The 116,112-nt window shown below is 41.6% G+C and overlaps 11 protein-coding genes, 3 non-coding genes and 1 pseudogene across 23 annotated transcripts; 5 read left to right on the top strand and 10 right to left on the bottom strand.

Annotated features, from left to right (window-relative positions):
- Positions 1-1,287: 1,287 nt before the first annotated feature.
- On the bottom strand, positions 1,288-2,500 carry LOC115740740 (transcription repressor OFP8-like). Its single transcript, XM_030674322.2, has one exon. The coding sequence runs from the start codon at positions 2,414-2,416 to the stop codon at positions 1,445-1,447; it is 972 nt and encodes a 323-aa protein (XP_030530182.2). The 5' UTR covers positions 2,417-2,500; the 3' UTR covers positions 1,288-1,444.
- Positions 2,501-26,624: 24,124 nt separating this feature from the next.
- On the bottom strand, positions 26,625-28,673 carry LOC115740692 (polyol transporter 5-like). Its single transcript, XM_048277638.1, has 2 exons — positions 28,199-28,673; positions 26,625-28,047 (listed from the first exon to the last, which is right to left on the bottom strand). The coding sequence occupies exons 1-2, from the start codon at positions 28,434-28,436 to the stop codon at positions 26,723-26,725; spliced, it is 1,563 nt and encodes a 520-aa protein (XP_048133595.1). The 5' UTR covers positions 28,437-28,673; the 3' UTR covers positions 26,625-26,722.
- A 9,965-nt stretch (positions 28,674-38,638) lies between these two features.
- Positions 38,639-39,411, top strand: LOC115740583 (annotated as a pseudogene).
- Positions 39,412-40,886: 1,475 nt separating this feature from the next.
- Positions 40,887-44,263, bottom strand: LOC115740693. The gene is made up of 5 exons (XM_030674253.2): positions 43,800-44,263; positions 43,648-43,685; positions 43,002-43,272; positions 42,204-42,490; positions 40,887-41,487 (listed from the first exon to the last, which is right to left on the bottom strand). Exons 1-5 carry the CDS (start codon positions 44,145-44,147, stop codon positions 41,046-41,048), a joined length of 1,386 nt encoding a protein of 461 aa, XP_030530113.1. The 5' UTR covers positions 44,148-44,263; the 3' UTR covers positions 40,887-41,045.
- A 192-nt stretch (positions 44,264-44,455) lies between these two features.
- Positions 44,456-48,749, bottom strand: LOC115740637 (protein CbxX, chromosomal). Of its 2 annotated transcripts, none has more exons than XM_030674162.2 (7): positions 48,349-48,749; positions 46,744-46,854; positions 46,492-46,590; positions 46,263-46,373; positions 45,832-46,135; positions 45,375-45,514; positions 44,456-45,260 (listed from the first exon to the last, which is right to left on the bottom strand). In XM_030674162.2, the coding sequence occupies exons 1-7, from the start codon at positions 48,718-48,720 to the stop codon at positions 44,724-44,726; spliced, it is 1,674 nt and encodes a 557-aa protein (XP_030530022.2). In that variant the 5' UTR covers positions 48,721-48,749; the 3' UTR covers positions 44,456-44,723. The 2 variants fall into 2 exon arrangements, with proteins under 2 accessions (XP_030530022.2, XP_048133329.1); XM_048277372.1 differs by lacking the exon at positions 48,349-48,749 and adding an exon at positions 47,062-48,325.
- A 7,590-nt stretch (positions 48,750-56,339) lies between these two features.
- On the top strand, positions 56,340-61,042 carry LOC115740638 (probable chlorophyll(ide) b reductase NYC1, chloroplastic). The gene is made up of 10 exons (XM_030674165.2): positions 56,340-56,880; positions 57,416-57,494; positions 57,635-57,770; positions 58,022-58,096; positions 58,207-58,402; positions 58,874-58,942; positions 59,224-59,363; positions 59,507-59,629; positions 59,864-60,056; positions 60,484-61,042. Exons 1-10 carry the CDS (start codon positions 56,524-56,526, stop codon positions 60,667-60,669), a joined length of 1,554 nt encoding a protein of 517 aa, XP_030530025.1. The 5' UTR covers positions 56,340-56,523; the 3' UTR covers positions 60,670-61,042.
- A 3,564-nt stretch (positions 61,043-64,606) lies between these two features.
- Positions 64,607-69,180, top strand: LOC115740545 (proline-rich receptor-like protein kinase PERK1). Its single transcript, XM_048278342.1, has 8 exons — positions 64,607-65,633; positions 66,229-66,744; positions 67,044-67,130; positions 67,231-67,301; positions 67,415-67,491; positions 67,795-67,939; positions 68,060-68,221; positions 68,408-69,180. The coding sequence occupies exons 1-8, from the start codon at positions 64,952-64,954 to the stop codon at positions 68,687-68,689; spliced, it is 2,022 nt and encodes a 673-aa protein (XP_048134299.1). The 5' UTR covers positions 64,607-64,951; the 3' UTR covers positions 68,690-69,180.
- A 774-nt stretch (positions 69,181-69,954) lies between these two features.
- LOC115740548 (probable small nuclear ribonucleoprotein G) lies at positions 69,955-71,465 on the bottom strand. The gene is made up of 4 exons (XM_030674043.2): positions 71,307-71,465; positions 71,176-71,198; positions 70,303-70,424; positions 69,955-70,217 (listed from the first exon to the last, which is right to left on the bottom strand). The coding sequence occupies exons 1-4, from the start codon at positions 71,339-71,341 to the stop codon at positions 70,158-70,160; spliced, it is 240 nt and encodes a 79-aa protein (XP_030529903.1). The 5' UTR covers positions 71,342-71,465; the 3' UTR covers positions 69,955-70,157.
- Positions 71,466-76,363: 4,898 nt separating this feature from the next.
- LOC115740543 lies at positions 76,364-81,413 on the top strand. Of its 6 annotated transcripts, none has more exons than XM_030674037.2 (12): positions 76,369-76,711; positions 77,031-77,225; positions 77,344-77,428; positions 77,581-77,656; positions 77,853-78,029; positions 78,116-78,218; positions 78,394-78,503; positions 78,594-78,683; positions 78,797-78,877; positions 79,105-79,920; positions 80,602-80,906; positions 81,046-81,413. In XM_030674037.2, exons 1-11 carry the CDS (start codon positions 76,465-76,467, stop codon positions 80,692-80,694), a joined length of 2,073 nt encoding a protein of 690 aa, XP_030529897.1. In that variant the 5' UTR covers positions 76,369-76,464; the 3' UTR covers positions 80,695-80,906; positions 81,046-81,413. The 6 variants fall into 6 exon arrangements, with proteins under 6 accessions (XP_030529899.1, XP_030529897.1, XP_030529896.1 ...); XM_030674036.2 differs by having other exon boundaries at positions 80,602-81,010; XM_048278339.1 differs by having other exon boundaries at positions 80,602-81,014.
- Positions 76,477-98,716, bottom strand: LOC115740542. 3 transcript variants are annotated; one of them, XR_007198267.1, is made up of 5 exons: positions 98,417-98,715; positions 96,049-97,806; positions 95,705-95,849; positions 94,516-95,289; positions 76,477-76,486 (listed from the first exon to the last, which is right to left on the bottom strand). XR_007198267.1 is itself a non-coding variant. In XM_030674033.2 (5 exons), exons 2-5 carry the CDS (start codon positions 97,801-97,803, stop codon positions 94,643-94,645), a joined length of 2,514 nt encoding a protein of 837 aa, XP_030529893.1. In that variant the 5' UTR covers positions 97,804-97,806; positions 98,417-98,716; the 3' UTR covers positions 94,172-94,642. The 3 variants fall into 3 exon arrangements, 2 of the variants coding, with proteins under 2 accessions (XP_030529893.1, XP_030529890.1); XM_030674033.2 differs by lacking the exon at positions 76,477-76,486 and having other exon boundaries at positions 94,172-95,289; positions 95,705-95,798; positions 95,832-95,849; positions 98,417-98,716; XM_030674030.2 differs by lacking the exon at positions 76,477-76,486 and having other exon boundaries at positions 94,172-95,289.
- LOC115740752 lies at positions 81,985-82,076 on the bottom strand. Its single transcript, XR_004015397.1, has one exon. It is a non-coding gene; the product is annotated as a small nucleolar RNA snR60/Z15/Z230/Z193/J17 (small nucleolar RNA).
- Positions 82,191-82,278, bottom strand: LOC115740754. Its single transcript, XR_004015399.1, has one exon. It is a non-coding gene; the product is annotated as a small nucleolar RNA U83 (small nucleolar RNA).
- On the bottom strand, positions 82,629-82,732 carry LOC115740753. The gene has a single exon (XR_004015398.1). It is a non-coding gene; the product is annotated as a small nucleolar RNA Z43 (small nucleolar RNA).
- LOC115740546 (protein LIKE COV 1-like) lies at positions 84,414-90,254 on the bottom strand. The gene is made up of 7 exons (XM_030674041.2): positions 89,662-90,254; positions 88,461-88,513; positions 87,444-87,553; positions 86,633-86,800; positions 86,445-86,542; positions 85,381-85,507; positions 84,414-84,908 (listed from the first exon to the last, which is right to left on the bottom strand). The coding sequence occupies exons 1-7, from the start codon at positions 89,812-89,814 to the stop codon at positions 84,805-84,807; spliced, it is 813 nt and encodes a 270-aa protein (XP_030529901.1). The 5' UTR covers positions 89,815-90,254; the 3' UTR covers positions 84,414-84,804.
- LOC115740547 (dynein light chain LC6, flagellar outer arm-like) lies at positions 87,686-98,350 on the top strand. 2 transcript variants are annotated; one of them, XM_030674042.2, is made up of 3 exons: positions 87,686-87,698; positions 92,652-92,815; positions 92,970-93,345. In XM_030674042.2, the coding sequence occupies exons 2-3, from the start codon at positions 92,678-92,680 to the stop codon at positions 93,111-93,113; spliced, it is 282 nt and encodes a 93-aa protein (XP_030529902.1). In that variant the 5' UTR covers positions 87,686-87,698; positions 92,652-92,677; the 3' UTR covers positions 93,114-93,345. The 2 variants fall into 2 exon arrangements, with proteins under 2 accessions (XP_030529902.1, XP_048134300.1); XM_048278343.1 differs by lacking the exon at positions 87,686-87,698 and adding an exon at positions 98,086-98,350 and having other exon boundaries at positions 92,581-92,815; positions 92,970-93,126.
- Positions 98,717-116,112: the final 17,396 nt, after the last annotated feature.

The raw sequence follows: 116,112 nt of genomic DNA, 5'->3' as shown, positions 1-116,112 counted from the left end.
CGAAGTACTTGTCTCTTGTCTGAAGCCAATCTTTTGAAAAATAAAAATTTAAAAAAAAAATTTCCGGGTCCCCCTTGTCCTCTTAGATCATACCAATCGGGTTGTTGAATCATTTGAATGGCGCGTAGATTCCAAGTTTCTCGAGGAAAATCAGGTTTCGAAGGAATGGCAAAGCGACGTGGCAATCTTGTTGAGCAGGTTTATCCGTGCACCTTTGGGTTGGATAAGGTCATTTCGAGCCTATTGATTGTTGCCCGCGTTTCGTTCTTATGCTTATGAGCGAGCATTGTCTTAGAAATGACCGTACATTGGATCGGCAGATGCCGAACAAGTCGATTTCCAATTTCTTGATGCAATGATTGTTCCCGTGTGATATGGAAATCAAGGGTTGAAAAATCGCATTATACCGAATCAATTTGAGCTCAACTAGGTCGAATGCTTAGTGGTTGGAAACAAGACAATAGTTTCACTCCGACACGCACAAATCTAGTTTGGTCAAATGTTCTTCTTCTCATCCCGAGATTCAAATTGAAACTTTTGTCCCCTCTTTTTTTCTACTTGGTTTGACAAATCCAATAGCAGAAACTTTCAAAAAGGGTGACGTCCTTTTTGTCTTACCATATGACACTGAGCTCCCCCACCTTTTGGAAATGTCACGCCTTTTTCCCATTATTTTTGTGCCATTTGTGTGAAAAAGAAACTCCACCCAAAAAAAAAAAAATGCCCTTGTCCCTCCAACTTTAGTTCTAAATTCCAAAATCAAAACAGACATATTTGTAAGAAGAATAATGCAAGAGATATTAACCCTAATGTCTTTAGTCTTGCTTTTCTAGAAAGAAGTTGATGGAAACATAACTTATTCAGCAAAATAAAGAAAAAATTTAAGTTAATAGATGGAAAGAGATCATATATAAATAAGCGACACGAGATGCTTTAATATGAAATTATGGCGATGTCCTTTGCATTTATTTTCCTTTGTTTCGCCAATCTTTTTCAAAAATTTCTCGGATTCTCTCGATCCTAAATTGTCAGGGATTTCTCGTCAAGAAAATACAAAAGGAGAAATGCAAGAAAAAAAAATTTAGGTAGTCTTTTATCCATTCACGGACCATCAAATCAATGTCATCACCACCTTTTTTTTTTTTTGGCCTCTCTCGAACAGCTCCTCATAACTGTATGATCACATGCATCACCCACCAAACAGAGCAAAAGATACAGGGTAATGCGCTTCACTCCATCCACACACACGACCCTCCGAAACAGAGAACCTGAAGCAAGCGATAATGGGAAACGTGAACAGAGATCATTCGATTCATTAGTTCAGTCAATTTCAGTTAGGAACGTCTAATAACAACACTAAACTAGCAGAGAACTGCAGGGGAAGGAAGGGAAAAAAGAAAAAACCAGAGGAGAAGCAGAGTAAGTAAGAGGCACTCTGTTTTTCTCAACACCAGTTTGAAAACAGAGCCTCGTAGATCTCGGTGAACACTTGGACGATGATCTTGTGATGGTGGTGGGAGTTGAGGGAGAGGAAGCAGTTCAGGAGCCTCTCTAGGTCCTTGGCCGAGAACATCTGCCTCTCCACGATCATCTCCACCATCGACGTCCTGAAGTCGCCGTACGGGTCGCTCGACCTCTTCACGACGGCGAAGCTCCCCTTCATGTTGCCGTCGTCGTTCTTGCCCAAAGGCATGACGTCCGCACCCGTCGCTCTCCTCCTCCTCCGCCTTCGGCGAGAGCTCGGCCTCCGGATGAGGCGGCTGTGGCGCTGAGACTCGGAAGAATCGGAGGAGAGGCTCCGGGAAGAGAACAGGGTCTCCGTCCCGTCGTCTTCTCGCTCGTCGTCGCTGCTGAACAGGTCGCCGTCGTAGTAAGTGCTCAGCGAGGACGAGCTCAAGCTCAGAGGACACGTAGCAGCAGTAGCATTGCCACTACCCTTCTTGCTGTTGCTCTTGGTCTTCTTGATCACGTTCTTCTTGCGACATTCTTCAAACCCGCCGCGACGGCCACGATGGGGATGAAGATGCCAGTGGTAATACTCGTCCCTGAAGCCGCCGGGGAACGGGCGGACCAGGGGCGAGACGGGGGAGGTCGGGGGGCAGAAGCGACCGTTGCGGAGGTCGCGGCCCGACAACTTCTGCCGGGGGCGATCGCGGGCGGCCTTGGCGGGCACGATGCAGGCGTCGTCGACGGCGGGCTGGTTCTCTTGGGGTCTGCAGATGGAGGGAGGAGGGCGGCGAGGCTTGTGGGGCAAGAGGGGCTCGGTGGGATCGGAGCGGAAGCTCCGGCGGGACTGCTGGTCGACGAGGCGGGAGCTTTCGACGACGTCGGACAGTGCGGCGGCTGGTCGGGGCTTGCAAGAGCCGAACGAGGAGTGGAACATGCGGGAGATGCGAAGCTTCAGGCGATTCTCCATTTTTAGAGAGAGAGAGAGAGAGAGAGATGGTTTCTGGTTGGGGGGTGATTTGAAAGAGAGGGAGGGAGAGAGAATGAGGAGAGGAGGGAGCGTGATGAGGCAATGATTTTCTCAATTTAAGGAGAGATGGGTTCGGTTGGGGATCGATTCGTCGTTGTCTGACTTGTCTTGGTACGGAAACTCTTTTTTTTTTTTTTTTTTGGGAGACGAGTCTCGGCTGACCTGCGAGGCTTGCTTGGGACGGGACGCGTTTCTCGTGATAAGACCGGTGCCACCACGGTCCACGGCCATCTTATAGTTATTAGCCTATACGGACTTCCCTAGCGAAAAAACTTGTCACCTAAGATAACAGGGACTCGGCCCCAAAATTTAAAGAATTGACTATATAACCGTGTTTGAGTGATTGTAAGACTAACTGCCTATTTTGAATTGCAAAAAAAAAAACACATACTGTGGACTTCACTTTTTAAAAAATTTAAGGCTTATAACATATTGTTATTCCAACGGTAGCCCAAAAACTGTTATGCCAGCGAAGTCTTGCAACGAATCGGTTGGAAAATAGTTTCTTCCACTTTTCGTGATTGGTGATCGCTTGGAAATGCCGAGAAAACGAGTTGAATATCTTTTTTCTTTTTCTAATAGTCAACGAAAAATTTATGGTTAATTGACTTTCTTTTTTCTTTGACAACCAGAAATTATTTTTTAGAATACAACCTCCAGCAGCGCAAGGTCAGATCGAACCTCAACGCCTAAACAGGGTCTCTCAAGCCTTGGAATTAGGCTGTCGGCCCCAACCTCGGTCGGGTCCCCACCATTTGGATTCAAGGTCCTTGTTGCCTAAACTCTATTGGGTCCTTGCTTCCTAGACTCTGTTAAGATATGGTTCATACTTTCGATCAACAGGAACGTAAGTGGGTCAAGCTCCATGTTGAGTGGGTGGGGGGTCCGAAGGGGCAGCCCCTTAGATACTAGAGAGCTTTTATAATTTGAGCGCACAATTTTTCTTTAGAAATTTGGGCTTGGACCCGTAAATAATTACTGCTATATATGCTCTTTTTCGTTTGTAACTAAGTGATATAATGAGATGTGCAAGGTGCTAATTATTGTGCAATCCTCTCCTGGACGCAACCCTAGTTTAAGGGTGAATCGGGATAAAATATTGTATCTCGATTTCTTTTTCTCGCTTTTTTTGCGATTTACTTTATTGTGATTGTGCGTCGAATCCTAACGGACTCCAAGTCCTCGCGGCTTGGACCCTAGGTCCTTGGTGCTCGGACCGGGGTCTATCAACTTCTTCTTGCTCTCGGACTTGGGTTTCGACTGCCCGGACCTTAGATCGAGGGCTGTATTCTAAGTCTTTTTCCTTAAAACTATGTTACAGACTTTTTCTATGACAATATCATAACGGCGACAACCAAATTTGCAAAAATCAAACCATTCTTCGAAAATAACTTCCTTTGAAAAATGTTTTACAGCATGTCTTTTGATTTGCTATGGATCTAGTCAACGACCGACCTTCGACTACTCTCTCTCTCTCTCTCTCTCTCTCTCTCTTTATTATGTACATACATACGTAGTAGCGCAAGGAAAATACTTAGCTTACCCGTTTGAGCAAGCCGACGTCATCCATCGGCATAGTGAGATGTCGGGGGACCAAGAAGATGGAATTATTGTATGTGCAAAACGGTTACTTTCACTACAAAAAAACGACATTTTAGCGACGAATTTTGCCACAAAAAATTCAGCATAATCCATCGCTAATTGATTTTTGCGACGAATTTTGCCACGAAAAAAAATTCGTCGCTAATCCGGCGTCGCAAAATTTAGAGACAAAAATTTGAATTTTCGTCGCTAAATTTACCGACGAAAATACATTTTGTAGCTAAGTTTGTCGCTAAATTTAGCGACGAAATAAAATTTTTGTCGCTAAATTTAGCGACGAAATGTGTTTTCGTCACTAAAATTTAGCGACGAATTAGAATTTTCGTAGCTAAATTTACCGACGAAAAGCTAAATTTTGCGATGCCGTGGTAGCCACGAATTTTTTTTGTGACAAAATTCGTCGCAAAAATCAATTAGTGACGAATTTTGCCAAACTTTTCGTGGCTAAATTCGTCGCAAAAAAGTCATTTTTTCGTATTAGTAAAGTTTTTTCGTTTTTCGTAGCTACACAGCGCCCGCCGCGGTGACGGAGCACTTCACCCGGAGGGCCTTCAAGGATCCGGCCCTTGGGATCCCGGAGGCTGAAAGCCGTGAACTTTGGAGCGGCCTCGAGGAAATGAAGGGTCTCTCCAAGAGGGTATGCGTGGCGGTGGCATGGGAAGCTAGGGCCGAGGCTGTTCTTGGGTTCTAGAAAGAGGGAGTAAAACTAGTGATGGGTTGAGAGAGAGAGAGAGAGAGAGGGTGTGTGTGTGTTGACACTCAAAATAAACCAAGAGAGACTCGTGACAAGCACGTGAGGAAGCGATAATCGGCTACGGGAAGAAACACCGAAGCAAGGAACGTTTCAATCAGAAAGGTGCCACGTGTCGGGATAAATTCCGGCGCCACTTCCTTCTAGAACAAGAAAAGCGCGCGGAGGGAGGCCACGATCAAAGCGGTTGGCGGTAATCCCCACGAGGTAAAAGAAAAGGCGCGAAGACTAGGAAACCGTCATTCCACGTGGCTTATGGAAAAAAGCAAAGCGTGGGGCCAAAGGAAGAAACCGCTCGGCGGTTACTAAAGAGCTTGCCTATAAATACATCGCAATAGCAAAGATACAGGAACACAACAAATCCAAAACACCTGCATTATCAAACTAGCTCTTAGCTCTTAACCTTTAGCCTTTAGCCTAGCCTAGTCGTAGCTTTGAGATTCCCGTCGTCGATTCAATTCCGGCGAGTATCATATCCAGAGTTAGGTGTCGTCGATTAGATTCCAGCTACGCTCGTTAGGGTTCAAGATGCCGTCGATTAAATTCCGGTGTTGCACCCTTCACCCATCCCGTCCAATACCGTCGATTCAATTCCAGTGTTGTGTCCTATAATTCCCCGTCCAAGGTCTTGTCGATTGAATTCCAAAGCATTGTGTCCTACGATCCTGTCGATTCAATTCCAGTGGTCACGTCGAAGTCCGTCAACATACTGTCACTATTGCGCATTGGGCCGTCGAAGTTGTCGAAAGCCCATTTGTAACGCGCCCTTCTGTGTAAATCTATTGCATTTGACACTCTCTGTCCAAAACCGACCTAGAACTCCTTTTTGGAAAACGAACGGATTAAGTTCGATAAAAGATTCTCGCGCAAGCAACCTTCTTTGGGCCATAGTCGATCTGGGCCTAGAACCCATAACCAAGAAAACCTTGTCGAAGGATTTTAACGCGCAACAATCTTTTTTGGCACGCCTAGTGGGACCTTTGGTGTCGGTTCGAGAGAAGTGCTATGCCACGCACGCGAGGACGTAACAACATAGACGGTGGTGGAGACGAGCCCCAGGAAGAAATACAACGAATGGAGTCATCCACGGCCCATCAAGAGGACGTCGAGGTCTCTCGACGTAACGTTGAGGAGCCAAGGAGAAATCCTGAAATGACGCATGTCATGCTAACATCGATAAGGCGGACCATCGAAGAAGTCCAGAACGAGTTTGCCGATCACATGGTACAACGGATGACCGAGGTTGTCGGGCCATTAATCATCAACACGTATCACGAATGTGCTGCGAGACAACATGGGATTACAATTAACCCACCTCATGCTCGGGAAGGGAATGGTTTCGTACCAGCAGCAAGTGGCGGTTTACCAAGAACAACACCGCCAAATATAGGCCTTGCGGGGGCGTAATACTTAGCCTTTAGCACCTCCGCGGATTCTCGCAACGAGGAGAGGCGTTACGGGCCAACGAACCCGGACCCCGGTAAATGCGAGACACGGTATGTTCCCTAGACATCCTATTCGACAAGATATACTGCGGATACTGTTATGCTTCCGGGACACCCCGTTCGACAAGACGAGAATATTGCTCGTCGGGAAGTAGCTGCCCAACATAACCCTGTCCCTATCAATGAACAACCGGTACCCATGATTGTCGAAAATCAGGGGGCAATACCCTTTAGGGGGCAATGGCGAGCTAGGGGGCAAGATCAATTACCCCAAGCCAGGGGGCAAGGACAACATGGATACCAGGCCATACGACCCGGATATCGCGAGATGAATCGTGCCTTTCAACCACCAGGTCCTGAGCCGATGTTTCACCCGTTGTGCAACCCATATATCATCCTCCACAACCTGGATATCAAATGCCATATCAACCGCGCTACCATCAGCCAGTGTTTGACCAGGCACCCGTATACATTGACCCAATGGTAGGATACCGGGCTAATGTTTACCGAAAACCATACCCGGATTGGATGGATACGATCCCATATCCAAGAGGGTTTAAAATACCCGAGTTCACACTTTTTACTGGGGAGGATGATCAGTCCACGTATGAACATATCAACCGTTTTCTAGCACTATGTGGGGATGCTACACATGCGGATCACTGGAAATTAAGGCTCTTTCCATTATCCTTGTCGAAAATAGCATTTACATGGTATACTGCATTACCACCCAATTCGGTGTTGACATGGGAACGGATGGAGCGTTTGTTTCATGGCCGCTTTCAAAGAGCGGTGTCAAACTTGTCAGTAGCAGATTTGTCGACGATGAAGCAAATGACAAACGAGACGGTCGACCAGTTTGTTGCAAGGTTTAAACGGGCTAGGAACAAATGTTTAGTTCCTTTACCGAAAAAACATTCGCCGAGTTCGCTTTCAACGGGTTGAAATTCGAAATACGAGATAGGATGGTGGGTCATCCATGTGCGGATCTATTCGAATTATCCACGATGGCAACAAAGCACGAAAGTCTGCTCAAGGAAAAAGACAAAAGGCACACCCGAAGAGGAGATGTAAGTTTTGTCGAGCCACCCGATTTCGACGAAGAATCAACGGAGCCCGTCGAAGTGGCCGTCGCCCAATTAACCATCGACAAGCCATACACTTGCCAAGCACCGAAGCCAGCAAGGATGAAAGAGAAGTCAACTATAATGGCTAAAGCAAAAGAAGCAGTGTATTATTCATTCGATGCGAATCGGGCGGAAGAAATTTTCGACATATTGCTGGCCGACGGACAAATCAGGCTGACTGAAGGGCGTAAGATACCGTCCAAAGAAGAATTAGCGGGGAAGAAGTATTGCAAATGGCATCACTCATGGAGCCATAACACATCGGATTGTCTAGTCCTTAAAAAGAACATTCGGGAAGCGATTCGACAAGGAAAGATCAGATTTGCTGAAGACAAAGGGAAACCCCCGATGGATGTAGACGCGGATCCTTTTCCAGTGATGACTGGAATGGTATCTTTAAAGCAATCGAGTAAAAGCCATACGTCAACAAATTTATGCGCTTATTGCAGGCGAAAATTGGAAAACAATAGTACACCCGAGGAAGGGTACCAAAAGAGCGGTCAAACTAGTCATAGCAATAGGACGCCTTTTCACACCGAAAGTGCCGGACCTCGAAGAAGTTCCAATCATCGGAGAGTTTATAAGTCGTTTAAGCAGAGATACGATGAAGGGGACCCTACAATTGGTACTTTAGGTGAGCCAAGTGGCAAGTTTGATTATTACGTAAGCTATGGTCCATCGACCCCACATCCCCAGGAAAGAGTCCACTATGGATGGGGAAAGGAGTTCGACAGAGATTTTCGACAAGGCCTTCATGAGCCACATCGTCGACGCACTCTTAAGATACCAAGCAACCCCGTAGAAGGGTCATGGTATGAGGTGACGGAAGACCAAGAAAAGGAGAAAATTTTGACCCGAACTCGGAAGAGAAGGGTGCAAAGAAAGAACAGGGTCCGCATACTACGGCAAAAGGAGATTCCAACCGGTCATGACTCGATGGCAGCAGCTCCTAACCACACCAAACTGCGGAGGCCGAGAAATCTGGTTTGGCGACGACGACCCGAAGAGACACACCCAACTCAAGAAAAAGAGGACAAGGGTACAAAGACACGTAAAACATCCGCATCCAAATCTCGATTTAAAACCCCTGCTAACAGGTCGGGTTTCCCCCTAAGCTCATGTATGGTACGAGTTAAGTTACCACACGAGTTTCAACTCGAGTCGACCTCAGCTGACGGCGGCTATAAAGAAACGACGCAAGAAAAGGAAGGGGCTCGGTTTTGCTTCAGCGATGAAGAGACCATGGAATTCAGGAAACCCATGGAGGATCTCTCGAATCACTTGAGGTCGCTCAATATAAATGCCAAGATCAACGGGCGGCCGGTAATGAAAGTTCCCGTGGATGGCGGTTCAACGTTAAATCTCATTCCATACCGCTTCTTCAAGAAAATCGGGAGGAATGATGATGAAATAATCCCATCGAATATACAGTTATCCGATTTCACCGGCGAAATTACTCAAGTAAAGGGAGTATATGTCGCTGACCCGACCGTCGGATCTAAAACATCGAGGACGTCTTTCTGCGTTGTCGACGCCGACGGATCTTATAACTTGCTGTTGGGACGAGATTGGATACATGGAAACCAATGTGTCCCATCGACACTTCACCGAATGCTAGCATTTTGGAATGGGGACAAAGTGGAATATGTAAAAGCAAATCCCCAGACTTGTGTTACCTGGACCCGTATATCCGGCGGGACAAAGTGATGCTGGATGATTGCCTTCGCATATCTAAGCCGCCCGAAGTGGACCCAAGAGATATTGCATTCTGCCGTTTCGACAAAGGGAGTACCGAATGGATCCCAAGAAAGGAACCGGTGGAACCGATCGACCGCCTTTCCGATGGAAAGTCGGTCATTTGCGCAAAACCTCGCCGAGAGGTATGCGGCCTACTGGGCCGAGCAAAGCGATCAAGCCCGACAGCTTGCAGACGGCATTTTAGATTTTGAAGATTCACCAATTAAGGAGGACGACAAGGTAATTCAAGCTCAAGACCCATTGGAAGAGGTCAATCTCGGAGATGAGGCCTGTCCTCAACCTACTTATGTGAGCCAACTACTCGATCGTAGATACAAGATTCAAATGGTAAACCTATTGAAAAAATATAAGGATTGCTTTGCTCGGAATTACCATGAGATGCCTGGACTCTCGAGGAGCATAGTTGAGCATCGATTACCAATTAAAAGAGGATTTCGACCACACCAACAGCCGCTAGAAGATTCGCTCCCGAAGTGATCCTTAAAGTTAAGGAGGAAATCGAGCGTCTCCTTTCAGCCGGATTCATAAGACCAGCAAGGTATGTCGAATGGTTGTCAAATATCGTGCCTGTCAAGAAGAAGAACGGCAAACTCCGAGTGTGCATTGATTTCCGAGACATTAATGCGGCCACCCCTAAAGACGAGTACCAGATGCCCATCGCCGATATGTTGATCGATTCGGCATCCAATAACGAAATAATGTCTCTCATGGACGGGCATTCCGGGTACAATCGAGTATTCATAGCAACGGAGGATGTTCACAAGACAGCATTTAGATGCCCCGGGGCTATTGGTACGTTCGAATGGGTCGTCATGCCTTTCGGTTTGAAGAATGCTGGTGCTACGTATCAAAGGGCAATGAATTATATCTTCCACGATATGATTGGGGAGTTTATGGAGGTCTACATCGATGACGTCATCGTCAAGACAGACCCGGTAAGTCATCCGGACCACTTAGAGCAAGTTTTTGAGAGAATGCGCAAATTTAAGTTAAAAATGAACCCTTTGAAATGCGCTTTCGGGATAAAAGCTGGCAACTTTCTTGGCTTTTTGGTTCATCAGAGAGGTATAGAAGTAGATATGAACAAAGCTAAGGCTATTTCAGAATTGCCATCTCCCGATAATAAAAAACAGCTGCAAATGTTAATCGGGAAATTAAATTTCTTGCGGCGTTTTATAGCTAACCTCTCGGGAAAAATCGAAGTTTTCTCCCCGTTGCTCAAATTGAAGAATGAGCGAGAGTTTATGTGGGAAGAAAAACATCACGTGGCTTTCGACAGGTTAAAAGAGTATCTCATCAAGCCACCAGTGTTGACGCCACCAAAGGCGGGACGGCCTTTAAAGTTGTATTTATCGGCCGCCGATACAACGATCGGGAGTATGCTGGCTCAAGAAAACGACGAAGGGAAAGAGCAGGCCGTATACTACCTAAGTAGGATGCTCAACGATGCCGAGACAAGATACACGTCCATCGAAAAACTATGTTTATCACCGTACTACGCCTGTACAAAATTACGACATTATATGTTGCCGACTACGGTACATGTAATTTGTAAAATAGACGTGATTAAGTACATGTTGTCCAGGCCAATCATTAGGGGCCGAATTGCAAAATGGGCGTTTACTCTAATAGAAATCGATCCGATTTATGTGCCGCTCAAAGCGATAAAAGGGCAGGCAATATCCGATTTCATTACCGAATACCCTTCAAGTTTAAAAGTCGAGGATGATGAAAATTATCTGGGTATTGCGCCTTGGATATTATATTTCGATGGGTCGGTGGCATCCGGTTCAGCGGGCGCAGGAATCATGGTCATATCACCTTTTCGACAGAAAACAAAACTCATATTCAGGCTTGACTTTGAATGCTCAAATAATCAAGCCGAATATGAAGCCCCGATCGTGGGTCTGAATGTTTTAATTGACATGGGGGTCGGGTCAATTAAAGTGAAGGGCTATTCTCAGTTGGTGATCAAACAACTAAATGGTGAGTATCAATATTTGAATGAAAACATTATTAGGCATCACCACCTGGCAAAAGAATTGTTGTCGAAGTTCGTCGAATACGAGCTAATCCATGTCAAGAGGAGTGAAAATTCAGAGGCTAATGAATTGGCTCGGATGGCGTCGGGATATCGTATATCGAAGGAATTAGCGGACCACATCATTACTCAAGTAAGAACCTTACCATCAATAGATGCCCGGGTAATGATGATTAAGCGATCCGAAAGCTCGGGAGAAACCAGCGGCCAACAAGATTGGAGAACCCCTTTGGTAAACTACTTGAAGAACCCGTGTTCTGGCAGTAGGGACTTCAAAAGGAAAGCCTTAAAATATTTGTTGATCGACAACGAATTGTATCGAAAGACAACCGACGGACCGCTTCTCAAGTGCTTAGGGCGGGAGGAAGCAATGCTAGTCATGACGGAAGTCCATGAAGGGATCCGTGGTGCACATCAGCCTGGATTGAAAACAAAGTGGTTGTTAAGACGACATGGGTATTTTTGGCCAACAATCACCCAAGACCGCATGGATTACGCGAAGGGGTGTCAATCGTGCCAAAGGCATGGACCAATCCAAAGAAGTACCGCCGCACCGATGAACCCAATTATTAAGCCATGACCATTTCGAGGTTGGGCAATGGACATAATAGGGAAAATTTATCCTCCCTCGTCGAAGAAGCACAGTTTCATTTTAGTAGCCACAGATTACTTCACAAAATGGGTTGAAGCGGCGTCATATAAAAGCGTGACACAAAAAACGGTTAGGGAGTTCATCGAAGAGCGAATTATTCATCGATTTGGAATTCCGGAGACTATCACCGCCGACCAAGGGACGGTCTTCACAAGCCAAGAAATACGAGACTTTGCTAAGTCGAGGGGTATCAAGATGATTCATTCGACGCCCTATTACGCTCAAGCTAATGGCCAAGTAGAAGCCTCCAACAAAATAATCATCGGATTGATTAAAAAGCATTTGGAGGACAACCCAAGGGAATGGGACTCATTGTTGTCAACGGTGTTATGGGCTTATCGAACTTCCAAAAGATCAAGCACTGGGGTCACTCCCTACATGCTAACATATGGACAAGAGGCTGTGTTACCCCTGGAGATTACTGTGCAATCATTGAGAGTAAAACTCCAGGATGGTATGGCTAAAGAGCAATACGATGAAATGATGTACACCAATATTGATGAATTGGGAGAAAACCGAGCCACAAGACTGGAAAAATTGATGGCTCAGAAGCGAAGAGTTGTCAAGGCTTACAACAAACACGTGAAAGCCAAGCGTTTCGACGTGGGAGACTTGGTGTGGAAGACTACTTTGCCTATGAACCTGGACAGCGAAAAATTCGGCAAATGGTCGTCGAAGTGGGAAGTACCATACTTGATAGTAGACGCCCTCCCAGAAAATGCATATCGAGTAATGGAAATTGATGGAAGAGAACTACAACGCTCAATCAACGGGAAGTATTTAAAAAAGTTCCATCCATCGATGTGGGAAATGCAGGAAGCGTTAGAGGACAAGGAGTGAGAAAATCCAATTCATTCATAAAATTTCAATACATCTCTCACTCTCTCTCTTTTCCCCCCTTTTCTCTTTCTCTCTCTTTCTCTCTTCCTTCCTCTCTCTCTTCCGCTCGCCCCAGCAAACCTTCACTGGAAGTGCTCCCCGAAACGAACCACGAAGCCACGTAGCCGGCACTCCAACTTGGCGTTCTCTTCCCGCACGCGGTGATGGGCTTCAGCCAACTCTTCCAGTGCCGCTTCCAGCCTGTCCTTCTCGCCCTCCAACCGCTGAAGGTGCTCTTTCTGACCCTGCCGAAGACCATTGGTAGAGTCCAACATGGCCTTCAAACCCTCCAAAGAGGGCCCTATGGAAGCCAAGGAACGGGTCTCACAGGCTTCAGCCGGTTCATGTTCCCGTTGCTCAATTTCCTTCAGAGGCCTTCGCGAGTGTCACTGGCCGGTAGTCGGGCGGTTGGAAACAATGTTCCGAAGTTGAAGGACGCTAGCATGAGAGGCATGGAGAGCTTCTTGGACGTTGCAGAGTTCCTTGTGCACCACTTCTCCGTTCTCAATCTCTTCGATCTTACACCAAACTTCATGTTCGGTGAGATCATGCTGAGACATGATTGCCGGATTCCGTAGAAACTTATCCAGCCCGTAGTCGAAGAGCATGACAAACTCTTCGTAGTCCGACCGGAACGGATGGTCGGAGGGAAGATTTTGAGGTGCAGAACGGTTGAGCGAGGTTGTGAAGTTTATCGAGGGCTCGCGGTTTCACCACCAGCATGGTGTAGGTGTAACTCAGAAGGGAGATAATCTCCCTCCGGATAGCCGAGAACTCACGGCTGAAGTATGTAGGGGGAGACGAAGCCGAAGAAGAAGAAGCACGCTCCATTAAGGCTTTGAGGAAGTTTTCTCTAAGAATCAAAGGACAGAAGGGTTTGGATGAAGACGCACTCCGGGCAAGTAACCCTATTTATAGATGAAGGCCAAGGAACGGTTCGCCCCACGATGCTGAGTATCCGCCCACGACCTTCCGACGATCGAGGCAAGAAAGGATAGTGGACGGTTATCGAGGCGAGAAGATATATCGCGATTGGTGAAACACATAAGCAACCATAATGGCGCAAGTAGCGGGTTTTCCGCTGGCTATTAACCTTGACGAACCGTCATGACGATTTGAATTCAAAAGAAGAAATCGGAAACGACGCCTTTCATTAAATGCCGCATGGAAAAAGGGTGATCCCGAGAAGATCGCGTCATGATGAACTTTGGAGAATTGACACTAAGACCGGCGGTTCAATGATAGAACAAGATGATAAGGACAGGTGGCATTAATATGGAACTAGCAACAATGGACTACAATACGTCTTTGTTCAACACTCAAGACGAAACTATGAAGTAGCATTTCACTGTTGCGGTTGGCGTCAACAATTGCCTCCTTTCGATGACCGGCTTGCATCATATCAAGGTGCAATGATTCGCAAATTGCCTCTTGCTGTTTGATTGCCTTCAATTGTGCAGATAGTACTTGCGGGGTGGTACAACCGTCACTTTCCAGGGTATCAAGAACACTACGTCGATAAGCCGGCTCATTGTCGGCAAGAAGGGAATCTGTTTCCAACTTGTCGATAATCGCTAGTTCACGCCGCCTTATCCTGAAGGACCGTAAAGTCGAGCTAAATGTGAGGAAAAGTTCATTAATGGCAAATCCAAGGGCACGACATTGGACCGGATAGGGCAAATGGGCCAAAAAAGCAAGGAGAGCTTTGATCTCATCCTCGATCGACGCTTGGTTACATATGTAGGCATATCCTCCTCCTAGTAAGTCATGCAAGCGTGACCACTTGCCGCGAAGGTATGAATAGTCGCAGCGAAGAGTATTCGATGGGCCGGTAGAGGCACTCGCCATGTTCATGTGAACAACCCACGATTTGTTGGGTAAGTCATCCGTGCGGCCATCAGAAGCCGGTGAATCATCCGGGAAGAAAATCGGATCAATAATTACATCAAGCAAGAATGCAGGGAGTACTCACTTTCATTATCAGATTGCTTAAAACAACAGAGGGTTTACCTTCATCAATTGGTTGTTTAAGTATAATGCTCGGAATAATGAAAGAAGCGGGTCTTCTTAGAGGATGCAATAAGCCCAATGAGTGTCGACGGACTTTCGAGAGAACGTCCATTGCACCGGTTGAGAACAAAGAGGAGCGATAGGAGAGCCACCACTTGTCGAAAAATGAGGTGCTACAAGGATGGTCAGAGAAGCGGACAAATACAAAGCGCCCGAGAGCGGCATGAACAACTTCGATATGGCCCATCATGTCGGTTACCTCTTTCTTGCGGCCGGAGAAAGGGAAATTCATGGAATACACCACCGGCATTGGGATCCCCCGAGTAAGCCCGAATCGGCGAGCACAATAATGAGGATTATAAATCTCAAGTCCTGATGAGAATTTGCCCCCACCGGACAAATTCATAGCTAAGTCAGCCGGGGCTAACACGCTCATCCGGAAAAGACAAGAATCGGGATCTGCACTGGAAGAACTATAGATATCATTATCGACGTGCGGCCTGGAGAAATCAAACCGGTGAGAGACAACGGTTCGGTAAGGAAGTCATCGAAAGCGGTAAGATTGTCGGGGCACAAATAAGGGCCCGATTGAACGCCAAGGGTACATCACCCCTTTTCGAGGATTCAGTCGTCGAAGTGAGCGCTTGATCAAAAAACATATGAGGAAAGTACACTCGGACCCAATGGTGTAGAATCCATAAAGGACCCGAAAAGGAGGCAAGATGATTATCCATCAGCGAAGATTGAGCATCCGACAATCCCCGATATAATGCAACCAGGAACATTCGGCCTAGGCCAACATCAACACCACATGCCGGTTCATAGGCCATATCAAGAAATTCCGAGGAAATTCGACATGTGGGGAGACAAAAGACATATTTGCAAAGCCAACATAAAATGAAGGCTGTATGTTCCTCGAGAAGAATGGGTCCCGAAGGTTTAGCATGGCGATCCATGAATTCGCCATATGGCGGGTCAAGGCAACGGGACATATCAAGGGAAAATTGGTCGTCCGGAGGTTGAGGGTCACCATCGATAAATGGAGAAAGACCAGTTAGAAACCAAATATCAAGAAGGGTAGGGGTCACTGGACCAATAGGCAAAAAGAAACAGTTCGATGACGGTGACCAAAAGCAACACAAACTACCGACGAGGCCATACTCCGAAGGATCAATGAATGTACCGCAAAAGGACAGTAGGACATCTATCCCGGCCTGTGCCCACGTGGTAGCCGCTTCTCCTTCTAATCGTTTGTACCGGTTGTAAAACCGATGGTCGAAGCTTGGGTATGAAGAAAATCTATAGTTACTCGACGACCAAGCGAGGCACGAGATAATAGATTGCTCGAAGGGTAAGACTTCTTCGAGAGAAGCGGGGAAAGCAATTAATCGATGAAAGAGGGAGGTGGCAAACTTGTGAAATGCGGACCCAAAATTATGTGACCATTCTTGGGTTGGTGATCCATGAAGGATAAGGAAAGTTCCCTTTTGGCCTCATTGTGAGAGAAGGCGTCGAAGCGCGACAAGCGTGGAAGCTGCAAGTACTCATGTGAACTTGATAGCGAGTTCATTTGGAGGCAATCATTATTTATAAGGGATTTTGAAGTAACCGACTCGGGGTTGTGATGGCGCTTACTCGGACGTGGGCAATTACATGGATCGTGGCGTAATGCAATACGGGAAATAAGGAGAAAGAAGGGGAAATTTTATTGACGAAAATCGGGATACAAAGCCGCCTTGATTCCCTCAAGCGGTTCACGAGTAAACGTTCAAACTTCTTATTTTTATCTATGTACATATTCCTAGTATGACGTCGGTCTACTTCCGCTCGCATAACCCGAGCGCAATCGGCTCGTTTCCTCTCTTCTAACGAAGCCGCGAGCGTTTTCAGTTGATCTTCTATAGAGGATCGACGAGAGAGTCTTGTCGATCGCCGACTTCGAGTCTCCTCTAGTTCTCTCTCTATCACCAGCCTTTGTTGCTCCAGGGGTAGCCTCCTTCTTATCTAAAGCGAGCAAGCTCGTCGACGGCCGGATTGAAGGGACCTGTTCTCCTTGAGTTACAAGTTGCCTCGCCTCTTGGGTCTCGGAACCCGGGAGAAAAGAGCCGATCGGGAAAGTTCGACGAGCAAGCACCTTGTCCCGACAACTGTCGAAAATGCATGAAGGGAGTAGGAAAGTGCTCCAAGAATGCTTTCGGCCGGCGGACTAAGCCTTGAGGAAGCTTCGCGCTGATTTCCTCTTTGACCGACCACTCCATCACGGATTGGATGTTTCGAATATTCGATGGGTTGTCAACAAAAGAGGCTACCCCTGAATGAACAAGGTCGAGGGAGCAAGATAACATGATTCCCGGTTGCTGAAAATCTCCGAGTCGGGTGAGCCGCTTGATTCGAGCATACTCGGGTGATCTAAAGAACGAGAAGAGCCAGTTGGATGAGCTTGAACGTCTTCGATGGGCGACAGAAGAAGAGAAGCAGCAGGAAGATCCCGGATAATATTCGCAGGTGAAGGATCTTCAGGTGTTGAGGAACTTTCAGCTATCAAAGGAGCTTCGACTATCGGGGTCGGAACAATAGCAAGGGTCATCGAAATAGGTTCCCCTTGAGGCTCAGTAGGCGAAGGAGCCGCGGGTGCAAACAGATCCTCAGCAATGACAATATTGCTAGACACCCCAGTGGGTGGATCAAGATCTACCAAAGGATCTTCAGGACAAACAGTTGAAGACGCTTCGACAGGCCGAGGGACTATCGGAGATTCCACCGGAGATTTGCTCTTCTTCGCTATCATCTTTCGCCGTTTAAGAGAAGTGAGCGTCTCTTCATTAGCTCCGTCGTTAGAATCATCACCTAACGGCGAAAATAAAGTAAAATCACCTCGGGCCAGCAATACTGCGAAGACCAGGGAGAAAAAACCCACCTGAAACGGTCGTCGGACGTTTGCGACCACCAATCGAAAGGGCTCGGTGGCACCCTTTTTCCCGATTTTTCTTCAAAGCGGGACCGAAGGGTTGTATCCGGCTTTCTGGAGGATGGATGAGATGGCATCTTCGAAAGGGCTTTCGAAGGCAAAGGACGTCCACCAGGTTGTAAACTCGGAAGTCACGCCAGGGCTGGAGCGAAGTATTGTTGGGATATCCCACGAAAACCGCCGATGCATCATGGTGGTAATTTCGGCACAGCAGGTGAACGGCCCATCAATCTTGATGTTATAGATCTTCTTGTCCATCGATGGGAAATCCATGAGATAAGGGATGGGCATGGGTACTGCTTGTCGAAGGCCAAACCGCCTAGCGCAGTATTGGGGGAATATGGTTCAAAACCGGGATAGAACCTTCCCTTGAGACATAGCCTGATTGGAAGGTCCCGAGGAAAGAGGACAAATGTCCAAAAATCACGGTGGTTGAACCGTTTTGAGGTTCGAGAGTTAAAACAAAAATCGAATTCACCTGAACGGTAAGGAAAGAAATCTATTCGATCAGCCTCGAGAGATAGAAGTTGTCGAAGAAAGAACCGAAAAGGTCGAACATCACCGGGGACCTTCAAGGGAATAGCTTGGAGTAGTCGTATGCCAAGCTTCAAGGGAACCATGTTGGGATTGAAGGAAGGGACGCTCTCAAACATGAAAGGGAAGTAAAATGCAATCCAAGATTGAAGAATCCAGAGCGGCCCCGACAATACACCATCCTCTTCGGAATTCGACATTAGCCGAGCGGCATAAGAAACGCTCCTATACAGAGATGCAAGAGCAAGAGGGCCAAGGGCAACAAGATTCCCTTTTGCTAGAAGAAGGGCGAGATCGTAATAGTCCTTGGACACTTTGAGTGTTGGGCTAAAGAATAGATATTTCGACAGACAGAAAAGAAGGAAGGCTGTTCGTTCCTCGAGGGAAACATCCCCGGACGTTTTACTATGGGCATCGATGAACTTCCCATAAGCAAGAGAATCGTCGAAATGGGGCAATCCTTAGTTTTTCCTAGATTCTTGATCGAGGCCCCATAAGGAGAGAGACCCGGCTATGGCGAAAGTATCTAGAAGGGTTACGGACATAGGACCCCACGGGAAGAAGAAGCAATTAGTGGAGTAGGACCAAAAGCTTGTAACGGACCCTAGCAGACCTCTATTCAAATCATGAGACAACATGCTGACCTCAAGTGCTGTCCCGATTTGCGCTGTTTCCCAGAGGCCAACCGTTGGAGTATCCTCTTGAAGCCTTTGGAACCAAGTATAAGCCCCGTCATCAAATGACGGAAAACTCCTAAATCGCTGAGCCGGCATGGACCAAATGTCCTTTAGCGAAGAAGCTTGAATGGGAAGCTGCTCATCAGCTCGCATTGGAAAGCAAGACCAAAGAGATGATGGAATATGGTGGTGATCATGGAGACTAGGCCCGAGAATGAGACCGGCGTGCTCTCGTCGAGAGTTCAACAACTTGAGAAAGCAATGATCAGCGTCATCACTATTAATGATCCCATCGAAGCGGGCGATGAGTTGGTGAGGAAGGAACTCGGGAGTTTCGGTCGCCATGAAAGCTTGGAATGCTCAGAGAAAAGGGTTTAGGGTTTAAGGGAAAACTGCTGATGAAGAAAGACGACAATTGGGAGCTTTTTTAAGATCCTTAAAAGGCAAGGTGAAAAAGGGCCGGTGGACGGTACGAAGTCGAAAATGTTGCGTTTCGGGAAAAGAGATCAAAAGGAGAGCTTAATCATCATTTGTACAGTTGGAGATCACCAAACCAGAGGAAGATATTTTAAAAGAGGTAAATCTTCGATTTACATCTTTTAAGGGGCATATGTTGACACTCAAAATAAACCAAGAGAGACTCGTGACAAGCACGTGAGGAAGCGATAATCGGCTACGGGAAGAAACACCGAAGCAAGGAACGTTTCAATCGAAAGGTGCCACGTGTCGGGATAAATTCCGGCGCCACTTCCTTCTAGAACAAGAAAAGCGCGCGGAGGGAGGCCACGATCAAAGCGGTTGGCGGTAATCCCACGAGGTAAAAGAAAAAGCGCGAAGACTAGGAAACCGTCATTCCACGTGGCTTATGGAAAAAAGCAAAGCGTGGGGCCAAAGGAAGAAACCGCTCGGCGGTTACTAAAGAGCTTGCCTATAAATACATCGCAATAGCAAAGATACGAGAACACAACAAATCCAAAACACCCGCATTATCAAACTAGCTCTTAGCTCTTAACCTTTAGCCTTTAGCCTAGCCTAGCTGTAGCTTTGAGATTCCCGTCGTCGATTCAATTCCAAAGAGTATCATATCCAGAGTTAGGTGTCATCGATTAGATTCCGGCGTCTGCTCGTTAGGTTCAGCACCGTCGATTAAATTCCGGTGTTGCACCCTTCACCCATCCCGTCCAATACCGTCGATTCAATTCCGAAGATTGTGTCCTATAATTCCCTGTCCAAGTCTTTGTCGATTGAATTCCAGCATTGTGTCCTACGATCTTGTCGATTCAATTCCAGGGTCACGTCGAAGTCTGTCAACATACTGTCACTATTGCGCATTGGGCCATCGAAGTTGTCGAAAGCCCGTTTGTAACGCGCCCTTCCGTGTAAATCTATTGCATTTGACACTTTCTGTCCAAAACTAACCCAGAACTCCTTTTTGGAAAACGAACGGATTAAGTTCGATAAAAGATTCTCGCGCAAGCAACCTTCTTTGGGCCATAGTCGATCCGGGCCTAGAACCCATAACCAGCAAAACCTTGTCGAAGGATTTTAACGCGCAACAGTGTGTTTATAGAGGAGGGAAAGAGCGAGAAAGTCCGCTGAAGGGGGTGATAAAAGCAAAGTTTCGTGCAAGAAAGATGGCTTCTTTCGGGGGTGGTTGGGAGAGACGTTGAGAGAGACTCCAAAGTTCGGAGAGCAACGGGCGTTTTTCTTTGCCAATAGGGAGAGAAGAGAGAGGGAGTGGTGAGTGGAATGATAGAAGGGGGGCGGGGCAGCTTTATAGACACGAGCGGGGAAGGGAAAATTTAACAGGAGCGCCATGTTTTAAGAGGAGCGGGAAGGGAAAATTAGCAACGAAAATTGGTGTTCGTCGCTAATTTAGCTACGAAAATTTGTTTTCGTTGCTAAACCAACATCTGTAATTTAGCGACGAATCACTTTTTCATCGCAAATTTTGCGACGATTTTTTTTTTTGTCGCTAATTTAGCTACGAAATTCCATTTTCGTGGCAAAAGTTGCGACGAACATGGTTTTCATAGCTAATTTAGCGACGAATTTTTTTTTGTCGCTAATTTAGCAAAGAAATTCCATTTTTGTGGCAAAATTTGTGACGAACATGGTTTTCATCGCTAAACTAACATTTGTAATTTAGTGACGATTTTTGTTGTTGTTGTTGCTAATTTAGCAACGAAATTCTATTTTCGTGGCAAAATTTGCGACGAACGTGGTTTTCGTTGCAAAACCAACATCCGTAATTTAGCGATGAATTTTTTTTTTTGTTGCTAATTTAGCGACGAAATTCCATTTTCGTGACAAAATTTGCGACGAACGTGGTTTTCGTCGCTAAACCAACATCTGTAATTTAGCGATGAATTTTTTTTTTGTCGCTAAATTAGCGACAAAATTCCATTTTCGTGGCAAAATGTGCGACGAACATGGTTTTCGTCGCTAATTTAGCGACGAATTTTTTTGTGTGTGGCTAATTTAGCCACGAAATTCCATTTTCGTGGCAAAATTTGAGACGAACATGATTTTTATCGTTAAACCAACATCTGTAATTGAGCGATGAATTTTTTTTTTGTTGCTAATTTAGCGACAAAATTCCATTTTCATGGCAAAATTTGCGATGAACGTGGTTTTCGTCGCTAAACCAACATATGTAATATACTTTTCGTCGCTAATTTCGTCGCAAATTAGCGACGAATTTTTTTTCATCACTATTTTCATCGCTAATTAGCGACAAATTTTTTAGCCGCTATTTTCATCACAAATAACGATGAATGTTTTTTTCGTTGCTAATTTTCCGTGGCTAAATCCTTATTTTTTTGTAGTGTTTAACTTGCGACCTTTAAGAAGTAACATTTATATTTGTGCGCTAGTACGCATTAATAGCGAACTGCAAGAAAAGATGCTCTCCGTAAATGATTTTCCGATGCTATTCATCTGGGAATAATTAATTAAGCCCGTCAAATAATATCCCTATGTCGATGCACAACTTGGGAATTGCCAAATCGGACAAAGCTCCACTCCGGCGATCAATTCGCGCGACAAATGCAGGTTAAGGTTGGTTCTTGTATCTGGGTGAGCAAGGCTGTCGCCGCCTCCGCCCAATGCCAGCGAGGGCGTCTTGGCCCAAGGGTCTTGGGAAAAAAAAAGAGCAGAAAAAGAAAAGGAAATTTTTTTATAAAAGTTCATAATATAATTAAAAAAGTCCACGTCAGTTGGTAGTTTCACATCGGGGCCGGCCAATCAAAATTAGCCGAATAGGCTAATTTGGCACAAATGTAAAATGCTTATGATTGAATTGGCAACAAACAAAAGAATTAAGATTGAATTAGAATAATTGTAATAGATTTAAATTTTTTTTTATAATTCTCCCCCACTCGATGCTCAAGTTAGTTCTTGTGAGGGGGGAATTATTGCTATCGAAGAGTGAGATTGGCTAGAAGAAGCAAGGTGAGTGTTTCATCTTATATGGTTATCCCTCAATGGTCTGTCGGGTCGAGGCCGACAGACAGTGGTATCCTGTTGTCAATTGGCTACATGCGACAGATGGCCATTACCAAAGACTCTCGGCACACCGAGAAGATATGTAGGACTCTCTACACTCTACAGAGGTCTTACATTGTACAGTGGCGAGACGTCTTTGAAGACTTAACACATGCACGACCTTTGCCAATTAGATGAGATTTGATAGAAAGTCTAACTCAAAAAAAGCATATGAATCCAAAGTCAAGCGATGTATTCCAACATTCCCTATCACGTGCAAGACGGATCACAAATGACACGAGGAGCTAGACGAACGGGGTAGATTCACACACAAAATAAACCAGAGCAAAACCTGGTTGTGATACCGCATGAGAAGATATAATCCAAAAGCTTAAGCTTATAGTTAGAAAGAGACCGGTTATACACAAAAAGCATATAAATACAATAGTCCGACATATTTCAAAAAGATTTAACTGACATCTTATCTAGATATAACAACGTCACGCACGCTCAGTTTATCGATTGCTGGATCTGACGGGCTGACTTTCCCATTCTCTTCTCCATCTCCTCCCGGGCCATGTTTCTGTCGATCCACCACCCCCGATGATCACGCCACCTTCTCCTAGCCACCATCGCTGCCCCCTCTTGCCACGGTCTCCATCAATTGCTGTCCCCTCTCTCTGTCTCTGTCTCGATCTCTCGAGCTAGATAGCTCATCGACATGGGGGTTAGAAAGGTCGACGCGCTTCCTGAGAACACGAAATCTGTGTGTGACAGAGAGAAGAGAGAGGATTCGGTGGAATTAGAGTTTGGTGTTATTTGGCAGGTCAGGTGTATGATTAAAGGACATGTACTGTGTAGATGCTAGATAGGTGTATGATCTTCCGGAATAAGATAAAGGAAGTACTTACGTACTGTAGAAGTTCCGCGTCCCAACTTTTATCAAAACACGCCTAATATGTACGTATACTGTGATTAAGCTTAAGTTAATGAGGAAAATCCATGTTTTTAGGCGCAAATGGGATTAAATAGAAGAAATATGCTTATGTGGCATTTTTTTTTTATCTATTGTGAAATTGACAGTATGTTGTGAGCCACAAAAAACATATAATAAGTATTTAAAAATTATTGTGGGATACACTCTTTCAAGAATTTATAGCTCACAAGATATTGTTTTTCTCGCAATCGCCAAAAAACTGTTATGGCATCAAAGTCCTTGAATTTTCGAAACTCGTATGATGGTTTGCACAGTTGAGTCTCTTATTCATTGTTAAAGGAAAGTTGATCAAGACATTCATGCATAGGCCGATAAGTAAAAAATTGGATCCTACTCAAATATTTGAGAAAATCGCTTAAAATTTCATAAACCTATTGTATGATGATCATTTCAATCATAAACTTTTTAATTGTACTAATTAGTTCTAAACATTATTACGGTTTGTCAATGTAGTCATTCCAGTCAATTTTGACTGGAAATTGCTAAGGTGAAAGCCGGCTGGCCAATATGGCACGACCGCCATTGATGTAAACAGTTTTGCAATTCTTTCTTAAATATTCTGAATTTCTTCTTCTTCTTTTCCCTATCTTTGTTTTCTTTTCCCTCCGCTTGTCACGGGGCCGGTCATCGGCAAGGCCCGGTGAACAGCAAAAGGAAATAAGGAAAAAGGAAAAAGAAAAGAAAGAATCAAAGAAATCAAAACTTTTTTAAAAAATTGTAAGAATTGTGTACGCCAACGATTTTTGATCAAAATTAGCCGGAATGATTACATTGACACTTTTTAAAGAGTTTAAGACTAAATTGACACAATTGAAAAGTTCCGAACTGAATTTGTTGTGATACAGCATGTTTAGGACTTTTTGGCAATTATTTCAGAATATTTCATTACCGTGACAAAACGGGTTTCTTTGAGATAGTTAACTATTTGAACGTTGAAAGTGCATAAGCAAGCCTCGACGCCTGCCTCTCTCCCTCTCCCTCTCCCTCTTGCGTACGTGCGTGGAGGAGAGAATCTCAAAGTGGAAGAAAGCTTCCAACAACAAAAGAATGGACGAAATGAGGGGAAAACCACATCTCCTTCTCTGGAGCTTTCAGAAATGTCAGTCAGATGCTCCCAACCACATCAGACAAGACTTCCTCAGCTTTCCAAGTTGAATTTCCGGCTTCACGACAAGGGGATCCATGTCAAATGTTCAACCCCCATCTCCTCCGCCTCCTCCTCCTTCTTCGCATAGGTTTCTTGACCCCGTCTCTTTTTTCGATCCGAGCACACGCAATGGAGCCGTAGACACAGTCTAGAAACCCTTTTCATCTTTTAGCTTTTGCACACTTCCTCTCGACGGCTCATCGGGTTAGTGATTCCGACTTTCCATGGCTCTGAAAATCTCGGGGCCTCTACTGTTCTTTTCCCAACCAGCTAAAGTCATGGTTTTTGCCCACAATATATAAATGTTTAGTGTGGAAATGCTTGAATGTTTTCCGCGCGTTGACTTGCGTTCAGACAGGAGCGGCGTTAGATCATTGGAATTCGGCTCTGCTCGTCTTCAAGCGTCTGGAAGAATGCACGAGGACAAAAAGAATGGAGTCGGGATTTTGCAGCAAGTTTTGCGGTAATCGATCGAACGAGCTCCGCTCGAGGGAAACGAGCTGTATATTCCAGCTTTTGAATTTTCAAAAGCCCGGTTGAGAACATACAAGAAGAGCTCGTGAGAAAGGGACGAGGAGGGCCAAGGCCCACTTTGTCAGTCCAAAGATACATATTGAAAAGCCTTTGGAAAAACGGCCTAATACCCAAAAAAAAAAAAAACCAACTTTAGCCTTTATCCCAAACTTTTTTTCCTCGTAAAAAACTCACAACTTTTACTTTTCTCCTAATTTTACCGATCTAATACAAAAAAAAAAAAAAAATAACTTTGGCACTTGTCCCAGTTATATCTAAAAAAAATTATCTTATAAAAATCTCCACCTTTTACTTTTATCTCAATTCTACCACCGTTAGCCTTCCACTCATAATTACCGTTAGTTAATCTTATATAGCATTTTCGCATCATTAATGAATTACACCTTACAAAAGCTGACATGAAAAACCCTTCAACTTCTTTTCTATTGTCTACTTCCCCTGCACATTGCCAAGAGATACAAGGCCACTCAAGACGATGCCTTTTGGATTCCCCTCAGCACTTAACAAACCCAAAGAACGGCTACGGTGGAGATCTAATTATTTGGACGGCCGATCTCAAATCTCGTCGTCCCCGCAACGTGTTGTTTTCGAATTTTGAAGATTCATTGGTACATTCGGCGAGAATATTCGAGCCACGTAGGATTAACTAACAATGATTATGAACGGAAGGCCGACAATGGTAGAATTGAACCAAAGTGAAAATTGATGATTTTTTTACGAGACTACATTTTTTTGGATATAATTGGGACATATGCTAAATTTTATTTATTTTTATTTTTTTGGATTAGGCCTGTAGAATTGAGACAAAAGTCAAAGTTGTGGGCTTTTTATGAGACAAAAATTTTTTTAGATATAATTGAGACAGATGCTAAAGTTAGGATTTTGGGGGGTATTAAGCCAAGGAAAAAATGTTGGAAATACATAAGATAATACGAAAATAAGAATAGTTACCAATCTATTAGAAAAGACAGAAAATAAGATCAATTATTTGAGATGTACAAGTACTGTTTTAAGGAAAATTCTGCCCCCTCGAAGTACGAAACTCGGTGCAATAGACTTTAGTGGCTATCCTTTCAAGATAAAATAGATTTTCTTCTTTATTTCGCACAGAATAATAGATAGAACGGGAACAACGTTATGTGTATGACTGGAAAAAAAGAAAAGAAAAGAAAAGAAAGATGTGTGAAGGAAACGAAAATTCTCTTTTTAATTTGTCGTATCATTTAGGACTGGTTTGAAGTTTAGTTTTATAAGCAAATAAAAGATAAAGCCATTACAAGTCCGTTACAACTCAATTGGTATTTATTAAATTGATGATCGTTATAAAGTTGTTATAATAGAATGAAGGGTTCAGGAAGAAATAATCAAATGTTACTAAAACCATTACGAATTGATGACGGTAAAAAATTGTTTTAAGAATAATAGCTTTTCATAACTTTTATCAAACTCGTTATTTTTAAATATTTCAAAACCGTAGAAATATAGCACCATTAATGGAAAGCATGAGCTTGATCTTATTACCACTACATTAGAAAATGAGTTTCTGCGTACAAGACAATTCAATCACTGGCACAAAATCATACAAATTGATGACATATCTACACTATTCATTGGCTTGCTCTTTCGTCTGTCTATTCATCAATCTCTATCCTCAAACAAAGCCCCAATCTCTTCTAAGCTCTTGCCTTTCGTCTCGGGCAAGAAGAAATAGAAGAACACGGTCGCAAACCCCATTACCCCGGCGAGCACAAGAAACATCCCCCCAAACGTTATCTCTCTGGAGATGCTCAGGAACGACATCGCCACCGCCCCGCTCACCAGCCGGTTCACCGCGATGGCCAGGCTTGTGCCCTGGGCCCGCAACCTCGTCGGGAACACCTCGGACGAGTAGACCCACGTGATGGGCCCAAGCCCGATCGAAAAGAACGAGACGTCGGCGCAGAGGGCCACCACGCACAGCGCGATGGCCCATGGGGGCTTGCTTCCCGAGCTCCTGAGGAATGCAGAGCCCATGCCCAGCCCGGCCAAGGACATCGCCATCCCGGCGGAGCCCAGCAGCAGGAGGGGCCTCCGCCCGAACCGGTCCAGGAAAAGGGCTGATACAAACACGAAGAACGTCTTCGCAAATCCCATGATCACCGTGACCCCCATGAGCTGCTGCCGGTTGCTGATTCCAGCGTCTCGGAACACCTCCGGGCTATAATACACGACAGCATCGTTCCCGGATGCCTGCATGAAGAAGTTGACCCCGATTGCAGCGACGAGTATTCTCCTGATGGGCCGGGACGGGCGCCACAGGAGCTCCCTCCATACGCCCTGCCCGTTCCAATGTGCGGGGCCAGGATTGAGGGAAGCGGCATTGACCATCTCGCCGAGCCTCAATTCTGCCTCTTCCTCAGTCTCTGATGTCCTGATCAGGACTTGCCTCGCCTCTTCCAGCCTCCCTTCCAGGACTAGCCACCTGGGTGACTCCGGCATCGCCATCACGCCCAACCCGATCGCGACAGCCGGCAGAGCGGCCAGGCCCAGCATGAGCCTCCAATTTACATCAGGCGGGAGGCCTGACAAGGCGTAGTTGGATATGTAACCGAGGAGGATGCCCATGTTGATGAAGACCTCGGGGAGCGAAGACAGGAAGCCTCGGGTCATCGCCGGCGAGAGCTCAGCCACATAGACTGGAGCGATCATGAGGGAGAACCCAACGCCGACCCCAGCGACCACCCTCCCAGCCATGAGGAACGAGAACGACGGGGCGAGGCCCATCAGAAGCGCGCCGATGAAGAACGTGCTGGCCGTGAGGACAATGGTCCACCGGCGGCCGATCCAATCAGAGGTCCGGCCTGAGGCCAGAGACCCGAACAGCGACACCACGTTGAGGGAGCCAACCAAGATCTCAACTTGTGTTGATGTGATCTTGAGGTCCTCTTTGATGAACATCGCTGCGCCACTCATCACCCCAATATCTGCAGAAACCAAATCAGCAAAACACATTCAATGGATTCGCATCGAAACAAAACAAATTCAATGACCAACCCAACTTCACAAATCCAGTAAAAAGGGCACCGGGCAGATGCAAATCAAGAAAAGTCCAACGTGGGACCTTTCAGGACTCACCGTATCCCAATAGGACGGAGTTGGTGGAGGCCAAGATGGCCCCGGCAAGAGCGTATCCGTTGAACCGGCCACTTCTGTGAGCGGCAGAATCGCTCCCGGGCTCATTTTCCTGGAACCTGACTTTGGCTGGTCGTTCCTTGAGCAACGTCTCTTGTTTTCCCTCATCTTTCCGGTCATGCCAGCAAGACTCCGATTTCGGGATCAAAGGGTCATGGAGTCTCTTGTCTGGTTCTTGCATGAGGGGGTGGAAAAATGAGATCTTTCCGGGCTTAAAGAACCAGCGAGGTCTCAGGAATAAGAAGATCGTTTCAAAACCAGAAGGTAATCCGAGGAATATTCCAAATCAAAACTAATATGACCTGGAAAGTTATCCTTACGCAATAATTATTTTGTCCCGTTGCTCCTTAAGTCATTTTTATTAAAGGTAATGGTATCTGCGAATTGAAAACAGCTCAAGTGGGCAGTAGTACATGCAGATATCGGCAGGCATCAGAAACGTTTTTCCAACCCGAACCCTAATCTTCAATCGGGGTCTTCTTAACGAGCGTCCTCCCGGAGCATTTACACGTGAAAATGAAGCGAAACGACGAGACGAAACATTTTTTCTTTGATCTCGAATCATCTTTCTCTCGTGAAGAGACAAGATTCCGATGCACGTGAATCGTTGGCGAATACAGATCCAGAGTCGGAAAAAGAAGCAGCACGTGATGTTAGAGAACCTTAGCAGAGAACTTTTGCTGTAAACTCGGAAGATTCACTCGAGCAAAGAGACGATAACGGCGGTCTCTTGCCGGCCCGGAAATCGTTTGCTTAGGGCGCGCATGGTAACACTTCTGCTTCTGAAACACCATCAGAAGCAGAAGTTGATTTTTCAACTTTTCCATCAAAAGGAGAAGTTGATTTTTCAACTTCTCCATCAAAAGTTGATTTATCATAAAAAAAGACGTTTGATAAAATTTCTACTTCTAAAATTTTTACTTTTAATAAAATACCGGCGGGCGGCGATCGGCGGTGGCGGGCGGCGACCGGCGGCGGCGGGCGGCGACCGGCGGCGGCGGGCGGCGGCGGCGGGCGGCGACCGGCGGCGGCGGGCGGCGGCGGGCGGCGACCGGCGGCGGCGGGCGGCGGCGGGCGGCGACCGGCGGCGGCGGGCGGCGACCGGCGGCGGCGGGCGGCGACCGGCGGCGGCGGGCGGCGACCGGCGGCGGCGGGCGGCGGCCGGCGGCGACCGGCGGCGGCGGCGGGGCGGCGGCCGGCGGCGGGCGGCGGCGGCGGGCGGCGCGGCGGGGACCAACGGGCGGGCATTGGTCGGCGGAGTCGAAGAAGTGATTTCTGAAGGCGAGAAGCTAAAATTTTTAGCTTCTCAAAGTTGGCCAAAAATCCAACCAGAAGTAGAAATCTCTTTCAGAAGTAGAAATTCCTACCATAAGTCAATATTTTTACCAAACGGATTTCGGTTTCAGAAGCACTTTTGAAGTGTCTTTACCAAACGGATTTCAGCTTCATAAGCACTTCTGAAGCAGAAATTCAGCTTCTGAAGTGTTATCATGCGCGCCCTTAGCGACCATCAAACGATTAATAAATTTTCCATGTACTTTTACTGAATCAAAATGATGAAAACGTCAAAAAGAAGAACAAGATTTGAAAGCGCCATGTGCCTATATCATACTATGGAGCGTGATGTTTGCCTGTCCGGCTGTCCCTATGCTTTTTGTAAAAAGCAGGTTCCAGTTCAGGAAAGAGAGAGGATTACGGTCTGCACACGCCTCTCTCTAAGCTAGACTAATTTACAAGAAAACCTAGAAAAATGCAGGATATTTTTATACGATTACGACATAACTAGTTTTATAGACTTGTTATTAAGTGCTGACAATGAAAAGTTAAAATTGTGTTCGTCAGGGGTCTAAGTCTACTCACGCCAAAAGTTGGATGAACTCGAACGACGCAGCTTCAAACTAAAACCAACTTAAACATTTCATCGAGTATATACTCATCAATGTATCTGATAATAGAGCCCACGTCCACTGGCAATCCTCACCGGCTATAGAGTGAGCGCTGGCCAACCCTTGTGCTTCGGTGGTGCCGCCACTGAGTAAGGGCTTTCAAGCCATCGTCTAGACGACTGTGGCCAGTGAGAGCCAACGGGTTGATGGCCCTGTTTGGAGAAGGTGTCGTTACCATTTTCAATCAATCCGAGAGGGGTCACTGTTCTAAAGATATTTCACTACAAAAAAATAAGGATTTAACCACGGATTTTGCCACAAAAAATTGACCAAAATTCGTCGCTAAACTAATTTGTGATGAAACTTAGCGAGGGAAAAATATTTGTCGCTAATCCGGCGTCGCAAAATTTAGCGACGAAAAACTAAAGTTCGTCGCTAATTAGCAACGAATTTTGCGACGAATACTTATCCGTGGCTAATTAGCGACAAATTAGTTTCGACGCTAATTAGCCACGAATTTTGCGGGGAATTACCCTCCATGGCAAATTAGCGACGAAACTTACTCGTCGCTAATTAGCCACAAACTTTACCATGAAAATAAATTTCGTCGTTGAATTTAGCGACGAATTTAGTGACGAATTTTCTGTTCGTCGGTAAATTTAGTGATGAAAACGCAATGTTTCGTCGCTAAATTTTGCGACGCCAGATTAGCCAAGAATTTTTTTCGCGGCAAAATTCGTCGCAAAACCCAATTAACGATGAATTTTGCCGAATTTTTCATGGCAAAATTAGCGACAAAATCAAAATTTCATCGCTAAATTTGATTTACTTTTGGACGAACTTTCCGACGAATTTTTTCCATTGCTAATTAGAGACGAATCAAATTTGGCCACGAAAATATTATTTGTCGCTAATTTGCCACGAACATATTCGTGGCAAAATTCGTCGCTTTAGGGACGAAAATAAATTCGACGCTAATTTGCCAGAATTCGCGGCAAAAGTCATTGCCAATTACGAATTTGAAAGTTTAGCATTGACATTTGCAACGAAAATAGCCACGAAAAGTATTTAGTGATGAAATTTAAAATAATTTAGCGACAAAATTAGCGACGAATTTTTATTAATTCTTTAGTGATGAACTCTCTGATGAATATTGTTTAGGGACGAATTTAGCGACGAATTTTTTTTTTATATGATAAAATCATTTCTTTTACTTTTCAATCTTAAATTTAATTAAAAAATTAATTCTACAATTTATATTTAATATTGATTAAGCACTTAATAATATCAAAATTTTATAATAATATGAAAATGAGATACATTCATCTACATTTTTCACAAGAATGACATAAATATTTTTCTTTATGAAATCTACACATAATTAGTTCCTCGTATTACGGTAGCTCCTCCATAGAGGTGACATTCACTTGTTGACATACAATGCTATACTGAATCAGACCATCCTTGACAAATCTCCCCCTCCGCATATCAACACATAGCTCAATGTACTTAAACATAATCCTATCGAGGTATTTTGCCATGCTCGGGATCTCTTTGAGGTAATAAGATCGTGAAGTTCTTGCAGAGCACCTTGCTTTTGCCGAACATTTATTGGCTCTGCATCCACGGATGAACATTGTCAGCAAAACTCCATATCGCATATACGACTTTCTCGGAAGCCAAACGAGAAAATGCCAGGATGCAACTCCGTCGAACACTAAAATCGGCAAAATTACCTTGGCGACCAAGTACTCGAGGACGACGGCGAGGTATATCAGAGCTCCGGTGCGGTTGCGCTGGGCATAGCGGCCCTTCTTGAGTAAACAGGCGATGCGGCCGATGGGGAACTAGAGGCCGGCTTTGATGGACTTGGAAACCGCCTTCTTCCTCTCTCTCCTCCTTCCTCCAGCGCCCTTGGCCTCCATTCCTGGTTCCGAAGATGGAGCAATCTGAAAACGACCACAATGAAGCTTTCTGGGTTTCTCGTTGAGTGGAGATGTGCGAAAGCGACGGTGACAGGAGCATTTATAAGAGTGGCAGATCAGATGGTGGTGTTTCAATGGTGGTGACACGCTGGCAATCCGTGCAGGGCTTTGTTTTTGGTGTCGGAGTTGTTGATGAACGACGGGCTAAATTAAATTAGTGACAAAAAAATACTTTTCGTTACTAAATTAGAGACGAAAAAAATAATTCGTCTCTAATTTAGTGACCAAAAAACTAGTTTGTTGCTAAATCAGCGACGCAAAAATAAATTCGTCACTAATATTAATATTTTCTTTGTTATTTTTATTTATATCATATTAGTGACGAAAAACGTGGTTTCTCACTAAATTAGTGACGAAAAAATTAGTTCGTCGCTAAATTGAAATATTTTCTTTTTTTATTTTTATTCATAGTGCTAATTTTGCGACATACAAAATTGTTCGTCACTAAATTAGCTATGAAAAATCTAATTCATCGCTAATTTTAATATTTTATTTTTTACTTTTATTTTTATTTATAGCATATTAGCGATAAAAAACAAATTTTGTCGCTAAATTAGCGACGACAAAGATAATTCATCGCTAAATTGAATATTTTATTTTTTCTTTATATTTCTATAAAATTAGCGACAAAAAATGTGATTCGTCGCTAATTTTAATATTTTCTTTCTTATTTTTATTCATAGTGATAATTTTGTAACGAAATCAACGTTCGTCGCTACTTAGCGACGAACGTTGATTTTCGTCGCTAAGTTTTAAGAAGAGAATTTGCGATGAAAACGTGATTCGTCGCTAATTGGTGACGAAATAGGTTTTCGTCGCGAAATGATAGCAACAAATTTGCAAGGAAATATGGTTTTCATCGCTAATGAGCGACGAACAACATTGCTCGTGGCTAATTATTTTTTATTTTTATTTTTATTTTTATCGTATTAGCGACACAAAAAAAATTTCGCCGCTACCGTAGCGACGAAAATGGTAATTCGTCGCTAAATTGAATATTTTCTTTTTATTTTTATTTTTGTCATATCAATGACGAATAATACATTTCCTCGCTACATTAGCGACGAAAATAATTATTCGTCGCTAATTTTAATATTTTCTTTGTTATTTTTATTCATAGTTCTAATTTTGCGATGAAAATAAAAGTTCGTTGCTAATTAGTGACGAACATTGACATTGATTTTCGTCACTAACTTCTAAGAAAAGGATTTGCGACGAAAAAAGACATTCGTCGCTAATTAGCCACGAAACGTGGCCTTTTCGTTGCTAATTGGCAACAAAGCCTACTGTTGTCGCAAAGGATATAGCGACGAATAATCTTTTCATGGCCGTTTTCGTTGCTAATTTGTGACGAATTTTTGTTATGGCCATTTTCGATGGAAATTAGCGACGAAATCTTTTTCGTGGGCATTTTCGTTGCAAATTAGCAACGAATTTTTTTTCGTCACTAATTAGGGACGAATGTTTCGTCGCAAATAGCAACGAATCTTCATTTTGTCGCTATTTTCGTCGGAAATTAGCGATGAATTTTTTCCGTCGCAAATTTTTCGTAGCTAAATCCGTGTGTTTTTGTAGTGTTTAAAAATGATACGTCACCATATTCAATCACTAAAATGGGACTGCTTTTTGATCAAGTTTTGAGACTTGATTGCAAGACTAATAATTTTCAGCATTTGAACATATTTTTATAAATAATTTTACGAATTTAATCGCACATATCCCAATCACAAAAGATGTGTCTGTAGTATATGTCATGTTAACAGAAAAAGAGAAGAAGCATTAAAAGTAGGGAGAATTACCAAAAAAGTTTCAAATCTATTAAAATTGTGTCAATTCGGTCCTAATTTTTTTTTTCAGTTGAGTACTATATCTTTTGTCATTGTGCCAATTCAGTTCACTTTGTTGGCTGGTGCTAATGTGGCCAACTGTTAATAATATTATAATATTTTTTCCTTATTTTTTTTCTCTTTCTTCTCTCTTCCTTACCTCTTGTCTTGTGGAGGGCTTTGCAGCCCCCGACCGGCCTCGCCTAGGGTCGGGGGCTGCGAAGCCCTCGCCAACCATAATGTAGTAGGTAGGGTAGAGATTTAAAAAGAGAAAAAAAAAAGGAAAAAATATAGAAAAAATATCAGCGTCGACCGAAAAAGTGAATTGTATTGGCACAATTGTAAAAGATTTAGAATTCAATTGGCAAAAAAAAAAAAAGTTTATGATTGAATTGGCACAATTGCTATAGGTTTAGCAATTTTTTAGTAATTTTCCGATCAAAAGTATTTTGCATTAGGCATTAGCGAGTCCCCCTTATGCTCAAATTGAAAAAATTCTACAAGCTCATTAATGTTGTTAGATATGAAATTCGATTACGTTACCTGAGCCTTGAGCATCCAATTTTTTGTTTGACTTAGAAAAATAAAGGTAATCACCTTTAACTTTTCATTCCCGAAACTTTTCTAATGCCATCTCTGTACACCCTTTCTTTTATTTGGGAAGAATCTTCGGCATGTTCGAAACTCGCTTTTGCCAGCCTTTTATTGTATTTTATACTGTGCATGTTCAGAATCTCCAGTGATCAAAGCTTTTGGACCATTTGAAAAGCAAAAAAATGAAACAGAAACTCTTGGGCCATCACAGCCCAAATTAGTCTGGACCATTTGGCATTTTCAAATCTTGCGAATCACGCGTTTTATTTCTTATTTAATGTCAAACTCACAGAATATCCAAACTATACAATGATTGTCTAGTAGATTTATGTATAATTTCATCATAATTATTTAACACCTAAGATTACTTTCTTTTTTCTTTTCAAGCTTTGAAAAAAATTTGCTTGAAAATAGCGAATCCAAACAAAGGGCCACAGATTTTCTCCTCCGCTGTTCATGGTCTAATACCCTAAAAAATCTACCACTTTAACTCTTGTTCCAATTCTGTCTTTTATCCCATAAAAAATCTCTAACTTTAGGTATTGTCTCAATTCTATCCTAATTTTTTTTTTTTTTGTGGGTCTCATAAAAAAAAATCTCAATTTTAGGTCCAGTTTTAATTTAATCATAATTTTTTTTTTGTCTCGTAAGAAATCCTCAACTTTAGGTTAGGTACCAATTCTATCCTTCTTTTTTTTGTTTTTTTGTCTCGTAGAAAAAACCTAGCTTTAGGCCCAGTTTAAATTTTATTTTAATTTTTTCTCATAAAAGATTACTCACTTTTACTTGAGTCCAAAATCTGCCTCCATTAACCCTTCGTCAAAATTACCTTAGTAATTTTGCGCTCAGACGACCTCTCGTGCATTGAAATGTTTCATCTCTTGTACCTGGAGAGCTTGTGCTTTGGAGCTTTCCATTTATCGGTTGTCCCAAAGAAATTTTGCATGAATGGTTAATGAGGATATATTTGTGACTCAAGTAGAAGTTTGTGACTTTTTATGAGATTGAAAAAAAAAATTAGGGTAAAATTAGGACTGGACGATAAAATTGAAAGTTCTTCATAAGAGAATAAAAATTTAGGATAAAATTGGGATATGACCCAAGGTTGAGATATTTTTGTGGGACAAAAAAAAGTTTAGGGTAAAATTTGAACTTGACCTAAAATTAAAAAAAATATTATGAGATGAAAGTAAAATTGAGGCAAGAGCTAAAGTTGGATGTTTCTTAGGGTACTATGTCATGCTTTAAACAATTGACTATTTCTTTTTTCTAGAAAACATTTAAAAACATTAGTAGAGAGCACTCGCTAATTAATTGTAAGACCAAGAACAAAAAAGGAAGGGTAAAAAAAAAAAGAAAAAAAGGCTTAAGTACACTAAAAGTGGCAACACTTGTGTACAATGCTAATTTTAATGCCAAAACTTTGAAAACGATTATTTAAGTATCAAATTTTTTTAAAAACGTTCACTTCAATGCCAACTCTGGCGAGCCACATCGCCTAAAATAGTAATAAAAAATAAGCCATACCGGATTTCCGGCAAGCCACGTCCCCTCAAATAAAAGTTGGTATTGAAGTGAGCGTTTTTAAAAAAAAAATTGATACTTAAGTGATTATTTTGATACTAAAGTGAATGTTGTACATAAATTTTAACACTTATAGTGTATTTTGATCAAGAAAAAAAACATGGAAAAGGAATCATGAAAAGCCGACCCATTGACCTTACCAAAAAAAAAGAAAAAGCCGACCCATTGAAATCATGAACGTGAATACAGCTCAAACAGTGGGCCCCATTCTTGTTTTTTTTCTTTTTGTTTTTTTATATGCAAATTGCAATAATCCTTTGCCCACTTTTTAATTTTTTATGGTCCTTGTTTTTAGGTAATTGGTACAAAATTGGTGCAAAATGCAATTTTAGATAAGCACCCTCCCAAACGACCGTTTTCATTATCAATAATAATTTATATCTTTATATTTTTTAAATAATAAAAACAATTTTTTGTTCGGATATTTTATTTTTGTAAGCGATATAAATAATATTTTTTAAGAAAATATTTTTAACTCATTTAATTTTTCGAGAAGTAAACACACCAAACTCCTGGACTCAAAAAACATGGCCTAATATCCAAAAAAACGTCCAACTTTATCTTTTATCCCAATTATACTTTTTGTCTCATTAAAAATCTATAACTTTAGGTTTAATCCCAATTTTATTCTAACATTTTTATAGTCACATAAAAAATTACAAATTGTTACTTGAGCCACAAATCTTTCTTAATTAACTCTCCGTCCAAAATTTCTCCTGGACAACCAAGAAATGAAAAACTCCCAAACACAAGCTATTCGAGTGTCCCGAGCATGACCTTCGGACCTCAAGAAATGGAACATTCCCAAACATGAGAGATCGAAAATCGAGCGCAAAATCACTAATTTTGATGGAGCATTAATTGAGGCAGATTTAGGATTTAAGTAAAAGTTGATTATCTTTTATGAGACAAAAAATATAGAGTAAAATTCAAACTAGACCTAAAGTTTAGATTTTTTATGAGATAAAAATATATTAGGGTAGTTACTACACCAAAAGTTGACAATTTTTTATGAGATAAGAAAAGTTTAGGGTAGAATTGAGACTACACTTAAAGTCTAGGGTTTTTTATGAGACAAAGAAAAAGTTTAGGGTAAAATTGAGACTGCATTTAAATTTGGAGGCTTTTTATGAGATAAAGGTAGAATAGTGACAAAAATTAAAATTAAAGATTTTTTTTAGGGTATTAGACCAAAACACATGCATAAGCCGATGTACGATTAGTTCATTAAATCAAAGCTCATTATATTTATCCCTAAGCCCACACTGAAAGGAGTTACATGAAGCAGCGTGTTTCGTCATTGACTCGTTCTCAAAATAGCTTATTATAGCTTCTGCCCGGATTTGATTTTGATATATGCTCTAATTGTGTTCGTGAAAAATAAATGATTTAAAAAATATTTTTTGAAAAATCATCATATATTTTGCTTGAAATAATTAGTCAATAAAAAATAATTTTATTGCTGGCTACAATTTGTATCTAAACATTTGTATAGACGATGAAAATATTTTAGTACGAAGTCCTAAAATAACATGAGTTCGATATCAATTTGCAATGCGATTTTGACATGTGAAGTCACGAACTTTACTTGTTAGCCCGACGTGCATTGTTATCACAACATATTGCGTCGTATTGTGGCATCCCGTCTCAATATGTCTACAACGAATGGCTTATGGAGTAATTCTGCTAGGGGTTAAATGATTCGCGTGACTCTATTTGTTTCGCAAAAAATGATTTATTTAGAGGTCATTTTCTTAAAAACCATTGCTCGGAATAATTATTCAATATGAAATATTTTCATTATTGAAAACAATTTACGTCTAAATATTTTCGTATGATGAAAATAATTTTCGTTTATTCATATTTGTAAGTGATACAAGTGATTATTTTTAGGAAAATATTTTCAAAACCATTCATTTTCAAAAATTATTTTTTTGGGAAGTCTTTTTTCTGAAAAATAACAATATTTTTCGATATTTGGTTGAGACCCGAAGATGAACTGAAAAAAAAAATTCCGTCGTTTGGTGAGGATTTTCCTCGTCATTGTTGGCCGGAAATTGTTAATGTGAACGCCGAGCGCCCTACGTAATATGGCCAACGTTAAAGTGAATAATTTTTTTGAAAATTAAGAAAAACTCAAATTTTTATTTTACTTTTTTTTCTTTTTCCTTCTTCCTCCACCACGACCGGTCGGCTCTGGCCACAGGTAAGCTCCATCTTGCCAGCACGATGGCTAGCTACCGGCAAAGGAAGAAAAAAAAAGAAAAAAAATAATGAAAAAGAAAAGATCACGAAGGAGTGCACAGAGGAAAAGATAAGAGAATGTGTTCGAAGGTTTTTCTTTTTAGTGGTGGACAATATTTTTCTTGATTAATTTATTTTTTGTGAATCAAATACTGAAAAATTTGATGGTTTTTTTTAAAATTATTTTTCGTGAAACAAAGCAGCTTTAATTCCAATTTCACGTGGCATGATCATTTCGATGTCAAGATGCAATTACAAAGTATGATGTTGGAGAGAGAAAGTCAAAGCGGCGAGGCTTGGCGATCTCTGGAAGCACCCCAGATCAATCGAGCGATCCACCACCGTCGTAAATCACACAACACATACAATCCAACATTCACTTCATCGACTTCACCCATCACTTTCGCTTTGTGGGGCTTTTGCACGGCGCTGCGTCGCTGTAGCACCTCATCAACCGCCCAGAAAATGGTAAAAACCACCTTCTTCTCGATTCACATTTTGGTTCATTCATGTCGGATTAGCTCCCAACACGTGCACGGTTTTCATTTCTTTTGTTCTCACAGTCGAAGGGGATGGCAAGCTTCGGGAAGAGGAGAAACAAGACGCACACCCCGGTCCGTGCAGTGCGGCCGCCGGAGCTTCCACCTCCAGAAGAGCCGCTGTGCCTCCTGCGGCTTCCCTTCCCGGCGCATGCGCCAATGTGAGACTTCGTACAAACTGTTTTTTATACTTCCAAATTCTTTTGTCTCTTTACACTGACTAGACGAGACGCGCTGTGCTGATATGGCATGTGTCGGTAGATAACTGGAGCGAGAAGGCGAAGCGGAGGAGGACGACGTGGACGGGGCGGATGAGGTATATGAGATATGTTGCCATCCGGTTCAAGAGCAACTTTAGAGGAGGTACTTCGTATGGGCTTTTTGTCTTCTGCAACTTCTGCCGTGTCATTCGCTTTGATTATTACTACTGGGGGGGACGTCGTCGTTTCAGGTGTCCAGGCAGCTCCAAGGACAAAGGGAGCCACGGCCTCATCTTGAAACTCCAGTCGCTGATTTCACGGATGGGAGTGGGACTTTCAAAACTGCAACGAAGTTTGAATCGAACCGACACGTGGAAAGGGAAAAACCGGAATTTTTATCCGGTTGAACCGGTGGGAGCCAGCCATGTCTGGTCTGGACATGATTTTCGGACCGGGTTTTTGCTCCTTTTTCCTAGATATAGTCATGGAAGTCTGTACCCTGTAAAATGTCTTGTTCCAGTTCAAGACGTTGCTCTCCTTTTTCGATACATCATGCGTTGATGCTTCCTCTCTGATGTTGGATAACTAATCGCGGGTTACACGCACGAGCATGGCAGAGAGTATCAACCTACTTTGCACCAATAAGTCGTCGGCACTTGATTAAAGTAACGGATATTACCGTAACATGTGACTCATTGTCAACGGCAATATCGATATCGATTCCGGTAAAAACCAATAGTTTATAACCAATCTATTGTCGATATCCAATGAAGAATGGTCAATCGGTAAAGATATTGAGTGGTAAGGATTAATCGATAAGAGTATCAATTGGAAAGAATCGACGAGATGTTGAAGTATTGAAAGAAAGGTGAACACATCAAGATGCGATTACAAATTTAAAGCCACTAAAGAATGGTATGACGGTGATCCTAAGACAACTAACATGCACCTTCAAAGGAACAATCCCTTGAGAACAACGTCATGACATCATGAGAACATGGGCACAAGATTTTCAAAACAAAAGAACATGGACTAAATTGCTGGGAATTCCTCGATTGTAGTTATGGTACAACCATTATAAGAATCATGGCCTATCCACTAAAAGCCTCCCGCCCAAATCAAAAAAATTTACCATCTCTTAATATCTTTACTTCCCCACTTTGTACTTTTATCTCTAACTCACATTGTCAATTAAATGCTGATATGTTTCTAGCTGTAGTTTCTATATCCTCATCGTTGATTAAATGTCGATCAGTATCTTTTATCCTGAGTGTTGCATAATCAACTAAATTCCTGTATAATAGCTTAGCATTTTCAGGCTGAGTGTTGCATAATCAACTAAATTCCTGTATAATAGCTTAGCATTTTCAGGCTTTCGATAAGTATCTTTGTCCTGAGTGTTGCATAGTCAACTAAATTCCGGCATAATAACTTAGCATTTTCAGGCTTTGGCTGTGAAGTTTTTATTGTTGAAACTGTCTTTTATTAAATTCTGGCTCAATTTGTGTACGCCGAAATTTAAGTTGTTGATTCCTTATTTGCCTGAATATTTCCAGTCCGAAGTCGCCACACAACCCATTTCCTCAATTAAAAATCGAAGAACGACCTTCGATGAAAAATATTTCGTCACGGGAGAAACTTCCCCCAAACATAAACTATCCAAGATTGCAGCACTTATTCCTGACAAAATTAAAGCCATTGCTACTGAAGCCAAAACAACCGGAGCCGCAACGATGACAAATTCACTCGAAGAAATTCGGAGGTGAGCCGAAATGGCTGGAAACCCATCAAATTTTATCTGTGTTTGCCCTTTGCAAAAACAATAGTGTTCGATCACAGAAGCGCAATGTATTTACATGGGCAAATGGCATTCGCCAAATCCTGCCATTCTGATCAATTCAGCTTGATCAAATTGATTCCCAGTACTCGTATCTACATTACCTGTAAACTGTCAATGTACTGAGAAAGCTCTGTGGCAGCATCTGAAATCCAGCTAACTGTGGTGCCAAAGAACAGCTCCCAGAACCACAGATCTACGGCAAGAACCGAGGAAAATATCAGTAGAGCCAGGGTTTGATACCGGTTCAAAGGCCATCCCGAGACTTCAGCCATGGTCTTCAAGAATGGAATCTGGCTGTTCTCTATTTCTCGGTTCATTATGGACCAGGCAGTTATCCATTGCACTTGAGTTGGAATTAGGTCAAATTCTTCTCTCAGCCGCCTCCCCAAGTCTGGCATGTGACCACCCCCGTAGAGTATTGCGATTCTTCCGTGCCCGTCTTCGATCGCCCTTCTTAGCGCCTCGATCGCCGCTTTGTTTCTCTCGCCGATGATGACAGACTTTTCCTCCACGTCTACCGTCACTTGCGTGAACCTTAAAATGAACAGACCTTTTTATCAATTTCCTCGCTTGCATGGACTTCGGTTCAGGAATGAAGTGAACCAACTTTGTCATGCAAAAGAACTCCTAATGGATTTGTATCCTAAGATAGCCGAAACACACATGAAAAGACGGAATTGAAATTGACCACGCAAGGATTGATTACAAGGTCGAAATAAACCAACATTGTCATGCAAAAGAACTCCTAATGGATTTCTATCCTAAGATAGCCAAAACACACGTGAAAAGATGGAATTGAAATTGACCACGAAAGGATTGATTACAAGGTCGAAGCAGAACGGGAACGAGATCGTGATGCATATATCCAATGGTACCGCTAATTTTGCAAGCCAGTCGAACCTAACTGATGTAATCCTATAAGTGCACCGAAGGTTCTCTCTCACATAGAAGCAGTAACAAATATAATACGTCTCTCCTACTAAGTGAGTCCGTCGCATGGTTCTTCTTATCCACTCACGTCCTGTTTAGGTTTATTATCACATCATTCCTAAAATCCATGAATTTAGGGAAATAATGCCAGAAGGAGAGCTAAAACTTTGAGTAATCCAACAGCAGCCCTCTTATTATCCGCCTCTTAATAATGAGAGAGGGATCTAATCTACCCACTTTTCGTTCAATCTTAGTAGAGCAGATACTAAGACATCGTCATCGGACTTATTATATAAGGAGAAACTGACAAAAGTACTCACTCAGATGTCAGCCGCCTTGCCAAGAAAACCTTCATTGCAGCACCCAAGTCAAGTCTCGACAAAGCTTCTAGTTCTGGATATTCTGATGCCTGACTTCCGACGTCTGCACAGACACTTCCGATGATGAGAAGACCAACAAGTGGCATCGGTAGCACCCTCGAAGCCCAAAGGAGCTTCGATCTCCAGGGACCAAGATCTTCGGGAAATGAAGCGGGTTGGATCATAGCTTTTGTCGATCTAAGGGTCATATCTCTCGCGAAGGTGAAAAAGCTTTCGCCTTTTTCAAGCTGAAAAGTGAATGTATCTGATTAATTCTCGAGCCATGTATTTAACAAAGCAAAAGTTTCCAAACTAAGTTCATGCAACTTGCACAACTAACTTTAATTGGAGGTGCAGGTTAGTACGTAAGTACATATAGCTTGAGAATATCCATCTTCACAACTTCCTGTTCGTTTATAGGAGAGGTAACTATCCTACCAGCAATTTTAAGAAATTTAGATAATTTTTTCTTCGTCGGTCAATTAGCGTGTCTAAATGCAAACTCAAGATCAGATTACTGGTTCAACATGCAAGGGTACTGAAGCTTTTGACAGAAAACCCAAGAGCATGCTCATGCTGGTGCAAGTTATTTCACATACACATGTGAAAATTAGCATGCTCTATCCAATAACTTCTACATATTCCAATTAATGAACTAAACCAGAATCTGCATGATCTAAGCCCCACTAAAGCGCCGTGCATTCAAGTCAATCACCATGCCAAATGCATAAAATTCAGAAGAGTCGTGTAATAAGACACCTGAAGTAACTTGAAGGTCTCAAAGTCAAGATCCGCGTGGTACCAATTCTCAGCTTGATAATCAAGACAATCCAACTGGAAATCAAGCATTAGAATCCGCGCCATCTGTCGTTGGATGCATCCCAAAATGTTAAATCCTCGTACACGTGAACTCTTAAGTCTCTTTGTGGCTACAGGGCTTCTTCTGTTCTCCAAACTCTCTCTGCTAGCCACCATCTCATAAAGCACACAATCATAGGGCTCAAGTTCTCTCTGGAGGGTGGAAAAGTACCTTCAAAAGGGTTTCATAATCTTAGTCCAAATATGTTGAAGAGATACCGAACCCAGGCACTTGTCATTCTTGCTCAGAATCAGACGTCAATGGATTGTGTCAATGTGGTGCATCAACCAGTAAATCATAGAGATACAAATTACAGCGACAGATAGTTTGGTTCTAACGAATGACACATTATATGTAATGTTGGGAAGAAGCATAGATAGTAGTTGAATTTTAATGTCGGATTTGATTAGTTAGTGTTCTAAGCAATCTCTTAACACCAAAATAAGTTTAAGGACACAGCAGAGCCCATGCAACACCAAATTGATAAAACTGGGTATAAAAGAGAATACATACTCTTTACCAAAAAAAAAAAAAGAGAATACATACTCTTTATCAGCGATATGAATTGTTGATACCAAATCAACCTGCAACAATTTGAGGGGAAAGAACAGAAAAGAAAACCCATTTCAGAAAATTAACAAGCTAAAACAATAACTCCTTGCTTGACGAATCAATATTCAAAAGTATGCACAAATCACCTGAAGAAAAGGCCAGAGAAGAGACCAAGGGAACGTCTTTCGGTAGCTGACAACGGCAGTCTGCAGCTCTCCATTGCCCTTACGACTCCCTCTCTTGAACCTCATGAAGTCGGCTATCGAATTGTTCTCCAAGAACTTGTCAGCCGAACCATCCTCGATCGACTGCTTCGAAGCTGAAGCGCACAGTTTCAGAGCCAACCTGGGTGTTCGCCGAAATCGAAAAAGATGGTGCTTTGAGTGATTGAACGGTCTGATTCTGATGCAAGCGTATGTGGGCGAGGAGTTACTGCTCGAGCTCGAAGGAAATGAAGGAGATGAAGAGGTTATAGATGGGGAAGTGGACACCATAATTCTCTCCACACTCCACAGCAGAGAGAGAGACAGAGAGAGAGAGAGAGAGGCCACTCCAACTCTGCTGGCTCTGGTTCTGGTTATCTTTGTTAGCCACAGCGTTTGGTATTTCCTCCTCTCTTTTTCTGATGTTATTCCGCTATAATTCTTTATATCGTTTTTTTTTCTTGGGCTGTTTTTCTCCCCTGTTTTTTGGGGGTCCCCGATGGAAAGATTCTGAATTTTGCTCGCACGCAAAGGGCGCAAAGGCAGGTTGCTCATCTTGTCATATACCAGAATAACAGTATAGATTTTGGGACCAAATGGAACGGGGTGGTTTATGTCTGATGCATACCTTTTCTTGTTATGTTTTTTACCTTAAACTGATTACATGAGAAACTCATAGTCCTGGAAAAAACACCAATGAATCATTATCAAGCCCGAAACCTATGATACAACCAATCAAATGAATCATTTCCTACTAACAAGATAAATAATCCTCTACGCGAACTCAATCAATCTCGTGACACATCATCATAATCGCACAAAGCCGAAAGAATATTACAAGCTGTTCTAACCCGACGAGATCCGTATTTATTCGGATACCAGCCGAAGGCCTACTTCTAGATCCTCCAAGGTGATTGTTCTTAGTTCATCCGTGTCTACACAGTCGAAATCGAGCCGAAGATCCAAGTTCTCCCTGGCGTTTATCAGCATGGTTACAGCTAAACCTCCGTTCATTTCCCGGCGCTGCTTCTCCGTCGTCTCTGTCTGGATCAACGCTGCTATGGCATCTTCGCTGCATGATGCGTGTAACTTAAATCCATACAACAAGCTATCTTCTCCTTGTTCATTCATCTTGATGAAAAGAATCTTGGCGAGGTCTTCCGAGGTGAAGTCGTCGAAATGGAAAAACTTTGTCACTCTTCTGCAGAAGCCCTCGTTAGAAGTGATCACACGCTTCATCGGTTCACTATATCCGGCGAATATGACAACAATGCTCCCGCTGTCCATGACTGACATTATCTCCTCCAATGCTTCTAATCCGTAGTCCTTATCATCTGCCTTTTGCATCGGTATCAACCGATAAGCTTCATCCACAAAGAGAATGCCTCCCTCAGCTTCTTTAATCTGCATATTCAGAGTACCATAAGCAAAGGGTTGATGAAATGCCTCTCATCTTCCATAATATTATGTTACTGACTCTTTGAACTATCAAAAGTGAACTTGAAGAGAAGGCATCACCTTTCTCCGGGTCTTCGGTCCAGTATGTCCCACGAATTCCCCTACCAAATCCGTCCGCTGTACTTCTGTTACCTTATCAGTGGCTAAAATTCCCACCATATGAAGCAATTTTCCAAGGATTCTTGCTACCATTGTCTTACCTGTGACATCGTTCCAAGTGTCAAATCAACTTACAAGATGCAAATAGGCAATAATGGACGAGTCCACCGTCCGGTGGATTTAACAATTAAACGGTTCATCCTCCTCTGACTTATTAGTGATAAGATTAGATCATTAAGGAGATTTTGGCGAATTATAACTGCGAAAAGGAAAACTTTTCTTTGATCTCTTACTCACATAAATTTTCTTCTAGGGATAATTCAGTTCCTTTGTCACCTCATCCAAGGGATAATAGGTATGAATCATAGAGAAAACAAGTAACACTCTAGAAGTAATAATGCAACCAGCCATCTGTTACCTGTTCCAGGATTTCCAAGAAAGGCCATGTGAGGAGGTCTTCTGGCTCCAACTTTTAGGCCAAGAGCCCGGCGCCTCTCATCCAAAAGCATGCCCTTCGCCCATTTTCGCAATTGCACCTTGAGCTCATGCAGACCTACGATATTAGATAATTCTTTCTCTAGCTCTTCCATTTTTGCTTTTGTTTCGCTGCATGCTAGAAGGGCTTTCTTCCGTCGCTGCTCTTCAAGATGCCTATTTAATAACTCCTTCAACTTCTCACTTGCTGGACCCCGTGAGAGGTGATTTAGAGGAGTCATCTTCTCCTGTCATTGGATTGTGACTAAGTATTACACTCGACATGTCAGAAACCATTCAGCGAAAAAGAAATTGTGCCCAAACCAAATAAGCTTGAATAGGTCCAGGAAAAAGAAAAAGAATACTATGCCATACATCATCCTCTGCAGTGCAGTCTGCATTATGCTCGAGCAAAATCTCAACAGTTGAGCAGTCCTCAGCATGCAGTGAGAACCAAACAGCTAGATGTAATGGTGTCATTCCATTCTGCATGCAATAACATTAAAACAAGAAAGTCTGATCAGGTGGTAGTCTTTGCTCGTCCCCGGTCTTTTATGCAGATTCTACGAAATGAACCAGAAATAAAGGTCATTAGAATATGGACATTTGCTTTGGCTTCAATAAAAGCACCATGAGCAAGAAGTAACCGCGCAGCATCAGTGCATCCATTCTTGGCTGCCATGTGCAGAGGAGTTTCTCCATACTGCAGAGTGTGACATCAACAGTCATTAATAATGAGGTAAAACTATACAATATCGGTAAATCAAGAAGATATAAACACGTTTAGAGAAGTGTTTCACAGGAAGGGAGAGTATTCCTGAATTTAGGAGGAAGATAGGCACATGATACAACTTACCATGTTCTTGGCTTCCATCTCAACCTTTTCAGGTCCTTGCCAGTTGAGTAAAAATTTAACTATATCAGACTTGTTGTATCCTGCGGAAACATGGAGTGGTGTCTGAGCCATCTGCATAAAACAGGAAGTCCTTATTTTTCTTTAGTATGATTCACCAATCAAAAAGGATACAACAAGCAGAAACACGGTCGAACACAGGGAGCTTGACCTTATATCACCAGCATGTTACTATATATCGGATGTTCTTCTATGTGATCGCCGATCCTAATTGAACGAAGCAGAAAAGGGAAAGAATTGGCCTAGTCGTGGCCCAATTACACAAAGATAAAAAAGCTATTGGGTTTTGAGTCCTACTTTTCCCCTCCTACTTACCTATCAAAAGACTATGAAATTGAAAATTTAACAGTAAGATTATTCTACAAATCCACTGACGAAACAAGAAAACAGGTGACGCTATTCTGAGTAAATTTGCCAGTATTGAAGGATGTCTTTGAGGACAAGGCAAGTGATGGATCCTTCATTTAGCAGGTAAATTCCCTTCTAAAACAAGTGAACATCACTTGTATCTTCTCTAGCTTACCGATGTTTTCTGCATATAAACAACTCAACAAGCCCGCCTGTATGAACAGTCAAGGCTAAACTAATTTTAAACCAAAATCACTCCTCGCCAACCATTCTACATCTGGTTCTATAGAAGCCACATTCCATATTTCAGAATTTTCAGAAACATTCAAGCTTATATACCAGTGTCCTTGTCAGAGACTGTGGAACTAGTTAATGCATAAGTTTAAACCTACAGTCTACATTGCAAATTACAGTTCTTCTATAATCCTCAACACTTTCCGTCATGTACAGCACGATGATAGAATGATAGAGGGAAACTACATGCTCAACGAGATTACGAAATAGAAGTGTGAGGAACTGAGAACAGGATCCAAGCCTGCCCTTCACTTTGTCGGAAAGCACAAGCATGCATTTTAACAAAAACTTAAATATTTAGACGGGGTCCAACTTATTTCTTCGCATATTTGAAAGGTTCCACAATGCACCTTGATCCACTTGTACTTCGCCTCTGTCTAGTTTCATTGAGACAATCAAAACTCATAATCACAGCTTAAACAGCTAAGAACCATTTTATTTCAAACAAAATCAGCCACATCTTCTGCGCAACCTATCTTCTCTAAACATAAACAAGCTTACTAAAAGCGTCTATCAAGATAACAACAGAGTCACCGCACAAAATGACTTGCAAAACTTAAAACTAATAGCCCGCTTAAACATTCACCGGATCCAAATCCAACCTTCTTTTTCAAATTCGCAGCGCCCATAAACTTCTGAATGGTAACGTTGTTCCCACACCCAAGAATCTAACATCCCAACTACACGTCTCTTTGGAAAACCCAACAATGCAGAAACTCTTCAATAAAGTTGGACGATTGAAACGACCCAATTGCAGAAAACGCATAATCACAATCCATCCATTCGCAAGCAGCTCAAAAGTTCGCACTTTTTTTTTTCCGTGTGCGAAATCCTAAAATAGTCTACCCATCCAGGCAAGAGACGCGTCGTTTCAGGAGCAGGATTCAACAGAGAGGGAGATCTTACGACGGGGTTTCTTTCATTGACGAGAGACTTGTCGTCTCTGAGCAGCTTCTGGAGGCCGTTGATGTCTCCCGACTGAGCGCAGCCGTGGATGGTGGTGGCCGATTTCACAGATCTTGAACGCTGTTCTTGCGGTCTCTGCATTTCTCCCCTGTTTCTTCTTCTTTTTCCCTTTTTAATCAAACTCGCCTCCTCAACGCAGAAGCACTGCCAAGAAAAGAAAAGGAAAGCAAAGGGAATGAGAGAGAGTCTCTGGGAGGTCAAGAATGAATCAAGATTCGCAACGGAAGCTGCTCCGCTCCCGACTCTCGCGTTGTCAATGAGCAAATTCAGCAGTACATCGGTTGTTATATATGTCCTAAGATTCATCATCATTCTACATTCATGGCCCTCTCTCTCTCTCTCTCTCTCTCTCTCTCTCTCATTTATTCGTTAATCTGTTCTTTACTCGTTTTTAATTAATTTATATATATATATATATATGTTTTGTTTTTTTTTTTTTTGCTGTTTTGGGATGGAGTGAACGAGTGGAAGAGAAGGTCTATAGCTGTTGCCAACTGCACTTTGGGAAAGTTCCAAGCGCCTGTCGGCACCGTCAGGCTGCCACTTTGGTCTCTTGCGCATGATCATTTCAGTATTTTGTTAGAAGATTCTGTGTACATTGGTATTGGAAGATCATGATTTACTTTCTCCATAATCGTACGATTGAGAACTCGAGGTCACTTTTTTAAATCTTGCCAATCGTGTGCATACTGTTCCGGTAAAGTACAGCCACATAGGTTGGTCCGTGAGGTTCGTAGGTTGTCTCGTGACTTTCGTGTAACCAGGTCTTCTTATTTCGAACCAAAAAAAAAAAAAAATCAAATCTTCTCATGCGGGGTTTGAATTCTCCAAATGAAATTGATAATGGCAAAAGCTAGAAATAATTATGGGCTCGGTGTTCCACTAGGGTCAAGACTTTTTTAAGGAGTGGATAACAAGCTATTTTTTTTTTGGTTAAATTGGATTAATTCTCCTTTTGAAAACTTTAATTTTTTTATGGGGATGTACTTTATGAAATTTGGAAATTCATACTTCATACAAGAAATACCACAAACCATATAAGTGGGACACTTTTGTTACTTTGGCCATTAAAAACAATGTCCACACGCTTAGCTAACATGACCAATCGGGGTTGACATGACCGCTTGTAAGGCTGGTGTAATGACACATATATAAACAAAAGGGGGCATGTTCCAAAATAATTCAACCTATTACCAATTTTTTCAGAAGTTATGGAAAAAATTTATGTGAATTTATTTGCATATATCGTGAAAATTTTAGGTACTTTGGGAAATAAAATAAAAAAAAGTGAAGATTTAAGTGCTTCCACCGTAAGATGCAAATTACTTAAAAAGCGAAAAGAAAAAGCTCATCAAGCTATTAGGGCCCTTGGTCGGGACCCGGCGACCTCCATCGGCCACTTCCCACCATAGTTCCCGTGGGCGGTGCGGTAATGGTGAGGGCTCACCGTTGGTTTTGGTTCTGATTTTTATTTTTTCATTTTACTTTATTGTTGACACCTCATTTTATTGGTCCCCATTAAATTTAATTTATTTTTCCTATAGGAAAAGGTCACAATTGGAGTTTGCCTTCTTTTCTTTTCTTGTTTTGTTGCAAAGTTTGGAAAATAGAAATTAAATTTAAGTTTTTTCTTAAAAACATGTGGAAATCGGAATCGGATCGGGTCGGGTCTGCCCAGTTCCGCGCGGGCGACGCGGCCGACGAATTCTTCTTTTCCCACGTGGCGGGCCTTCTTTTTCCTTCGACCGGGCCGAGTCTAGGCCTATCCACCTTCCCTCCTTCTTGTGCCCGCGCCCGCCTGGCCCAGCTCTCTCTTCCCTCTTTCAGTTCCCCGCGACGCAGACGATCCCTCGCCGGCGAGTTCCGGTTGTAATCGATCCCCGTCCGTTCGTTTTTCGCTTGGCTAGGAAGCGTCCAAGCGAGATATTTAGGCTGGAGGTGAGAGAGAGGAGAGCTTCGTCGCCAAGACAAGCGAGAGAAAAGGAGAGAGTCGAGGGTCTGTCAGAGGGAAATTGGCCGGGAAAGGGAGAAAATCGTCGCGCGATCGAGGGAGGAGAGCTTCTTCCGGTGTCCTGTCGTCGTCCCGTAGTTTCTCGCCGTCGATCAAGCCTCGCCAGGTTGGTCCTCGTTCACTCCCTCTCCGGTGCTCGGTTTTTGCACCCGTGGGCTCGCCAGACTGAGATCCTTGGTTTTCTTGGTCCGGCGAGCTTTCTAGCGAGTCTTGGTTGCTGGCTGCTAGCTGTAGATCATCTTCGTAGTTCGGTTTTGCTCCGTTTGCGTCGGAAAAGTCCTCGATCCCCCTCCCCTGTTTTTGCACACCTGAGTCTCTCGCCTGAGCCGTTGCCGTTTGGTTCAAATCGGGACCTAATACATGCCTGTTGTAGTTGGATTTTGCTCCTGCTTTGCTCCTTTTGCGTTTTTTGTGTGCTGTTGTGGGCCAATTTGGCCACTTTTTGTCTTGGCCATGAGGAACCAGAAGAGGGAAGGCCATCGGAAGGTCAGCCGAGCCCCTGGTTGGTCGCGCTAGTTGACGGTGCCCCAAGGTTCACGAGAGGCAGGCCAAGCTATTCAAGGTCTTGGCCGGGACAGTTAAGGTCCAGCGAAGCCAAATGGGCTCCGGCGGAGCTCGCGCGCGAAGCGGCGAAGGACGGAATTTGAACTCCAGGCCGGTCCGACCGGGTTCATGGGAGGCCAAGCCAGGTTTGCGAAGGTTGGTCCGGTCTACGGAGATTGGACCGGGAGCGACATTGTTTTGGGAGTAGTCTGGTGTAAGCAGACCCTCAAACGGCGTCGTTTAGGTGTTGGGGCAGGGTCAGTTGTTGGAGTCGGTTCGGAGATAGATCCGAAGCCCCGGTGCTGAACGACAACGTATCAAGCTGGAGTGTGGAGTCGCCAAACGATGTTGTTTGGGCTAGTCAACTACTTTGTCGTTCTAGGAGTCTACAGTCGAGCCGGGTTGGTCGGGCGAGTCGAGTTGGGTCTCGAACAAGGTTCGCAGGCGTCCGGGACTGCATTGGGTCAGAATAGAATGACACCGTTTTGGTCTCGCACGAGTGAGATGGAACGGTGCTGTTTCTTATTCGAGCAGAACGGTGTCGTTTTGGAGCTCTCTGGCATGGTGTCGTTTTGGGTTCAACACAGACTTGAAACAGCATCATTTTTTATTTTCTTTTCCCAAAAATCAAAATTTGTTTTAAAAATCAGAAAAATTCTATAAAAAAAAATGAAAGTTTGGAAAAATGAAAAATAATTTTTATTGCATTTTTAGCCTAATTTGCAGTTTTAGGCTCCTTTTTTACGATGGCGGTCGATCAATGTCCAAGATGGTCTGGTTAACGTACACTTGATCGCGCCTCGGATTTGATAGTTGGGGATTGTAACTGATATTGTTTGGCTTGCATGTCTACATTCCAGTCAGTATTTAGTTGCTTTTCCTACCTTGAGTATTTATTTACAATACTGCATTTCGATAAATTGCCTATTAATCGCTTTCCTAGTGTTAGGTTAATGATTCAGTTGGTAATTGGCCAAAAATGACAGAAAATCATTGGTTAGATACTCGTGGCTTTGAATGATAAGTAGAATGTGTACTCACCTTAGGAAATATTAATTGGTTAAGTATCGAAGGGCACCGATTATTTAATTAGGATAAACAAGTTCCCGAACTTAGATGCTCAGGTTGCGTAGGAATCGAGACGACACTCTCACGTCTCGATTGGTTTCTAGCCTACCTCAAGAGGCTAGTTGTGACTTCTAGTACCCGTTTAGGTTGCTAATCACAAAAATTCAATCCAACTTTATGTGAGATAGGACTTGCGAGAGTTTACGTCATTGAATGATGATAATACCTCTAAATCTGCTTGACCTTTGAGAAAGAGAAAAGCAAGTCGCAACAAAAATATGCAATGTTGACGAAAGATGCAAGTGTTTCGGCAAATCAACTACGAAAGGATGCGAGGTTTCTTGGAACGAAGATGGCACAAAAGGCATGGGACATTATACGAAGAATTTCTAGCCAAGTTATTTATACTTTTAGTTTTCTTAATATACTTGTCATCAACATGTCGAGATAAAATCAAAGTAACCAATTTGATTTCTTTATAATTTATACTTTAAGATTTTTCTTTTAGCAGCATTGGATGCATTTTACAGAAGATGCATAAAAAAAATTCGTATATATAACATGAATGGATCGGCAACAACGGAGGAACACTTAAATCTGTATTTGAATGCTTTGTATCTACATATATAAATTATGTCAGCACTTGAGTTTTATTAAGTTCTATTTTTTGTTTATTAGAGGTGGGTGTGTTGGAAGTCGACGAGAAGTGCGGAGCTATATGTTATTAATTTTTTGGATTGAATCTTTAAATATTATATTTTGATTAATTATATCGTTCTTTTAGAATAATGCAGGTGAGAAGGGAAGGAGAAAAAGAATTGCAAAAAAAAATAAAACTCGACGCGGCCCATCAAATTACTTGAAACCATTTACTCATTACTTAGTCCGACCCGAACCGAAAAACCATACAAAATTTGGGTCACTTTGGGTCAGCTCCGGTATTTTTGACACATCTATTAACTAGTATGTTGGATTTTCTGTGGCCATCTTAGAATGTCATGATCAGTTAAGTCCTTACAAAAGTCTACTTTTATCCTGGCATGAATTGTTCAAATTCTTCTGGTATTTTTATAATTAAATGAAAAAAATGAGAATATAAATTTTTAAGGTCGTATCAAATACATTTATATTCCGTTTCTATTCAAGGAATAGGAATTTTGTGTGGTTACTAAGCGCATTTTTCTACTCAAAAATTCGTCCAAGGAATGGAAATAGAAAAAACTATTTCTGAAGAGAAGTTATTTTCTTGAACGGAAATATTACCAAACGCACAGTATAAAGACCGGCTCCGAGACTTGAAAGAAAGAGCGAAAAATGCAGCAGACGGGGGAGAGATCCTCGTCGCCACCACAAAGTAAACACCGACGAACCTCCTCCTCCGTCTCCAAATGCAAGCTTCACCTTCCTCCGCTTCGTCTCGCACGACTATTTACGATGTAGATTGAACCGAATTTACATCAAATTATGTAAAAATACCAACTTTTGCTTCCCTAAACACCCACGTGATCGACGGTTCATACGAATCAATAATTTAATTCTATCCAATTATTGGCATGTTCAAAGGACCAAACCAAAGAGTGGCGTGAGATGACCTCGGCACCATCTGTTTTATTCCTAGATGAATTTGATTAAACCTTCTGGCGCCAACTAATGCGCACTTGCAACGTCCATTATTAGTACGATAACGTTTGTTCATCTTCGGGCAGAGTCCGATGATTGTTGTTTACTAACTAGAAATTGCATTCTCATATCTTTTTGGCCGATAAATATGCACTTTTGCATCTATTTTTCCATCTTGATTAAGTAGTTTGTTCAGGGTAATTTTCAACTGAAGCTTTTAGTACGAGTACGACCGGTGGGAAAGCACTCGCAATTCCGGCCCGGTTTATTTCTAAACGAATGTAGTAAGTTCAAAATTTTGTAAAGATGCATAAATAGGCTTTGTATAGAATCTGTTTCTTCACTCGATGTCTCTCTTACTAACTAGTATCAGAGAATTGGTAGATCCGTTCTGTCCAAAATGATGCATAAAAGTATTTGGCCCGAGGAGTAAATCGAGATACCCATTCTATGACAACTCTTAACAACTTACCCTATCTCTTTATGCCTTTAGTGGGCCCAGTATTTCCGGCAATTGCAATGGCTTCTTTATCTCTTCGTGTTCAAAAAAATAAGATTTTTTAGATTCGACAAGTGCAAATCTTATCTATTTTTCTTCAAGACTTAGCGTGGATCAATGAAATGTTGCTTGGTCTTCACTGCTAGCTTGACTAAGGAGTAGATTTTTTTATAAGAAACAGGAAAAATATAAATGGTGTTTGGATTTTATATATATATTGCGTTTCAAAATATGGTTAACCAACTAAGACTGTTATTTTGCACTGCTCCAAAGTGATAAAAGAAAGAGGAACTCACGGAAGAATAACGATTTGGTAAATATTTTCCTAAAAATGATCGCCGGAAACAATTAGTCAATAAAAAACATTCTTATTAACAATAACAAATTATGTTTAAGAATTTTCATAGATGATGAAAATATTTTTCATTCATTTATTCTTGTAAGTGATACAAATGATAATTTTTTTAAAAAGTATTCTTCAGATAATTTATTTTCCTAAATGAAAAGAAGCCTCCATGTTTTTGCATTTTCGTTATCTCGGTATCGTTAGGATTATGCGCATAAACACAACGAAAATAGAAAGTAAAAGCGATAAAGAAAAATCGAGAAACAAGGTCTATTCTAATTCACCCTTAAACTAGGGCTATATCTAGTAAATGATTTCACTATAATCAGCACCTCCCACATATCTGTTATAATTCTCAATTACAAGAGAAAGATATTATATATATACGGCACAAGCTTAGTAACTGTTCATGGATCTAAATTCAAGCTACCAATAAATTACGGGTTTAAACTATAAAAGTCATTTGGCTTCTCGGGGGCGCTACCCCCTAAGACCCTAGTCGGGTCGGTCCCTTGGACCGCCACTCACTCACAGAGGAGCGGTACCTGTCTTCCTATCAATATGGAGTATAAATCGCACCATAACGTATTATGATTAAGCAATCTTGGCAAAGCATAGATAACATCATAGTTTCGGAGCGTTATGATACATTTATTTTTTACTTTTGCTTAAATTATAAAGTCATTTGGCTTCTTGAGAGCGCTACCCCCTAAGACCCTTGTCGGGTCTATCTCTCGAACCCCCACTCGCTCACCGAGGAGCGGTACCCGCGTGTCTTCCTGTCAATGAAGAATATAAACCACATCATAACATGTTATGATTAAACAATCTTGGCAAAGCATAGGCAACATCATAATTTCGGAGCGTTGTGATACATTTATTTTTTACTTTTGCACAAGTGGTTGGTTGTTTCAAGGGGCTCTAAGGATTACAATACTCCACTAGAAGTCTATAGGAAGCACCCTATGTCTTCGTAGGCACTTCCAGAGCAAGACCTCGTTTAAAGATGTATGATTTGAGGACGGACTAGGACCTGAACAATCCAACAAGAGGGCCGAGAATCATTGTTGGGGCGAAAGGACTCGAACAAGATGAATTTGAGCGGGCTTCTATAATGTCCAAAGAGGTGGAAAGGAAAGGAATTACAAACCGAGTTTAGTTTTTTTGGATCATTTATTAACATTAGTACGTGATTACGTTTCATTTTTTTGTATGCATCGGGCCATTTATAAATCATTCGTCGGTCTTTTTTGTGTAACTCTTTGACATTATATACGTTCAGTATCTCGATTTTGATTGACTTGTTATGTCGAAAGTTTGGTGACACAACAGGATGAAATTGTAGCATAAATTAATTACAGCTATGCTATCAAACTCTAGCGGTCAAATCATAGAGGGAAAAGAGGCAAGTAAACAAAATCTCCAATATTGACGACCAGTTCTCAAGTCACATTCATTCCACCTAATTTCCACCGGTTCTGCCTAATTTTTTGTCTGCTGGAAATCAATTTCTTCTTCTTCTTCTTGGAATTGCAGCATGATTCACTTTACCATAAGCAAATCGCTCGTCCAGCATTGATTGCGGAGCCTAAATGGTAGTTATTTCTGTTTTATTCAAAGTGGTAACTGTATACACCAGGTAGTTACCTTAACAATCACTCTAACACCAGATTGATTTGCCTTCAAATTGCTTGAAAGATACGGCCACCATCCGCTTTCTCTCTTCATCATACGTAAAAGGGACTCCAAGAAACCAGACCCACGTCGCCACGTGCGTCGCACGTACGTGCAGGATTGGGTTGCTTTAACGTGTGGTCGTCACATTCCTCCCTCCGTCCCTGGATCCACCTCGTATCTTCTCCTCTTCTCGTAGATTTTTTTGACGGCTTTGCCCAATCATTAATTTCCCAAAATCTCACGTTAGTTGTTGGCAATACGGGAAAGGAAGAAATATCAGTCCGCCGATATAGTTGGAAGGACACTTTGCATGAGCTCAAGGTTCTAGTTCTTGCTCTCATTCGCTCATTGATGGCCACAGTGACCAAGCTTCATTTGTGCCCGGGAAGGTTTGATCATCAATTCGTCAGTTTTAGAGAGAACCCACGAGTGTTCTTGCCGGGTTTTAGCTGTTCGGGTTCGAAATTGTTCGGGAAGCGGAGTGGGTTCTGCGTGCGACATCAGTGCAGGTCGTTCAGGAGCGAAGAAGATGGGAACAGACAGAGGAATGGTGAGAAATCGAAGGAAGATGAGGTGGAGGTGGAGAGTGAGAGAAGTGGGATCTTGGAGTCGATGAGGGCTGTTTTTGTGGGTTGTTCTCAAGTGGGTTCGAAATGGAAGGACGATTACAGCAAATCAGCGGCCAGGCTTGAGGAGATCTTTTCCTCTGTGAGTGTGCATGAACTGTCTATTTGTATGCTGGTGTTGTTTAAATTGCTTCTTGCGAATTGCTCATCGTGGATGAAGTAGGATTTTGGAGGTAAATTGTGTGTTCGTCGATTGAATTTGAGTGCTCTTTTTATGCTTCTGGATGAGGTAATTTTGTGGAAATAGTTATTTTTTACTATGAAAAAGTGGACATTGCTTGTCTTCCCGCGATATTATACTTAATTTGTGATTTGGAGTTCCGGAAGATGTACTGAGGACCCAAACTGTGGAGTGTTTTCACTAGTTTTCTTCTGTTAAGATGATTAATAGGCAGGAAATCCATGGCAAGTAGCTCAACATAAGCACAATTTGTAGTTCAGCTACCTCAGAACAATTTAATTTTTTTTTTGTTGACTGTTTTCACTAATTTTCTTCTTGCTATGATTGTTCATGTTAATTTACTTATACGGATTATACCTCAGTTATGTGCATGATTTCAAATTCATCAAGTTCCTTTTCTAATTGAAAATCCTCTCTCTCTCTCTCTCTCTCTCAGGCTGCTCTTCAAATTGGAAGATACATTATAACCATGATGAGCACTGGAGTGATTCTTGTGGTTGGTTTTCAGATGTCAGGTTAGCCAAATGCAATTTTCACCATATTGTTGAATGCATCGACTATCACATATGATGCATGTCTCATGTAGGGTTATCATTCAAGTTGATGCTTCATGTATAGCAATGCAATTATCTAATTGTGTCCATAACTTTTAAAGGTGGAGATAGTCAACTGGATACATTGATCTGGTATAGCTGGCTAGGAGGGGTTATAATTGGAACAATGATTGGTGCTAACATGGTGTTAGATGACCATTGTCGAGCTGGTCCGCGTAATGTGGTCATCACTGGAAGGTAGTTCTCTCTCTGCAATGCAGGCATATTCACTCTTTGTTTATTCTCAATCCCTGTGGCAAAGTCATTGAGCGTTCTTTAATAAGAGCTCTATGACTCAGCGACCTCCAGTTCATTGGTCTTTAGGTCAGTTCCTACTGTTTTCAGAAGAAAGATCTGTATGTAGCTGGAGGTGACATCTGTGAGACGAATGATACGATTAATTGTTGTTTGTGAACATCCTTCTAAAATATCGTCGCTGGCTGATGCAGTACGAGAGGGCTGGGAAAGGCACTTGCTCGCGAATTTCTTCTTTCTGGTGACCGTGTCATCATTGCTTCTAGAAGGTGATCCTTTTGAAACAGTAATATGTATCACCCGCTATCAATTCTATGGCATATGCTTGGTTTCAAATGTCAATCGGGTCCTCATCACAGTTTGGTTCTTGTGAAGGCAGCCCCGAGTCTGTGGACATGACCGTCAAAGAGCTTGAACAGAACTTAATGGAAGCGAAACAGGCCGTGAGTGGCTCATCTAAGACAAGTTTGGCACATGCAAAAGTGGTGGGAATACCATGTGATGTTTGTAACCCTGAAAATGTGCAGAATTTGGCGGATTTTGCTGTTAGTAAGCTTGGTTCTATAGACATTTGGGTGAGTGCTCTTAGTTTGTGATGCTCATTTCCTATCCAAGTGGTAACTTTCTGCAGGCTTCTCTTCTTAATGCACCACTGGAAATTTACATTCTCGTTGCAGCCTTTAAAAATCTTGATGACTAAGCTCATTCAGGAATGACACAATAGGAAAGTGGAACAGATGAGGTTTTTCTTTTTCTTTTTTTTAATCTCTTTGACCCTTTTAAGCTAATCTTCTTGGAAATCTCTTGGCTTATTGTTACTCCCCTCCTTCAGCTTGGTTACGTCTTGATAATCAAGAAGTCTGTATTTTTCCTGGTGGTACTTTTCTATCCTCTGTTGTTGTCTGCTGAACATGTTAAGGACTTCAAATCTGCCACATAAAAATCAATTATGTTGGTGCAATAACCACTGTCCTTTCTAAGTCTGTATCCAATAAATTCCATGTGGTGCACTAGTTGTTTCAACATTGTGCTTTTCAAATTTTCAGATAAACAATGCTGGCATAAACAAAGGATTTAGACCGTTGCTGCAGTTCTCTGATGAAGATATTCAACAGGTAACTCTGTTCAACTTTCATTTTTTGAGTGGTGGCTCTTAAGAATCTATGTACGACTCGAACATTTTATCGTTTTTCGACATTTGTTAAGTCTCATATTTCTAAAATGGTTTTGCTTTAGCCCTCATAAGTGGCCTTACCCAATGTGATAATGGTCAGAAAATCTCGTGCATTTTAAATAAAGTCAAGAAAAGCGAAAAGCAAAGAGAAACCCTATACTTGCTCATGTTGTTGTACGAATTCAGCTTGATGCAAACTATCTGATTGTGGACATGCAATAGATCGTATCAACAAACCTAGTCGGCTCAATACTTTGTACTCGAGAAGCCATGCGCGTGATGAAAAACCAGTGTAAGGGGGGCCACGTATTTAACATGGATGGGGCAGGGTCTGGCGGATCAAGTACTCCTTTGACGGCTGTGTAGGTTTCATTCTTCATCTAACATTAAATTTTTCCCTTATGCACACTCTGACCAACTTAACTCTTTGTTCTGGACTTACGAAGAGATGTTATCACTGGGGTTCTCAGGAACTGATTGTAACTGTTCATCTGTTTATTTGTAGCTATGGGTCAACAAAGTGTGGTCTGCGGCAGCTTCAGTCATCACTCCTTAAGGAGTGCAAGCGGTCGAAGGTGGGAGTTCATACTGCATCTCCTGGCATGGTTCTCACAGATTTACTTCTGAGGTAGTCATGAATCCAATCTTGTCTTCTATACCATGCATTTGCAGTCTTATATACATGTCTTGGGCTCTCCAGTGGATGTGGTTTATTTGATCATTCTAAACATTTTTTTGTCCGAGTATTTTGATTAATAGTAGAGAATGAACTATCAGATCCATTATTTCTTATTTAGGTCCCTTGGACATGGTTCAGTATTAAGTGATGGGCTAACCTTTTCAATGTGTTTGTAATTTGTAGTGGCTCGACAATTCAGAACAAGCAAATGTTCAACATTATTTGTGAGCTTCCTGAAACGGTTGCTAGAAGTCTAGTTCCTCGGATGCGAGTTGTAAAAGGGACGGGCAAGGCGATCAATTATTTAACCCCTCCTAGAATCTTACTGGCTTTAATCACTGCGTGGTTGCGACGAGGTCGCTGGTTCGATGATCAGGTAATTTATTCAGTGAAAGCATTTGTTTGAATGATGCAGCACATAGTGACAACTTCAAATCATGTTGGTGCTGCAACATTTTATTTCGAATTCTCTGTTGCGAAACCAATAACAGAGTTTGAGCGTCATCAATTCGCTTGCCTAAATTATGTTCTTATCACCTAGAAAAATAGAATCGTTGCGAATGCGCCGTCAACCTTGTTGCAGATTTTAAGTTTGTGTGTCAAACAGAGTGGCTGCTAGACAATATTGGTCTTGATGGATCTTGTAATGAAAATCATGCAAACGTTATTCAGTGTATTGACCAGAGTTGAGAAATTAACTACATCATTATTGTTGGTGAAGTCTGCTGATGGTGTGGTCTCATAACTTCTGAATCATTCACTCTCGACCAAGATAAATTGAATGCACGCTATTACTGCTGCAGGGGAGGGCTTTGTACGCTGCAGAGGCTGACCGACTTCGCAACTGGGCCGAAAACCGCACTAGATTTTCTTTCACCGATGCAATGGAGATGTACACTGAGAACACTTGGGTGTCGGTTTTCTCGCTCTCCGTCGTGTGTGCCTTCATAATTCTTTCCACCACAGGCAGCTCATTTCCGGGCACGTGACGAGCTCCAATGAAGCATTGCAGCAAGAAAGCCGACAAGAAAGCAGAAGTAACTTAGTGCCTCGGTCCAGAAGAGCAGCATAAGGATTATGCAAGCAGCTGGTGTTATTGTCTTCAATCCAGCATTCATATGCTCTTCGTGTGATGTCTGGGCTTCTTGCTCGTGAATTGTCGAACTTGTTCGGATTTCTTGGATCGCAGGCCCAGATGCCCGATGACCCACGTTCTGAGATCCCTCTACAGGGTCAACGGGTTCTAAGATATTGCTCTGTAGCTAGCCATTGAATTGTAGAAATCTAATTTTAGTGTCATCTTTCACTTTTCCACAATATTCCTCTGATTTTTTTCAATGAATTACTTTAGTTTAAGCTGTCGTTTTTTCGCACTACTCACGTTCATCATCGTCCGTCTGTGTTTAATCAAAAGGCTCGAAGCACGAGATGGGAGAAGGGCAGGCATGGAAATATATCACGAATGACCAGAAGAAAAGACAAAGTGGGTCCTTAGATGTTGCTCTGTACCTAGCCATTGATCTGAACCACTACGAGCCATGTGACACGGGCCGGGTGTTTCTTTGTCCTAGGTGGGCAAGCTCTCCAGCACTCGAGTCTCCTTGTGGGTGAAATTTAGGGTGTCGTCATGGGGAGTGAGCGTTGTAGAGAGGAAAAGACAACTAGGTCCCCGAGAGTGGTATCGGGGGCGAATTTGTACTTGGAGTTCTAAGTTAGATAGAATATATTTTTAGGAGCTCTGAAGGCGGGGTTGGCCTTTCGTGTACAAACCGGTCGGGAGCTAATGCCGCTCTTCCGATGAGGCCACGACAGGCCGAAACCGGTTGTAGTGCTTAATGTAGTCTACTATCGCTTAATATGAAGGATACCTGAGCTAAGCTCGATGTGGTATGATTCAATACAGGAAAGCTATTTGCCTAAGCGTTTTATGGAACAACTGTATGAGGGAAGGCTGGTTTGGCGCGGCTTGCCAAGCGCAGCACGGGCTAATTCCGCGATCGAGATTTGTCGGCCCGTGACACACGTGTCCCATTAATTCACTCAAAGTGCTGAGGAGGTTTGCTCTCAAGGATCCTTAGCCTAGTGGAAGGGTCCGGTCCGGGTCGCATAGAAAAACATAATAGGGGGGATGAAATAGAGAGGTCGTAAGAGGAGGAACATGAAGGGGTGGACGTTTCCAAATAAGTTTTTAAATCTATTATACTTGTGCCAATTCAATTTTAAATATTTTTCAATAAAAAAAGAAAACTTAAATATTTCAATTGTACCAATTTGATCTTAATTTTTTTTACGATTTGCCAATTTAGTCTTAAATCTTTTAATGATTTGTCAATTTAGTCATTACTACTAATTTTGTTTGGAAATAACTAACGTGATGATCTTGTCGGCATCGATCATTTTTCGAGATAGGACCATGTATAAAAATTCTTTTTATCGCACCCGAAAGGTTTAAGATTAAATTGGCAAGTCGTCAATATGTTTAGGATTAAATCAGCCAAATTAAAAAGTTTATGACTGAATTAGCACAAATACAATAAGTTCAGGATTTTTATTTGTTATTATTTCCGCATGTAGTAGACTTGGGTGCTAGGTGGTACGGAAGGAATCGCGAGTCACTTGAAGGTCGGTTTCCTACGAGGTGGGTAAGGGAAATCATGGGGTATTTATACTAAGATGATCAAAAGGATTAGGACACCAAGGGTAGATAGTTTTACCAACGATTGAGGGGACAGGCCAATAATGGACTATCGTGTGTTAGGACATGAGCACATTCCAAGCCCACTTGAAAGGGTGATGGGAATATGCGGGACTATTCTTGATGAGCCTTATTTCGAGTCCATCAAGACAAAGCTCTTTAAGACATCCCAAACAAACATGAATAATAGGGGTGAGCGTTTTTAGGTTTCATATAGATGGGGGAAACCTGGAACTTTTCCGTCGAAACCGGTTCCTCATTTTTTCAAGTCAAAAACTTACCTTGTATGCTTTGGAACCTGGATCCTACCCCGTTACGGGTTTTAGGGTCGGTTTAGAGTCCATACGGGTTCCACGTGTATTATTAATTGAACGATTACGGTGAATTATTACTTTTAATGACCATCATTTACTGCTACAATCTACTCACCGCAATTCATATTTAAGCACAAATAATGAAACATGAACAAAGTAAACACCTCGGTCATAAATATTATAAAAAATGAAAGCTCGGACTAGTAGTTTCGGATTATACACTTTTCCTCGAATGCCATGAAATACTGTAGGACCGCGAGAAGAGATATACAAGTTCCAGGTTTCACCTACCAATACCTAGAACATACCAGTCGAAACAAGTTCCTTAATTTTTTGAACCCGAAACTTACCCTACATACCTTGGAATTTGAAATTGGATAGGTTCTTCACCAGTCTACTTTTAGGTTCCGGTTCTACCATGGAACCATGCTAACCCCTAATGAATAATTTAAAATCTTGTCATTTATCCCAAGTCATTCTTGATGGAGCAACACTTCATGAAATTAACCTGTAAAAAATCTTTGATAATGGCATTTATTTGCAAATTCATGAAATTACACAGAAGAATGATAGACATATGAGTAGTCGAAATAATTAATTAATAAGTATATTTAACAAGTGTCTCGAGAGCACTCGTTATCGTTATTCATATTTTACCGAGGAAATTTGGAAATTCCTCCTAGGTTTGGAATGAATATAATGACTTTTTAAGTCAATAGAACCTTGCTGACTATTCGAGATGCAGAACTAATGAGACGCTTACTTTGGTGACAATCAATTTTTAAGTAGTTTACTTTGTTGTTACTGGCAAGTTGCCATCCTTCAATCCTCCCACTTTATTTAGATTAATGGCGTCTATGTACGGGGATTCCAGTTGAGGATAAGCACGACAGGAGATTAATGTTTTCAAATATATAACTACATAAATTAAAAAGCTTCTAGATTAGACAATCCCAGCACAATTTAAAATTTTAAAGTCAATCGTTTCGAAGGAGAAGATCGTTTTTATAGTAGTTTTTTTTGTTTTTTGCAAAATTAAGTAAAAAATACATGGATAGCTAAGAGCGCGTATGGTAACACTTCTTTATCAGAAATCAACTTCTGATCAGAAGTTGATTTTTCTACTTTTACTCCGGATTGACTTCTAATCAGAGAAATTCGTTTAGTAATAGTTGAAAACTTTTACTTTTGAAATATTATTAACAAATCTTCGGCGGGCGGCGGCGGGGCGGGGCGGCCGGCGGGCGGAGGTCAGTGTGATCGAAAAAGTGATTCTAAAGCGGAGAAGTAAAAATTTTTTACTTCTCAAAGTTGGTAAAAAAAACCTTGCCAAAAGTTAAAAATCCTACAAGAAATCAATTTTTTTACCAAACGGATTTTTACTTCGGCAAGGTTTTTATCAAATGGATTTTCCTGCCGGATGACTTACGGCAGAGAAATCTAAAAAGCAGAAGTGTTATCATGCAGCTCCTAATCAAGCACTCACGACATGATTTATTTGGAGATCTTGATGCGACCGACGATTGAGGAAGCCGGATTGATCTTAGTATGTGACTCTGTGCGCCCTGCATAGGTGGCCTCGACAGTTAAATTGTACGCCTCGTGTTTAAGGTTAAGGTGACGACTTTTGTGAATCCAATCCGCATAAGTTGCCAAAACCGCGTGAGGTTCACTCGATCCAATAGTACACGTCATAAATGCGAAAACTTTCTATTTTTCCCATTTCAATTTCACGTCCAAATTAATAATAATAATAATAATAATAATAATAATTGCCACTATGGAGCCTCCTTGCTAACTCAAGTCAAAGAGGTACACGAGCCCCCGCTGCGCACTGCCTTTGGTGGCTGACGGGTTCTGATGTGGCCAATCCAGATTCCGGACGGAGTCCGAGGAAAGGAACTCGGGGGGTCCCAGTCGGTCGGGTGGGCGGGCCCCACCAGTCCGTTATCCGTTCCTCTGTCCGAATCCGACACGCCCGCCCGCACGCACGCACGCACTCGGACGATCGTGCCCCGCTCGTGCGCGGGGAAGGGTCCGGTCCCAACGATCTTTCCGAAGGAGAAGGAGAGGGGGAGAGAGTGCGGAGGACGACGAACCAAAACTGAGACGAGCACTTCCTCAGCTGAAGAACCGATCGTCCTTCTTTGCTTTCACACTCTTCTCTCTCTTTCTCTCTCTCCATGATCATTCTCTTTTTCTGATTTCGATTCTTTCCGGGTTGTCGTCAAAAGTCGTCGAAAACATCACGGAAGCAAGAAAATGTCTGCGCCAGCTCCGGCCGGCCCGCCTCCGCCGCCGGCCAACTCCACCGCCTCTCATCCCTCCACCCCTCCCTCCCCTTCACCCGCCGCGCCTCGGCCGTCCAGCCCTCCTCCTCCTCCGCCAACCACCCCTCCTTCTCTGCCCCCCACACCGCCTCCGCCTGTGCTCTCTCCTCCTCCTCCACCGCCGCCAACGACGACCCCTTCTCCGCCTCCCCCCAAGACACCGACCCCGACGCCGCCCGCCCCCGCCTGGCCTCCTGGCACGCCGCCCGTTCGCTCCCCTCCTCCGCCCACGACACCGACCCCGACGCCCCCTGCCCCCGCCCCCCCTCCGGGCACGCCGCCCGTTCCTTCTCCTCCTCCGCCTCCGCCTCCGCCTACTTCTCCTTCAGAGGCCCCTCCAGCTCCCGCGACTGGCGGCTCCCAGCCGCCTCCTTCTCCTCCGAGCACAGCAGGTAGGCCCCTGCCGCCCCCGCCCAGTACACCTGCAGCCTCTTCTCCACCGCCCCCCTCGTTGTCGTCGTCCTCCTCACCGAGTTCCTTGCCAACTGGTCTGGTGGTGGGGATTGCGATTGGCGGGGTGGCAGTGCTCGCTGTGTTGGCTTTGGTCGTCTTGATTTGTAGGAAGAAGAGGAGGAGAGACCCTGGTGCTGTTCATTTCCCGCCAGGGGCTAAAGGTATGAGCTTGGGCATCATTGGAGCTTTTGGTTATTTTGATTTGTTTCGCTCAGTTCTGGGAATTTATTTGGGAAATTCTCATCTCACACTACACATCGAGTGACCAAAGTGTATGAATTGTTGCTTCTGTAATATCTGGAAGTTGCATGGATTGAGGTTGTCTTGATTCCTATTCTAGACATTGTCCGAAGCATTTTAAGTTGACAATAGAGGGCAAGTTCTATCTTTCATCTCCTCTCGGAAAATTCATCTTGTGCGAAGTACAGCAGTACCATGAAGGATTTGTTTTCTGCAACTGATTGTTGCAGAAAACTTCTGTTCTGGGTTTCTGAAAGTGTAAAGGCATAGAGGGAGTGGGAATGAAATGCTTGACGGATGAGGAGATCTAATAGTTTCATCTCTTCTATTTCTTTTTCATTTCTCCTGTCATTGAACTTGTATATTCCCAACGTCGTTTTCTCTAATTTCTCTCCAGTCCTATTCTCAATCAAGCTTTTCCAATTGGAATGGCGTTTGAGCGCAATTCTCGGATAGATTCAGTATCCTTTTTCATTTCTTTGTTGAATTCTGTATGATGACTTCTGTGATGACCAGATGAACCTTCTGGCAGTACGCCACGGCATTGGCAACAGAATGTGCCGCCACCCACCACTCCGCCCGCATTTGACTCGCGTCCACCACATTCACCAGTCAGCGGCACAGTGCCGCCACCATTCACGAGCGGCAGTGGGGGTTCAGGCTCCAATTCAGGCCCCAAACATCCATATCCTTCTCCATCGCCGGGCATTGGATTGAATTTCTCCAAGAGCAAATTCACGTACGAGGAGTTAAGGATGGCCACAAATGGATTCTCGGACGAGAACCTTCTTGGACACGGAGGTTTCGGTTATGTGCACAAAGGAGTCCTTCCAAATGGGAAGGAGGTTGCAGTGAAGCAGCTTAAAGCTGGGAGCGGCCAAGGAGAGCGCGAGTTCCAGGCTGAGGTGGAAATAATCAGCCGAGTACATCACAAGCACTTGGTTTCCTTGGTTGGATACTGCATAACGGGGTCTGAGAGATTGCTCGTTTACGAGTTTCTCCCGAACAACACCTTGCAGTTCCATTTGCATGGTATGTACCTGTCGTAGAATCTCACATTCTGATTGATCGATATAATGCCATGAACTATATTGCGTACCTGAATTAGCACTCTTTTTATGCTTGGCATGCTGAGTTATATCCAGAGATTGACTAACGAGTCCCTGTGGTCACGTCAATTTAGAATGTCTACTCGTCATGAGCAATGTAACAAAAACAAAGCTGTTTCAAAAAATGCATAAATGAGTTTGCGTATTGGCGAATTGACATTTTGGTTCCAGCCAATGATCTTGCTAAAGAGGATCTGATAGAAGCAAATGGCCTTGTTGCAGGCGAAGACAGACCAACCATGGATTGGACGACAAGACTGAGAATCGCTTTGGCATCTGCCAAGGGACTTGCCTATCTTCATGAGGACTGTGAGTCGCTTTCTCATCTTTGTGCACGATCACTTTAGCACAGTGAGAACGGCGATTATTTTGCTTAATGATGTGGGAGTTGATTCTGTTTTTGCTGCAGGTCATCCTAGGATCATTCATCGCGATATCAAGGCAGCTAACATCTTGCTGGATTTCAAATTTGAGGCTAAGGTGAGAATCGTGCTAACCCCTATTTTCTCAAAAGGCCCTCAAGAAGATGGTCAATTCATCCGTATAAAGTTAAAATCACATCTCGTAGTTGAATTTGAATATCTGCTTCACAGGTTGCTGATTTTGGACTTGCGAAGTTCTCTTCAGATGTCCACACACACATTTCTACAAGAGTGATGGGAACATTTGGGTAAGATTTGTAGTTGGACATTTTATTGCTCTGATAATCCTCCAGCTTTCAAAAGTTGCCCTTTTCTTGCCATTTTGTCCCACTAAATCATGTTCTTGGTTCTGTTTAATCTGGATTAGCGCAATTCATGGGACAGTGGATGTATGAAAAATTGGGTTCTTCTGTCATCTCGCGACCATTGCAGATTTTCACAAATATAGGATCATATTGAGACAGTGTCGGGGACACTATCTGGTGTTTTTGGGGACCTGTAGACGTAGGAATGAAACTAAGAACAGGGCTTACATTTTGGGCAACTTGCAGCTATCTTGCTCCTGAATATGCATCGAGTGGAAAACTCACAGATAAATCAGATGTCTTCTCCTTTGGAGTGATGCTTTTGGAGCTGATCACGGGACACAAACCGGTGGACACAACTACCGACATGCACGAGAGCCTGGTTGACTGGGTAAGCAACAGATCGTCTCAGGCCGTCTTTCTCACCAAGAACATATATATTGTTGAAGGTCGACATTCTTTTTACTGGGAATTACTATTTTCTTAGGACAACATTCTTGTGTAATTACAGGCAAGGCCCCAGTTGCCACGAGCTCTGGATGATGAAAACTTCGACTCTTTGGTAGATCCACGGCTGCAACATAACTACAACCATGATGAGATGGCTAGTATGGTTTCGTGCGCAGCCGCTTGTATACGTCATTCAGCACGCCGTCGACCGAGAATGAGCCAGGTAATGTTCTAATGACCTAAGCTCTTTGCTTTTACTTTGCCAACTTAGTTAAGCAACGAGGTTAGTCCAGCACTAATTGGGTTTAGTCAATTTTAGTTGGCTTTTGCATGTAGAAAGAGGTCAATTTGACACTTCTCAAGTTTGAGAATCAGGCATGAGGTTAATTTCTTACGGTAAACTGTTCAGATTGTCCGTGCTTTAGAAGGCGAGATGTCCTTATCAGATCTTGATGAGGGGGTCAGGCCCGGACAAAGCACTCTCTACGGCTCGCACGCAAGCTCGGAAGACTTGAGGAAGATCAGAAAGATGGCATTCGGGAACCAAGACTACTTAAGCACTGAATATGGTGAATCAACAGGCGAACACAGCGCTTACCGATCAGGTTCGAGTGGCCAAGCCCACTCCTCCAGAGAAACGGAGATGCGAAGGTTGAAGCCGAACACCGAAGGATTCAGTGGAGGCTCTTGACAGAATATTTTACACTCAGCTATAAGCTTTGTGCACTTCATCTTTCGGGGCGCTAACTCGAGCTAGATGGCGAGCAAGAGGCATGCGACAGAGTCTGCAAAGATGCCTTTGTTCCATGGGCTAACACGATTTTTTTCTCCTTGTGCTTTCGAATTTGTTATTTTCGGTTTCTTGACCTTGTAAATGAGGGTAACCACACAGAAAAGCGATGCCGGAGCTCAGCAAATTCTTTGAGCTGTTCTCTGCACTGATTGTTCTTGTAAAATCTGTCCAACCTCGATACAAAGTCCTCAGTTTTGGTTATCTTGTACGTAAACTGACAGTTTGCCTAGCTTTTCCGTCGATCGAGAAAGAGATATAGAAGTGTTTCAACGCATAATTACTTCATTTCCGTGAGCTGGTTGAATGAGCAGATTCATGCCCCGTCCATCGTTAGAGTCTGAAATTTACAGGTGAAATTGAAGACCTTGTTCGCCATTCCTGGGACTAAACTGATGTATAGCTTGATATATTGTGCATGCAGATTCATGTGAGCATCTAAACGGGTCCTCACTAGTTATATTCAAGTGCCATGCAATGTCGGAGATGTTGGATATGCTCTTGGAGTTGCAGGAAGCACATTGAATCCGCCGAACAACGGGCCGACAACCGATCTTCGTGAATGCGTACCACAAAAATACTGAACCTTGAAGAGAGAGCGAGAGTATATTCAATCGACTGAATTCAGCGTAACCATTTGAGTGGTAACGAGATTATACGCTTTTAGAACTCCCTATTCACAGAGACTCGTCCCGACTCACGCACCAATCGCATTCACCATTTGGGGCCCAATGGCCTTTGCTTAATACAAGTGCTCTGCATGCGCTCCTCTCCTACACAACTGAATCTTTGGGTGGGGACTGGTGTAGTCAGAGCAGAGGAAGGCATATACAGCTGAACATCTACTGATCAAAAAGACAAAATTTCATTGCCTAAATCTAATGAATCTAAGCTTATAACCAAGCTAAAATCTTACGCCATTATGAAGCTCGGATCACAACAAACTAGAACCGAACCAATATCATTATCCAAGGACATAAGCCGGCTGGGAACAGACTGATTTCTTACATGCCGCACATATGTGAATCACTTGCAGTATCTCAAGCCATCCGTAAAATGAAAGATAAAAGAGGAAACTTATAAGCAATTCAGTCTAATTCAAACTGCATAAAGTTAGTTAATAAACTGAAGACTTCCCAAGACTGTACGAGCCAGTGAAGCATTGGTCACAATGCGTAGTGATACATAATTTCATTGAAATCCACAATCTGGCCTGCGCCAAGTGCACTACTCCCTTGAAAGCCAATATTTCATGAAGCAAATCATAGGTCGAGTTCATACACCGTCCCCCTTACAAGCAACTCGGTAGCATCAGAATCAACTGCGACTAAAGAGTTTGTTAAATCACCCAAATACATAGCTAAATGGACTATGTCCTGTTCACGGGTTCGAGAGCTTCCACTGTAACAACACTGTTTCCCCTTATAACCTGCAGCACCAGTGGCGAGATTATCGGTGCTAGCAAAAAAGCGAGGATCCAAATTAAGATTGTAATTCAATTAGTATCAACCTACCACCATCCCTATGTCAGTCTTCTCATTCCCATTCACTTCAACAGTATTATCTACCACTAGATTCATGAATTGATCGAACCCACGGAGTGTTCCAACAACCATCCTATTTGCGTTAAGCTTAACTGCAGAGAAGAGAACAGTTAGTTAGTTCTACCATCTTATTCATATCTGGATGAATCAAATCCAGTCCTGAAAAAGGATCCTTAATCTCCCAATCAATGAACTTTCGTATACATAAACCACCATAAGCACCAAGCATTTCAACAAAGATAAATACAAACGCAAGTGATCTCTGAACAGGTGATTACAGCGGAACTACTGTTCTGATTAGTCTCAAAATGCACACCAGACTCCAAGCACAAATTTCATATTCCAACGAAGATAGTCCAACATTCCAACACATGCACAAACCAATGAACCCCACACACCAAAATACTTTAACAAAATTAGGAAATTGAGGGAAATAAAGCTTGGAGTTTTTATTATTATTATTATTTTTTATTTTTGGTCGAAAATAAAGCTTGGAGTTCACGTCCGAAAAATGAAACGATACAGATCAGGGGCACAGATTCTTATCATAACCAAGACCAACATTAGCAGGCTATGTACTGTGAACTTGGAAACATTCGAATTCACCAACTCTTAATCAGTGGAACTATCAATCATGAGATGCAAGGCAAACGAAACCTTTAAAAAAAAAAACACATTGGATAATTTCATTCATCATAACATCAAACAACATCTAGTTCTGATTTCGGCTATAAAGTTACAAATTGAGCTCACCACACGCAATGTAACTCCACGAAACCACTTCGGACGGACAGACAAACTATGAACACTAGACAGAAACTGCAAAAAAAGGAAACGACTTACTTTGGAGGTTCTTGTCCATGTACCTGAGCGATCAAAGATAGGAAAAAGAAAGAAAGCCATATGTCAGAGACAGAGAGGGAATAAGGGAAAGGCGAGAAGCAGTAGAGAGAGAGAGAGAGAGAGATTCTCACTTCTTGAGATCCGGCGGCTGGCCCGATCTGCTCATGGTGACGACGACGACGACGACGACGCAGAGATGAGCGGGACAGAAGAGGGGTTTTTTGGAGTGGTGAAGTATGCGCCCAAAACCCTAGAGTGTGGAAGAATTGACTGACGACGAATCCCCACTTGCGGCTTAGACCGTGCCCTAGCCTTGAAGTGTTGTTTGACTTTGGGCAAAGTCTCTGGACTGAAAGGAAGAGAATGACTTCTCCATGGTAACGTTTCTGTGAATATATTTAGAACAAAAATATTTTTTTGCGTTTCTGTTTCCGGCTACTATTTTCGAAAACAAAAATGCATTTGGCAAGTACAAAAAAAATATACTTTTTTCACCAAAAGAAAGGATCTATAATAGGCAGCCGCTTCAACGCCTCACCGACAATGGTGAACGGTGGTGGCTTGCACAAGCTCGTCCTCAAATTATTTCTAAAAAGTATTCCAAAACCCGGATACAAATTTTTTTTTGTTTCTCATTTTTGCTCAAAAAGTGTTTTTATTTCTCGAGAACACTTTTGGAACAATTTTTTACCATACGCGTTTCTGGAGTGTTACCATACAAATCCTTAGTGCATGTTTGGTGTTTGGTTACATTTCTATTTATCTTAGGAAAAAAGTCACCAAAAATTCTACATTATAACAATTGTGACACATTTATCCTAAATTTTTTCTTGTAACATCAAAAATCCTAAAATTTTATCCATGTGACACGTTTATCCCAAACTTATACTAATGTGACACATTTATCCCAAACTTTTTTGTGACCTTAAAAATCCTAAATTTATATTCGTGTGACATATTTACCTCAATATTTATGGTAAATGTGTCACATGCTTATAATTCTGGGATTTTTTTATGTCACAAAAAGATAATTTGAGGTACATGGGTCACATTCATATAAGTTTGGGATTTTTTGTGTCATAAAAAAATATTTAGGGTAAATGTGTCGTACGTATACAAGTTTAGGGTTTTTGGTGTTACAAGAAAAAATTTAGGATTAATGTATCATGGTGGGCATAGTTTATGATTTTTGGTGGTGTTTTCCCTTTATCTTATTCTGCTCTCCGAAATTAAAAAAAAATCAAAAAAATATTTGATAACGCAGATAATTATGATTCTAATTATGCTCTCGAGAATACTTTTGGACCAATTTTGAGAAAAAAAAGTTATTTCTAAAAAAAGTACTTTTGAGGATGAAAAAGGCAATAACATCTTCTCTCACTTTTGTTGAGCGCTCGTGAGGCGTGGGTCGAGTCAACTTGACTCGGTCCGGATAATTTTTTTAATAAAAATTTCTAAAATTAATAAAAAAAAATTTTAGAAAATGATTAAAAAATACAAAAAATGGAAAAATCATAAAAATTCCTAAAAAATTGGAAAAAATAAAAAATTCCAAAAATCTAAAAAAAAATCTCAAAAATTATGAGACGAGTCATTTCAACTGCCCAATCCTATTTTTGACGATTTTGCCTTCCGATTTCTCCCAAATGACAATTTTGCCGCTCATAGGCAAATCATTCCGAAAAATCCCAAAAATTCCTAAAAAATCTCAAAAAGTAAGAAATGGTTCCATTCAACTAGCCAATTCTCCGACCAAAAAAAAAAAAAAACTAGCCAATTCTATTTTTTGTGATTTTACCTTTTGATTTTTCCTATGTCATGCCCGATTTATTACCGGAGTACCATGCTACATCGGTGACTATCCGCATGGTATCCAAGTATAAAACTAAGCTACCTATGTGGCAAAGATGGAATTTATTCATTCCGAGCAATAAAAGATAATCAGAATCATCTCTTGCATCCATGGCATATACATAGCCTCAAGAGAAAGCATGAAAAAATAACAATTTTAGCGCATTATTCTTTTAAGGAGCAAATCTGAAGCATCCCTATTTTGGCTAAAAAGATGTCATGGTGTAAGAGCATCACAGCCGTAGGGTCTAAGGATGTAATTATTTGATTTAAATCATAAATTGAGAAGAGAAATTATTTCCCGAACGTAAATTTCGTGCAGTTACCAAACGCGTTTACGTTCCGAGAACAGAAATTTTATGCGAGTTACCAAACACGTTCGATTCTCTTAAAATCATTTAGGGAATAGAATAAAAAAAATTGATTCTAATTATAATCAATTTTTTTTAACACAAAAGTTATCAAACAGGCCCTTACTTGCCGAAGCTCGTCTCAAACCAAGTGTTCAAGTGATACGGTATAGTGGACGGATCTGATCTGCATTGGGAGGCTCTTATTAGGGCCAAGGCCATCCACCCTCTAGCCCTTGGCCCATCTCTAGTTTAATTGAGGATTGCAGAATATTGATAAGCCAACTCAGCTCAGCTTAAGGATGTTAGTATTATCTACTCAATTCCTGTGCGGATTGGTTAGGCTAAAACACATAGATTAGGCTTTCTCCCACCTAATTGGTTGTCGGGATTTGCTATGTTTTGACGTTGTTTCTGGTTGTTTTTCGAACCTCATTAGCGAATGAAAGTACCAGTCTTTTCGATCACGATCACGAGAAATGAAACTTATTACCCAATCTCATGTGGCCACCCGCAAGTCAACTCAACATTGTGGTAATTTCTTTAGCAATTATGACAATCCTGTAACCTCGTAAAGTAAAAGTAATATTATCATAAATTATGACGTTCTTATATTTAATTGAAAACAAAGAGTCGTCTAATTGTACGGTACAACCATATATGGAAATGTCAACATAAATGATGCGTTTGGCACAACTTTGCTAAGGGAACTTGACCCTACAAGAGGCCTTCACGAAATGCAACCTAGTTTGAATATCCATTTGACAAATCCAATGCATTTGTAAAGTCCTTTCTCTCAAGGGCAATCCAGACCCTTGAATGCTCAAGGGAACAGTCAACAATTTTCTTTTTGGCCAATATTGCCTTCATTTATTTTTCTAGTATTCCTCTTTTACCCTCGAATGTTGCGCTAGAGCTGATGGTTGTTCTCATAGCTTCGCCGAAGGTCGCCTAGAGTTCATGGAGGTCAAAGTCGAGGTCGAGGAGGTCGCACAACCTGAGCACCTCCTCGCCTGAGGTCGTGCAACATCGAGCGAGGGTGGGAGTTGCTGCTTCTTCGATGGTGTCTGGAGTCATGCAACCTCAAGCTAGCCAGGATCTGTACAGAGATGGAGCAAAGCAAAAAGCAGCACCGCACGAAGCATGGGCTAAAGTGGTGCCTCGCGTAAGGTTGGGCGGCCCTAGGCAACACTGAAGTTGCGCAACCTTAGGTACGGCAACTCGGTGTCTTTTGGCTAATTGGCCGGGGATTTGCGATTCTTTTTCTGTGCTTTTAGCTAAAGTCCGGTCATCATAATGAAAACGTTTTCTTAAAGTACCTTGTCGCTCCTTCACTACATCGATGCACTCCCAACAGAAGTCTCCATATCCCCCGTTAGACCGACCCGGACCTTCCCTCTGTAGCTTCAGTATCCGTTTTCATTTTCTTTGGTTGAATTCTGTATGATAACTTCTGTTTTGACCAGATGACCCTTTCGGCGGTAACGCCACGGCATTGGCAACGGAATGCCTCGCCGCCACCCACTCCGCCGGTCAGTGATCTTGCTAAAGAAGATCTGATAGAAGTAAATGGCCTCGTTGCAGGCAAAGATTATTTGCTTTAATGATATGTGAGCTGATTCTGTTTTTGCTTAGTTGCTTAAAGATGCCTTTGTTCGATGGGCTAACGCGATTCTTTTCTCCTTGTGCTTTCAAACTGTCACTTTGGTTTTCAGACCTTGTAACTGAGGGTAAGTAACCATAAAGGAAAGCGACGCGGGAGCTCGGCCAATTCTTTAAGCAGTCCTCTGCGCTGATTGTTCTTGTAAAATCTGTCCAACCTCTATGCAAAGTCCTCTGTTTTGGTTTTCTTGTATGTGAACCGACAGTTTGACTAGCTTTTCCGGCGAAGAGAGAGAGCAGTGTTTTAACTTTTAATGCATCATTACTTCACCATTTCCCCGAGCTGGTTTAATGAGCAGATTCACGCCATGTCCATTGTTAGACTCTGTAATTTACAGGTGAAATGAAGACCTTGTTCACCATTCTTGGGACTAACTGATGTGTATCTGTCTGGACATGTTGTGTATGTGGATACATGTGATCATCTAAAACGGGTCCTCGCGAGTAATATTCAAGCCAAGTGGCATGCGACGTCGAACCGTTGGAGATGCTCTAGGAGTTGCAGGGAGCACATTGAACCCGGTGACCGGTCTTTGTGAATAGCAAACTTCGAAGATAGATAAGAGTATTTGATTGTATGTGAATTCATCATATCCATTGAGCTGACGAGATTATACCCTTTATGACTCTCTGTTCATAAGACACTTGTCCCGGTTCACGCACCGATCATATGATGGACACGGTAGCGATTTGTTTGAGATCGACTAACATTCCCATGTAATTGGAAAATATCCAACTCCACCCACTAATCAAGCCAACATCAAATTTCCATTCCAAGCATGGTAATTGAAAAGGGATAATGGCACAAATGATTTCTGAACTTTGGCCTAATATGCAATGTAGTTCTTGAAATTTTAAGTTGTTCTATGTGGTTTCTGAACTTTATTTTAATGCACAATGTCGTCTTTGAAATTTTAATTTGTTTAATATGATCCCTAAATTTTTGGTTTATGTTCAATCTGATTCATGATTTGTATGAAAATATTCAATATTGTCTTTGAATTTGAATTAATAAAATGGTAATATTAAATATTTTCACATAATCTAGGGTCTAAGTTGAAATGTACAAAAAGTTCAAGGCCTAAATTGAACAAAATTTAAAGTGCGGGGACAACATTACACTTCGAACTCAAGTTCGGGAGTCATATCGAACAAATTAAAGGTCTAGAGACTGTATTATATATTTGATCAAAGTACATGAATCATTTACGTGACTTTTCCATTTTTTTTTTTTTTTGGTCAAAGTTCAATTGACAAGCCAACGTCATGAAAGGAAGACAAATCTAGGGCCAACAAGTAGTCGTTGCCTCCTAGACACGAAACGGAGTCGTTCTTGGAACAGCTTCTACAAAGGTAACGCCCGGCGCGCTACATATAAATACAGCAGTTGAGACTTGAGAAGATAACAGAGTCGAAGCTTGGGCTGATGGCGCGAGGACTCATCCTCACTTCGCAGGCCAAATCAACTTCGACGACCTTCCTCTCTTCGTTCTCAACATGTTCAGTCCGGCTCTTCTCTCGTCGCCGCAGTTTTCGCACTTCCAGCCCTTTCTCTCGCTTCTTTTGCAAGTGTGCTCTTCAAGAACACCACGCAGTACAGGCTATGGCAGCTTACAAGGAGACTTTCTCGAAGCGGATGGCTCTTGCTGGTCTCAAACCCCACCACCGTATCGGTTAGTTATTTGTTTTTATTTCTTGTTGGTTCTCTTTTTTTATTTGGCAATGAGAAATCGGAGTGTTCATGTGAATTTCAGTGCTTTCGGAGGATTTTTCAGCATTGTCTGCGTCGTGTTTGTTGATATGTCTTGCTTAGTCTGACAGCACATTCCATTACTGGGCTTTGTTTTGGGAGTGCCTCGCTCAACCCTTCTCCTTGGTTGAATGAGTACCTCATGACTACGTTTTGTAGATGCTAATCGTGAGTACATTAGAAACTGCTCTTGTTGCTGCTATCTCAAGACACTGAAGATGTTGACTTTTATAAATTTTCAGCTTTGGGGGTCTCCGGTGGTCCTGATAGCATGGCACTGTGTGTTCTAGCTGCTGATTGGAAAATCAGTGGCCTTGACTCTGCTGACAAAGAGAGTGGGTTTATTGACGGGCTGTTGGCGATTATTGTTGACCACAGGCTGCGTGCAGAGAGCGAAGAGGAAGCAAATACCATGCGTGAGCGGGTTTCAGAAATGGGTATGTTTGATCATCTCATCAGTTTTGTCTTTTGTGCAAATTGCATTTGGCATGGTGTTTTTGTTTTAAGCATAAGTATGTTCTGATGGAATTGATGGTTAATGTAGTCCTTTTATAGGTATCAGATGTGAGATTGCCCGTTGTGAGTGGGACGATGGGAGACCAGAGCAAGGAAATTTGCAAGAAGCAGCACGTGAAATGAGGTTTCTATATTGGAAAACTTCTTGTACTTAGTTTGTTATTGGTGTCTCTGGCGCGTTGTTAGTATTTCCTCTTTGAAATTTCTAGAAGATGCTTTAGCCCGATAAAAATGGTTTGTGGAATTAATTTTCCTAATGTTGATTCCAAACTACAGGTACGAAGTGTTCCATAAAGTTTGCATCGAACGGCAGTTTGGCATCCTGCTTCTTGCACATCATGCCGATGATCAGGTCTGTAGTGAATTGTTATGAAATCCACGGCTTATGTGCTTATGAGGATGTTTCATAGTAAAATGTGCGAGTTTCTCTGGGACGTACTATAAACATAAAAGCTTCTGTTTTAGTGCTTGACACTGCAAATAACTAAATTGTAATTCAAAGACTTTTGCTAGAGTTAGGTGCTGAATTGAATGCCAATACCTTACAGGCTGAGTTGTTGGTTATAAGACTGTCACGCAACAGTGGTGTGCTTGGACTTGCTGGAATGGCATTCACTTCTCAATTTTTTGCCAAACACATGTATACTCATGGTGTAGATCCAATGAGAGGTGGTATTCTTTTAGTGCGACCTTTTCTGGATTTTTCGAAGAAGGATATGTACATGGTGAGATGAAAAGAAACTTGGGAATCTACAAACTTCTTTGATTTTATCTCATCATTTTATGCACTAGCAGCATTGACTTTCTTCAGATTTGTCAAGAGAATGAGCAGAAATGGGTGGAAGATCCTTCGAATAGAAGCCCCTTATTCGTCCGTAACCGGATCCGAATGTCCTTGCAAAAATTTTCATCAAGTGAGTTGTCACTGTTGCTAAACCTTTCACACGATCTCATGGAGTTAGACTTCTCTCTGTGCATATAAGTTAGTTTTTCATTAATTTCTCATGACAGGATAAAACCTTTATTTGGTTGAGTTGATGCTGTTTATAACTTTTTAACATCTTCAACAAATGTGGCCCTAAATTTCAGGTGTCTTTAGCTCTGAAGTGCAATCTGTGATTTCTGCTTGCCGAAGAACACGCGCGTACGTTGACAAGATATGTTCAAACTTGTTACATGAGGCTGTAACTGTTATGGATGTGAGCAGCCTATTTGACTAATGATACCTTATTCTTTCTTTGACTTCTGATTGCTATGTGTGAACACCAAAATTTTGTCGCTCATTACAGCAAGGGTATGCTGTCATTGATTTGAAGACCCTCAATCCATCAAAAGTTGAGGACATTTGCCTGGCAAAGTTCATTGCAAATGTTACGCAGGTAATGTGATTCTTGGCATGCTGTACGTAAATAATGCAGTATTTTCATGGTTCTTAGATATATTATTCTGATGTGGATGCTCTAGCTAACAAATATTGATCTCGACCCATCAGTACATCTCACAAAGACACAGACCTATTCGCGGTAACACGTCGAAATTGCTTCTCAGCTATATCCGTAGATCTCCATGCAAGGTAATTTGCTACGTCGACTCGCATTTCTTCTCAGTTTATTACGTGCTTTCTGCAGAAACAACTCTCTTATATGTCCTCTGTTTCCTGAAGAAAATGTATATTCTTTAAGGTTAATCCTCTTTTCTTAAAGCATGTTGGCATGGTAAGACACTAATTTGTCTACTAGTTAGCTCAAGAAGCTCATGGAGTTGTTTGTTTTATTGGAATAATTCTTCTCAATCATGCAGACTTCCCTTACTGCAGCTGGTTGTTACCTTTGCCCAGCTCCTGGATCTAGAGGCACCAAAATCTTAGTTTGCTGTTCTGCTAACTGTCCTTTGCCCTCGAAAGTGGAGTTGTTTTACTCAGGAAGCAGTGCAGAAGAGAAGTATGCTGTCCCATATGATCTAAAGGAAATCATGGATAATGCAAATACAAGTTCAAATCTGTTATCTGAGGATGCATCAGATGTGCATTTTTTGAATGTAACATCTGGATCTGTTCTAGGTGAAGCGAAAAGACTAAACCTCATAAGTGAGTCCACCTATGGAAGTATTCTCATGTTGCAGGAGGAGGAAACAAATCGTTTCAAATTCAAGTCTGAAGTGACACCGGACTATCAACCAAAGTATGCAGTAGAATCTGTTGGTACATCTCACAAGCAATGTCTTCGGCCTGGACAAATGGGCTTTTTCATGAATAGATTTTTTATCTCATGGAAACCATGCAAGGAGGATGTTTGCAGGGAATTTACTCAAGATGGTGATTTGGTTTTAGAACGCTTGGACTATAAATGCAGTTTTTGTAGCCATGGCCATGATATGGAAGCTGAGATACGTCATATGATGGAGTCTGACTGGCTTTATCTTGCCGAGCTGTCAAAATCTCAAAATGCTGTTTCAAGTAGTGTTACAGAGCAAGCTGCAGAGAGAGCAAGCTCATGTCTTGATTATGCAAGGGTATCTGCACGAAGTGTTCTCCAAATGTTGAAACCTATTCCTGTTGCCGCGAGAAGAAGCTTGCCCGTCCTAGTTGATTCTCAGGGACTTCTACTAAGCATTCCGGTATGTTCTTTCTTTACCTAACTTTTCTGTGCTTTTTTCAACGTATGGAAGCAGTACTCTGAAGAAGCCACAGTATTACATGTCGGGCTCAGTCAGATTGCTAGGATCAGCGCCTATCCTTTTTCTGTATTTTCAGTTCCAACTTGGTCTTGCTTTTACTTTGACTGCTAATTCCTTCCATACGTGTCATTTGATGCAGTGTTGTCTCGTATGATCCATAAGTTGATATGCCGGAGTTGCTCTTCTTCCTATTTGATGTCTTCGGATGTTGTTCTTCTCTGTCTTGTATTGACCTTATAGTTTCTTTTCCTTCTTTGGTGTTGTCTTTTAGTCTTTTAGTTCTGTTGTTCATGTCAGCTGCATTTGCATGCTAAATTCACCACGTTTCCACTCGCCCCATCTGAAGCAATTCTTCCTGTAATCTATGCCAGTCATCCCTTCTTACTGGTTTCCTCTCCAGAGCTTGTTGTCTTCTGCTTAAGCTTCTTTCGTGCATTGCAGTTTCCCGTATTGAGTAACATTTAACTTGCAGTCACATTAACTCGAGAGAAACTCAAGTTTCATTAAGCCAAAATAGCATAACGGAGGTTTAATAAACTGATTTTTTTTTCCTTATTCATTTCCATTTCCTATTCATGCTCTATTGCTTTAATCCTGATAATTTGGTTGCTTCTATTCCAGAGTCTTTCTTTCAGGCATTGCCCTTGTCTAGAGATTCAAGCCAAATTCCAACCCAGAGTTCCACTTGGAGGAGGACATAGCTCATTCATCTGACGGTTCTTTTGCTTAATTTCGCCTTGCTTCTTACCAAACATCTGGGACAATGGGCAGTCATGAGGGAGCCAAATGCTTTTCGTTGATGGAGTCAGTCAAATGCCGGCAAATTTCATCATTGTAGAAAATATTTCCACCACGGCTTATTGAAGTTGATAAAGCAGCCTTTGCTATATGCTACAAGGAAAGAATCCAGTTTGTCTTATGTCAAGGTTGGTTTCAAAAAGGGGAATATCAATGATCGTCACTCAGTCGTCCCCCTTCAACTAGATAGAGTTGAAAGCATCATTGACTTTGGAACTCCTTTTGCCTTCAGGTTAGTGTGTTTTTTTTTTGGGGTCAGACCTTCAGGTTAGTTAAGACGTTGTCTTGGGCAAGTCGAAGCAGAATCGACGATCTCTCCTAGTATCTGTACCCCAGTAGCACCCAGTAGGGGAAAGTAACCGTGTTCTCGATCAATGGATGATTCCGATATACTGATTAAGGCTCATAAAATTTGGAAATCGATAATTCCAGTCGCAGTTTTGCTCGCATTGTGATACGTTACTTGTTTTCTGTACCGTCTTCTGGAGGACCAGTTCATAATCCATTAGAGAATTTAACACAGCTTCAATCTGGCTGTTGAGTGGAATAATTTTGAGTACCTTCGAGGTGGAACATGGTCATATCATATCTTATTCAGGAACTCACTTACGGAATTAGTTGATCAGATTCTTTTTCAATTTCCAAATTCCTTAAGCCATTCGGAGATCAAATCTCAAATCTGCCACTAGATGTGGAAAGATTAGTGGAGAGATTATCAAGAAAATCAAATTTCCACTTCTGTTCTGGTCGAGTCTTTTTCTTCAGTGAAATTTGAGCTTTCCAGTACCTGGCACTCCGCTTTATATGAGTTACATAAAGTGGCATGGCGTGCATTTGCTTGAGGATCTTTACCCCAAAAATACTACGTATTTAGCTTAACAAAGCCGGTCCATCCAACATAGCTCATAGTTCAATTTGCTCATGAACCACCCCTGCACTATGACAATTGCATCCTCGTCTCTTATGTCAATGGGTATGAGACGATCAGCACAAACTTCACAACATAAATTTTCCTTGGTCGGTGAAGAAAGTAACTGTAGTACGTTCAGCTAGGGAAGAGATTTGTATCATTAGAAAAAGAACTCATAAAAAGAGACTAAAAATTCAATTTTGCTATCAAAGTTATGCGGGATAAACCTTCTGTCCAAAAGACAAAACAACTCCGATCAGGATTTCCACAAAAATATAAGATTAATACTTCAAGTCGGGGGTCATCAGATAGGAGCGAAAGACTATTGAAATGTTATAATCACGTAGATTATCATCTGAACTATGCTTCTAATCATCACATGACCAACTCTTTCAACAAATCCAAACTGTAAAATCAAAAACCAATTTTAAAAACTTAATACCCACGAAAAAAGAAAGAAAGAAAAGTCGGAAAAAGAAATCAATAAAAGAAACGACGTCGCAGCCTCAGAAGGAAGGCAGTAGAGGTTATGTGTAAATCACGAATTCTCATCCATAAGCGCAAATAGCGCATCTCTTTCATCATCGGCAGCTGTTCAAAACCAACGAAAGTCGCGAACTTGAAAGAAAATATTCACATCCAAAGCCGGCAAAAAAGATGCAGGAGAACTTGCTAAGATCTATAAAAAACCCGAAGAAATTACAAAAGGACAATGAAGATCAATGGCCTCATAGAGAAGATTAGATGTGTCTACACCATTAAATTCAGACATATGCTTGTCTTTGTTTAAAAAAATGCATAATCATCGGCCATCTGCAATGGAATTCACAAACCAGCACGAAGAAAAAAACTTTCTTTTTCAAGAAATCTCACGAACGAGGAGACAAAAAGAGAGAAAAATCGAAGCTTGGTGTTTTCTTTCGGGGAGGGCGGCAAAAAGGGACTCAGAATATGGGTGGTGATATATCAGGATGGTCGGCAAGGCCCCGATCGGAGCCAGTTACGACGAACGAGACCTTTCACACGATACAATCATCACCGTCCCCGAAAAACCATTTCCTTTTTCCCATCAGATCCAATCGAAAACAAAGAGGACGAGGAGCATCAGATGACGCACCCCTAATCGGGAAACAGAAATCGGAAGGAGATAAAGAAGAGAGAGCGAGAGGGGAGAGGTGAACAGCAACAGAGAGAGGGGAGAGCTCGTGGGTTTAGGGTTTCGGTGCGGGCGACTTCGCTTATAAATAGGCCAATTTTTGGGTCTAGGGTTTCTTCTGGACAGGGACTGTGCCGCGCGGGGGGAGGGAACGGAAAACGTCGCCGTTGCAAAGGAGCCTCACCTTGTTTTGGGTTTGACATATTAGGGTTAACAGTTGTCGAATCCAAAAGATAAAAAAAAATTCCAAGGCAAGAGATTCGGAAAATCTCTTAAAACATTTCAATTAAAGGTACATTCTCAGCCATAAATCTTTTCCTTCAAATATTTGGATTTTCTTTGCTGGGAGTTTTGCTTTTCACCTTTTTAAGGTTGGGTTAATACTACGGAAAATCCCAAATTGTTGCATAGACAAAATTTGTCCTAAACTAATTTTGTGGACCACAAGAAATTTCAAACTAGTACATTTGTGATAAAATTCATCCCATGTTAATTTTTTTTATCATAAAAAATCCCAAAACGGTACATCCGTGATGGATTTAATATCACGAAATACTTAAACTAGTACGTCCGTGACAAAAGAATAGTAAAGACCTCAAATTAGTATATCCGTTCACTTTTACGTGTCATCTACTCAGCAATGTGAAGGTAGAATTTAACAAAAATTAATGAGGATAAATCTATCACAAGTATACCAATTTGAGATTTTTTTTATGGTCCAAAAATTAATCTAGAGTAAATTTGTCATAAATAAATCACTTTCAAATTTTTAGTGGTATTAACTCTTTAAGGATTGCACAGAGAATGTGTTTGATTTTTCTAGTATGAGAGAAAACGAGAACATTATTGTGACAATAACCACGGCTCAGCTTAGTTTGCAAAGATCCATATCTCATACATTAATGAAAACTCAATTTGTGGGCGTAGATGTATAAATCAGTCCAAATGACCAACTTGTGAAAGAAATATCAATAGAAGATAAAATGGAATGGCCAGGTTGACTCTTCGCTTGCGGCTCATCACCAGTCGCTCCGGAGACCTCGATAGTCAATTGACGCTCATAAGCCTTCGCCGTTGCGGTTGTAATGACAGTTTTCAACCACAGGCGACCGGGGCTCACCGTCATCACGTGCAAAGGTTTCCTTGGGATGGACAGAGATTAGCCCTCAAAGACAAGAGGAGCTTGACTGTAAGATCCACCCGTCAAGCGGGGACGAAAGTCAACCTTAGTGATCCGACGGTGTCGAGTGGAAAAAGTGGAAAAAGGCCTTTACTCAACAGATAAAAGCTACTCTAAGGATAACATGCTAATCTCTCCCAAGAGTTCATTTAGTCGACCGATCGGATAATTCCTACAAAGAAATGACAAGCCGTGTTCGCCATATTGACATTTGCCCAATTTCAAATGGAATCAGCCCAAATACTTCGTGATTATGATGTTGTGCTGTGACCTTCTATGGAGCTGGGATGATATCCTGTTTTGACCACGCAAAGCAAAACATCAACTTGAACGCAGATATGACCAAAAAAAAATGAAAAAAACTTATCAACGTAGGACACCAAGAACTGTGCAGGAACTTGAACAAACCATTTTGCCTTCCTATCTACGTTGTTGGTTATCTAAGTAGAATGAGCGTAGCAAGGCAGCATTGCACAAGTTTTACTGGTATAGTCCAGAGAGATCTCTCGCCAAACCAAATACTAATTGTGGACATAAGTAATCAAATCGAAAATCAAAGAGCCATTCACCTCTACAAATAATCCCTTTTCACTATATCTTGATAGAACACTAATTCTACATCCTAAACGAAAACCGGTGTGTCATATGCCATCCGACTCTTGTTGCCTTGACCATGAAAAACTGAAACACCCCGAACTCTTCATTGCGTGAATCAATTGATGTGCTGACCCGATCGGATGCGAAAGATGGCAAACTACAGATGAAAGAAATCGTCCACTACTAGTGCTGGCTTCTGTCAGGTCTACTTCTTTCAACTGGCATAATGCGCGAGTCCAGCGCAGAGAGGATCTGAGGCATCGACATTCCTCCAGAAACGACGATTTCTGAAATTTCACATAGAAGAGAGATTAAATTTCAAAACCTATTGCCAGTATTTCTGGCGGAGAGCAGTGGTTGCAGAAAAGCGGCATTTTTTTTTTTCAAATTAGATTGTCCAGGAGATGTCAAAAATATAAAATCATTCAGTCAGAGTGCACATATTCTTCAATGACGAAACCTTATCCTCATGCTGAATAAGGCAAAACATTAGACATCCAAGCATTAAATACATTTGACAATAAGGTACCTCCAAATTATAAAAGTCTGTCCCCTTCTCATTCTTGTTATGGTTCTAAGTATTCTAACTTTGCACGTGGTGATATCCCCAAATTAAGAGATTCAAATGGATCCGCTATCTCAACAAAAGCAGTTAATGAAGTACTTTCAAGGCAAGCTAAGTCAATAAAACATCTCTCAAGCATGGTATGGAAAAGACACTTGCTATGACAATAGGGGAAGTTTTGCATGATTTCTTACCAATCCCTTCACGGACAGAGAGATTTGGTCTGATGATGTCCCTGGAATTAACGAGGAAAATATCGCCAATGTAAAGATGATTCGTGGGGACATAAACAGCGCACAACTCTTCCTCCCCAGAATAATTCTGCATGAGTTAGACAGCAGCAATCAACTTGAAATACTGTACTAAATTGATGAATTCTCGAGGCAAATAAATTAAAGAATTACTTAAGCATAATAGCAAGAGTAAGACCCGACAGGGTTTTCAATAGAAATACAGACAAAATGGATGAGTTTTTCTTCAGGAGTCATGCACCGAGATTCTGAACTTCCTTTGAGTCAATTGTGACAATTATATCAAGACAATGGAGATGCAATATTTCCTGTAATGACAATTTACCTCATAACGGTATACTATTTGAACCCAAATATATTGACTTTTACTTTTTGCTTAATCAAAATGTTGCGCCCGCTATTCTAACTTTTGTTTAATCTGAACCGTCTGATGCGTTCAAAATGTAACATCGACAAGTAGATTAACATATAATTTCTTCATAATTTCATAATAATTAAATAACATTTTAAATCTTGACAGGAAGCAGACAAACAAGCCCCTTAACAACACCCAGCCTTGAAACGGTGGCACGTCAACACAGTAGCTGGCACGTATGAAAACAATGGCCTCTGAAGTACAGTTTCAAACTGAGCCCGACAAGAACAACCAAACCAGACAGCGCTAGCCTAGCAGAATACATCAGCATCAACCCACAACTCATTCCCTTCTCCATCCCCAAAGGTAAAACAATACCAAACACACACACACACCCCCCCTCCTTCCCCGCCCAAAAAAAAGGGCGTAAACTTAACATCAACAGTGGGTGATGTAAAGGCAAGAACTTCGCTTGGAAGTACCACAAAAAAATTGATATAAGGTTCCGTCCTAAGATGCAAGCTTAACATTAAGAAGAAAACCAACAACTTACAACTTGAGCTAGTAAGCAACAACAAATGCAGAAAATTAGGTAATGCTATGCCACGTATTATGCTTTGATAACTGCATGATGCCAGCATCAGTTCCATACCTGCAAAACAACGCATGAAGTGATGAATCCAAATGCATATTCACCGATTCGAGGATGTCTTATGATAGCCACCTCTTTGAATGCTTGAGTGTTTTGATCTGGAATGCGGGGCAAGGCAGGAAAACCAATGAGCTCTACCGAGATCAACTGAAATGTAAATGGCAAAGGAAATAAGCACCAACTCAAACCTGGTGATATAGCAGCACTAATTTGCTTGGAGGCACTGTAAATGTGACGAACAAATGGCATCCGTTTAATGAACCACTCTCCAAGGCTGAGGACAGACGTACCCAACCATGATGACATGAACACCCCAATCAAGAAGATGAAAGTTATGGATGTAACAAATCCAAGACCTATAAAAAAACGGATGGTTGCATTAACTTGACACGTCAAATAGGCATCATGAATGTACCTATGGTACAATCACAAAATTCTGCATTTGATCAGAGTTAAATACATGAATCAAGGTAAAAAATACTTTTCATTCTATGACATTGAATAAAGCATTCTAAGGCCAAACTGTTTAACCTCTGTACATAACCTTTTCTTGAAGAACTAATAACGTAAATGTCACTCCATGAAACTTATTATAGAAAAAAGTTTCTCCTCAATCTGTCCACATGCAGATCAATAACCATTTATGTGTCAAATGAAGCCGTCATCCAAGAGCTCACATATGACCAGTCAGAAACACAGTTTATGAAAAGAGGGTTTCATGTGACAAAACTAAAGACACAAAGGGAACATAAATGAGGATATAAACGAAACCAGAGTATTGATTGAAAAGGTTCATAGTAATAACTACAAAGCATAAGAAGCAACAAAAACCAACTCCAAGACACAGACAGAATTGTTGAAAAGTCCTTCACAACTAAAGCAAAAGAAAAACATAAAGTGGAGTAAACCCGCATATTTTATTCTTTAACAGCAACATAAAAACACAATAGACAGATATCAAACTGTTTATGGTAATATGTTAGGGCCAAAAAACCTCACCGAATATATCAATCCCAAGTTGTGCATATATTGGAGAGAAGAAGCTATCAACAAAGTGTATGAACCACCATGTCACATAGAATGTGATTATAATGGGAAAGAGGATGACACTGCAGGATGCCAGAAAGATGAAAGAAAGCATATGATCAGATCCAAGGGTCAAAGTACTAAAGCAAAAGTGCTACTATCAACACACTCTGACCACATGACTAATTTTATTTTTTTTAACGCACATTTTCATCACTAGAAGGTTCTGTATGGGTACTGTCAAGTTTGTATAGAGAGAACTGTGCTTGCCCAAAGGGTCGATACCATTATGAATTGGCAAGCAACATCTATTGACCATAGGGTATTGAATGTCACAATTGATGAATGACCCAATGATTGTGTCTAACTGAGAACTCACCAAGTCGTTCAAGTTCATGAGATATAAAAATTATGACTCCTGTATAACCTCCTTTAAGATGAATTGTAGGGGTTGTTCTGGAAGGCTTATCCTCCCGCTAATAATTTTCTTTCCCTATCCTTCATTGAAAAGCTAATAAACACTCAACTAGTAGAAGGCAAGTCAAAATATGTCCTCCCCCTAAACAACCCCCCTCCCCACACCCCCTCTCCCCTCCACATGTGCCCAGCCTCGCGATTATGTGTTTGATTTTGAACAAAAAATAAATGTGAAAACTGTCAAAATTAACTATTAAAGTGTGAATAGTAGGATTACGTATTACTCTTGTTCATAATTCCACCCCGCAACACAAACAAAAATAAAATAAAATAAAAGAACCATACAAATACAGCTTATGAATTTATTACGCTATATTGAATAAGGGTCACGACTAAAGTCAAACATCCATGCTATGGCTAAATGCTTAAGACACCATAAAATACACCGAATAACCTAGTCTGCATGATAGCTGACACAATTTCTTCAATGGATAGATAAATTGACTTATTCAAGCAGAGATGAACACCAAGTAGGAATGAAGGAGCTAAAATATGGGTATGGGAATTACATACCATCCAGTCATAAACTTTTTTGAAGCCCAACTCCTAACAACTTTGTATAATGTCTGCATCAAGAATATAAATTTATGTCACCATAAGAAGATATTTGGAAGAAAGTACATCACATCAACAGCACAAAAAAGAAATTACAAAAGGAAAATAAAAAGTCCAAAGTCTGTCAAGATTATGATGAAGTTGTACGTGCACATCACATGGAAGTATCTTTACAGTCATAAGGTCATTCATGAAGTACCATACAACATTGTCTAGTATGTGCCCGTCCCCAAGGGAACTTGCTGCATAATGAAGCTAAATTGGAAGACAATCACAAGCTCCATCAGATTAATCCAATATCTCATGTTGACAGCTATGCAAGAACTGAGCAGGTAGTCTTCCATTGCCACATCATGGGGCAAGAAGAGGAAAAGAGAATACTGACTTATCAGCTGTCACCTAACATGATACTAACAGAACCTTACAAATAATTCCAAATAAATGGAAGAAGGCTAAAGGTCTTGAACAAAATTTGAGCAAGGTCATCAGAACAAGGACAAATGTAGGAATTAGATGGTAGCACAAACACATGGTTCTATCAGACTGATACTATCACTTGAGTACTACACCAATCGGTGTAGCATCCAACACATTAGCGCAATTGTGCAAGTGTTCATGCTATGCTTAGGCTTGGAAAAGGAATCTCCCTCACTAATAGGTTTAGTAAAACTACGAAGTCAAAAATTTCAATTTCTGTAAATCGACGAAATCCAATATGTATCATGTCTGTCAACTACATCAAATTTCTGAAGGCCACAGAATATACAAGCGTATGGAAAATTGGCATGAAATCACAGATTTTTTGCGTAACAAAGACTAGCCCAAATATCACAGCAATTCTTACTTTCGCTAACCATAGGGTATCAAAATCAGCCCAAAAAAAAAAGCTAAAAACCGAAGAAAGAACACTAATTTAACCTAGCTCCACAGATCATCCAGGAAAAATTATTAAAGCAGGTCAAACAAGAACCCAAAGTACCAAAACAAGCTCCAATAGACAGCACAAAGCAACAAAACCAGATTCTCAAAACACCCATCTTTTGAAGCCCGACCAAGCTCAAAACTTTCCCTCAATTCCCTCTAATCTTTGAATCAAATCAAACCACCGAGACTCACAAAACCGCCCGCAAACGAGTCAATCGAGCAGAAAGCATCGCACCTCACGGCCCGTCTGCTGCAGAGACGAAGAGGAAGGAGAGGGCTTCGAGGAGGACGACTCATCGCTCCCGGTATTGGCCACCGGAATAAGGAGCTCCCGATCTCTCTCCCTTTCCCTACTTCCCATGGCGATCGGCGATTTCTCGTCGCCCATCACTCGCAGCTCCAGAGTGACGCCGTCTTCAACCTCAAAAACGCGCAAAGAGGGAGGAGCAACCGAGACGCCCAGTATTGCCAGCCGGAGCAAGAAAGAGATTTTTCAGAATTTTCAAGTCCACGAAACAAAAAGACGCGAGCTTTTCTTCTCTATCTCTCTCTTCTTTGTTGTTTTCGAGCGTTACTCTGTTTCTCGATATTGGGTTTTTCTCTATTGTATTTTCTCAGCACGAATGTGGGGTTGAGTGGCGACTAAGAACATAAGTACAAAAAATAATGCGGAGGGTTTGGTTTTGCATGTGAAGACTCCGAGAAAATAATGTCTCCTGCCACTATTTGTGGGACGGAACATTCAAAGTTCCGGGCTTTGCATTGGCTTTCATTTGGAACTTTTGATAATTCATCCGTTAATTATGTTTTGGGGGGGTGTTTAGAGGGGCATATACTTTGCTGTCGGGTGGGAGTTGTTGAGCTGTAGCCAATCAAGGGTCGCCAGCAAATTGTTGCCCCCATGTTTTGGCCTAATCCCTCAACTTGCAAAGTGCTACGTTTGGATTAGAATTGGAATTGGACGCAAAACTTCGGGATCGATTGCCGTTCTGATCGTGCTGCTGCTGATCTTATGAAACCCACAGTCATGGCTCATGAGGTTTAAGAACAGAGTTCGAATATCCTCTGCTCCGCGATGAGCTGACTTCAGAAAAATCTCTCTCTCTCTCTCTCTCTCTCTCTCTCTCGAGGCATTCGTGTTCATTTATTGGTCAGCATTTGTGTGCCGAGGGAAAGTTGGAACCGAGTCAGGAATGAAGAGGGCAAAGAGACAAAAGGGACACAAGGCTGGTCCGGCCTTGCAGCGAACTAGGCCCGGGGTTGTTCCGGGAAGAGCTCTTGCTTTTGGGCATGTTGGTCGGAGGAGGGAGAATCTTGAGTAGACCTGGGCCAGAGCTTTTGAGCCCAAGATCAAACCCATCATCATTTGACTCCCTCCCTTTCCGTCGTCCAATCCCTTAATCTGCACTGGGCCTTGAAGTCTTCTTCCAGCACTCAGCAGTAGACAACACAGGCATACACATTGTGTAAGTGTGGGGAATTTGGAACCACTCATTAGCTGTACGCTCGACGGATTCAAGGGTATCTTCAGATTAGACAGACCCCGATCATTGCCGGTCGACCCCGAAGGACCGAAATGGATGGATTCAGGCAAGCAATAAACCAAATCGGCTCGGGACCGGCCCAATCAACTTTGCACATAAATTTAGCATTCCTGTGATCATGAGGGCTCGAACAAGAACTTTTTTGGGCTTGTTGATGGTCTCCCGTTTAGATGCTCGGCTTAAATAGAGGAAAAGATGACCTCCTGCCAAAGTGCCAAGGCAGTATTCATCTTGAATTCGTAATCTAAGGGTGGGCCAGGGATCCGGTTTTCCAAAAACAAAAGTAAGCTAAAAGCCAGATTATCCGTCCAAGGTTCCTTTGACCGGACGGCCCGTTCGTCGTGTTACCAGCCGCCAATCGAAGCGGTACCACGTAGCCGGTGCTATCGGACACACCGTCCTCTCCCATTTGCTGAATCATGAGAATCTGATTTTGGTCGATCGGTTACCATTCAGAAGGGGAAAAAGATAAATTTGACAGGTTGGTGGAATCTCAGATCGTGGAGACAGTCCCAGCTCCCCACGACTCCTCTCCTCTTCCCACAATTTTAGCTCAATCCTTAGGACATGTCGATGCGTTCGCCGCTCAACATAATTGCCGGTATAATTGACGAGTTGCGTCCGAAATCACCCTCAAGCTTCGACATAATGTCCGCCATGATCTTGTTTAGATCACAGAGGGTTTCGAGGAAACACTGCCGTTAATCTTCTGATTTAGAGCGTCGGGTAGGTATTAATGACACGGTATTCGTAATTAAACACCGGACCGAGATAGTTCAGTAAGGTATCATTTTGGCTTGGGGACAGAAAGATGGGATTGAGCTTTCGGGGCCAAAGGGACTGAAAAAACAGAAGAAAGTAACAAGAACAGGAGAAGACTGATATTAGCAGTGCGCAGTAGACTTCCACTATCAAACATCTAATACGTAAACCACCTTAATTTGATCACCCAGATTCGCATGAAATATTTGGTCGACAACGATATGATGCAGTTGATGACATGGCATTTAAGATGAGGATGAAAAAGAGTAAAAGTCAAATGATCATGTTTTAAGATAGAAAAACTATTTTAATGACTATCTATGCTATCCAATTATTCGACCTAATGAACTCGTCCATGTAGATTGTATACATACAAGATAATAATAAATAAAAAGAAGAGTAGAATTGACGCGATTCCTAAAAATGAATGGGTTAATATGGGTGGGAATAAATGAACTTGTCAATACTCGCGGGCGTGTCTCGTTGTCCTCGGGCGACAATTGATGCCCGGTCTAACGATGAGCAAACATCATGCCAATGAGTCTATATGTACAAGCGATGATCGATCGACACAAATTGGTGTTGATGACAAATGACGAAATCCCAAAATTTATCCGCAGAGGGACGTTCCGTAGGAAGGAGAAGGGGAGCTGGTTCGAGAAATTTTGGGAAACAACCAAAAAACAGGCGAATGAACACAAAAAATAATGGCAGAAAGTGGGAGAAATGTCTACGGGGTTGGGAAAGAGATCGGAAGATGCGCAACCGGACAAAAACGACAGTGCACCCCGAAAGTTTGAAACTTTGAACTGTTCCCGTCATCTACGCTGTATAAATCAGTCTCCTCGAGCTCCAATCCTAAACAAAAACGAAGTTTCGGGTCTTTCTGCGCGTGGAAAGACCACAGAGCGAGAGAGAGAGAGAGAGAGAGAGAGAGAGAGAGAGATGTTGGAAGGCAAAGGAATGGTGAAGGAGACAGACATGCCGGAGAAGATGCGGAGCCAGGCCATGGCTGCTGCCTCTCGAGCACTCGATCTCTTCGATGTCTCCGACTGCATCTCTCTAGCTGCACACATCAAGAAGGTCACTTGCAGAAAACCCACCAGAAAAATCAGCTTCTTCTTCTTCTTCCTCCATCTGTTTTTTCTCTTTTCCTGTTTCCATGAAAGTTGATTTTTGGGTCTCCAGTTCTCATCAATTTTTTTTTTTTTTGTTCTGGACTCGAATTTGATAGCAGGAGTTTGACAGGGAGTATGGGAGTGGATGGCAATGTGTGGTGGGCTCAAACTTTGGGTGTTACTTCTCTCACAAGCAGGGGACTTTCATTTACTTTTCCTTGGAGAAGCTCAATTTTCTCATCTTCAAAGGAGCCTCTTCTTAAAGAGAGAGAGAGAGAAAGAGAGAGAGTTGCAGGGATCTGGAGAATTATGTAGATTTCCTAGATTAGAGATTCATGATGATGAGGCTTTTCGTGTATGTATCATATGGCAATGCCAATAGACTTGCAGTTGTAATTTATTCCTGACCCACCTTTTGTTCACAGATGCTTTGCTTCAGAATGTATTGCAGGCACAGATGTTTGTACCATAGTTTTACTTTGGTATTAAGGATCAGAGTCACCCACTCGAATGAAAACAACATGTGCTGGACCTCATCGGACCTTAATCATGGGTCAGGCGGCCGGATGGACGGCGAGCATGAAAGGGAACTCCTTTTGGTCCATTGAATGGGGCATGATCGAACTTGGTCGGAGTCGAAACGTGCACAATTTGTTGCGCAAAGCTTTCTTTGATTAGCTTCTTTCTGCCGTGAGAACTTCGGACAAGATGGACCACCGCCCCTTTTGCAGTTGATCAGATCCATTAATGCTTCTGTAGACTAAACAGCAATGAAAACACAAAGAGAACACATTTCACTATGGTCCTTCAGTCTGTTCAAACCTTACAAGAAATTTTAGTATCATATTCATGGAAGAATGGAAGAATTTCTTTTTCTGTAGTAGTGAAGTCGACATCACGCACTATTAGTTGCTTCTAGCAGATTGGGTTTACATTTATGAATACATATATTGCTAATGTAAATCCGCCACATCATCCTTAATAATTGGTTAATCGCTGATCATGATAATCCCAAGGATTAAGAGCATTATCCTTCTCATACTTGATTAATCCCTTTTCTTATGCCATCAAGATACTCACTTTCTAGAGCAAGACTTTCCTAGGGGTAGGCCAATTTGCAATTGAAACGTGGAGAAGCTATCCTGACCTAATCCATCAAGACCAGCAAAACTGTGACTGAAGACCCTTCGGAACTCGATGGAAGTAAAGTTCAAGACTTCCATTTACAACTTAGTGCCCAAAAATCCATCCTAGCTAGTTTTGAAGTCACAGATCAATCATGCAAGAGAGAGAGAGACAGAGAGAGAGACAGAGAGAGACAGAGCAAACTTTGACTTGATAGTATTTCTTTGAGGTATCAGATAGTATCCATATCAAGGTCACCTGGACCAGAAACTCAAACAGAACAAACCTCACATGTTTTTGCCATCCCATGTTGGGCTAAATCCTAAATGGGTAGCTTCACGTATACATGACTCTTCTCAGACTCTCTTTTTTTTTTTTTTTTCCTTTCCTTTTTCCCTCCTTTTTTACAGTGGCAATTTGCATACAAGGACATATCCATTTACAAGCAATGGTACAGTCGAATGTTCTGCAAAAGACCAAAGGCCAAGGACTCTGAATCCTCTTAGCACACGTCTATAAATCCTTGACCCTTCCTTTGACTTTTCGGTTTCAAGAGACCAAACTTACTCGATTTCACCATCATTGTAGAGCTGAAGATCACGCTCATGGGAAGCTTCACGAGAGAAAATAGTCGAAAAGAAAGGACCGAGACCGACCTATCAAATTTTCACTCGCAATGTAGATTGCTGAGCTCTTCGACCGCTTCCTCGATCAACCAACTGAAAAGAACATTTTCAATGTCGTTAACAACCTGTTCGGCATCATGCAAAGAGTACCCGTTCCTCCATCCCGATTCCCATGTTCCGTTTGCCATGCGTTTGCTCCATATATCTCTCTTAAGCACTGCATAGAGGCCATCCACGGAAAGTTTAGCAGAGGCAAACTTGCAACAGTCGTTCAGATCGTCGATTCCGTCACAAATCTCTTCCAACAGCTTGTCCATAGAAATGCAAATCCTGGAGGTCCCTTGAAGGGTTGTTAACAGGAAATAAGACTTTTGGCAAGCCTGAAGGCTTTTGTGGTCAATGAGTTCTCTCGCGAAATCCAAATAGAGTCTCTCATCAGCCGATCCAGAATAGGACTTCTCATAGCCCTCAAGGACTGTTGGACATTGCGCGGATTCAAAGAGCTCCTGTGCATGAGCAACAAATGATGGGTCGTTCAATAGGATAGCTTTCACGTAGCATCTTCTTTTATAGCTCTCCTCATGTTCACTTTGCGAGATGTGATCACAGGCTTTTGCAGCTGAACCAGCGTCTCTTTCGTATTGGAGGGTTGGAAGCGTACTGTTATTCTGGCCATTGCTGAAATCCTCTGCATTGAGAGAGAGAACATAAGCAACTTCATTATGCATATGAAGGTTCATTTATAGAGTTTTAGAGAACCATCTGAATCTCAGAAGGTACAAACCCATATTTGCAGAGATAAAATACTAGCTGAGCTGAAAGACAAAAACCATGATGCGTGTATTTTCACGTTCAATCTTTGTTAAAAAAAGAAGAATGAACTAGATTACTTATATTGTCAACCGCAAAAGGTCTCTTTATCAGAACAGTCAAGATCTTGAAGGAAAACCACATTAAACAATCCTTCGGCCCAAACAAAGTTTTAGACAGAGGTCTTGAATCATATTTGTTTCTTCAACCATACAGTACTGGTAAATCACCACATACAGGAAATTTAACACGATGTTCACACAAAACGGAACACAGCATAAAGAAGGTTTTACCTCCAGCCTCTAGATCCGAGGCATTTTCGTTCTGCAGCATAATTTGTTGATCCACATGGCTAAAGATAGCCTCAATCTGAACAGAGTTAGTTTCGGTGCTAAGATCAGTCTTCCCTCCGTGGTCTTTACATTCTCTGTCATTCATCTGCACAAATAAGAGCATGGGGAATCACATGGTGAATTAAGCGTTAGCATCTATTATGCCTGTCATATGAGTTCAGCCTTGTAATCTTCCACCAGTATGAGGACCAAACAGTCATACAGTGATGAAACGAAGATTACTTAATCTGAAAAGCCTAATGAGCTACAGAGCCATAGCTGAACAACTATAAAATGCAACCTACCTTGGATGGTCTGAGCTCTTTCTTCTCCCTCGCCGGCTTTTGCTTTGTCCTCTGAGTCTGAACCCTTTTTAGATCATCCTGGTTACAAGGCAAAGCATGTGTAACAGGTTTTGATTTGGTCTTCAAGTTAGTACCATGTTGAGGAGATCTATTCTTCTTTCTGTTTACTTCAGTTTCAGGATTCACAAGCTTTGCACTGGTGACCTTGGTAGTATCCTGAGACTGTGGACTACTTCTAGACTTCGAAACCTCCTTCTTCATTTCCTTTTCATTTTCACTGGGTCTCTGGCCAATTGCCTCTTTTTTGAGTGGTTGCTCGCTTGCAGGGGCAGGTCGTTTCGTCTTCTTCAAACTTTTTCCTAATATTTTTTCCTTGGTTGATTTTCTATCATCCTCCTTGAACTTCTTTTCTCCTCCTCGCTGGGTAGGCCTAGTGACTGAAGTGTCTTCCTCTTCTTCCATGGTATTCAAGTTTTCACAATTCTGAGCCCCTCCTGTCGGATCCATTGGTTTTGAAGCATGTTCTTCTTTCAATTTCACCATCTTGAGCATTGATTGTGGGTTTGAGACTCCATCTCTCTTTGAAAGGTTCTCCTTTGCTTCTGAGTACGGTAAGCTGATAGGCATCATAAGCACGATAGGAGGAACATCAATTACAGGGCACTCCTCGGAATCGCATTCATCGAAAAGCTGTGAAAGAGGTTTCATCTTTCTAGAAATATTGCTTCTCAAAAGCCTTTTAAGTTGCATGGTATCAACTATTTCTCTGAGTGTACTCTGCGCCATATCAATGTTTTGAACTTTATTCTCAGGCTTCTTCATCTTCGGAATGACTCCATTGAAAACAGGCCTCTCCTGAAGAGAAGAATTATGGGGCTCCAACATTTTCCTTGGAGGGCTCTTAGCTAATTTGAAAGGGAACTCTTCCAAACCCATGAGCTTGGCAACGACACTCGGGGATTTTGCCTTTTCCCATGACGTCGCAGATGGAAGTGAGGAATTAGTGAAATCAAGGCTGTCACTACGAACTGTCGAAGAATGGCTTGAGCTAGTAGACGGCATACTAGAAACCGAGTCAGTGTTTCGTCGATGAAAATAATCTTCCCCTCCATACACAGGGCTTGGCAGCAGATTTTGCCTAGCAAAGCTCTCTCTTATCACTTTCCTGAGCTCTTCAACATCATTTTCTGAAGATCCATCACCCAAGAGTTGTGGCTTCTTTAATCCCAAGAATCGATCTCTATCTTCAAATAGGTCAGACTTCCTTTTCCCAAACCCCATCTCATCTCCTTGTGCACCCTCAGAATTCTCTTGTTTTTGCTTCAACCGAGCCACATATTTCGTAGACGCTTGCAGCTTCCCCAACATCGCCAGAGACTCCTCCAGATCAAGAGCTCCTTTCAACAAGTCTTTTGCAATGTTATCTTTGCACTGCCCCTCAAAGGTTAGCCCCTTTGACCATGTTTCTATCATCTTATTCAGCTTCTGAACTCCCCTGGACACCTCTAGCAGCTGAAAGGAGGTTGGTCCTCCGAATTCTTCCGCCGTCCGTCTCATGACCAGTTCTTCCCTCTCTGTCGTGCGTGCCGAGGACTTATTCGATTGTTTTATTATGCTCCGTCGTTCGATACTCTGCTCCATCTTGCGAGAACTGGTCTTGGATCTTCTGATTGCCCCACAATCTACAACTCCCTTAGGATCATCGCATGTGACAAAGGACCTATACCCAATTGATCTCCGACTGTCTTGAGGCATATTCTAATTAACAAAGTGCCAATAACAGATGTAAGGCTCGAAACCTATAACCAAACCAGAAGATCCCGGTAAATGGTCTTAAGATCCCTAAACATAATGTGTCAAAAAAGTTGGCCACAACAGACAAAACCGAGAATTGCTTCCTCTTGTCTGGGATCAGAGATGTTTCAGAAAGCTTATCCCTTAGTACTAAGCTGTCATCACGACATTTTACACAGTTTCTTGAGCATCAACATCTCCTTCAGAAACTTTCAGCGATGACCAGGGAAGCACAGAGAGAGAGAGAGAGAGAGAGAGAGAGAGAGTGTGTCGAAAAGATTGAAGTAAAATGCCCAGAAAAGGATTTCTAGTGACAGTGCGAAGAACTGAACACATTAGCACTCAAAGTAACAAAATGGCAGCAAGAAGATCATTTTTTTTTTCCCAAGAAGAAACTGCATAAAATGCCCTTTCTCAGAGGCTGATCAAACCAAACTCTCTCCCCTTCAGCATCTGCATGAATCATACACACACCAACCAAGTCACAAGCAGAACAAACCAGGACAGAGAGAGGCCAAGCGAGCAAAAAACTTGCTTGTTTAACAATGGAGGTGGATTTCAGAGAACTTCATACCGGCGCCAGAGCAAAGAGAGCCTCTCAGATCCAATCCAAAGACCAGAAAGATGACGGAGGAGGAGGAGGACGAGGAGGAGAAGAACACCAGAGCCGGTGCATTGACTCCAAATGGGTGAAACCCACACGAGATTTTTCAAGGTGAGAAAAAAAGAGAAAGAGTACAGATTTGGTGATCTTTGTTTAATGGTCACAATTATTAATGAGCAAATCTGAAATGAGATTGCTCAGATCGTTATTATTGTTTGAGGTCAATTGGGTGCATTTGATTCTTGTCGGACGCTTGTTTCAGAGCACCAAACCAAGCAAACCAGCTCCACTTACAGTTGAAAAAAGCAAAAAAGGAAATTTTGCCATAAGATCAGCTCCAATTTGCATGACCACACAAAAGTTTATAACATCAACCACAAATAAATAAATAAATAAATAAATAAATAAATAAATAAGTACACCGGAAGTCCCGAAACTAGTCATGAAAGTGCAATTTAGTCCTAAAATTTTCAAAAAATGCAATCAAGTCCTAAAACTTATCACAAAAGTGCAATTGAATCCAAAAACTTTCAAAAGATATAATCAAGTCCAAAAACTTGTTATAAAAGTGCAATCGAGTCCTAAAAACTTTTAAAAATTGCAATTTACGAAACGATTTGATTTCACAAATTTAACAAGTTTTATGACTAGATTACACTTTCTTGACAATTTTAAGACTTCTAACGCACTGATCCAAAACTAATATATATAGATCATTGTGAGACTGTGCACTCATGGGAGCCTAGCTGCTTGACCAAGTCATGGAGATTTTCTCTTTTTCTCATATATTTTTTGTTTAAATATTCATTTTTGTGATGTCTCGCTCCTGTGTAAATTAATTGTTTTAATTTCTCAATGTTATTCTTCTCTGATCCAGTCAAAAGAATATTTGCACTATTTATATGATATATTCCTTCAAAGTCCTTGATTGTGATCCATTCAAGGCTGGAAATATTATTTTTTCCTCCTTCTCTCTTTGACATACACATAAACATTGTTTTTAGATTTTGCTAATTCGATAACCGAAAGACTTGGAAAAGAACCCGTTCTGTGCAATGGCAATAAAAGAACCCGTTTTGTGTTATTCGATAACAATTTGAAGAGTGTAGACGCTAGTATCATAGGTGCGGAATTCGATTCGCTCTGCAGAGAGGCGGAGCAAAAATCAGAGAGAGGGGAGTTAGAGATTGGACAGATAAAAAAAATACTTAATTAAAAAAACTAGTAAAAATGTTTGGCCTTACTTAGTAATAAATTGTTCACCGATCCGGGGTGGCCTCGCTTTTAAATGCCATCACAGGATTCTTGCAATTGATAGAAGCTGGTCTTGTAATTCTACCTTTTCGGTGCTTCCAATTAATGATATTCAATACCCAAAAAGTGATTTTTTTTCTATAATTTTTCTTTTCAATTTACCTCTTGTCTTATCTAATTTCCTGGTCGTTAGTGTTGGTTAATTCTTAATTACAAGGTCTGAAAATCTGAGTTTTGGGACTTAATTGCTGCACCTACTCGTTCAGACTCTAAGCCCCACAATGTCCCTGACATGATAATTTAACAATTACTGTTGGTAACAAAGGACAAACCTATTGCACACCTTGATATAGCTCAATAATTATATTTAGGCAGGCTTATTATATAATAAGCTCCTATGGTTTGCCTACAACAACAACAACAATAATAAAAAAAGGCAGGATATTGCGTAATCTAGGCTCCACTGCTCAAAAGTTCATGTAACACATGGAGCCGAGGCAGAGTCAGGGATTTGTCATTTGGTGCCCACTGCCTAGTAATGACAATTACAAAAGCCAACACACAAGTGTGTGTGGGCCAACAGATTATGCATGAGAGAGGGGGAGAGAAAGAGACTCGCAGGTAATTTGTGACCAAAAAAAATTATTACATGATACATTCAACCGAGGATAAATTGATTGCTTTTGTGTAATTAGCACGAGAGAAATTACGGAAAGAGCAAGGAGTTAATTTTGTTTTGGCTGAATAAAAAAAATACTAATTTTCTTGAAATCATCAAATATTGATCTGGATACGGACATTATATGTGTCATAGCTTTCGTGCGGTGCTCACTCGAATGTCGTGACTTTTCAAAAATGTTCGCTTGAGTATCGTAATTTTTTAATCGATCGCTTTAGTGCCACGACTTTTTACTAAAAAGATGCACTCAAGTAAAAGTCATGACTGGTCAAGCGATCGATCGACAAATAATCTACATGTGAAGGTTTTGGCACTGGTGCTGTCCCTTTTTTCAAAATTCGCCATCAAGCGGTTATGCGATTTATTGCTTTGGTGCCAAAATGGGACAGAAGAGAGAGGAAAAAATTGATACGGATTGGGAATGTTAATGAGGAGAAGCAATTGCTCCTTCCAAATAATGCAAACGTGTTCCTGGTTAAACCTTTGCAGTTTCTTCAAGCAATGTCTTGCAAGTTGGTCCTAGAAGTTTTTGTTTGCTTTTGGCTAGACAAGTTGGTTCCCACACAAGGCCTCCTGAACATTTTGACCAATACTGGTTTCTAAAATTTCCACCTTGTAGTACGACCAAATTAACAATTCACATTCAAGTCCATGTCACTGGAGTGCCCTCACAGTCTTCAAAATTGCCCAACCACCCACAATTAAAGAGGTGGAATTTGGAGTGTGCCTCCGTTAATTTTTTTTATTAAATGGGAATTACTTTTGCGGTAATGCAATAAAGGCAGGGTATGGACATGGGATGATGTCTGGCCATGGAAGTACTTTCCTCCTTCAAATTTCAAAATTCCCTGCAGAATTCATTCCAGGTGGGTCATCCAGGCTTTGGGCAATGGCATTGAATGCAGTCCCCTCTCTCTCTCTCTCTTCTCACTGTAATGTTTGGTAAGCTATAATTGTCACTAGATTTGCTCAGAATCCTTGGAGCAAAGGATGTAGAAATGTGGATGCAGCAAGAGGCTTTGCTGGATATGGTACCAGACAAGGTTAGGTGCTACATCCAACCACCTTACTAAATAGGGCAATAGTAGATGGGAACATGCAATGATGCGAGTGCAAATGCGAAAACAAAATCCTTCTTAGCACCACTCCTCTTCTGTATGGTTTTTGTGGTAAGGAAAATCACGGAGGGTGAAATTTAAAGATCCGCGGTTGGAACTTGTCGGTTTCGCGAGGTTTCTTTTTCTTTGGGCTAGTAATGGGATGAAGACTCTGGCCTGATATGTTGTACTAGCTTCTGTCATTTCTGCATTGATTTGTGGTAGACAAATTTCATGTGGAAACCAGCCAAATGAGAAATTAAAGGAAGCCAAACAAAGTGAAGAAGAAGTTGATTTGCAAAGTTCACTTATACAGAGCTACATGCCAAAGTGAAAAAAAATATGTATGTTCCAAAAGCACTAATGCAATCGAACGGGTTCTGATTTTGATCTAACTTTAAAAAGTTACGACTCTTTAAAATTAACGTTTTTATCAATTTTGTTGGCTCTTTAGTAGACCAAAGGAATGCTGAAAAATGCAAATGAAACTACTCTTCTCCACCATCGTGCATGTCTCATATGGAGTTCCATGGATTTGAGTCTGAAGTGCATCATTATTTACTAGACTAAAGAAAGTGAATTGCTCACGCTGTGGTGTGGTGGTGTTTTTCGGCCGAGATGGAACATCATTCATGCGAAAAGAATTCGAAAATGCCTAAAGTTTTTCTTTTCATGCATTGCATCTTGCGTCTCCACATCTGTCCTTGAATTTCAGAAGGGCATCTTGAGAGGCCGAGGAGGCAAAAATGAACTTCTCTATATCCTGTCATGGAAACCGAACCCGTCTTGTTCACGGTTGGACCTTGTCGACAGGATTGATTTCTGTTGACCATTCGCGGATGCACCGTCTATAGATTAGTTTAAGCAATTGGAGTCATCTTCGATATCCTCTCGCCGAGTGGCTGCACCGCAAAAAAACCTAACATAATGGAAGATGGGTAAATCCTGTATAATGCACAACATCAACCACAATATTCAACCTTCGAGTAGATTCGCGGAAATTCGCATTGAAAACTTCAAGTTGAAAAAATTTCACGATCGTGAGGATAATATAGGGAAATAGAGTAAACAATTTACAGATAAAATTGACATTTCTTTACTCAGATATATATTGATTAGTGCTTGCTCAGATTACAGCAACGGAGAATAAGTTTTGAAGAAGACAACCATGAAGAAAACTTTGACATGTGATGGGTGTGGAAGAAGAGGCAAGGGTAAAAAAAAAAAAAATTGTTTGAAATGGAGGTGGGTAGTTTTGTCTTTTAGTAAAATCGTAACAATAGAAAAAAAATAAAAAAATAAAAGAATAATCTTATGATGTTAAAAAAGGAATCCACGACGGAAAATGTAGTCACTTTATTGTGATAGAAGTGTCGGGAGCCGATAAAGGGTGGAAATAATGCAAGCTTGGAATTATCTGCAAAAGAAAACTATTAACTCGACATGTGGTGTTAAAACCTATCAATTGGACGATGCCCCTTAATTATTTAGCATTAACTGATGCATTTCGTTCGATTATGATGGATGCATTCTTCAAAGTTTGGTGAAATTCTATATAGATGAAAAGAGGGATGATTGCTCCGGCATATTTCATTTATGGCGCGCCAAGGTATGTTACTTTCGCACGAACAAAATCGCAACAAGATCACGCATGTCATTGGTGCCAGGCATTCATACATGTGCCTAAAGTCAATGACATGGTGGTATTTCACGTAAAACGGTTATCGCTCTTTTAGCGATTTTCGGTGAAAATTGACTTGAATAGCTATATTAAGCTACGCGCAACGGTTTAGGACTAAAATTGGCAAAAATTGAAAAGTGTAAAACTAATTGGCATCTCTACGACGGGTTTACACTGATTAGGTAATTTTCTCAACTTGTATGGGTGGGCCACCATTTGACGAGATGAACACAAAATCTCGCAATTCTTTTATTTTTCCGGATTGGGTACCCTAAAACCTCTTGTACATGTTAGGGTTGAGCATGATGGACCAACTAAACCAGGAATCGCCCGTACCACACCGAACCAACTGGTTTGGTTCGGTTTTTCGAGGTTCCGATTCGGTTCCCGGTTCCATAAAATCGAAATCGGTTGTAGTCGGTCCGATTCTCGGTTCCGGGGGGAACCGGACCGAACAATATTTTTGTTAAAAAAAATCTAAAATCTAAAGCTAAACTTAAATCTAAGATGCTTAGGATGTTTGGTATGACTTCCGAGTTCATCGATGATGCGATGCAATTAACGAAAGATGTCCAGTGCATATCTCATTAATGAGAAAAAATTAATGACAAATCACAAAAGAAAAAAAGGCCCGTCCCAGCACCATCCAGTCCAATTCCCGATTTTAGAGTGGGATAGGTTAGGACCGAGAACCGATCACACTCTAAAAAAAAAAAATCATGCATCATGCCTTTTGTTTAGTTGCTTCATTGATAAACTATTTATTTGTCACGCAACGACACATAAAGTCCTTTTTATCGTTGTTAATGTCCTTTTAGAAATGAACAAAATTTTTTTTTTTTTTTTTGGTCCAAGAAATGAACAAAACTTACACGCAATAATTTCAACAAAGTATATTAACCTTGGATCAGCGCAATTGGTTGGGCAGTGGGGAATTTTTAGCTCGGGAACTGAATTTCACCTGTTTTTTTTTCTTTCCTAATCTACCCTCTCTTCAGGGATAATCTCTGCTCCCATCTAGAGTAAGGGCGAGCAAGGCGGATCGATCGAACCAAAAACCGCCCGAATCGGCCAATTCGATCTAATTTCGGAGGATCGGCGGTTTGGTTCCCGGTTCTAATTCCATAAAATTGGAACCGATGATTTTCTATCGGATTCCCGATTCTAGGGGGACCGAACCGTTTATTTTTTAAATGTAAAGCTAATTTTGCTTAAGATATTAAAATTAAATTCCATGTTGCTCACTCCTAATAATCTACTGGTTTCATTGGACCATCTAAAACTGATCCTTTCGGTTTGGCTCCCGGTTTCAAGGTGGGACCGGACCGGTAACCGATCATCCATAATCTAGAGTGGTGATTCGATCCCATCCCACGATCCCACACCCCCTCCGAGCGATAATCTCTCTTAGGAAATTGAATTTCACCTGTTGAAATCGCTTGCAAACTGCTCACCGGCAGAGACACCTACATAAGTCAAAGGACTAATAATTCTTTCATGGCGTTTGTAGGATATTTGTGGGCCTCTAGGTGACCAAGTCTCTGCGGTCATGTCATATTATAAAAGGAACAAATAAACTAATCAGGACCGTACTGAAAAAAGTCCCTCTAATTAGGTCTCTAATTTGCGAGTTACAAATATGGATATCAACTGAATAAGATGATGTCCACACTTTAAGTTTATCAATTGATAACCTAGTTCGAACTAGTGATGAAGAAAAATACGACCCAATAACTACTATTACCGGACCAATAGTAATATCTACTAATGCTAACATTGATTCAACCAAAAAAAAAAAAAAACATACGAACATTAAACTATGTTTTACAACACACGAATGTAACTATCTCTAAGGGAGTTAGTATGATTTAAGTCCTACAATTGAATTCTGGGTCTTTATTCGTAGTTATCACTCATCAGAAAAAAGATCTTCTAGTTGAGTATTAGTTACAACAAACAAAGACAAAAAGATTGAATAAAAAAATAAAAATTCAAAATTTGGCCACATCAATGCCAGCTGTGCGTTCCGACCAAAAAAAAAAAAAAAGGCCAGTCATGCCAAGTTAGCTATTTCCAACAAAAATTGACAAGAAGAACTGAATTGGCACAAATGCGAAAACTTTAGGAAGGTTAAATATTAAATTGGCACGATTGCAAATAGGTCTATGACTTCTTCTTTTTTTGGTAATTTTCCATATTTCCATCATATGAATGTTATCTATTGTCATAGAGCACTTCCTGAAAAGTTATTAACTATGCCTTTGGAGAAATTAAAGAGACCCTTTTTTCTTTCGTACTGCTGTAATTACGCTCGTGCACATATTGAGAAAAAAAAAAGGTAGATTAGATATTTGCTATAGGATTTTTAGCAATTCAAACCAACCTCGTCCCACCACACGACACCCGTTCACATCTTATATATCAGGGTTTGGGCGGATCGTGCATCTGATTATGATCGTGTCACTAGAAATCTACACATTTCAAATATGCCGTAATATGCTAAAGACTATTACTCCACTTCGGATTACACCGCAGATGCCATTGGTAACCTTTGCTCTTCGATGTTCATTTGCTACAAAAAAAAAAAAAAATGCAAATAAAAACAAGACAAACAGCGAAAGAAATAAATCACAAGAGAGATTCACGTGGTTCGTTCGACACGATTTATATCCACATGAAGAGCGACGGAAAGATTCGATTACAATCAAGCGATGTCACTGAAGCGAACTCGATAACTAGGGTGACCAAGTACTTTCGTTTATGGTGAACATAGTGTTGAGGTTGATGTCTTGTATTCTATTATCCAAGAGATTATGAGGTAGTTCCGAAAGGCCCCTATTGACGGGACAATATGAGGGTCCCGCTAGGGCAGTGCCCCCGAGCCGCCAGAGTCATTTTATGTTCGGTTATAGAAGGATTTCTATGGGAAAATTAAACATTTTAGGCTATGTGGACAATTTTGTAATTTGTGCCATGTAGGGTTTCGCTATATATATTTAGGGCGAAACAGGTCTCTATACATAGAGAGGGTGTGAGAAAGAGCGGTTGTACACTTTTCTACGTTATTAGTGAAACAGATCTCATCTCCCCGTAAACGTAGGTAGGCGGAACATCTCCGCTGCCGAACCACGTAAATTCTTGTGTTGTGCGAATTTCCATTACTTTCTCGCATCGTTGATAGGATCGAATTTAGATATTTGACACATAGGAGCTGACCGTTTGGCTTTCTGTTATCAAGTGGTACGCTTAGATTGGTGCAGCTGCGTTATCTCATAAGATGTGTTTGATAATTTGTGGATAGAAAAATATCTAGGGGTAGATTATTATGGATGTTAATTGTGCCTTCGCGTCATGAATTTGTTTCTATACAGAAGTTACGCCGAGTGATCTGACAGAAGCAGAACATGGGGGGCGGCGTGAAGTGAAGCGGAAAGAACTAGAAGCTAAGCTGAAGCAAAGAGCAGAAAGTGATTTTGCGCCAATGGAAAATGCTCGGGACACAGAGACTGAACTATTTCCACTTGGCTAGTGAAAAAGGACGCAGATCCTCTTGCTGCTCCGGAAAAAGTACGTTCGTATTCGCCACACTCAGAATTGGAAGTCGTTTCAAATTGCTCGGGATCAGAATCTGAAGACGCTGGATAAGAAGATGAAGATCGAAGCAAGTCCAGAATATCATGAGAAAGAAGCATGGATAAGTGCAGTAAAAGGCGAGGACAGAAGCAAAGTCCAGAAAATCGCGAGATCATGCACATCCCAGAAGTGCAAAAGCAAAGTCCAAGAGATTGTGAATGTGTTAAGTTTTGGCATTGACCAACTAGAAGATGCTTGACGAATCTCGCTCTTTTGTAACAAATACCAAGAGATTGCATCTGAGTCTGCCCTCCGTGTATCGGTCAGGAAAGTTATTGGTAGACATCCATGACGAAGGCCAAAATAACCTAAAATATCTTGTCAATGCTAACCTGCTCGGAGTTTATGAGAATGGGTAATGCAACTTGTGAAGTTTCATGATCTGGATCAACATATGTTAGTGAACTTGTTATCAACAAGAGGAAAGTCATGTGTGTCTGATGCGGGGTGGCTTGGATTCGACGGAGCCACCGGAGGCTGAGAAATGGGAGAGTGCAAAAGAGAGATGTTTGGTGCATATCGAGAATTCCGAGCTATGAGAAAAACCAAGGTGCCCTTCGCTTTTGTCGTTATCCTTGCAATAAATAGAACATCAATTTGGTAAAAAGTAGCTGATCACCACCGCCAGGGAAATGAGAAGCTGCACCTCACATTTTGCCAGGGAAATCGGACAACCCTAGAAGATGCACCTCACATTCTTAGCAATGACAGCCACAATGAAGACAACTGCACTTGTCAAACATAACAAAATAAAGGTAAAAATCGTTCTTAGAACATTTTACGCATTTTACTCTTTTGGAATGCGTGAAATGTCCTTGGAATGATTTGCATATGTATTTGGTTATGTTTGACAAGTGCAGTATTCTTTCTTGTCGCTGTCATTGCTAAGAATGTGAGGTCCATCTTCCCAAGATTGTCCTATTTCCGGCGGCAAAACGTGAGGTGCAGCTTCTCATTTCCCTATTTGTGCGGTAGTGATTAGCTACTTTCTGCCAAATTGATATTCTATTTGCGACGAATGTGAAGTACACCTTGGTTCATCCGATAGCTAAGAAATCCCTATATGCATCAAACATCTCCCTTTTGCACTTTCCCATTCCTCAACCTCTGGTGGCTCCGTCAAAGCCAAGCCAACCCCACAGACTTTCCTCGAGATGATAAATCAAATTCACTAATATATGCCGATCCAAATCATGAAACTTCACAAATTACCTATTCTCATCAATTTTTAGTAGGTTAACATTGACAATATTTTAGGACTTTTTGCTCTACGTCATGGGTGTCTACCATACCATTGATAGGTTGTATCCTAATCTAAATCAGAACAATAATTTACTCAAGTTCATCCCAGAATAGGGCTACGTCCCGCAAAGAGATTTCGCTATGATTTAGGTTTATAGCTACACAACTCGTTACAATGATCTCTCATACGAGCACAATATATATGACCTAAAAATGAGTCCAAAACCTAAACCTATCAAAACCCCTTTGATTTCACAACAAACAGGTCAACTTAAACATAAGTCCAAACCCATTATCATTTCGGGGGCATCCGAGCCCGCTCATCGGCGAGCCGGGCAGCCGTCCGCTCACCCGGCAACGGGACCCCCATTTCCGGTGCGCTGCCCCCAAACCCTTACTTTCCATTCCCAAGGATCATATATCATCGATTCATACTTCAGTTTCTCTAAGCTCACGTGGGCATGTCCAATATGAGAAATAATGGTCCCCGAAATTTTCACCAACTCCAACAACCATCCCTAACCCATAAGCCTATGGCAAACTCAAATGCAATCTCTTAGTATTTGTTACGAATGTATATATATAAGCATCGTCTCCATGTCTCTATGTGAAAATTATTCTCCAACCAGTTGCCTACCTTCCAAGAAAGGAAACGTGTGATCACAGTTGCACCGCTCCTAATAAATGCAACGGTGCTGTTATTCTAGCAAGGCTCACCGATCAAAGACCTGGTTTCCTCCAACAAAAGCTGGCATTAGACGATTGGAAGTGACAGTGTCATTCCTGAAAAAACGAGAGGTGCAGTTGAGGGTTGTCCGATTTTCCCGGATCTTACCGGAGCGCCTTCTACTTCTAATTGGCCATGAACTAGATCAAAATCATTCTCAAGCTTCTCATTTCCCTATTTGTGTGTTGGTGCTCACACCATCCATGCATTTCGAGAGATTAACTGTCTATTAAAGACTAGATAGATTGAAATTCGCAAGAAACAGAGCGTCATCATGGGATTATCCGCTATAGAGCTTGATTTTTCATGTTCGAAGAATGTCGGATGCTCATTTAACAATGGACTCATCTATTGTACTTTGTATTTTAATTCTTTATTAAATAGAACACCTATTATTTAGTTGGGGAAAATTTTAATTATGTGAAAATTGATTATAAAAACTTGAAGTACAAAATTTACTTTGCAGATTAAGGTGAAGGGGCCAAAAAGTAATTTCCTCAGTAAGTTATAACGTTTTATCAAAATCCTGGTTGTCAAGAAAATCATTAACTGGTTGTCAACAAAATCATATCGTAAAGCGTTGTGACTTATGGAAGAAAAATTAATTTTCATGTGCTCGAAATTTTCTCAACTAAATGATAGATGCTCTCTAACTTTGCAAAGAAGTAAAATACGAAGTAAAATATACGAGTCCATTGATAAATGAGCATGTGACATTACCTGAACTTGACATCGAGCTCTATAACGGATGATCCGATGATGATGCTATGTTCTAAGTGGATTTCAATCTACGTAGTCTGTGACACGCTCCTTAGGTTAATCTATCGAAATGCATGGATGGGGTGAGCAGTAAAAAGCACATAAATTTGACAGAAAAAGGTAATTGATCACCAGCAGAGCACACTAATAGGGAAATGAGAAGTTTGAGAATAATTGTGATCTAAATCTAGCTCATAGCTGAACCGAGGAAAATCAGACAAACCTCGGTTGCACCTCACATTTTTAGGAATGACACTTGTCGTGCCTTCGTAGGGAAAGACGGGTTTTATAGGTATTATCAAGTTGATCCTCAATCGGCATAGGCTCTCCCAAAATCGTACATGACTTGGGGTCGCTATTAGAGGTGATCAATTTCAGAATGGGTGGTTCCCACCATGGAACCAAGAACTGTCCACTAAGAATGGTTCTGAAAAATTGGAATCGGGAACCGGGTCCGGTTCCCAGGTGGGTCCATGGAGCCAGACCTACCAAGCTTCTTTTTTCCCAGCAAAACAGAATGCCTTGTTCTTTGATTGCCCTGTTGTTTGCCAAAAAAAAAAATTCAAACACATGCAAAAAATACTTCACTTTCTTCTAAGTACTTCAAATAGTGAGTAGATTGAAGAAACTAAAAAGGGGCAAATGACAGTAATTGGGGTTTCCAACTTATAGCAAATGGAGGCGACTTAGAGTGAGAGAGGGAGGAGAGGCCATGACACTTGAGTCGTGTCTGTAAGGAATGGCTGGAGGCATGGCCGTGAATCAATGGAAATTGAGAGTCGAGTGATGGAGAGAAACTAAGATGAGACGATACAAATGACAAACGAAATTAATGATTTTATTTTTCATTAAAAATTATGTGTATATTTTTATTTATTTATTGGCCCGCTCTGGGTGGGTAGGTGGGCGGTTCCACACCGATACCAACCTATTCCAGTTTATTGGAACAAGGAACCGATCCCCAACTGTTATGGGCCGGTCCGGTCGGGTTTTGGGCGGTTCCCGGTTCCTTTGCACACACTTAGCCGCCACAAGTTTATTGAGGAGCCAAGCGAAATAACGTGGTATATCTCACTTCCTATGCAACTAGAGATCCACGATCGGGGACTTGATTACACAATTGTCTAACTAGTGCCCCTTCAGTAATTCGATTTGATTATTTGTCAACTAAAACTATCCGCATAGTCTTTCTTACAGATTATGTATCCTAAGGTTCCCTTCTGCTAAGTGTCCATGCAATGCCTTTTGTACTTATCAAGCTCATAAAATGAAACCTAACCACTAAACTAGAACAGACAAATCACAACGCGGAAGCAATATAAAAGAATCACAATCAGTTCGTCAAAGAATGGGAAAAAAAAAAACAGGAACAAGACAAAAGACAAAATGCAGTCTAGTGACCCAAACGTGATTGGGCAAAAATATGACGTCTTTATTATTAAGTCCCGTGACAGCAACCTCATGAGCTGATTCAAATCGAATTGTCAATTCATTGTCTAACGAGACTAATCTACCTAAACCCAAAAAGAGATTATCATTAAACTCCCTAAACTATGTGAATACAAGTTAAATGAAACTAAGCTAGATCTAATTTTAAAAAATCTAGGAACCTAGTCAAGGCCTATTTTTCTATTTTCCACAATTTTTATATTCAATTCTTTATTATTATATATAAATATATATTTGCATATGTATATATATACACATATAATCATTTTCCCCGTTTCTTCATGGTATAATTTTCTTTTCCTTTTTTTTAATTATTTGTCATTCATTTAGATAAAAGGGGACACGGACCGTCCGGATGTAGTAGGTCACTCTACGGTCTCATGGATTTCATATCATAAGCTTGGGACATCATTGGTGTCTCACATCAAGCCCACTTCAATGTGAAAAGAACTTTCAAACCCCAATTTCAGATACAATCCTGTTAAGCCCATTTCCCTTTAAAACTAAACTAAGCACCCCCCACTTCTTTCGTTTTAATTATTTCATACAAAGACACGAAATGGCTATTACGGTCTCAAATAAGGGACTAACCTTTCGATTAATCAAGTTTCATCGTGTACTTTTTGAAATTTTTTTCATTTTTATGTTCCTTTTCCATCGGGCAAGGGCTGCCTCGCCTCGCCCACAACCGGCGAGGGACGATCTCGCCTCTCGGGCAATGGTCGCCCTCATCGGCCACAAGCGCGATCGACCCTCGCCAAATCTTGGTGAGGATCACCTCACTCGGGCATGGTGCGACCCTTGCTAGCCACCGGCAAAGCTCTTGCTAGCCGCATAAAAAAAAGAAATAAGAAAAAAATTATTGAAAATTAAAATTACCCGTGAACGAAAATGCCCTTAATTGATCATAATATTTAGGCGGCTCGCAACATCAGGTTCTTATTTGAAATTATCATGGTTATTTTATGCCATTATTTGGAATTCTCTTTTTTAACGAGCCCATTGTTATTTTATATTTCTCTTTCCTTTTTTTTTTTTTTTTTGCTTTGCTATTATTTTTCTTTATCTTTCTATTTCTTTTCCAAGGAGGCCTGTGCTCTTCCCCGTCGTTCCCTAGAGACTCTACCAATTTTGACCAAGAAACTATCCGAAACAGAAGGAAACAAGCATAATTAATAGTTGAACATCCATAGATCTTTGCAGGAAGATACAAGACCGATCGTCTCCTTCCGGCCACCGTCGTTTACCTTCATCCACCGGCGGAACCCCACCCGCCAGCCGGTCATCGGAGATCACTAACGTCGTTCGCAATCCATTTCCTACCCACGTATAAAACTTTCGCAGAAACGCACGGAACACGGACATGGAAAAGAAAACATAAGCGACACAAACCGCAGCAGATTTACAGTCGAGCCATTAGTTCCACGCCCCCATCTCACCAGAGGTCACCGACAATCACCGTAAGGGCGAAGGAAGAACACAGAACAGGGAAAACAACACGCGTCCAGATTCATCCTCTACAGCCACGAAATATATCAAGAATTTCACTTAATGGCTTAAAAAAAAAATTGATAGCTAACAAATAAAAGTCTACCAAACATGCACGTATTTGAACGACAGCAGAGGCTGATCTATAACAAGGTCTCGTGCGAAATTCATCGAACAGGTTATATGCATTACAAATACAAAGCCTAGACCAGCAGTCTCTGTTACCGAAAGAAGCTTCGATTTCAAGCGACTCTCTCACGAGCATGTTCACGGATTTCGGACTTATATGGCATGGCAAAGAAGAGGAATCGACGTTACCTGATTGCCGAGATTGCAAACCAATTCAATTACGGCAAATTCGCTAATCTTCTTCAAGCGAGGTCGACGTCGCCGGAGCTTTAGACGGCACTTCGACTTAATCTCTTCGCGCTGCTCCGTCACATGACAGAGCCGAACAGGGGACTTATATTTATCAACAAATACAAATTAATTATCGTATCAACGGATGCATATACTGTTATGAAAGTTGCGATTTCACCCATTATGCCTTATTGTTCAAATATTTATCGCTTTGATATGTTTTTCGAAATAAAACAAGAAAATAGATCTCATCTTGTTCCTTTTTAAAATAGTAAAAATCCCGCCAATTCATTGACCCAAAAAGAAAAATATGTAACCTCCAAAGCCCGTATCCAAGTTTCCTAACTTCAAAATCGGTGGCAGACATTCCACCGTCACCGTCCATTCATATAATGACCCCGCAGGGATGTCAAGATGTTGGGTCGGGTCGGGTGTGTCGCTCGATACCCAAACCTAAATGAAAGCGCACCCGATCCGACCCAATAGACAAATGGCACATGTCCTTGGTCTTCGGGTCGGGTCGGGATGGTTTGAGTTTCGGATTTCATTTTATTTTGTTTATTTTTTTGTGCCTTGTATCCTCTGTCTCAGCAATTTGGCAAAGACGGAGCGCATCCCTATCGTAAACCATTGCTTGTTAAAAATATCAAACATAAGTGGCGTTACATCCGACTTCCCATATAGCGTCACGGCTGGGTTCCTTAACCGGCGATTGTGCCCGTATGAGTCCTGAATTTGCTCGAGGGACATGATCAAATGATAAAAATGTTTGTCCCTTGAGTACCTCCCACAGAACTTGTTCATGAGAAGACATCAGTGCCTCTCTTGCAACCATTTCCTAGGTGCTCATCTACACTCATGTTGAATAAATTAAATATCTTAAGGTGACATTACAGGTTGCATCAACGTTCACACATTATTTGTGTCATTTTCCCATATCTTGGTATACTGATGCATATGAGCTCCGTGGCGTGCAGTGCCATGGAGCTGAGCTCAGCTCATGCGTGTCTACGATCACGTCGTCCGCGCCTCCATCGGCTCTGTGCTCTTGTGGCAAATTGCGAGAGCAGAGGCCATGCCTCTGCGAGTACAACAGGAATCCGAACTCCGACAGTAGGTCACATCTCCTAATGCCAAGCGGTTCGCTCGTACTCGCGGCGTTCCCATACCCGACGTGTATTGTCTAGAGCCAGGAAGCTCCCATTTTCGACACCGCCGAGGGAATACGAAGAACGAGTGTGGTACTAGTTTACTAGTTAAATCAGTTGAAATAAAAGAGACAGAGAAAGATTGCTGGAACAATCATATCGCACGCTCGATCTACTCAAATTTTGAATGATGAGCAAAGGAATGCGCACGACGATGTTAGATCATCTGCGAATAATGGTGGTGGTAGATTTATTTCTTCTTCATGGACATGGAGGAACTGGAGAAACTTTTAATTATTATTTTTTTGATAATTTTTGTCTGTCTTTTTGTTTCTTTTTCCATTTTTAGGGTTTGGACTGGCAGCCTTATCAGCCACCAGCCCCTGGTCTAGGGCTTGTGAGCCCTCATCGGCCTCCAGCAAGGGCAAGGGCATGCAACCCTCTTCAATTTCTGGGCGAGTGCACGTGACCATCGCCTGGCGCCTCACCACCCTCGCCAGTAATGATCAAGGGCTCGCAACCCTTGCCTAGCAGACTATAGAGGTCGCTAGCCCTCAGTCGGTGGCCAGCAACCTCCTATAGGCCCAAACCCTAAAAAAAATAAAAAATAGCAAAATATTAAAAAAGTTGCCACCTGAACGTCGGCCAGTTAAATGGATGGAATCAATACAATTGCAAAAGGTTTAGGCCTCAATCGGTATAAAAAATTAAGATTAAATTGGCACAATTTGAAACGAGTTAAGACTTTTTTTTGGTAATTTTCCTGCGTTAAATCCCTTTGGAATTGGGCAAGTACTCAACGTGTGAAATAAGGAAGGGCACACAGCCCGCTATCAATCGAAGAGACAAGCTTGAGTCTTGATTGCGCAAGATGAAGTGCCAATGAACCATAGAAATAGTTTCACCATAGAAGATAAACTTTTTATCAGAAATTGATTTTTCTACTTTTACTCTAAAAGTTAATTTTTGATCAAAGAAAGACATTTGATAATATGTGGAACATAAATTTATTTGGTAACAGTTCAAAATTTTTACTTATGTATCATTATTAACACAAAATCTTCTACGAAAAATTATTGATCATAACTTAGAATGCATGTTATTCGAGAAAAGTGAAATGCAAATACTGATGGATTTACGTATAATTGTCATTTAATTATTTTATGCAAATAGGGACCAATTTTATGAGGAAAATTCTATTAATGAATATGATGGTTGAGCCAATATATCCACACTAAAAGCACGAGTAGTTCTAGTACTTCCTCACCTGTGCTTCTAGCATGGTTTATGTCACAATGGCATAGTACATAATCCTTATTCATGCCTAAACCGTCTCTAATTCGGAGGTGCATCATGATATATTACATTCAATAAACCATACCATTGGACGAGTTAATTTATGACAAGTAACAATGCCTTCCAACAGTTTAGTCTAGTACTTGTTGCGCATCTAAGGAGGTGAGTGCATTTGAAAATGACATTTGCAAACCCCGCATAGTGCTTTGAAGGTTGTGAAGAATATCGACAAACAGAAATATACATTCATTTTGCCTTCTCAACATCATATTTCCTTGCTTTCAAAAATCTAAGAAACAATACAAATAACTTAAGAAGTTCAAAGACGACAACAAAAATAGTATAATTGTCTTTCCGGGATTGCTCGGTCCACTTCAAAATATTTGTGGGATGCCATTGGACCAATTTGGGTCAATTGCTCGATCCACTTTGCCATGATTGTGTCTTAGCGGAATGTTATTTAGCCAAATCATGGAACTTTTATTTCTTATAATTCGTTAAAAAAATGATATTGCTAAAACACTCTCATGCAATACAAAATTTAGTAAAAAATTATTATATTTTTCTTCTAAAAAATAATTAAATATCCTTTTTAAAAAATTATATTTTAAAATAAGCGCGCGAAGAGACCTGCAGCAATGATTAACGACAGCGGATGACGATTACTAGCTGTGGATTATCTCATTCTGATTTTAACTTCTTGAGAGAAGTAACTTTTTTTACTTCTGAAAGTTATTCAAAAGCAACTTGTGAAACAAAAAATTGCCAAAACGAATTTCTGTTTCAGAAATTACGTTACCAAACGAATTTCTGCTTCAAAAATTGTGTTATCAAACGAATTTCTATTTTAGAA

Source organism: Rhodamnia argentea, chromosome 4, assembly GCF_020921035.1.
Source record: "Rhodamnia argentea isolate NSW1041297 chromosome 4, ASM2092103v1, whole genome shotgun sequence".
Lineage (NCBI taxonomy): Eukaryota > Viridiplantae > Streptophyta > Magnoliopsida > Myrtales > Myrtaceae > Rhodamnia > Rhodamnia argentea.
This window is presented reverse-complemented; position numbering and strand designations above follow the sequence as displayed.

Coding starts and splice junctions, on each gene's coding strand:
- LOC115740547 (XM_048278343.1), top strand. CDS start 92,678: ATGTTGGAAGGCAAAGGAATGGTGAAGGAGACAGACATGCCGGAGAAG. Junction 92,816..92,969: donor TAGCTGCACACATCAAGAAG/GTCACTTGCAGA, acceptor ATTTGATAGCAG/GAGTTTGACAGGGAGTATGG.
- LOC115740543 (XM_030674037.2), top strand. CDS start 76,465: ATGGCGCGAGGACTCATCCTCACTTCGCAGGCCAAATCAACTTCGACG. Junction 76,712..77,030: donor CAAACCCCACCACCGTATCG/GTTAGTTATTTG, acceptor ATAAATTTTCAG/CTTTGGGGGTCTCCGGTGGT. Junction 78,878..79,104: donor TCCGTAGATCTCCATGCAAG/GTAATTTGCTAC, acceptor TCAATCATGCAG/ACTTCCCTTACTGCAGCTGG.
- LOC115740542 (XM_030674030.2), bottom strand. CDS start 97,803: ATGCCTCAAGACAGTCGGAGATCAATTGGGTATAGGTCCTTTGTCACA. Junction 95,850..96,048: donor AAGAGCTCAGACCATCCAAG/GTAGGTTGCATT, acceptor TTATTTGTGCAG/ATGAATGACAGAGAATGTAA. Junction 95,290..95,704: donor CTCGGATCTAGAGGCTGGAG/GTAAAACCTTCT, acceptor CTCTCAATGCAG/AGGATTTCAGCAATGGCCAG.
- LOC115740546 (XM_030674041.2), bottom strand. CDS start 89,814: ATGGGCGACGAGAAATCGCCGATCGCCATGGGAAGTAGGGAAAGGGAG. Junction 87,554..88,460: donor AAAAAGTTTATGACTGGATG/GTATGTAATTCC, acceptor GGCATCCTGCAG/TGTCATCCTCTTTCCCATTA. Junction 84,909..85,380: donor CTCTGTCCGTGAAGGGATTG/GTAAGAAATCAT, acceptor GTGAAATTTCAG/AAATCGTCGTTTCTGGAGGA.
- LOC115740637 (XM_030674162.2), bottom strand. CDS start 48,720: ATGATGATGAATCTTAGGACATATATAACAACCGATGTACTGCTGAAT. Junction 46,591..46,743: donor AGATGGAAGCCAAGAACATG/GTAAGTTGTATC, acceptor CACACTCTGCAG/TATGGAGAAACTCCTCTGCA. Junction 46,374..46,491: donor TTATTGAAGCCAAAGCAAAT/GTCCATATTCTA, acceptor TATTGCATGCAG/AATGGAATGACACCATTACA.
- LOC115740548 (XM_030674043.2), bottom strand. CDS start 71,341: ATGAGCAGATCGGGCCAGCCGCCGGATCTCAAGAA. Junction 70,425..71,175: donor CATGGACAAGAACCTCCAAA/GTAAGTCGTTTC, acceptor TCTTCTCTGCAG/TTAAGCTTAACGCAAATAGG. Junction 70,218..70,302: donor AGACTGACATAGGGATGGTG/GTAGGTTGATAC, acceptor CTGGTGCTGCAG/GTTATAAGGGGAAACAGTGT.
- LOC115740693 (XM_030674253.2), bottom strand. CDS start 44,147: ATGGTGTCCACTTCCCCATCTATAACCTCTTCATCTCCTTCATTTCCT. Junction 43,273..43,647: donor ATTCATATCGCTGATAAAGA/GTATGTATTCTC, acceptor ACCCTTTTGAAG/GTACTTTTCCACCCTCCAGA. Junction 42,491..43,001: donor AGACCTTCAAGTTACTTCAG/GTGTCTTATTAC, acceptor TTCACTTTTCAG/CTTGAAAAAGGCGAAAGCTT.
- LOC115740740 (XM_030674322.2), bottom strand. CDS start 2,416: ATGGAGAATCGCCTGAAGCTTCGCATCTCCCGCATGTTCCACTCCTCG.
- LOC115740638 (XM_030674165.2), top strand. CDS start 56,524: ATGGCCACAGTGACCAAGCTTCATTTGTGCCCGGGAAGGTTTGATCAT. Junction 58,097..58,206: donor GTCATCATTGCTTCTAGAAG/GTGATCCTTTTG, acceptor TTGTGAAGGCAG/CCCCGAGTCTGTGGACATGA. Junction 59,364..59,506: donor AGTACTCCTTTGACGGCTGT/GTAGGTTTCATT, acceptor GTTTATTTGTAG/CTATGGGTCAACAAAGTGTG.
- LOC115740545 (XM_048278342.1), top strand. CDS start 64,952: ATGTCTGCGCCAGCTCCGGCCGGCCCGCCTCCGCCGCCGGCCAACTCC. Junction 67,492..67,794: donor AGAGTGATGGGAACATTTGG/GTAAGATTTGTA, acceptor GGCAACTTGCAG/CTATCTTGCTCCTGAATATG. Junction 68,222..68,407: donor GTCGACCGAGAATGAGCCAG/GTAATGTTCTAA, acceptor TAAACTGTTCAG/ATTGTCCGTGCTTTAGAAGG.
- LOC115740692 (XM_048277638.1), bottom strand. CDS start 28,436: ATGCAAGAACCAGACAAGAGACTCCATGACCCTTTGATCCCGAAATCG. Junction 28,048..28,198: donor CTCCGTCCTATTGGGATACG/GTGAGTCCTGAA, acceptor TGGTTTCTGCAG/ATATTGGGGTGATGAGTGGC.